At 38.7% G+C, this 144,179-nt stretch overlaps 1 protein-coding gene across 2 annotated transcripts; it reads right to left on the reverse strand.

Moving 5' to 3' along the window:
- Positions 1-18,279: 18,279 nt before the first annotated feature.
- On the reverse strand, positions 18,280-100,833 carry GABRG2 (gamma-aminobutyric acid type A receptor subunit gamma2). Of its 2 annotated transcripts, XM_072145892.1 has the most exons (10): positions 100,214-100,833; positions 70,700-70,851; positions 70,032-70,099; positions 67,404-67,624; positions 58,773-58,855; positions 55,569-55,706; positions 42,239-42,391; positions 38,208-38,413; positions 34,385-34,408; positions 18,280-26,896 (listed from the first exon to the last, which is right to left on the reverse strand). In XM_072145892.1, the coding sequence occupies exons 1-10, from the start codon at positions 100,330-100,332 to the stop codon at positions 26,621-26,623; spliced, it is 1,440 nt and encodes a 479-aa protein (XP_072001993.1). In that variant the 5' UTR covers positions 100,333-100,833; the 3' UTR covers positions 18,280-26,620. The 2 variants fall into 2 exon arrangements, with proteins under 2 accessions (XP_072001993.1, XP_072001994.1); XM_072145893.1 differs by lacking the exon at positions 34,385-34,408 and having other exon boundaries at positions 100,214-100,829.
- Positions 100,834-144,179: the final 43,346 nt, after the last annotated feature.

Consider the following 144,179-nt stretch of genomic DNA (forward strand, 5'->3'; position numbering starts at 1 on the left):
AAAAAAAAAAAAAAAAAGGGATTGTCTCTAAATAAAGAAAAAAAAAAAAATTATATATATAGTGAAAAAGGGAATAACATAAAATAAACTAAAATAAACTAAAATTTTTTGAAGAGGAGGGGAAGGGGGAGAGGTCTGAAGGATTATTGTCTGGGGCAGTGGGAGAGGTAGAATGGAATGAATTCAATGAATGATAGTCTCAGTAACTTCATTTAGACCGGTGGGGCTTAGGGTATTAAGTTTGAAAATCCAAAAGACCTCTCTCTTGCAGAGTGTCTCATATCTGTTGTGGACGTCCTCCATAATATGGTCGATAGGCATGATTGTTAGCAAGTTCTCATTCTTGGCATGTCTCATGAGATAATGTTTAGACAGCCCATGCAGTTGGAAACCCTTCTTTATGTTTGCCCTGTGGCCATTGATCCTTCTGTTCAGGGCCTGTGTCGTTCTCCCCACATATTGGAGTCCACAGGGGCATTCCAGGAGATATATTACGTATTTGGTCTGACACGTCATATGGTGTTTAACCTGAAAGCATTCAGAGGTGGTGTTAGACCGGAAGGTATTAGCATTGTGTTTAATGTTGTGGCAACACAGGCATAGAGGTTGGGCACATCTGTTGACTACTGGTCCAGTGGATACTGTTCTCTTGATCCCATGTTGTTTAATCTGGCTCGGGGCTAGAATATTCTTGAGAGTGGCCGCTTTCCTGAAGGTAACCTTGGGGTGTTTGGGGATGATCTCCTTTAGTACATTATCACCTTCTAGGATGTGCCAATGTTTGTAGAGAATGTCCTTGATTTGTTTGTGCTTGTCGTTGTATCGCGTGATGAATGCCAACGGCAGATCGATCGGGTCTTTATTTTTAGCTCCGGTAGTGAGACATTCTTCCTGGGTGAGTTTGGAGCTCCTCTTGTATGCATTTTTAAGAATATGTGCAGGATACCCTTTTTCTTGGAAACGTTTTTTTAGGATCGTTGCTTGGGACTTGAAAGTGGAGGTGTCGGTACAGTTTTTCCGGATTCGGCGAATCCTGAAGTCTCCCCGTGCTGCCCCATGTCTCCCCGTGCTGCCCCATGTCTCCCCCGTGCTGCCCCATGTCTCCCCCGTGCTGCCCCATGTCTCCCCCGTGCTGCCCCATGTCTCCCCCGTGCTGCCCCATGTCTCCCCCGTGCTGCCCCATGTCTCCCCCGTGCTGCCCGATGTCTCCCCCGTGCTGCCCCATGTCTCTCCCGTGCTGCCCCATGTCTCCCCCGTGCTGCCCCATGTCTCTCCCGTGCTGCCCCATGTCTCACCCGTGCTGCCCCATGTCTCCCTGCTGCTTGATGTCTCCCTGCTGCCGTTCCGTGCGTATCTTCCGACAAGTAAGCAGATGTGCCGAACATCTGTAATCTATTCTTCACTGTGTTCTTCACTGTCTTTTTCACTTAAATGATCCTGTGTTCACTGTTTTAATTCTATTCTTCACTGTTCTTCACTGTGTTTTTTTAATTAAATGCTCGATCTCGAGCAGGGGAAATACTCGTCCGAGCAACGAGCCGTTTCGAGTACCTTAATACTCGAACGAGCATCAAGCTCGGACGAGTATACTCGCTCATCTCTAGCCAGGGCCAATTGGCTCTAGGTATAGTACTCTATGTATTTAATTTTTCTGGAGGACCACCTACCTGCTCCTCTGGTTTGAAAACTTTTTTGGACTGCCACATACAGGCACTATCCAAATTTAATTGTCTCCATAGCAGCCTCCACACATCATCTTTATAGGTGCCTCCACACTTTGTCTCCATTGCTACCTCCACACATCATCTCCATAGCTGCCTCCCAAAGTAATCCATATAGCTGCCTCGATACATCGTCTCCTTAGCAAACGAGCTGTGTCAGCCAGAATTTTGAGTTGTTTTCATGGCTTCCACATCAAACTTGTTAACTTTGTTGCCACCCTGCTGTGTTATCCACAAAATATACTGGCAAACTTTTATCATTTACCGATATTATTTCAGCGCTTCTTGCGCATCTGTTTACATTCCCCTCACCCGCCATAACAAAACTTATAAGAACACTACTACACTTGATCTTATACAAAAGGTTCTTAGAAGTGCTGTTTGTAGCCCCCACCTGCTTTGAAAATGATACTTTTTTCAAAGGAAACGCTTCTGGCCCCAAGGCCCATTTTGGGTGGGGAGGAGTCGAGAGACAGGGGCTTGGACAGGCGAAAGCTCGCCTGGTAGCGGACCGCCAGATCCATCCCAAGATTAGGCAGCCTCAGAGGCATCCATGCATACTGCCCCTGCTGTTTCCTGTCCATTTCGCCTCCACGATCCTCCACAGCGTCCACCAATGTCTCCATGCGCAACTTTCAACTTTCTATACCCCAGACGCTGGAGCGCGAGAGGATATACAGCACATCATCCCCTTAGCAAACGAGCTGTGGCAGGCAGAATTTTCAGGTGTTTCACCAGATACATAATGGAACTCGGCGCATCTGTCGCCGCCATGCTGGAGACCTGAAGTTTCAATCATAGCAGCACAATATGGATGCCCCATACTGCCACTCTTAATCATGGAAGTCGTCTCCATGGCTGCCTCCACATGCCGTCCCCTTATCAAACGAGCTGTGTCAGGCTCATTTTTCGGGTGTTTCACCAGATACGTTATGGAACTTGGTCACTATGTCGCCACCATGCTGTGTTATCAACTAAATATACCGTCAAACTTTTGTTCACATAGGAAATTATTTCAGCGCTCCTTGCTCACCTCCTTTGGTTCCTCTCTGCCACCCATTGGTTTGAAGCCTGAGTCCATTTGGGGTATGTCGCCATGCCACTCTCTAGCCTGCCGCTGCTGCCGCTGCCTCTGCAAGCCATCTTCTATAGTGTCAGGGTCAATTATTGGATGTTTTAGATGCTAAATAGCCTCATTCGGTCACTCTGTCATCGCCATGCTGTTGCCCATAATTTTGGCATAATGGTGCGATTAAGCAGGCTTAGAGGCATCCATGCATGCTGCCCCTGCTGTTTCCTGTCCATTTCCGTGGTGTTTCCATCATTTTCTGAGGTTTCAAGGTGTTTGGCCAAGCTTCCCTGTGCAGACCCTTGGTCCCCTTGAAAAATGCTCGAGTCTCCCATTGACTTCAATCCCTAGTCCCCAGTTATGAGTCGTTTACCCCAGAGGTCTGTGCTTGGCCTACTACTATTTAATATATTTATTAATGATATAGAGGTTGGAATTAATATCACTGTGTCTATTTTTGCAAATTTAGTGTAATACAGGCTATGGAGGATGTTTAAAGGCTGCAGGGTGACTTGGACACCGCCGGCTTAACCGTTTTTATATTTTGATAGATCGGGTGTTTTGGGACGTGGCGATACCTAGTGTTTGGTCATCCACTTGGCAAATGAGGTTCAATGTGGATAAATGTAAGGCTATGCACCTGGGGGCTAATAATCCAAAGGTAAAATATGTCCTTCGAGGAGAAAATCTGGGAGTGTCCCTTGTTGAGAAGGACCTGGGGGTACTACTAGATCACAAATTGAATAACAGCATGCAATTTCAATCAGCTGCCTCTAAAGCTGGAGAGGGTTCAACATAGAGTCACAAAAATGATAAGGGGTATAGAGGGTCTCAATTATGAGGAAAGTTTAAAACAATTAGATTTATTTTGTCTGGAAAAGAGACAACTCCAAGGGGACATGACTAATTTCTGTAAATATATGAATGGTCCATCCAAAAAATATGGTGGTATGTTGTTTCAAATTAAATCACATCAAAGACGAGGGGGCATTGTCTCCATCTGGAGAAAACAAGGTTTAATCACCAGAAGTGACAGGGCTTCTTTAGAATTATCAATCTGTGCAATAACCTGCATCAGGCGTTGGTAATAGGAGGGACTTCAGAGAGCTGTAAGAAGGGTCCGGATGCCTTTTTACACTTAAATAACATTAACAATTATGTTATACAGCATTGATTCCCCTATTTCTCTTCCCCTTCCAATCCCCTCCCTTCCTTGGTTGAACTTGATGGACATGTGTCTTTTTTCAACTGTTGAAACAATGAAAATTTAAAAGTTATAGATTTTTGACAACAGGAGGTGATAAATTTTCCAAAAAAAGGCTGCAATGCGAAGGGGTTAATGAAGATACATACTAATACGATTATTACTACTGACTACAATAATTTGTGATGAACAGGTTTGACAAAATTTCGGTTTTGTCAAGTTTGTATAAACTCCAGTGAATTTTGATTCAAAAACTGAAACCTGAAAGACTTGGCCGAATGATGACCTCAATCCCAAGCCCCATTGAATTGGGGATGGGGACCCTAATTTTAACACCCAAAAATGGCTGGTAAATGCGTGTAGTAAGGGGTAGAGGGCTGAATAAATAAACAAAAATATCATTATTTACCCCTTCCCGACATTTGACGTAATAGTACTGCATGGCGGGCGGTGCGTTCCCACAAAATGTAGTACTATTACGTCAAGCTTCTGGCCCCGGATCCTGAACGGAGCCGGGGCCAGAAGCTGCGGGTGTCGGCTATATATTATAGCTGACACCCGCCTCTAACAGGGGCATTTCACAAGAATCGGACCCGCCCCGCGGCGTTTACTGGGGGGGTCCATGGTTCCGATCGCAGCCCCAGGACTGCCAGTGCCCGGGGCCGCGCGATCCTCCTCCGTGAGCCGGGTCCATGCCTTCTGGCAGGGCCTGGCTTTAACACACCGAGCATGGACGTCTTTATTACTCTGTGTAAGGTGAAGAATAGCTTGAACAAGCGATCAGTGGATCGATTGTTCAAGCTTACCTGTAAAAGTGATAAAAAACAGTTAAAAACAATAAATAAAAACATTTTTTAATAAAAAGACTTAATTAAATAAAGTTAAAGTCCCCTAAACACAAACATTCCCTATACACATGCAATAAAGTGAAAAAAAACACAAAATCGCCAAAACCCCCCACATATTTGGTATTGTTGCATCCGTATCAATCCGTACAATAACTCAAAAAAATTATTGGGCCCACTCGGTGAACGCCATAAAAGCAAAATCCGAAAAACTCGCCAAAAATGTAAATTTTTCATAAAATCTCTTCACAATAAAGTTATGTGCGCCAAAATGGTATGAATTGAAAGGACAACTCAACACATAAAAATAAGCCCTAAACTAGCTCTGTCAACCAAAAATTATTAAAGTTACGTCTCCGAAAAGATGGCGATGCAAAAACAAATCAGATTTCCTCTATATTCCCTTTTTTCCAGTAAAATTGTAAAAATAAATGAAAAACTATATAAATGAGGTATCTCCGTAATCGTAGTGACCTATAGAATAAAGATAATATAGTATTTTTAGTGTACAGTGTACGACCTTCAAAAAATAAGAAAAGAAAGGAAACCAAAATTGACAATTTTCTTTTCGCCCATACATTCAAGAGTTAATAAAATCTCATCAATAAGCTAATGACCCACTAAAATGAAGTATTTGTAAAGAGCATCTCATGTTGCAAAAAATAAGTCCTTATATGTCCAAATTGCCAAACAAATAAAGATTGTATAGCCAATAAAAATTGACAATGCATAATCTGCTCTGAATGGCGCAGCTTCCCTTCGATGCCCTGGCATGTGCCCATACAGCAGGTTACCACCACATATGGGGTATTGTTATACGCAGGAGGGATTGGGTATCAAATTTTATGGAGCGTTTTGGTATTTTATCCACTGAGAATTTGTACATTTTTTGAAAAACACATTAATTTAGCCAAAAAAAAAATGTACTTTCAAAATTGTATCCAATTTTGTTTTAACCCCTGTAAAACAATTAAAGGGTTAACAAACTTCATAAAAGTTGTTTTACATACATTGAGGGGTGTAGTTTCTATAATGGGGTAATTTATGGGGTTTTACTTTTATTTAGGCCTCTCAAAGTGATTTGAAACCTGAGCAGGTCCCTCAATAGCAGGATTTTGCGGTTTTTATGAAAATGTGAAAAATCGCACCTAACGTTCTAAGGCCCATAACATCTTACAAAAATGATAGTATGTATAAAAAACCATGTCCACATAAAGTAGACATTCGGTTAATGTTAGTTATTAAGTTTCTTTGCTGTTATGACTATGTGTGGAAAAAGTAGAACATTTTGAAGTTCAAAAATTGAGAATTTTTACAAATTTTCACCAAATATCTGATTTTCTCATAAATAAATGCAGAACATACCACCAAAATTTTTCAACTTACATGAAGTACAATGTGTCACGAGAAAACAGTTTTAAAATCACTTGGCTATGTTAAAGCGTTTCAAAGTTAGGGCAGATTTGAAAACATGGTCCATGTCAGGAAGGTGAAAAGTGGCTTTGGCGTTAAGGGGTTAACTATGCTAGAAGGCTGTAAGGGTATTGATTAGTGGAAGAGCGCTGTTTGTGAGAGAGGAGGCAGCTAGAATGACAATAAGCTAGAAATTTAAAAAAATTGTAAAATTATAAAAGTACTTAGTGTGTATTCCCAGAATGTAGAGGCCAGACATAGTGGTCTTAAGTTCATTCAGTTGTCTTTATCCTGTGTGGTGTGCACAGCCCTCTACCTCATTTCCATTCAAAGGATGTCTCAGCCACAGGTCATGGAGAAGTCACTAAAGTTATATGATTACTCTGCTAGCTGGGACTCCAGGGCCATTCCACAAGACCCTCCCCCAGTTGAAAGCATACAGTTCCCACATGCCCAATAACTTGTGTTGGAAGATGAGGGTGTGGACAGCATACCATTGCAGGACTTGTACATTGATGATTATGAAACTAAAGTGCTAGCTTTCTACAATGTAAAATCTGATGAGGAGGACAGCAGTGAGGGCTTGGTTGAAGAAGATGTGAGGAGTGATGATGCTGTAGCAATGGCAAAATAAAATCAGAGAAAGAGGTGGTGGTCTAAAGCCCTAGGTAACTAGTAGGAGACGGGGAAGGGTGCAAAGGTGCATCAGGCAACCTATAGCCACAACATTGCCTAGGATGTGACACCACCACCGCATCCTTCACCAAGTCTGTCCATTCCATCCCAGGGAAGAATTAATTTTTCTTTGGAGAAAAAAAAGAAGTTTGGCCCATCTCAAACACAAACACTGTTTCTGGCTGGGACAGTTGCAAAATTTGTGGCCTTTGAAAAGTTACCATTCTGGACAGCTTTAGAAATCTTATGGCGGAGTCATTCCCAGCTGCCACCACTGTTCTGGATACCTCACCGCTTCACTGCACCAACTTGTTGGTGAGAAAATAAGGGGTGCATTGTGAAATGCAGTAGCACAAGGTACACATCACAACTGATATGTGTATAAGTAATCAAAGGCAGAGATGTACCGACATACAATCTGGGCTCGGAGGGCCTCTTTACATTTACAGGCAAATAACAAATGGACAGAGCACATGAGATTCTTTCCAAGCTGGTTTTCTAGGCCCCGTTCACACGTGTGAGTGTGATGTGCTGAACTTGCATCACATGTGCTGCCTGGATCTCCTTGCCCGAACGCTGCAAACTGGAACTGAAATGACATGCGGAGTTCAGTTTGCAGCGTTCAGACTGGGAGATCCAGGCAGCACAAGCTGCGAGTGTTATGCGAGTTCAGCGCATCACATTCGCAAGTGTAAAAGGGGCCTTAGTATAATTAACAGGGCTTGAGCTAAGCTCTTCCTAGAGTTCTATTTAAGTATGCAATTTGCATCCATACATCTCAGTGTGATTTAAAACTGGTGAACTTAATATTCTGTAGGGTTATAGCTTTTTTATAGAAACAAGTTGTGTTCATTTGTGTAATTACCTCTTCAAAATTGAAACAATGAGTGTCTTTCCATCCTCTTGGGATAGCCAGTTTTGTGTCCATCAGGATGTGGAATATTATGATATGGATTCTTGGAGGAAACTCCGTTAGGTTTGGATGTTACATCTCTTTAACTTCCCACTGGATTAATATTGGCTGGCCCCAAGGCACAAAGCACTGCTGCATGTTGATTTCCACCACTGAGGATTGCCGGATATCACACATTGCCTCTAGTTGCCTCTTTTTGCTGCTCCACTTCCTCTTCTTCTGACTCCTCATCTAGTCAGATGTCAGGTGGGCAACACCAGTTTCAGCACAGGAAACTGGAGCATCACTGGGAGGATGTGAAGGTGGACGAGTCATCTCTCAATGACCACAGCTAGTCCTTGTATTTGGGCAGCAATAGGAAGGTCCAGGTTTTCACCACGCCACCAATGTGGATTACTGGCCACCCTACTGGATCCGAACTATAAAGGTAAAATATCCTTGAATCCACCACTGAAGGTCATGATAGAAAATGATGTATAATCTCTAATGTCACTGGTGTAAGGATGCAGTAATCAGTTTGATTAATTGGGAGAGGGTCATGTATAATTGATTTGATGATTGTTTAATGGAATGAAAATGGGTAATAAATAGAAAGGGAGTGTGAATTAATTGATAGATCGAAAATGAACTGTGTGTAGATAATTAATTATTTAATTATTTAGTTGATGGAATGGAGAAGGGTAATACATCATGGTATAGAGGGGGATAGATTATAATGAAATGAGGGGGGGGGGAGTATGAGTTTTTTTGTATCAATTATTTTTATTTTTTTATATATTTCATTTATTAATAATTATATTAAGTATATTTGGATTGGATGACATAGAATAGATAAACTAATGGGAGAGAAGGCGGGGGAAGAAAATATTTGGGTGTGTGGCCACAACTGCGTAGTTGGCAAAATTGTGTGGTAATAATTAGATGTGTAATGTCAACTATATAGATTATAAAATTGTTGGTGGGGGAACGAAAAACTTTTAGAAGTTGTTTTCTAATGTTTCATTGAGACCATTCGGGACCAGACAGTTGAAAAGATCCAAAACATTTCTCTTTGTCATAAATTGTTGAAACAGTATTTTCCCTCAGGTATTTGTTCTATTGGCATGATTGAGTAAGCCATAATTTTGTTTGTGAGTGTAGCCATGTCATGAAACACTGGGGCACATTTAATAAGGGTCCGAACGCCACACTTTCGTCACGTTTCGCAATTATTTTCGTTTTGCGAAAATCGGCCGTCAGGCAACCCGCCGGATATGGACAAATCGGTGAATTTTAAAAAGGAAATGTTTTGCAAGATCAAGCACTCACATGCACCAGGAAGAAGCAGGGATCGCGACGGGACAGGGTAAGTAAATCTGCCCCACTGTGTTTGATGGTGTAGATGGTTATTAATTTTTAACTGTTGGGCGGTGAGGCCTACATATTGAAGACCGCAGGTACACTCCATAAAATAGATAACGTATTCAGATGAGCAGTTCATCCAAGACTTAATGGGGAATATTTTGTTAGAGAAATTGCTTGTGAGACTGAGGTAGCATTTGCATCAAGATTGTCTGCTCCTCTTGCCCATGAAAGTGGTACCTTGTTGTTGCATTCTACATATGATACTGCGCATGCTCCACTCCTTGATGATGCTAATATCATGGCCAACATGTTTTCGGTTCTAGTCCCCAATGTGCATGCGCCTAATTTCAAGTCTGGCGCGAATCGCTCCCTGCTTCCACACTAAAAGCCACTGCTCACCAAGCGACTCCTGATAGATCTGGGACATTCCACAGTTCCACAAGCTTCAGGTAAGACTGCTGTCTTAAAATTACTGACAACAGATGCAATATAAGCTGACTAAAATAGGAGTCATTAATAACGCAATCATTCAGCTTTAACTGAAGTCTCTGTCAAGATATATCTCGTATATATAATTATACCTTTTATATATTTATGTATGTAATATATATCTATTTATTTATGTACGCATTTTTATATGTTTATGTTTACATGCTATCATCCAATATTCCCCATGCCACCCAAATATATATTTACACACATAAATGTATCAATAGATCATCCTATAACCTATATTTATCTATTAATTTATTCATTTATTTATATATGTATTCAATGTACCATCAATCTCCTATACACAAAATTTCTGCTTCCATCCCTCGTCACATTTAGGGACATCTCATTTATGTCTTTTTATTTTATATTAATTTTATTACATTTCATTTTATTCTATTTTAGTCTCTACTCACTTGAAAAAGGAGCCCAAGGTGACTCCAAAATGCATTGTGTCAATGAGATATCTATATCTAAACAAGTTTTAATCTAAGTAAATCTCCATCCTCCTTGAATACCTGTGTGTGCCATTCTGACCAACCCTCTCATAAATCACTCGAACGTGATCCACACCGGTTGGCAACTGTGTTCTGATGATCCTGTCTACAGGCAGCACCTACTGGTATTTCCCCAAAGCATTTTACTTGTGTTGTGCCTAGATCTCCATCTAGTGAACCTTACTCTTACCTCCCTACCGTATCTCCAAGCGGTTGTTACTAATGATACTACTATATGAGTGCTCTCTGGTCTTTTCTTTTGCCCTTCTATACTCTGAAGAAAGACAATGTAAAACTGCTCTGACTCTATGCAACTGTGCTAACACTATTTTTTGTCAGTAACTTTACAGTTACGTTTTAAGAAACTATAAATAAAATTTGTCTTAACAGAACTTGAAATGTTTGACATTGTGTTCATATTTGTTAGGCCTCTGAGAATAAGCTGCTGGTTTCTGTCATCATCCTCTTCAATGGCAGAAAAGCTCCCTGCAGTGTACTTCATTGGATAGGCCGGAATTATAGATTTTCAGTATGTTGGAAGCAATATTCTGTCCGAAATAAAGCATTTATTTCACACAGATTGAGCTATGGTTTAAAATGGTGAAGAGGTCAAGAGGGATTCTTGTTTTCTCTTTCAGGATTTTTCTAGAAAATAATTTCAAAGGAAAAAAAATCCACACCCTGGGTGTCTTTAGCTTAAAAGGTGACCATCTTTTCCTGGGTGCTTCTGCTACAGACTTTTATTGCAAACTTGGTATCTGAGATAATCCCTGGCCTCAAAACAAGAATGGGCTCAATGTCACATGCTTGGTCTAAACAACCTACCAGTATGTTTTGGAGTGTGGGTGGAAACCGGACTACCCGGAGGAAACTCACGCAAACACGGAGAGAACATATAAACTCTTAGCAGATGTTGTCCTGGGTGGGACTAGAACCCAGGACTCCAGTGCGGCAAGGCAGAAGTGCTAGCCACCATGCTGCCCATTGTAAGTCTGCAGTCACAAAAGCAATTGTGTTGTTTATTTGTATACAAAAACACATGCAAACCAAACATCCTAATGTGATATAAACCCTCTAATCTCTTGAATTAAACTAATTTAAACAATTATTTATAAAAAAAATAATAATAAGGGAACAGGGTTACATCTAAGATAATATAAAATTTATATTTTGTTTAACGAAAAAAATTCTATCAAGTAAAGATGTCACTATTGATGAGCTTCTTTTACAGAGTACTTTAACCTATCCAATAGCTGCTGGCTATTAAGTCTCCTTGTATCATCTACAGTCCGGCCTATTAGAATGCCTAGGTATAAAAAGCTTCTTTTAGCCCTTATGGATTTAAATGTATCAATTATTTATTGATGGAGTATGGGGTTCCCATTGAAGAGCAAGATATGACTTTTATCTACATTTTTCTTATAATACGCCATAGATGAAAATTCCTTAATCGTGGTCCCTAAAGCCCTAAGTGCTACTAGTGGGTCCGTGTACGAGATCACATTGTCATCTGCATATAGACTGATTTTATATTCCAATGTATTTGTTTTAATGCCCTTTATTTCCTAATTGCACCTTATTGAATGCGCCAACGTTTCAATGAAGAGGTTAAAGAGAAGGGGTGACAGTGGGCACCTCGGTCTTGTACCGTTGCTTAGTTCGAAACTTCCACTAGAGAAGCCTAGGGCCTATTATACAGTCTAATAACCAGAAGAACAAAGGTCTCAGGTAGACCCATTTGCACCATAACTGCCCTTAGAAAGCCTTTTCGGCATCTATTGACAAGAGCACACTGGGAATCGCCGATCCACTCGCAATCTGTGCCAAATTAACTGTACGCCTAATCGCCTCCCTTGTTTGTTTACATGGCATAAAGCCCAGCTGATGTAAGTGTATTATGGATTTTATTACCATTTTTAGTCTAGCCGCTAATACTGCTGAGAAAATTTTAATATCTGAGTTGAGAATGGATATCGGTCTATAGTTTTCATAGTAGGTCTTGTCCTTTCCTTTTTTAGGGATAGTTATTATTATGGCTTCCACCATTTCTTTTAGATATTCCTCACCTTCCCTAAAGTTATTGAAGAGGTTGGTAAAGGGCTGGGCAAGAATGTAAGAATTCAATGTAAAATTCAATAACAAAGCCATCGGGACCTGGGGCCTCTTTTTAAATTTCTCATTACATCGATTGCTTCATCTACTGTAAACCTCGCACTTAATAGCTCCGCCTTCTCACTGTCAAGTTTGGGGAGGTGCAGCGACCCGAGATATTTGTTAATTTGCTCCATATTTGGTTTCTGGGACCCTTTTTTTTTTTACAATGGTGTAGAGACCCGAATAAAAGTCTGCAAATACCTCGAACTTTACGGGGGGTCCCTGATTTCTTCCTCTACTCTATTTTTAATGGATTCAATCATATTGTTGCTTACTTTACTAGCTCTATTTACCAACAATTTTTTAGCTGTGCCCTAATATGAACCTCTTTAAGTTAGATTTACAGAGCTCTTCTGTATACTTTTTTAAAGAGGTGATTTGTAGTTGTTTACGTAGTTTATTTAAAGTGTCTAAGGTTTTACCATCCCTGGTCTCTTTGTGTGTCTTCTCTAGGAATTCTGTTTTTTTATTAAGTTTAGCCTTTCACTATTATCCCTTTTCCACTGTCTACTATTAAGTTCCTGAAAAATCCCTCTAATGGTGGTCTTATGAGAGCACCATTTCATCCAGTTTAACCCTTTCTCCTCCATATTGTTATATAAATTCTTGACTTGTGTTTCTATTTCCATACAATGGAGATCTAATAGTTTTGCTTTCATCCTCCATCTAGGTCTACTTTTCCGAATCTCATTTATGAACAGGGAGAGTTTAATAGGGGCATGGTCTGTCCAAACCATTGGCAGTATCAATACCTCCTTTATATTTGCTATCAAATTTGAACCTACAAGGAAAAGGTCAATGCGCGAATAACTCTCATGTGGCTTAGAAAAGAAAGTAAAGTCTTTTTTGTTCCCATGTTGATATCTCCATATATCATGAAGGCTTAATTTAGTAATCACCTCCTTAATAGATGTCCATTTTGCGCTAGTAGTGGCGTCCAAATCGGGGTCTACTATGGCATTAAAATCTCCCCCAATAATTATTCTGTATCCTTAATTTTTTTAAATACTTTTTGTAAAAATGTACGCTGATTATAATTAGGAGCATAAATATTTACAAACGAATAGGGAAGACTATTTAGGATACAATTTATTATAATAAATCTACCCTCTTCGTCACATATTGTTTTATTATCACGGGGAGACTATCGTGAAATGCCCCTCCCTTTTTACTCGCGTTGCATGAATAGAAGACCCTATAAAATTGACCGTTCTTGAATCTACAAACATCTTTCTGTATTAAATGCGTCTCTTGAAGGAACACAATTTTACATTCTGTATTGGATTTCCTTCCACGCCAGAAAACTTCTCCTAGGCGAGTTTAGACCCCTTACATTAAGACTTAAGATGTCGACACTCATATTATCGATATACTCTTAACATTCCCTTCAGCTCCCTTAAAGTCTTCCCCCTCCCCAACCCCCACTTCATCCCTCAATCCATCCACCCAAAGACCTTTGCAAGAAGACCCCCAAAGACAAATAAAGGGGGACAAACATAAAAAGTACCATACATAATTTTAACAAGCTACGCTTTAAACAAATCCATATAGTAGGAGAAAATAATACAGTCCTGGAGCATATCTTTTTCAGTATTTGGCGTGACATTGATAGCGCCTAAAATTGACTATCAATGTAGAGGATGCCTTGGTTCTGCAGTTCTGTGGTTATATTTATGCTTTATTCCATACTAAGTCCAATTTTGGCGGAAGTTGAACATCTTTTGTCCCTGATTCTTCTACAGGCCAACCCCAGGATTTTAGCAATTTTTCCTCTTGGAGCACAGTAAAACATATATGTGTTGTATCATCATGCTCAAATATCAGCTTTAACGGGAAGCCCCATTTGTAGCGAACATTTCTAGATTGCAGTAGTGTAGTCACATTTTTGAATTGCCTTCTCTTGTTTAAGGTCCCAAAAGATACATCTTGTAACACCTGTATGTCCTTATATTAGTCAGGGACTGTTTTCTTTGTCCTTACCGCCTGGATAAATTCGTCTTTCACATGAAAATAGTGGACCCTAGCAATAATAATGAGGCATGGGCAGGGGCTGAGACATGTTTTTTAATTCTGTGTGCCCTGTCATTCGTAAGATCAGAGTCCTTTGCTTCGGGTAGGTAGACTCTCATTAGATCTCATATATATACCAGGATGTCTTGGTCTTTTATACTTTCTGGGACCCCTTTAAGGCGGATGTTATTACGCCTAGAGCGATCTTCAAGTTCCATAATCTTTGATTCCTGTAACTCCAACAAACAAGCTATTAAGGTTATAGAAATTTATATAGCCACCTGGGCTTGGTCATTTAAAAAACTTAGAATTTCAAGGCAGGTTATGTACTGCCCAAAAAATCTGGGAGGTGCAGGTTTCCCTGTTAGCGTGTTACCAAGTAATGGCCTTATTGGAACCTATCAGTAAGTGGTGGATGGAGGCGAGGTGCAAGATAGGTGGATGACCATCGAAATAGAAGTGGCTAATGTATTTACGTTAAAGGCCCTGTTGTTGGGGAATTTTTGTAGCTGATAGGGAAAAAAAGATTGCGAATTATACATAGGGATATTTTGGAAACGACGCGATCGAAAGTATATGCCTGGAGGAAATACCATAAATTATTTGGTAATAAGGTAAAATTCTCCCCTAAGGAGCTGGATCCAGGCTGGTATTAATAACTTGGAGTCTATGAGGATGGAGTTGAGGCAGCAATATAACCTACTGGTTTCAGATTGGTTTACTTATCATAGATTAAGATCTATAACACACTTGCTAAGTGATTTTTTAGAAAAGCCGGCATATACCAGGCCTATATTTTTTATATTTATGAAGTCTGCTAGATCTAATGGGGGTACCTCAGTAGCATATAATGACATTACGTACCGCTATAGCAGGGGTAAACAACCATACATGTTGAATTGGGAAAAAGAAGAAACTTGACCCTGTCGTAAAAGCAATGGAGGGATGAAGGCAATTTCCCTTTGTACAAACCACATAGCTAATTTGTTCAAACTCCGCACCAGATGGTACCTGACCCCTCAAAAATTAGCCAGAATTAATCAAGATCGTAGCGACACAGCGACAACCCTGCATACGTGGTGGGACTGTGCCCAGGTGGTTAATATTTGGAATGATACTTTTAAGCTTATTACGAAAATACACAATACGAGCATGGGGGGAAGCCATACCATTGCCCTTCTAGATTTTTATACCAGTGCTTTTTCAGAAAAGGAAAAATGGATAATTAGTAGGTTGTGTGCAGTGGTGAGAACAGTGATTGCTAAACAATGGAAATCACTAAGCCTCACTGACCCAGATATAATAAGGGAGAATATGAATGAGTTCTACTGCTATGAAAGAACTATGTGGGAGAAAGGTCTAATAAGTAATAAGAATTTTAAGCAAAATTGGAATGGTTGGTTGAAGCTGTAATTCTGAGCAACGTTGAAAGGCGCTGTAGGGGTATCACATCACATCATATTAATATTAACTTACCATTTTAACTAGGTAAATAGATGAAGGTCCAATTAGGAAATCCCCACACCAGCTGATATATACTATTCTCCCTGGAGGCCATGTAGTGTACGCTGTAGCTTCGTTCTTTCCTCTCTTCTTCCCCTTCTTTTCTTTCTTCTCTCTTCTTTTCTCTATACTGGTGGCCCCCTCCTCTCCATGCGCTCCTCTTAACCCCCACCCCCTTTTTCTTTCTTTTTGTAACATGCCATTTAGATATTTGGAGAAGTATACATTTGAAAGATTTTTCTTTCTTTGATTAATTATGTTGTATGATCAATGAAGGAGTTACCATTCAAAAAATGGAAATTTGGTGAAAATTTAGGAAAATTAGCAACTTTCTGATTTCTTAATTAACTATATGTTTGATTTTCTCAGACACAGGACAAAAGTTGGCCACTGGTCACATGTCGACATGCCTGGGCAGGTCATGTGATCATAATTATGTTTGGCTATAGTTGGTTGGTTGCATTGCATCCACTATGGCCAGTGTTGTGGTGAGATCCATCTCAGTGAAGTAATGTGCATTGATGGCAGTTACACATCTTTACTATGGTAACAGAGCAAGAAAGTATGTTATATCATCACTGGGAGCAGAGCATAAGATGGAGGAGGAGTTACTGAGAACTATAGGATAATGAGAACTGTAGTTTCCACTGGCGGCAATCTTGGAGATAACGTTGTATGCTTTAGAAAGCCCTAACATTTTGTGAATCATAAAATCAAACAATTTAATCTTCATTTTGTTACTAACGCCATTGAGTTTTGTTATATTCATTTATTTATAGCATAATGGGTTTTTGTATCAGATGTTCATATTCCCAGAATAACCCTTTAATATGTGGTGCTAAGTCTGTATTTTGGTGCCTGACTTTAGTGTTTTTTTGGGATATTTTCACATTGGGACTCACGGCCTTAATGTGTTTGGCGCCGCATAAGAACATCATGAACATCAGAAATGACAAACCATATTAATGAAGGGGTTTAGAAGTTGATAGACTTGATTTTATTGGTCTAATTATGCACCCAAAATTGTGCCAAAAAACGTATCAGAAAACATTGAGACAAAAAATGTGTGAGTGTCGGAGTTTTTTGTCACGCCCTGTAAATCAGCGGAACAAAAGGAAAAATGCTGAGATTGCCTGACAAAACACAGGATCAATACGGTTTTTCGACCCTAACACTAAGAAAATAGGTTGTTTTTGTGTTAAAAATCACTAAAAAGTTTCCACTACCAACATGTATTCTTTTTGCTTCAATCAACATATGATATTTTATGATGATCTATATTATATTTATGCCAATTAAAACCAAATGAAATTGCATTTAATACATTAGTTAACTCTGTCTTTAGGTTTTGGCTGTAGATGCTTTACATTATATTTTCTGTATGTGATTATATTGTGAATTACAGTTACAGCAGCCTTATTGATAATAGACACAATAGTCTACAGATAATTGTCAATGCTTATGGGAAAAGTTGTGCTTTCTCATTGTTTCCAATATGGGATTTAGATAAACAGTGTCATTACATATTGTGAAAGGTGATGCTCATGTTATCTATATATACCTGTTATTGTAATAATGCCTATAATGATAATAAGATTAAATATAGACATTGACATGAAAAAACACACCAAAAATATATTTTACATAATAAGTTTTGTTTTTAAAAGGTACATTTTTAATGACACTTTGGTTTAAAGATGATTTAAAGCTATTATTCTGTGTATTAATTATGTTTTTAACCAGGCTAATTTTTAATGCTCTTAGAAGAAAGTAGATATAAAATTTCTGCTCTAAGTGACTAAACGTTGAAGGAAATCTACCAGTTCAAAAAAGTAAAAAAAAAACCACACATACTCACTTTCACTCCTCTTCATGCCAATCCCAGTGCTCGTCTTAACTAATCTTAGCTAATTATTTACACCTCTCGCACCTCCTTCTCCCATGCTGGGAGAGGGGGGTGACATCATGCACAGAGTGTGAATAATTGGCAGTTGGAACGCCAAACATCTCATCCTCGTGCTTTGGGCTACTCTTTATAAGTCTTTTTTTTAGGTGATCCCAGAGTGTCAAGATTAGGGCACACAAGGATCGATTGAAGAGGAGGACAGGTGAGAATATGGAGTTGTTTTTTCCTTTTTTGAAATAGTAGATTTACTTTAACAGTGGGCACATTAAACCCTTTCACAGACACCTTGAGGAAAGTATGTAACCCTTTTTCAGGATTAGAATTATGTAATTTACTTTTTTTAGACTTCAAACCTCATACTATACCTTGGTGGGTTCTTGTAGAATCAGTAATAGGAAATGCTATTCAAGCTTCTAACTTTTGACTTACTTTAAACTTATTTTGGCTTAAATACTACCTTATTTAATGAAAAGAAAATATTCAAAAAGCACTTTTTAAATTAGCAATATAGTTAAATAAAAGATACATGATCATTTATACATAGTGAATATGTACGGTTGAGTCACACAATTTAATAAAATTAATAAAAGTTTACATAGGCTTTCAAACAAAAAGCAGCATTTCAGAATATTGCTCTTTCTACACCAAAAAGTTTTAAACATTACATGTAACACAGAACTAACGCAGACAACAATTACAAGTACACATAGGTTTCTTCACCATTTTATAAAAAAATGAGTTATAACCATCTCCATCTTCACAACTTCTTTAACACTCTCTATTTACAGTGAACAGGAAATGGGACAAAAATATATTTTATGATAATGAAAAACTAAAGTTTTTACAAAGCAAGTGCTCCCTAGTCTTTTAATAATGTCATTTCATCAAAAAAGACAGAGAAATTGTATTGGTACAAGTTTATCAAGGCATTTTGCCTTGCACTAGCATTACTCTCCTTAAAAGGCAAACAGAGCTCAGGCGATCCTAGGAATACTTGTAGAGAGTAATCCACTTTGCCTAAATAATTATTCAACATCATCATTCCATCAAACAAAGCAGAGCATTCAATAAGTTTGAAGTCCATCATACATAATCCTGGTTGTAAGCCACACATTGGATAGAATTATATAGAAATATGTATTGTAAAAAATAACTACAATTTAGTACTGATAGCGTTCATATCATGCAAGGCTTTGACATGAAAGATGCAAGAACATCTGTATATCCAGTTCAGTTAGGATTGTCATCTGTACATAAAAGAGAAGGGACCATGTCTTGTATCATCCTAGTACTATGAGGAGGTCTAGTGTCACATTTATCATGTCCTTTGGCTCACCTCCTTATTTGGGGATGCAAAATACCAAGCAAGAAGCTTCCCAAATCTGTAGCCAACCAGGTAGGGTCTATTATGACTGGACCAACTCCCAATTCCATCGCAATTGCATGGCATGTATAACCGTGACTTAATATTGTATTATGGGCTAGGAAACTTAATGCATAATTAACATGTGACATGCTAGTGAAGCTACATGGTACTGACTCTCTTAAGGTTTCTCATGATGTCCAAGCTATAGTAGCAATTAATATAGAGAGCAGAAATTTAGAAAACTGCAATCAAGCAATCTGGCCTAAGAACCAAGCTTAATTTCTTTTTACACATATGAGATAAGAGTGTATACTAATTGTTTACTCAGAAGCTCTGTGGATTTCTCTGGGCTTATGAGCACAGTATTGCTCAGCCCTTCGTCTGAAAAGAAAGCTAAAAGCAGGTCCCATTCTTGACCATGTTTGTGGCTCTGGTCTCCCATTTAAGTCTGTGGGACTGTGAAAAAAACTGTTTGCACAGTTTCCCTACATTTTCAGGCCTTTTTATTTTAGGAACTTATCTACTGAATTGATAATTTAGTGTAGGATCAGGAAAAGATCAGCCAAATAAAGAATGTTTGTGATAGCTTACATTCTGCTTGTGTACAAACTGGAGAAAAATCCTTGAATTTCACAAAGCTTCCCTGCTTAAATAATATGTAACTGTTCGAGCTCTAAGCTCTTAGTTGAACATTGGGGCCTATTTGCCAGACTTATTATTGGGTGTGCAAGTCAGAATTATTAAGAGGTTCTGCCCTCTTTGCATTTTTTTGTATAGCACTTGTACGCCAGTATCTAAATATTTGGCAGTCCTGGGGCGATACAGACTTAGGCTTTATGCACATGACCATGTGCAAAAATGGCCGCAAATGGGAAAAAGTTTCCAGCCCGTTTTTGCTGCATGGAATGAGGGAAATCTGCTCACCTCTCCCATCATCATCGGGAAATGAATGACTGTGCCACAAATCCAGACATGAATAGGACCTGCTCTACAATATGTGGTGCAGCCACTCAGCTTGGTCACAGAATGGTGAGACATTGTGTGATCTTCGTACTGTGACTCTGAACAATAGACCGCAATGAGAGCCATCAGCTAACTGTTGTTTTACGGCTAGCTCACGGCCCTCATTTAGGGTTGTGACCATTATTCAATAAGCTGCAGCGTAGAGCCATTTTTTGGGTAGATTATAGCATATTTGACAGGTGAAGTTGTATCCATCCTGGCCAATCTTGTTCTTTTCCTTCTTTTTTTTTTTAAAGTGGCGCATGTGTGATGAACAAGGAGTGATACATCATTGTTTCAAATTTAAGAACAATCCTTACTGAAAATGTAGTATTTGGCTCTCAATTTGATGTACATGATGAAATTTCCAGGAAGGTATGGTAACCATGGGACAAGTATAATGATCACTATGGAATAATCATGTCTCTATAGGTCACTCATGTATCATAGGACTGAGGAAGAATAATTTAGCTAAATGGATAATGCCTGGTTTTGTATTGATTTTTGCATGAAGGTCACCTCAACAACTAAATGTTTTTAGCATATAAACACAATTTATTACAAAAGATAGTAAATAATGTTTGAGAAAACGGAAATGAAGGCCATTTTTTAATTAAGGTAATATAAAAAGTTGGATGTTTACTGGTAAGTATATAGCAATCAATTAAGTTTTTTCTCATCTGACACACAAAGCAGACTTAATGGGGTGTGAGGGGAATGAAAAAAATTATATCTATGGAAAAGGGAAACCTGTTGAGTAGAGATGAGCGAGCACTAAAATGCTCGGGTGCTCGTTATTCGGTACGAACTTTTCCCGATGCTCGAGTGCTCGTACCGAATAACGAGCCCCATTAAAGTCAATGGGAGACCCGAGCATTTTTTCACTAACACAACACATTAAAAGAACAGTAAATAATAACACATTCCACATGTTTCCAGATGTTTTAATTGTAAGAATACATTAAAAAAACACTATTCTTCACTTTATAGGTGTTCGCGCGTGTCTCCCGCTAAGTTAGGAGATGTGCGCCGAACATCTGGATGTGAAGAATAGTGTTCTTTCAATGTGTTCTGCAATTAAATGGTCCTGTGTTCACTGTTTTCACTGTTTTAACTGTTTTTATTCTATTCTTCACTTTGCAGATGTTAGCACAAGTCTTCCGATAATGTCGGAGATGTGCGCGCACATCAACAATGTGAAGAATAGTGTTATTTGAATGTGTTCTGCACTTAAATGCTCTTGTTTTCACAGTTTGCACTATTTTTATTCTATTCTTCACTTTGCAGATGTTCGCGCATGTCTCCCGCTAAGTTTGGAGATACGCGCTAACATCAGCAATGTGAAGAATAGAATAAAAACAGTGAAAACACGAGCATTTAAGTGCACATTGCAGAACACATTCAAATAACACTATTCTTTACATTGCTGATGTTCGGCGCACATCTCCGAACTTAGCGGGAGACACGCGCGAACACCTGTAAAGTGAAGAATAGTGTTTTATTAATGTATTCTTACAATTACATCTGGAAACATGTGTTATGTGTTGAAGAACAGTGTAAACACTGTTCTTCTGTGTCTTTTATTAATTTAATGCTCGAACTCGAGCCGGCGAGATACTCGTCCGAGTAACGAGCCGGTCCGAGTATGCTAATACTAGACCGAGCAGTATACTCGGACGAGTATACTCGCTCATCTCTACTGTTGAGTCCTATCGAGATACTAGTCATCGGTACACATCAGTATCTAGCAATGCATTTTATTTTATAGTTACTATAGCCTAACATACTACTAAAGAGAGGACCTGAAGCCACAGTAGTAAAGACCCACAATTGCTTCTGGCACCAAACGCTTTAAATGCTCCCTGCAAAGCCATAGGGGGCATTTGAATTAATGTGGTGCATGCGCACTGGCACTAACTTGCGCTACCATTCTGGAAGGATTTTTGTTCCCTGGGATGTCATGCACCACATTAATTTAACTGCTCTGTGGCAGCTTTTCTGGGAGCACTTATAGAGATAACACCTGAGATTGGTGTTGTTGTTGAGTTGAACCCAGATGTAAACTAATTGAAGTTTCTCTCTGGGTTTGGGGCCTGAACCTGCAAAATTTAGTACAGACCCACACTTTGTGGTTCAGGTCCACTCAACACTACTTATTAGGAAAATTATAAACAAGTCAAGGATAGTGGGCTGCACTATGCCACTAACTTGTGCCACTGAAATTTTGTGGCACAAGTTAGTAAAAGGATTTTCCAAATATTTATTTTCAAGGTCAAGGATGCAGTAGAACATGGAAGTACTCATTTTAGCTAGAACAGCACTATACACTATGTACTCACAATTCTTGGTTGAGGTAGCTGATGGGATAAGTCCTCAATAGCAGTCTCATAAAATCAAACTAGACAATTAATTATGATTGAAGAGTGTTTAAATCTCCTTATCTCCCTTTAATTCTAAAAACTGTTTAGAAGTTTTGAAAATGTCAGCCATTGTCAATTGTAACCACCAATGTGCACCATTTTGCCACATGATTTAGTTGGAGGTTATCAAAGCTTGTACATCAGTTTTGCAGGTGTCCCAGTCCTGAAGTAGTCTCAATAATTGGTGCAAGGGGACGTGGATGGGACATGGATGGGTGAGAAGGGGGCTGCCCCCATCCATATAATGGAGCCATAGCTGGCGTACATTATAGCGCAATTTGCTGCCAGGCAGGATCTGGAGACGCCGGGCATATCAGGAGGGTGGAGCCTCTAGATTCATGCTTAAAGTTGGGGAGGGGGGTTTACATCAAGTGATATATTTCCCACAAAGTTTACAAAAATGTGGAAAAATGTTACTTACCAAATATTAATTCTGTTGTTTTACAGCTTTTAGTAAAACTACCTTCCACATCTATCATGTAGTTGGGGGTTAGATTGTTTTATAACAGTTTTGGCTGATTCTTAACTTGTAAAATGTATGGGAAATTTTAATGCAGCTGGAACACAGATTGCTTGATAGCATTTTTTCATACTTTTATTTAGTAAATTTAAGTTTTTTAGCACTTTTTTATCTTAATAATGTTCTTGACTTTTCAGTATGTAAATGGAATAATACATGAATAAATAATAGGAAAACTAATAATAAAAATTCAGGTGACCATAGGCTAGTGTAAAAAAATTTGGCAGTATGGTTATTACACTGAGGTAAGCAAGTTCCACTATAAAAGCTACTTATAGGGTAAGGTAAGGTGAAGTAAGGCATTGATGAATTGTTTTGATAGGAACAGAAGAAGGACAGAAGATGTTTTTGAAAAATGAAACTGATGGAGTTGTCCAAAGATTGTAAGGCAGAAAATAATTAGAAATTTAAAGGACACCTATTAACTTTAATTTACTTGATAACTAACCATATTGGGACAAAATGGGCTTCATTGAACCCTAATGTCATACCCATTATGCACCAAAATACTAATTTGTATATAAATGCATACAGTTTGTTTTTTACAGATTCTCTTAAAAATGCATGCTTGAGTTACAGAGCACATTACCTACAAGGTCAACTGTTTAGTTTAAGTGTCACCTGGTAGCTGACCAATACTATTTAAACTTTAGCTATATAAGGGAATATAAAAATAAAAATATTTAATTCAGAAAAATCAAAATGTTAGTATATTGTGTACATTTTCAGCAAAACATGGCACAGATTTGTCTTCAGCACCAGATAACTAAAATGTATATAAAATAATACTGAATAAAATAATGGTCTACCAATCACAATGTAATACTACACTGTATTTTACAATTTTATTAATATCTCTTATAAAATTTTGCAGACAAGTTAAATACTCTTTTTCCAAGTGCCCAAAAAACCTCTTGTTACCTTTATTATACTGTCTTTAAATACATTTATTTTAACCCATGTTTTATAATATAACATCATCTAAATACTGTTGGCTGTATTTTTGGCACATGCATCTACAGTCAAATCTTTTTTAAAGAAAGCTTATTTAAGAAGACCACTCTTTTGTTTAGTGCAGTCAACCTTTGACATATTTTCAGTTCCATCATATACTATGTTATTTTGAAAATATGTTTTGCATATTCTTTAATTCAATGCAATATTTGGTGGTCTCTCTGTATAATATATTCAAAAGTAATACTCGATTGGACTATGCATTTGAAGTATGTTGGCACAGATTATATACAACTACACAGTCCGTTTTACTATGTGAGAAAACTAAGTGCATCATTGGAATATAAGTCAACTTATAAGCATCAAATATATATTCTCCTAAAGAGGATGTTTTCATTGAATAGAAACAGCTACAAAAATTTTACGTATAATGCGAGCAAAATCTAAATATATATATTTATACAGGTAGTCCCCGGGTTACGTACAAGATAGGTTCCATAGGTTTGTTCTTAAGTTAAATTTGTATGTAAGTCGTAACAGTACACTTTATAATTGTAACCTCAGGCAAAAATTTTTTTGGTCTCTATGACTATTGAATTTAAAAATGTTGGGTTGTCATAAGAACCAGGGTTAACTATAAATCCCAATTGCAGACACCTTTGATAGCTGTTACAGCAGTTTATTGTAGCCTAGGGCCACAGTACAGTAAATTATCAACATCCAGAGGGCCGTTTGTAACTAGGGATTGTCTGAAATTAGGATTTCTTAAGAAGGGGACCGCCTGTATATATCTATATATATTTATTTATTTATTTATGTATTTTTATTTCAGATATTTTACTATTTGGTTTTATTTTCAGGGGGATATTTCTGTATATAGTTTATTTTTCTACATTCTTCCTTGAAAAGGAAGTTCCCATAAAAGAAATTGGACTATTCTGTGGTTTGTGATATGGTTGTTAATCCTGAAGACATTTGTTAACTAGCAACAAAATTATGCCTGGTATTTCTTGCATAAACGGGTATAATTGTTCATTAACAGGTTGCATTCTTGAAAATTACACAAATATCCAGTAGTTATGTAGAACAAGCTTCCCCCACGTCTTAAATTTTACAACTGATAACATAAGATATCAAGACTTCCTTTTGATTTTTTTTTAAATATTTTTTAAACATTTAAATTTTCTGTTCTGATCAGCAAGATTTCTAAACAGTTTTAAAACTGAAGCAGTGGGAATCAGTCTTAAAATGTATTTAGCATTTCTTTTGCTATCAACAGTAAACATTTTCTGACATGTAGACATCAGAAAAGAACATCAAGGGTCACCAAAACCTATAGAATTTTAATAAAGCTCTCATTTTGCATTTCTGTGCTTCTGTGTTTGTAATTATTATTATTGTAAATATTGGAGATAATATTTAAATTTCCAAGTGAACCCCTTGTTCTCTCTTAGAATGATCTTTGAAAATCAAAACTTGTATTACAGAATTCTATTAGAGTCTATAGTTGATAAAGCAATACAGGGTTTTGCTAAGTCCACCAGAGCAGGAGCTGCATTGTCTTTGACATAAAAGTTATAGTGACAACCATAAATAGCTCCAAGGAAATAAATAAGATATGCAGGTCAGTTCTGTAGGGGTCCAGTCATCCATGAATGGGGAACCTTTACTTACCACAATATGTTTCATATTTCTATGTGGTTCTCTTGCTACATAACAATGCTACAACTTGTGGGATAAAACTGTCAATGAAACTTTATCTTCAATTTAAATAGCAAACTATATGGAATATAAGAAATCCAAATGCATTCAATTGATTGTGTACTCATTGATTATTCCTATTGATTGTAGTATCCCTTTGGCCAGTATTTTAAGATGCTGAAAATAATATCCCAGGAATGAAGATTGCTTTGTAGTCTTATCCTTAAGGCATGTGTAATGGTACCCAGGAAAGTGCAGAACAATTTCATTTTCATGCATGACATGAACATAGGTAGCTATGGTTTAGCAATTGAAATAATTCAAAAGATCATTTACCTAAAATAGCACAGGCAGACATAAAAAGAAAACATAACACAGTATGGTACAGTCCATTTGCTTTGTGTTGGCCTCAAAGGATGCATGCATTAACCTATGCACTACAGGGATTAAGGTATTAAAATATTTACATCATTTTACATGTGCTCTCCAACTGGACAGTGAATAGCTTTTAATGTTATAAAAAGTATTGTAAGCTTTACCTCTATAGATAAGTTGTAATACCTCAGTGTTATAAGTACTAACATTGAAATGCAAAGAGATTTACATCTCATGTTCAAGTTGGCATGGTCTGTATGTGCCACACTGCATTTCCACAGAAGCATCTCTTAACTCTAAAATATATTCCTTATGATTCTTATACAGTGTAATAGTCCAAACCAAGATCTGAATAATCAGATCCACTGTCTCAGTTTTCATGAAAAACCAGCCTATGGCACTCAATACATTGAATTAACTGATAAAATGTGCATTGGTGCTATACACAAACCATATAACTTCTTAAATGAAAAATATTTATGCATTATAAGGCCTGTGACGCATATTCATTTTGATAGCGTATTTTCTATTATGTTTTAAAGATAAAGATACGATACCCAATAAACCAAATTAAATAGGCAGAAAGCAGTTGGGAAGAAAATTCGGGAATAAGAGTCAATTTTTGCAACACGGATATGTATTCTTCCATGTCTCCAAGCACCAGTTCGGCAATCCTCAAAACAGCAGAAGAAACTGGCACAATCTTTTCCATCAAGACACTCATAACCATATTCTTCATCTCTCTCTTGCAAATGTGTGGCATTGTTCATCTGAATCGTTGCTGATCGTGGTCGAATGTCGATAGTTGGAGCCTAATGTCATATGATCAAGTGAAAGAAAATATTGTGTTAGGCAGTATAATATAGTTTACTATCATATAGAATCATTTTTATACAGAGTTCCATAATCAGTTTAGTTATAGTTAAACTCATTTTAGATCTCTTTCAAAAGTATGAAAAACCTTTGATTTAACATTTAAAGAAAAGAAGCTTATGAAAGATACAGTATGATAAATAAAAATTGTTTCCACCTCTATGCCCACTCATCATCAAAGGGTGCACAGAAACTGTTGGCTTTTGGAAATCTAAACAACCAAAAGTCACGATAATCCATATGCTAGCACATTTTGGAATTAGTTTTGAAACGCTAAACACATACTCACTAGGCATGTTATTTTAAAGCATAAAGAGCCTACTGAATTGACCTACTATGAAAACAGAACACAATTCTTTTCAATAATAAAAATAAAGACTGAGGTTAGACACAAAGACGGCAGCAGGAATCATGGAGCAGATGTCATGCAATTACATAAAATAATATACATACCATATGTAATAAACAGTTTCATCCAAAGCAAGAAACGACTTTCATCACATAAAGTTACAAAATAGCATTTAAAAAGGTAAAGTAAACCACTTCTGTGATTTAGCTTTCTGGAGGCCTGAATGCAGGCAGCTTCTCTATTTTTCAATCTCCTTTTTAAGTCATTACACACCTGCTCTCTGCTGAGTACATGTGCATTCACACATGTTGTATTGGGTTCTTTTAGGAAAAACAAGTAGTGTTAGAGACTAGTGTGTTGAAATACTGCAAGGCAAAATTTATTTGAGAATTCTGCTATACTTAGCCAAATATTTGACATCTTCTTTTATTATTTTATAGATTCATAGATCTCATCTTGAAAGAAAAATTTCATTGAAATTGTTAATGGAACCGGTTGAGGACACAATACCTCGTTCATATCCAAAGTAGTGTTTCTTGTCTTATGTGTTAAGTAGGTCCTCTTAAACATCAACTTCCACTTCATGCATCTAATATTCTTGCATGCATCATTAAATTCATATTTGACTGTTCATGCTCTTATTGCTCATACATATTCCCCAAGTGTGATTGGTCTAATAGTGTACTTCAGATGGCAGCTGAAAGTACTGCTAGCTTATAGTCTTCTAGCCACAAAAATCACAACTCCTCTTTGCCTCCATCGGCGACATACTAGGCCACATGTATCATAAGTCTGGCTTTCTCCATCTATTTTCTTAGACTTTTCTTAGCCTTTCTGCTGGTCAGATGTATCTTAGTTTTTCTTTATCGATATATGTAGAGTTTGGCCTGTAGTGAATTTGTGACTTTTTTTTAAAAACAAAAGGTGCAATAAGTCTCCAAAAATTGCAAACAGTTCCCCAGCTAATATCTGTGTCTGGTCAGGGGCAACTGTAGATTTGTGCCAAATTCTGTGACTTTTTAAAAAATTGGTAACTCAGGGAAACCTGCAGAAAACTAGACAAAGGGGAACTTTGAAGGGAGACAGATTTAGGGGCAAAAAAAGTCGCAAATGAGCACAAGCACCATGAAAAGTCTAAAAAAATGAAAGAAAAAGGCAAGCCATAAGTTTAATACATGCCCCCAACTGTGTCAAGAAATGGGATTTAATTATCCGTAAACTACAGAACATTTGTAAGATGCTATAAACTGCTGTAAAATAAATTGAGCAATTTTTCTCTATGAATTAATTTTAATTCTTCCAATATATATTTTATAGTAGTATATAAGTAGTCCCTTATTCACAATTTCCTATTTGTTGAAAATTCATGTGATCCTTTTCTTCTGGCGGGCCATGTAATTTTATTTTTACCTTGTGCATTTCACATGAGTTAATAAGCCCATATGTATTAGACTCCCACTTCCCATATGTACTGTTTTACATTTGTAAATGGGTTACAGGAAAGAGTCTATACAAGCCTTAAATATTCAAATGTGTTTAGCCGTTGCACAAAAATTGTGAACTTTTTTAAACATCAACTTCTGGATATAAGAGATAAATCAGATGCAATACTGCAAAACTCCCTATGAACTTTTCTGGTGGGTGAAAAAAGCCGCAAGAATAGGCACCAAACAAAAATTGCAAACTTTTTCAGACCCCTAGTCTGTTAGATTATTCAAAAGAATAAAAATAGAGGGAAGCTGTCTCTCACACTGTCCCACTTTTTTAGTTATAGAGCTTAAAGATAGATACTTGAGCACAACATCACATGGTTAACAAAAAATTGCAATTGAAATATAAAATTAAAATGGTGTCGAATATGAAAAAAATATATAACTTTAAAGAAAATAAACAAAACCATATTGGAGTGTGAGGACTCCAAAGTAATGCCCAGAGCCCACATTTTACTCTGCAGAAAATCTAAAATATAATTTTTCCTTCCACCATGCAATATATGTATTGTGTAAGGAGGGAGAGAATTATGTATCCACAAGGGACTAGGGATGGGCGAATCGATTCTAAATGCGTTTAGATTTCAGGAAAAATTCTATTTGTTACGAATCCAAAGTTTACAGTGAATTTTTTTGTTTTTTAAATTCCCCCCACCTTTATAAGCAAGTGTTCCTCACTGTTTGGCGATAGTGTTCCTCACTGTATGGTGGTAGGGATACCAAATTTGTGTAGGTTTTATGTTTTCATACATTTACAAAAAATTAAAACGTCTTGTACAAAAATAATTTTTTTATTGTGCCATATTCTAGGGCCAATAACTTTTTATACTTTTGTGTACAGAGCTGTGGGTGGTGTCATTTTTTGCAACTTTTGATGACGTTTGCATTGTTATCATTTTAAAGACTGTACGACCTTTTGATAACTGTTTATTGAATTTTTTATATTTTTCAAAATGGCAAAAAAGTGCCATTTTTGACTTTGGGCGAACAGGGTTAAACACAGTGAAAAACTGTTAATATAAACTTTTTTATTTTTACTTTTACTATTTTTCAGACTCCTTAGGGTACTGTAACCCTAGGTTGTCTGATCGATCCTATCATATACAGCCATACTACAGTAATACTGCAATATGCAGCAAAGACTTGCCGGCTATGGAGAGGGCTTGTAGATTTAATGCTACATATTCAAATGGATTATCTATGACTTTAGATGTTCATCTCACTAACATACAACCCTTTGAGTAAACATTTCATTTGTCATTTAATTTTCTTCATATTAGTTTCCTGTATTTAGTGATAAGGATTCTACTTTAATAATTATAGGGCCTTTCCCATGAAAGAAAGTTCTCAAATTTTAATCTCCTAGTGAGGGTTACACAATAATTTAAGATAATTAAGGCGTAAAAAAGATAATTTTAATGCCTTACTTTGCAAATTTATTTTGACTTTGCAATGTCAGTTTTATTGATGTTTCTCGTCCTATTACTCCTTAGACAGCTCAGCGTAAGAATCCAGAGTGTGGGTGGGGACTCTTTTAGGAGACATTTCATGATTACTCTGTGCTATGAGATGCTGTGTGCTAACAATGTGCTCAGATTGTTATGGTAAAGAGTTTATGTACACTTTTATTTAGCTTCTGAACATTTTACTAGCATCTGACACATAGAAAAAGAGAGATAAAAGAGATCAAAGATGAGAGATGATGAGATCCATAATGGATATGAAACCCAATGACACTTGTTGCTCTGCTAGGTCACCTATAACATAGCGCACAAACAGAGTCAGTTCTGCTACATGCCTCCTTCTGCACACTGCTGCTTGCCGGACAGAAATGCCTGTGTCTGAGCTGGTCTTGTAATCCATGGGGGAGGGGCAGGAAGCAGAGAGTGCTAGCACCATGCAGACAAGAGAAGCTATTCATGAGAAGAATCCAACCATATTTCTGTTGTTTACATCTGTGAAATTCTGTATTTTTGTTAACAGAGAAATAGAGAATGTGTTTTTTTTGTTATCCTTAGCATATTGAAGAATACCCCTTTAATATACTGCTCTACTGTATAATCAAATATTGACATGCAACATTTTGTTTATCTCTCAGATTTCCTATTGGCGCTCAAACAAAACTGTTTCCGCAGATCATAACAAGCCAAAATAAAGATCAGCTAAAGCAGCAAAGGATAAAGTTATGTGAAAAACAAACAGCAAGTAACCATTCCCTATATTACATATCATATAATAACAAACCTATCATAAATGAAGGGGCATTTTAAATAAAATAATATGTAGGAACTACTTGCACTAAGGTAATCTACAGTCACAGATTGCAGATCTGACCTAAAGGAGTTCAACTAAAAGGCAGCAAAGAAAAATAAATAGTTTATCACCATCTGCAGGTAGTGCTTTACACCTAACAACTTCAAAACTCACATTCATGTATTAAAAGGTATAATTAAATATTTTTGTACAGAATGCTATAAGTACTCTTTTCAATGAATGAAGCCTAAGAAACAATTATTTGAAGATCAAATCATGACCTAAAGACCTGGAAGAAAAAATGTGATACATATTACAGACCCGATGTTCCCACATAAATATGCCAGCTAAATTTAGATTTATTTTAAAATGACTTTACTATTGTATTAGCTACTTACCTGATATTCAGTTACATATTAAACAAAAGCAAACATCAGACTTTGTTTCATTTTCAGATTTAGCAATATCATTAATTCCCTTATTCATATTATTTTATCTCAAATATTCTTGGAAAAATTGTTAAATCAGCATAGCATATTATTGATATTTTACACCATTAGTTATTAGTTTCCTTTGAAAGTTTACACTAAATTTGAGTACTGTGCTGAAAAAATATTTATAATTATATTAAGAAACAACATATTTTGGTGTCCGATAAGACAGAGAAAATGTGCACCTAAAAGAGCGTGTTACTGCTAAATCGGAGTTTGCGCCACATTTATTAATGAGGTGTGCCACAATTCTGTCTGCCTCACAATTCTGCAGCATGAACAAAGTGCTCCACAAAAAATAGTGCCCACTTCCTAAGCAGTGCAGGGGGCGCTAGATTCATGAAAACCATGCACCAGTTTTGATGAATCTGGCGCACCCTTCACACTCCACAGGCAAACTACACAAAGCACAGACTGCACTAGTTCCCATAAATGTGGGCCAAGCATTCAGCATAGTATAAACCATTTTAATTAAAAATTCGGCAGCTATTAAGAACTAAACATAAAATATCAACACTATTGAAAACCTACTATAGTGCTATTAGACTGGAACAGTATGGGCGAATGCATTTGTTCTACAATAAATATAAATACTGAAATATTATGGGTAAGAAGGAGTCTACTTTGTTTATGGTGTAAATGAGTTGACTCAGATGTCTAATTTCTAGAATTCGCCCATACAGATTATGAAGGCTAAAGAGAGAATGAGTGGAATGGCCAAGGTGCTCTGCAGCTCATATAATAACACCTATCATCTGCAATTTTTCTCCAAGGATAGTATCACAAAAATGATTTTTCAGTAGTGACTTCATTCTGTTTCATTAGGTTATGGTGGCTACTGTTGATATGATGACGTCTGTAAAAATGAACCATTTCGGTTTGAAAATTGACACTTCAGAAATAATAATAATATAAGTAAATAGACAGATAAATAGTAGAATTATTCCAGGGAATGTTTATACATATCAACACAATTTTCTATACCCTAACACTACTGAAAATTCCATGACACTGTCCATGATGTATAAAATATCACTAACAACCATTAAAGGGAGTCTAACAGTTGCAGAACTGGTGCAACTAAAGTCATCATTGTGTAAGACACTCTATAAGCTTTCCACAAATACCATTCCTTTTTTTTTTGCATTGGCACTTTAGAAAAGATTCTGTTTTAATCTTTATGCAAGTTCCTTTCTGGTGTGCCATTATATTTGCTGTTTCAGCATTTCTTAATGGCTAATCACTGATAAATTGGGAAGGGTTATGGCACTAAATAGATGAACTAAACTCACAAATATTTTAGTTCAACATTTCTTTAGTATTTGTCAATATTATCAATATCAGAACATACGATTCAGTAATGTTTTGCATTTTAAAAAATGTATTTAACCTGGTTCGGGCTCAGTTGATAAGTTTAGAATCCAGGTAAAGAGATTTAAGAGATTTACCAGGCTGTATTTCTTACACGGTGTCCCTGAATGTATCATGTGACATGAAATGTCACATGACACACTCAGTATCCTCATGTAAGGACTATAGCTCTCAGGAAGCCCTGTTAATCTCTGAAATGGAAATCAATGGAATCATGTAGATCAACTGAACCCAAACCAAGGGTAATACATACATAAAAACTAGACAATGCTCAGTTGTATATTCTGTTACTGATAATATTGATGAATACTAAAGAATTGTTGAACTAAAATATTTGTGTCCGTCGTTCATCTATACATTGCAGTTGGAGTAAGATGGGACTCCCTATTGTTCACAAACCTACATTAAAAGGAAACACATCAGTTTGTTCATTATAATTGGGGAAGGATTTTAAGGAAAGCTCATCAAGTGTCCAACACAATATTGTTTCTACTTGTGGGGGGATCTGATACTGGTAGGCTCCCTTTGAATAAATTGAGAGGTTAGTTGTTATAGGAATATAAAAGGAAATTAAAAAACAGTCATTTCTATCACATTTCAACTTTTAGCCATAGGAATGCTTAAATCCTGTAAATCACATCTTTGTTCACAAAAGAGACCATGTAAATCAACCAAGTACATGGAGTTCTTAATAAGGTTCTATGTCAAAAATGAATAAATTAGAAATGCATAATATGGAATAAATAAATCCCAACCTTTACTTTTACCTTTGGCAAACGATTTCTCAAAATGTAACTTGGGTCAAAGCATCTAACAAAGAGATAGTAACCTGTAAAATAATTTTATTCTTAGGTCGGGGACCAGTCTGATGTTGATGATGACCTATCATTATTAAATGAATGGGTTCCAACAAATAGAACGGACACAGAGCAGCTGTTGGGACAATAAAGATGAAAACTCTTCATCAAGTGCCAAATGCACTGAACTGATGGTGGTCTTCACTACCGGCTATTTACTAACCTATAAACTGCAGATGTGTTTGCAATTAAGCAGATTTATATTTTTTTCCATTGTTATATTTTATTAGACCCTTTCCATGGCTAAAGGAAATGTGATTCCTTAAATATATTCCTTAACAACGCTTCAAGATTTTGCAAATGATAGATGTAAGGCTTTACAGGTTTGCATCATTCATGTAATGGCACATTTCTGTGGTGCAATGAAAATGTGATGATAATTAACTTTTGTATCATAATAATAGATGATTACTATCAAATATTTTTGAACAATAGTGACGTTCCAGTAATGCTGCTGAATCAACTTTCAGAAACTAGAATATACGTAGTATTTTGTTAAAAGGAAAAAAATATTGTGATCTTTAATTAAGTTAATAGCTTGCTATAATCCGAATTTGGGCTCTCAGTTCAATTCAGCAGACACATGCAGTGAATGTCCATTCCACAAACAATATACCTTGAAGGAAAACATCCAGAGAAGCTTTTGTTGTACAAATAAGAAAAGAAAATCAGACTTTAGGAGAAAAAAAAATCATAAAGAAAAAAAATGCAGATAAATATAGGATTCAGAAATAAGTAAAATATAAAGCAAAACTTTTTTGAGTTTAAAGCACCAGAAATAATAGAGATCAACTGAAATTTTAATTAATAACCACCAATGTAATGGTCAATGCCACCTCATAGCCACCTGAAGTAAAGTATAGTATGTACTACATATTGTCTCACACACACATCATGGCTCACAGAGGTTAGTCAAGAATTCCTCATGAAACAATAGTTATTAGTGGGGAGCCAACATCCAGCCCCCTGTACTGTTGCATTGTTTTGACTACAGCATAAGAGGAGTTCAACCCCTTCCTGGCTTCATGTAAAAAAGGCCGTAAAGGCTTGGTAGAGCATTAAAAAGGAGGTATCACAGCGTCTCATGACGTCCATGAGATCAATCTCCTGGCAGTCATTGCAAACAAAGGGTTTTTAAACCAAGTATTAGAAATTATTATCTTTTTTACAATTATTTAATTTGTATCTAATTACTTTTGATTATATAAAATGGAGGAATTTTGTTGAGTTCTTTTACATCTTTATGAAATCTCTTTGTTTAAATAACTGGATTAAAGAAAGTCTGAACTTCAATTGCATCTGATTTGTTTTGTTCAAAATTCATTGTGGTAATGTATAGGCAAAATGATAAAACTGTTCATAGTATCATTGTATATAGGGCTGGAAAAAGACGCAAGTCCATCAAGTCCAAACTCATGTTTCTGTCCAAATATTTATGGACGTAACTCCATGTGTAACATATGTAGGCATAGCCCTACAGAGCATAGCTGTTAGTTTGGGTAGGTAAATGGTGGTGAGGGATTCTAAAACAGTAATCTACAAAGGCGTTCGTCAATTATGTTGTATCTAATAGTCAGCTTACTGAATCACTTATACAAATACTGTTTTATTGCATTTAGCTTCTTCTCGCTTCCATTGGAAGCTAGGAAGCTTCATTTTATGGTCCATTAGCAATTTGCAGTGGTCTACCAGAAAAAAATTTACAAAAAATAGAAACAAGCAGATACAAGTTCAGTGGAATGTTTTGGAAATCTTTCATTCACAAATTTAATTTGTCATCATCATGCTTTAAGATACGCATTGATAACTGTATATAAAAGTTTAGGATATGTTCAGTCATAGATATGCTCTATAACCATGGCAGACATCTATGATATGCTTTGTCTTAGTTTTGCAGGACACATCCTCTTTAAGAAAATGCTTTGTTTCAACCTATGAATTAATCTTTTTCCTTTTAAAGAAACTATTTAAATCCAGGAAAAAAAAATCCTTCTCAACTTTATGTAATAGGGGTGTTGGTGAAGAATCTAATAGTTTTATAGTTTCATGTGTAAATATGTGGAACCACTGGCGGATACATAGGGTTTGGGATTTCTACCTGAGCAAGAGTTCCCTCATCAGGGCCTCTGATCTAATATAATTGGATTATTATTAAATTGTATGTATATAATATATAATAAAACATAATGATATATTATAATGGAAGCAGGACAGAAAGTAAAGTTCCATACATGAAACACTGTTCTGAATGGAAGCTGCTTTACCTTTACCTTCTCTAAAGGAATATAGAGCAACTGGTACTAAGGGAAGATACATAAAGTATTTAAAATAAATGTGCACATATTTTCATGAAACATCCAAGTAACAGAACAACATGCAGCCAATTATTGAAACATTTACATTTAAGAAATACATATTTTCACTACATACATTCCCCAATCATAGTAACTAGAAATATAAAATGTGTACAAATGGTACAATCATTGTTAAGCAAACAGCTACCCTGAAAAACCTATTCAAGCTATAAAGGTTCCCCTACTAATCCACCGAACTTCTCTTCTGTGTCTAGGACTTATACCTACTATATTGCATTTTTAGACTTGGCACATGGCCACCTTCCTTCTAAAATCAACTTGTAAACATATGCTAATGAGCTAGAAGGTCTCTGAGGGCTTTACCAGATCCTCTCTGTGCTGCAGCTTCACATACTGTTACACTATGCTTCTGTACAGTGTAATAGCCTGTAAAGTCAAAGTATGGAGGATCTCTGGTAACAACCTTCAGAGCCCTTCTGACCATTAGCATAATTTTAAAAGTTGATTTTAGAAGGAAGGAGGCCAGGGATGACAAATACAAGAAGATTACCACAGTCACAGTGAGATCTATGAGTAAGTGTCCCTGGTTTATCATGCTTGCTTTTAATGGTAGATTTCCTTAAAGGTTGTTGCCCCTGCTTAACATAGTCAAATACATTTTATTGCTATTTATTAGACTTTCCACACTATGGAACACTTTAGGGCAGATTTATCAAAAGTGTTTCAAAGTTAGACTCTGCAAAGTTAAATGCAGAGTTTTATATTGCACTAGACTTGTCACTCAGCATCAGAACCTGTGATAAATCTGGTACAGTATAAGAATGTCTAATCTAACTATGAAACATTGACTAGTTGGGAACTGGTGCAGAAAAATATGCATGTTTGTCTCACAAGATTATTGAAAAGAAGAAGGAATATTTACAGTTTTGGCTTGCCTTTTATACTCAAGTGAAGACATAAAGTAAAAAGTCACAAGTGCACATATTCTCATAAATCTGTCTAGAATTTTACATTGAGTAATATAAAGGAGGGGACAGAGGGAAATCTATTTGCTGTGTTTTATTGAGAACAAGAAAGGAAACGGCTGCAGACATTCATCTGGCTTTTAGCTTATCTCTAGGAGAAGAATGCATCCATTCAATCAATCATAGAGTAAATGAATAAGACAATAACAACTAATATAAGATTAGAAAAAAAGGCTAAAAATATGCAGATTATATTACTGCTGCCTTCGGAGGGGTCTTTTTCATTTGCAGATTTAAACAAACTAATAAAAAACAAACTGTTGTTTTAACAGTACCAGCCAATAAAAATGTTGTTTTGTTAGGAACATAAAATGCAGAGTAATCACTTCTTCTAATCAAGCCTGGGCCCATCCACCCATCGGGAAAGGGAAGGAGGAGGTAAAACAATATTGCATTTTGCTTACATATATAGGCTGTGCATATACTGTACAACCCACAGGATTTGACGCCACCTCAATGAAGTCCTTTATTTTTGACCTTTGAATCGGTTATCAAACAGTATAAAATTAAACCATTTTAAGTAAAAAATAAAGGGCTAAATTATGTTTTCTATCACCATACAAGTATAATATAAGAATATTTGTATTAATGATATAAATATAGCAGTAGTCTTTAAAAGGAATTTGGATTTAGCTACTGCTATCCATTTTGGTCAAATTCACCAATTCTGAATAATGAGGACGGGTTGTCCTTCAGATGCTAGTGATATGTCAGGGAAGTTAAAAAAAATTCTACAAAACACTGGGACTGACCAGTGCCCCCTCTGGCTTGATTATTGCTCCAAAGTACAGAAATGTCTTCACAGGTTTCCTCCAGCACATGTATAGGGCTTAGATATGCTATAGTCATGGCCTTTACTCCTCCATGCAGTAGAGGTTTCTGGGGGAGGAGGCTTGTGATGACATTACTGTCCTTAGGGACTCACTCCACCCACATCTCTCGAAGCAGAAGTCAAGGGCATTTTTGACTTGTGAGCCTGTTTGTACTTGGTTGGTGGCAGTTTGGGAAAAGAATTCTGATGACTCATTTTGTTAATTAGTAACCAAATTAATCCAATAATATTAATTATATACAATAGAACTAATTTTAGTATACTTACTGGGTTCTTTTTCTTTTTTTCTTTGTCCTTACTTGGCTTCCTGTTGCTGACAAAATAATGGAGTGTTCCATATTCCACCAAGGCAGAAAACACAAAGATGAAGCAGACAGAGACAAAGAGGTCCATTGCTGTCACATAGGACACCTTGGGCAAAGATTTCCGAGCAATAGTACTGAGAGTGGTCATTGTCAGGACGGTTGTGATGCCTATAAAAAAAAAACATTACATTTTATGTGCAAAACAAATGTGGTGAAAGACCATATGATTTAAACTGCATAATGTCTCGCATTACAGCATAGTGGGGGTAATTTATCATGCCTTACAGAACAGAAAAACATAGGGGGGATTTATTATGACTTGTACAGCAGTTTTCTGGCATACAAGCCATGAAAGTCACAATTCCTGATGCATGGCCAAGATATTAAGACTTTTTATCTCCCTATACCATCCTCACTCTGAGTAGGCCAGAGTGGAGGCTATTTCCAAATTCTCTGACAGGCTAGAGCCGTTTAGTATATTCTGCGCTATACAGGCAGTCCCCTACTTAAGAACATCTGACTTACAGACGAACCCTAGTTACAAACGGACCTCTGGATTTTGGTAATTTACTGTACTTTAGCTCTAGGCTACAATATACAGCTATAAGAGTTATCAAAGGTGTCTGCAATTAAGATTTATTGTTAATCCTGGTTCTTATGACAATCCAACATTTTTAAAATCCAACTGTCACAGAGACCAAAAAAATTCTGTCGGGAGTTAAAATAATAAAATATACAGAACTCTGTATGTAAGAAGAAGAAGAATCTTGTATGTAACCCATGGACTGCCTGTATTCTATATTGGTGGGGGAATATCATGATTGGGATGATAGGATAAATTCCCCACTGTTTAAAAGACATCCACAAAGTCACAAAGTTCACAATTTAAAGATTTTGTGTTTTTGATATTGAATATTAAGCTTACCAATTTACCACATTTATTATAACCTGAACATAAAATTGGCTTTAAGGGGTTGTCCACTTTCAGCAAATGATTGATATGATTTGTTTAAGAAAAGATATATATAATTTTCCAATATACTTTCTGTATCAATTCATCACAGATTTCTAGATCTCTGCTTGCTTTCCTGCTATAAAAAGCTTCTATGTTTACTTCCAGTGGATAGAAATCTGTCTGTGATCATGTGAGGGACACACAGGTGTTAGTATGAGGTGTTAGTATGGTTTGTGTAAGAAAAAGATATATATATATAGTTTTCCAATATACTTTCTTTATCAATTCCTCAGTTTTTTAGATCTCTGCTTGCTGTCCTGCTATAAAAACCTTTTATGTTCACTTTCAGTGGATAGAAATCTGATCATGTGATGGACACACAGGTGCATGAGGCGTTAGTATCACGGCTCTGATCATTCTCTTTGATATTAACTCCAAAAGGAATTGATACAGAAAGTATATTGAAATATTCTATAACTTTTTCTTACACAACCATATCAATTATTTGCTGAAAGTGGACAACCCCTTTAAGTGCAGATCTACATTAGTTCATAGATTTAATTTCTGCTTGATCTTAACACGTTAGACAAAGTATTTCTGTTGCAAACAAATATAGTTTTTTTCTTTATGACAATATTTATATATTTTTAAAGATATAAACTTTAAAAATATACTTTGAACTAAGTCTCCACATGCTTACTGAGCAAAATAATACAAACTGACACTTCCTCTTTTCAGCGATAATCTTGTTAACATCCCAGATGGGAATCAATTAAATATGGACTTGCAATTATTAACCATTTAATAACTTGGCCCTTTCTTGTTTTTGTGCTTCGTTTTTCACACAACTCCGTCAAAATGTTTTTATTTTTCTACATGCAAAGCTTTTTTCTGTACACCATCTATTAGTCCATCAATGGAAAGGAGAAAAATTCTAAATGTGGTGAAATTGATGAAACAAACACATTTTCTCCATTTTCTCATCAGCGCGTTTTTTACGGCTTTTACTATGCGCTCCAAATTACTCATATCCTTTATTTTTTGAATTCGTACAATCATGGGGATACCAAATTTTTTATTGTGTTTCATTGTGTTTTAATACATTTTTAAAAATTCGAACTTCTGTACAAAAAAATAAGTCTTCATTTCACCATCTTCTGCTAACTTTTTTAAAAATCAGTGTTCACCTCCAAACTAATGTGTCTATGGACATTGTGGTTGCCATAAAGCATATCTCTAAATGCTGTTAAACAAGCTAGCTGCAAGTCATCACAGGAAATTATAAAATTATACACAAACTACAATGAGAAAAACTAAAATAGGTAAGCAAAGAAAAGACAAAAAAAAAATGTTTATCGACTGAATTTTATTAGAAAATACAGGATAAATTTACCAATAAAACAATCATTAGCTTTGTTTGTTTCTATACCACAGCAGGGGGTTTAAACATGATAACAATGGAGCAGATTTATCAAGCTGTCTGAAAGTCAGAATATTTCCAGTTCCCCATGGCAACCAATCACAGCTCCCCTTTAAAATATTCATGAGCACTGGTAAAATGAAAGCTGAGCTGTGATTGGTTGCCATGGGCAACTAGAAATATTCTGACTTTCAGACAGCTTGATAAATCTGCCCCAATGTCTCTCGTGCTACTTCGTGTAAGGTACTGTAACAAAGTTGGCATTAGCTACACATTTTCCTTCTACTGGAATGGAGATAATGTTCTGCCTTTTCTCTTTTGCCAGGGAGCATTGCCTGTTCGATCAAAGTCACTAAGCCAGATGTAGAGACTGATAGAACTGAATAGTACATTCAATGGCCCACATTCCTTATAAACCTTACGAAAAATTACCATCAGATATTCTTCTAAACGTATCCTCAGTATTTATTGTTGAATCCAATTTATTGCCTTTGTACACCCCACATACTTCTAGGTACAACCTCCGGACTTTAGCTCAGCCTCTAGGATTGTAAGACTACCCATTTTTTACAAGCATCTTATTTATATTACTTACATTTAAAAGCAGTCCATCTAACCAAATCTCATAACATAATTATTCATAATTAGGCACTAAAATATGTATGCAAATGAGCTACAATCATAAAGGAACTACAATTATAAAGTATACAGTTCCGACTTGCATACAAATTCAACTTAAAGGACACCTGTCATCAGGTCTGTGTCACTAGTCCTGTCACCTCTACCTGTTGGAGCAGCTCACAAGGATCCCATCCCAGCCTTTATCTAGTTATTTCATACATTAATCATTGTAAAATCATCTATTTTTTATTATGTAAATGAGGCTGGTCACATGGTCAGAGGCAGTGATGTCACCCCTGTTACCCCTCCCCTCTCCTCCCCCTGCTCATGTCTGTGTGTAATATATAGTAAAGTATGGCTAGTGTGTGTGCTGCATCTGCTGACATGCTGCATCCTCCTAATACAGATGTGTGATACACAGACATCAGCTACACATGAATCTGACATGTTCTGCTGTAACATGGCTGCCTGGAGCTGCTGTATCTCTCCTATACACACACATTCACACACAGGCTGCAGGGGGCGTGGCCACCAGCACCAGGAAGCACATCATTATACAGCCTCACATCATTATACAGGCTGTCAGTCAAGCACTGGGGGTGTGGATGTGCCTCCCACTCATGAATAGAGTGGACAGCTTGAATATGCTAATGCTTCATTGGACATTTCACAGGTCATTTGCATACAGCTTTAGGACCTCATTGCTTAGGTTTACAGGCATGTAGAGGGACAATGAAGGGATAGAGGCAATGCTCTCTAATGGCAGTTTATGAAAATATATTTAGTTTAGGGAGGTTATTTTGCATGACGGGTTCTCTTTAAGAACAAACCTATCTTGTATGTAACCTGGGGACTGCCTGTACTTGCTCATGCATGGATGATGCTGTAATTAGAGGTCCATTCCCTTGAGTATTAGATGGAGCATTGGACATATGAACAGGAGAACAATATCTTTCAATGTATTCACATAAAAAACACGAGGCAAATAGTCACTAACCTAAAGATGTCCTGGCTGGGACAGCATCTTTGTTAATCCAAAATGACACCCAGGACAAAACAACAATAAGGGTGCAGGGAATGTAAGTCTGTATAGTAAAATATCCCATTCTTCTTGCAAGATCAAAGTACACTGTCATTACAACATAGTCTCCTGTAAATAAAAAATAATAATGAGTATTTAGAAAGATTTAGAATTATAATACCACTTTACATAAGAGTGAAATCAGATTTAAATATAAAGTGTTTACAATTTCATTTGAAAACATTTACCAAAGCGTGTATAATTTTATTTCATTTCCCAAATGTGTGACACTTTGCTTTTACTTAAGGAACAACTTTTGTCTAACTTTTCATTAAGCAAAAATAAGTAATTCTCTAATTTACTCTAATGAGCTATCTGCAGGTGTTTAGCTGCCTAGCAGAGGCTTTACCTTGCCCCACTTGCTCCTCTCCATTTTTCATGCTTCCTGGTAACCATGGGAAACCGTATTGGACGAGAGGAGGCTTGTTGGGAGGTACAGTAGTAGAGTAGTCAAACCATGCTTCAGGTCGTCCAATTACACACATGCTGATATACTTCGTATGAATTCCCTTAGCTGATGTCACAACCAGGAAGACAGGCTAACTTCAGGAATAGCTGAATCTGATTTATAAAAAGGGATGATAGATACCAGGCTGTATATCAGGATAGAAATAAGCCAGCAGCATTATACAGGTATAGTTGCAATTGTTGTCAAAGGCTCTTTCCAGCTGTGCTAAAACTATGTTTTGTCAGTAACTTTACAGTTACGCTTGAAACTTTTAGGAAAGTTTGAGGGGTATGACTACTTTTGCAATCCAGCGGCTTTTTACTTATTGTGACCATGTGTGTCGGCACTAGCATGCCATCACCACAGGATGCAGACATTTTGGGGAGGATTATCACTCCCCAATGATGACATGTTATTGCCGGGGTGCACGTGATCACAGTGATTTATATGCCACTGATGACTTTGCTATGGGTCATTGATTACTTCCATTTTGGTCACTCCACTCTATTCTTCAAGATAAAAATCTGGATTTATAATACCTGGAGTCATAAAACGCAATAGAAAGCATGTTATAATATTTTCTATAATTGCTGCGACTTCAGTATGTCTGTATAAAATGATATCATCAAGTAATGTATGCTTCATGTATAGGATGAATATAGTTTTTTACTAGATCTTTCATTGTTGCATAATCATCACAGATTGCATAAGTGTACAAAGCTATTAGCGTCTGTCTGATCTCTAAGAGAGAAGATCCCTTCAGAAGATAATTTTCTTCTTCTTTCTATCTTGGAAGAATTTGAAGAAACAAAGCAACACGAAATTCCAGTGGAAAAGAAGAAAGAGACAGCTGGTAAGGAGGAGGAGGGGTGTATGCATATGAATGACTGAGAGACTGTAAACATCTTGTGCGAGAAGAAGGAAACCTAAAGAAAAGGGGATTACATACAGTATATCCTTGAAAACAGCTTAACCTACACACAGCTTTACAGTATTAAGGCCATTTGTCAACAAACAGATGATTTTTAACCTGGTATATTTTACTATGGAGGAGAGCTAGGAAACTGTCTAGGAAGAAGTTTTTTTGTTGTCAACAATGAGGTCCCAAACTAAGTCATTGGATATTTAGACTGGACAGTTTTACATTGCACCAGATTGATCAGTGTATTTGTGGCTGAATTATACATATTATACATGCATAGTTTAAGATGGTCTACTTGTACTTGCACCTCCTGTTAGTTGGTGTATTTTATGCCAGAAAATGTTTCCGCAAAACCACTCCCTCCTTTCTAAAGGTCTAAAACTGTACAAGGTCCTTGATTAATGTGGTGGTACAAAGCACAATTCACAACTAGATTCTGTTGTAAACAGTTTGATAAATCTGCCCCATCTTCATTCAAATACAAGGGTTCCTTGAATGTTCTTACATTTTTAAAGAAATTTTAGTAGAACACTCTTCCTTCTATGTAGAAGAATGTAAAAACCCTAATACTGCTACTACATTTAAGAATATAACTACCATAATATTGCTCTTACATATGTACAAGAATGCAACTACTATATTACTGCCCCTATGTACAAGAATATAACATCTATAATACTGCCCCCTATGTACAGGAATATAACTACTATAATACTGCTCCTATGTACAAGAATATAACTACTATAATACTGCCCCCTATGTACAGGAATATAACCACTATACTACTGCCCCTATGTACAGGAATATAACTACTATAATACTGCTCCTATGTACAAGAATATAACTACTATAATACTGCCCCCTATGTAGAACAATATAACTACTATAATACTGCCCCCTATGTACAAGAATATAACTACTATAATACTGCCTCCTATGTACAGGAATATAACTACTATAATACTGCCCCCTATGTACAAGAATATAACTACTATAATACTGCCTCCTATGTACAGGAATATAACCACTATAATACTGCCCCTATGTACAGGAATATAACTACTATAATACTGCTCCTATGTACAAGAATATAACTACTATAATACTGCCCCCTATGTACAAGAATATAACTACTATAATACTGCCTCCTATGTACAAGAACATAACTACTATAATACTGCCCCCTATGTACAAGAATATAACTACTATAATACTGCCCCCTATGTACAAGAATATAACTACTATAATACTGCCCCCTATGTAGAACAATATAACTATTATATTACTGCCTCATATGTACAGGAATATAACTACTATAATACTGCTCCTATGTACAAGAATATAACTGTTTATGACTCCTCATATAGGTCATACAAAGGTTTTTGGCCCATTTGCATCAGGGTTATGAGAATAGTGTTCAGGCTCTATGGGACGCATTCAACCTAATAGGAGCAGTACTTTGAAATGAAACTGCATTAGGCAAACCATTACAGATGCATTTCAAAAGCATCTATAACTGCCATATGTGATTGCATCCTGCATTGTACATGGTGTACAAGTAGGTCCATACACCTATGCGTTTGGGCTATTACTTAAGCTTTACTCATGGTAAGTATATACAATGGTAAATACCATGAGTAAGGCTTAAGTAATATCCAAAACGCGTAGGTGTTTGGACCTACTTGTACACCATGTACAATTTTTAATGATGACAAAATAAAGGAAAGAAACATTATTTTATCTGGATGTGCTACGGAACTCTTTTTTTGGATCCTGCATGCATAAAGCCAGCTACACGTGTGCACTCCAGCCATAGGAGCCTCTGGCACTTCAGGACAAGCCAGGGTATGTAAAAACTTTCTTTTTTTTTGCTATATTTTTTTATGTCTCGCTCACGGTACTGTACGGTGGACAATACGGCCATGTAAATAGATGGATGTATTTCCCATTGAATGTGGCTGTATGCTACCCGTATGAAAACGGTACAGTACAGCGGTTTTGATGCGATTATGTGAAAGAGGCCTAGTCAAATTTAACACATCTATGACAAATTAGACTAAGAAACAAGACATAAAAGAACATAGAGTGACAGGAAAACTAGAAAGAGAAAAGATAAATCTCCCTAATGTCTGTAAAAATAACTGACATGGGCCTGAATCAATTAATAAGTATTGCATATAGTGTAGTCTGTGTGTGCAGATGTACTAACACGACAATTTCCGACTAATCACTAGGACAAAAGTACACTGCCATCTTCATGCTCTCACCTTCTTTTCAAAAAGTAATTTCTTAAGAAATCCTTTAACTTTAACGAAGTACAGGTATATGCTGTTGCTGTCTGTCATTGAACACTCTTGTTGTATATGGCCTCTAACAGAGGAATCCAAGAACACAGTTAGGCCCCTTAACACAGCGAATATGGTGGCCGTATGCTAGCCGTATGAATGGCAGCTGGCTTACCGCCACCATAGGAGTGCACACGTGTCACCCAACCAGAGCCGGAAAAAGGTAGAGCAGCACGTATATGCAATGTCTGGGTCCTGGATCGGGTTTAGCATCCATTCGCGTGAAAGTGGTCTATTAGAAAAGATATTGTTAAAATAATCATTTAATAAACTGTGGAGCTAATCCAGGTCCTCTTTAAAACAACACAGAACACTGTGTGATGCTTTCTATATGTGAAGATTAAATTTGGATGACACACAAAAATAATAGTAATATTACAAATTGGCCATTTATACAATACTATAACAGGGTAAGTATAAGATCCTTATAGGGTAAATAAACCTAGGGTAAGTCATTGATGTACCCCAAGGATTGTAAAATTGACATATTAGGAATGGCACTTTCCAAAATGGTGTCAGTTTATTGGGAATATAAAAATGGTGCACAACAAAGACTACACATTTCACAATTCAAGTTGAGTGCTTCTTCAGGTCTGTGTATACTCTGGAGCTGAGATAAGATCAGGCTCTCATCCTTATAGCATCACCCACAATATACAGTATTCACCCTGTTAAAGTTGGGTTGTTTTCCGTGGGAGCCACAGGTCACATAACCCCCAGGCAGTGGATGGAGGGGGTCATTTGGCATTTGTGTGTACTTGCCTCCTCTGTCATAACCACTCCCATATCAGTGGTTAAAAGGGCATGTGAAACAAACTTTCAAAGGTTTTACATAAAAGGTTATAGTATGGGTGACCATATTAGGGTCTTATACTTACCCAGTTAAAGCTTGGTATAAGTGGCCAACCCCTTTAACTCAATGTTTATAACTCATTGAGATATTTCACAGCTACTTAGTCTTTCCCCAGAGAATATATCTGTATTTGTTCAATGGAGATTTGGAATAGATATTTTCCCTCCTGAATGAACCTGTTTATCAATGTATTTTGAAGTATAACACAAAGGTTTGATGTATGTACATCATTCTGGGTTTAGTAGAATTTTGAATAGGAACGTATTTCTTATTACACCTGCTGCGAAGAGGATTTAACACCCCAGTGCACAGAACAATGCAATTTATATTCAGATTTATACTTCATAGCAATGTTGAATTTCAAAGCCATCGCAGAATGGATTTCCAAATGAGGAGTAATAAGCTGGTAGTTTTAAGAAATGTTGTGCTTTCAAAATTTTTTAAAGTGGTACAGACTCTATTTCACCGATTGTGAAGAAATAATGAAATGTAAAACATATTCTGACTTGGTTATTATCAGAGAGACATAATGATTACTTTTAAAAAAATGTGAAAGGAATCAACATCACCATATTAATGGGCTGAGGTTCTACGATGACTTGCAATATGGAATAATGAGGCTGTACAGATGAAGATGGAAATGGCAATTATTATTCATGGGTGGTTAAAGCATTTTGCTGTCTCTGCTTCTTTGCCATTGACAATAATTAATGAATCTCAAAAAAATACTAGATTATAAGACTAGTATTTACAATAAAATTTACTGGTTCATCCCCAAACTACCAATTCCAAACTGTATAAAATTACTTTTATTAAGGATTTTACACTGTTAGACACTCTTACAATTTGTCCAAAATTATCTTAAATTATCTAGTGTAAATAAAGCCATGATTAGTAGCGTCAATTTGCTGGATTGGTTGCTTGTCTGGTTGCTTGGGTAGCTTAGGATGCACCCGAACCCCGGACCTGAACTGAATAAAAAGCAATCCGGCTCATCTCTAGTTGGAACCATATATTCCTCCAATTACCAAGGTAATGAGGTATTTAATGAAACTGTTCTTTTGGCAGTGATTCGAAGTGGAATGAAAGAAAAAAATCTGATATATCCTCAGAGTATTTCAAGAAATTAAGATGTTTCTTTTGAGATAATCCAGCTGCTTCTCCTGTTCACGTTGACGGTACCTAATGGTTCGGATACAAGAAACCTTTCAGAGATCAGGGATAGACGCTAGTGTGGAATAGTAATTCTAATTGTGCTTCTTTGTTTGCTGTACTTAGTGCAGTGATTATTGCTATCACTACTATAGACTCCACAACTATTTTTTTGTCCTGTGTATGACATTGAGTTGCTATACAGTCATACCTGTTCATAAAGATGTAAATATTAAAACCCACTAAGCGGCACCCCTAGGCAGTTAAAGAAGTTGAAGAAATAGGTGAGAACTGTGTCCTAATATGGGTTTATTCCAGGTATTATAAAAGAAAAGTTAGGACTTCTGAAGATACACAAAAACCTGCAAGCATTAAAACTTCACATCTCAGAGAAAATATGACTGTTAAATATTATTGATGAACAATATTCTAATTTGGGTGTGAAAATGTACTCAAGAGTTGATCAAGCAATGGTCAATGAGATACAAATGTGATAGGATTAAAATACAAATGGTGAGTAAGTGGGAAATAATCATGAGTGTAAGATCAGGACCATGTATGGGCAGCATTGGTATTATATTGTTGTATGTACATTCTTGACATATACCTAAAAAAAACCTATGGAAGGAAGCAACCTTCCCCCAACCACATCCATATGGCTTTACTATATAATGGTCTCTGTCCATTACCATATATGGTTATGGACAAGGCCAATGGAGGAGTTTGGCTCACAATGTAACTCTATAGGACTGTACTCTTTATAAGTGACTCTGTCCAAGGGGGATGGGCACATTGAGCATATCACACACACCAAGCTCGCTCACACACGCTGACATATGGAGGAGATTTAAGGACACAAGATGGAGATGAAGAACGAAGGAAGAAAGACCAACACAAGATGATGAAACCTTCACCAGAACATAATTTCATGGACTGACTGACTTTACCACATGACTAATAATCTGCACAAGTTTTCTGTATTCTGCAACCTGGACGACGACAATAAACGCAACTTTTTATAATAATTATCCTGAGTCCTTCTATTTTTAGAAGAACGTATCAAAGGACACGGGAAAGATTTTATATTCAATATGATAATTTATTACATTTGGCGAGCCAGCCTACGACTTTGTTTTTTAAATTTTTTTATATTCTCCTAACACTTGCAAAGGGGGGAATTCCAATTGACTCTCATGTTGGTGCAAGTGTTAGAGAAATTCACAAAGAAGAATCTATAGGAGTGATGCACGTGATCTTTCCCAGACGTACAATAGATGGTGGCCTGAGGAGGACAACAGGTGTCAGGATTCCAAGGTTGTAAGTATGGAAATCATTGATTCTTTTACTAAGAAATGTAACTTAGAGTTTAAGTCTGTGCCTAGGGATCAGTCAGATCTAGAAACTGTTTGGTTGAGTTTATATGATGAATGCCGAAAGGAGAATAAAAAGATAGAAAGTAAACGTGTTTCTGTCAGTAAAGACAAAGAGAAATTGAGAAACATTCTGCATATGGTAAAAGTCTATCATCAGGCAGTGCTGGACAGATCCATAGTCGGGAGCACTAGTTCTACTCTTAATACAGATAATGTGATCTGTGAGGAGATGGATAGTGCAGGTAATACATGTGATGATGTAACTCAGCAGAATGACCAGGGACAGGTCTGTGTTCTCTCTGCTGGAGCTGACTCTGTGTCTATAGACATGGAAGGGTCTTTTCAGAGACAGATATTGGAGATGAAAGAATCCAGCTTAAAGTTAAAAATGCAGAAGCATTTATTAAATCTGAGCAGAGAGGTTCCCACATATGATGAAAAAATCCATGTGTGCAGGAATCATGAAATCTTTGAGAGTTTTGTGGAGAAATTTGATTTATCTATTGAACAGAAAAATCAATTGTTTAAAATGTGGCTTCCTCTAAAGTTTTCTAGACGATTAGAATTAGAAGATTTACTTGATGACGAGTCTAGGGAGTGGTCACATGACAGTGACGTAGACAGATTGAAGAAGTTACTCTGGTGCACTACAAGTGACAGCATGCCCACATATGAGATTTTACATGAACTGAAAATTGGTAGAAAGGAATGTACCTTCTCATTTATGTCCATGTTTGAGAGGACGTGTAAAGCGATTGGAATTTGTAATCCTCGCTCAATAGTGAGAGAATTTATTAAGAAATTTACATTCCTTACTGCTGCTGCACTTGTATTTGCTTCAGATCAATCTTCTTTATTAGATGCTACAAAATTTTTTGATAATATTAGAAAGTATCAGAGAAAGAACAAATCACAGGATCAGAGACAGAGTATAGACAGAACAGAGGCAGATGGTTATAGAAAGTCATACAAGAGAAACCTGCCTGAGCGAACACAAGAAGAATATACTCCTAGAAGAAAGGTATATACTCCTAGGAGAAAGTGGGACAAAGTCTATGAGGAACGTAGAAATCTGCATGTAGCAAGGAAACCTTACAACATGATTACTGAATCTGCTCCACCTAGTAATTCCCTGTTACCTGTAAGTAAAGAAATCATTCAGTGTGAATTGTCTAATTGTAAAGACAATGTAATCAGAGAAGAGAAAATGCCAGATGTACTGGAGAGATCATCAGACATAGCCAAGGCTTTGGTAAACAAAGCTAAAAATATTCAGGAGAAGGAAGTCCCCACATGTGACGTCTCCTCAGTCATTAAGAGCAAATTAGACAAAATACAATATTGTGAATTTATGAATGAATCCACCAAATCCATGTATCATAGGAAGGACACATTGATGAGGATATTCAATGATATTCTAGAGGGAAAGATTTTTAGACATGGGTTGGGTATTGGCTGAGAATATACCCCTGTATATTACTGACTACTATTGGTGTAATGACTACGGCTTGTTAATGGATATGGTTTTCAGATAACAGGTTTGATAGAACAAAACATATAGTTCTGGGATTTATGTGACAATAACCTTATCAGTGTATTGTGCACATTATTTTATTTCTATATGGGCAAGGTAGTGTCATACATGATGTTATACATAGGCCTGAATAAGGTGATGTGATAGCAGTGGCATGTTTTAGTTTGTAAAGTCTTAGTTAAGCATTTATTACATCTCTAAGTATGTAGAAGTCAATATAAATTATTCATCTAACACTCAATATGTAAAATGAATGTTGTATTGAATACATTTTTAACATTGTTCCTATTTTTTCTTCAAAAAAGATACAGGAAAGAAGCAGCAATGCAGTAAAGATCTTCTGGTGTTAATATGATAGAGAAATTGATTATGGTGATTGAATAAGAGAAATAATCAATTGAAGACAATTAGAGATAAAAATGATTGCAATGAATTAAACAATGTGTAACTTTTACATCATACAGAGATGCTGCTGCCTGGTTTACTCTTCTGCATGAGCATGACTAACACACACTAATATCTTGAGCTTTGGCCCTGCATATACGTATCATTGTCTATGTGTGTCTGTGTTTGTTGTATCCTGTGATCTGCAGATCTGTGACGTCTATTGTCAGGCCTGAGAATAAAAATGGTTTGTCTTTTATGTTATTTGTTGTCCAAAATGAAGTACTTCATGTCTAAAGTGAAATTGTGGTTAAATAATGGTAAATGGTAAATGTAAGAGTTCATTAATGGACAATGAACAAGTCCATATACATCAGTATGTGAGGAATGTGTGAAGACTCTGAGTAATGATGGCAGCTGCAATGAATCATCAATGGCAGAAATGTAACAATCTATGCAAGTAGGAAAAATTACATGTGATGGAATATTTTTGAATTTGTTTTTCATCTATTTATGTATCAATTTATGGATTTAAGTTTTGGGGATTTTACTTTTATTTTAATTGTTTTTCTATGACTTACATAAATGTACACACACATAACACTTACATTTCTATACATACACAATGTTATACACGCAAATTAAGGGAACATATGTGATGTATCTTTGTTTTTTTTTGGGGGTATATTTGACAAAATATGTAATGACTGACCATCTATAATATTACAAGGATGCTTACCCGCTGAAATTCAGTAGGATTAGGTTTCAGCCAAGAAGGGTCTATGGTATAATACATGAAGCAAGATCACTGACAATGCATAAGTTTATTATTCTGAGTAACTGAAGGTTCATTGGTTGACAGGGATGAATAATATATGTGAAGGGTTATCCATACTAAATTCAGTTTGGAATTAAAGAATAAGGGTAGGATATTGCATTTGGGGACAATACAATATGCAATACAGTAAGAGTAAATGGTTTTCATTCAAAAGACAAAATGGTTGTTCCGAAAAAGAATGGAACATTGAAGTGTGATTAAATAAATATTTGGGTTATATGCATATTTGATTAAAGGTATTAGGGTAATCTTAAGGTATTCATTAAATAAATGGCTCTTGTTCTTGAATTCAACTAATAAGGAATCACATGATGTACCGAAAATCCAACAGGATTCCTAACATTTGTCAATATTAATGTGATGGTTATTGTTAATAATATTTGTTATTTTCAGTAGTAATTAATAACAATGTTATATTAATTAGTTATTAGTAACAACAATGAATGATATGGTTCACTGTGATCGTTATAAGTTAGGTATAATCACCGATTTTGGTGTAGATTTAGGGCAAAAGAAGATTTCTTCAATCAAGTCTCCAAATAAATGGAAAAGACTTCGAGATTTATTATGGATCAAAGACTGATACTTACAATTTCAAGTGCTATAAATCCCATGAAGGTAAAGAATTGATGTGCAGATGTCTTAGGTAACAACATGAAGGTGCTAATGTTACACCTTATGGACTTATCTGATGGACTGTGTTATCACTAAATGAATGACAGCTGATTATTATTATCGAGATGCATCCAGATGACAATAATTGGACTGAGATTGTTTTGGTCAAAGATGTCACCAAACCGGTGAGAAAAGGGTTATTGATACAACTGTGACTAAGGACTGTTATACTTTGACTAAGGTTACACTTTGCTACTGAAGGAGACATTGTCAATGTTAACCCTTGCATTGCCATCACAGCTGTTTCAGTGAAGAAGCACTGATGACTCCCAGGGGGAACTCAAATTACAACAATTATTTTGAGTCAAGTAAGTTCCAAGGAGGTAACTGCTGTACGGATATCATAAGTACATGTTCCTTCTGAAGAGTTTGATTTTACATCTATATCTTTCTAAGACTTTGTGCTATATACTGGAAGAAACTAACAACAAGGAAATGTAATTAAAGGTTTTTGCACATAATAATCTATCAATAGTAATAATAATACATCTATATTCTAAACACTGTAACTAATCCTTCTACTGGACAAGAAGAGGATGATGACCATAAGAAGATGACAGGAAGCTTCATCTAGTTTAGATTTAGTATAGTCTATCAATTTATTTGTATTTTGATCACAGTACACCATAACATTTATAAATATCATAATTTGTAGAAATGAGATAATATTGATTGATATTCATATAAGGACAATTTATTTATTATGGACATTCTAATCAAAAGGAAGAAAAATCATCTGATGATTCCTTGGTGAATATTGTTAGTGGATTTTGAGGGATTGAACAGATGTATCTCACCCTCAAGAGGGGGAAATGTTAAATATTATTGATGAACAATATTCTAATTTGGGTGTGAAAATGTACTCAAGAGTTGATCAAGCAATGGTCAATGAGATACAAATGTGATAGGATTAAAATACAAATGGTGAGTAAGTGGGAAATAATCATGAGTGTAAGATCAGGACCATGTATGGGCAGCATTGGTATTATATTGTTGTATGTACATTCTTGACATATACCTAAAAAAAACCTATGGAAGGAAGCAACCTTCCCCCAACCACATCCATATGGCTTTACTATATAATGGTCTCTGTGTTAGCTGGTCATAAAGGAATGTTACCATATATGGTTATGGACAAGGCCAATGTAGGAGTTTGGCTCACAATGTAACTCTATAGGACTGTACTCTTTATAAGTGACTCTGTCCAAGGGGGATGGGCACATTGAGCATATCACACACACCAAGCTCGCTCACACACGCTGACATATGGAGGAGATTTAAGGACACAAGATGGAGATGAAGAACGAAGGAAGAAAGACCAACACAAGATGATGAAACCTTCACCAGAACATAATTTCATGGACTGACTGACTTTACCACATGACTAATAATCTGCACAAGTTTTCTGTATTCTGCAACCTGGACGACGACAATAAACGCAACTTTTTATAATAATTATCCTGAGTCCTTCTATTTTTAGAAGAACGTATCAAAGGACACGGGAAAGATTTTATATTCAATATGATAATTTATTACAATGACTATGACGGATTAGTTAATAAGTGAATGAGTGAGATTTTACATAAAGCATTCCATAACCTACAAGAGAGTGCTGCTAGGTTAATGGGGTAAAGTCTGTTGACAGAGTCCCTTTAATTGTATATCTCACAAACAGTTTAAGGTAGGGAATTCTCTAGAAAAAAGATAAATCCTTACTGCTAGTGCAGAATTACCGTGATTCAACAAATCTTTTGGTAACTAACTAGTTAATTCTCTTTTTAAAGACAATGGCAAAGAACTGTAATAATGTGTCTGCTAATTATGTCTGGGAGGGAGGGGAGAAGGCAGGAAGTAATGCAGAGCAGAGACAAGCATAATTAGCAGACAACGTCATCAGAGGGGGCTTAGACAGGAGCCACTGAGGATTATTTGCATAATTTTAAAAGATGACTTTCTCCAAAAATAAAAGAAGCACAGATCCCTTTTCAGGGGACACACACCAGCATGTAAGTGTACAATACTGAAACCATGAGGTACATTTCCTTGCATGATTTGATTGGGATTCTGTGAATGACAAAAAAAGGTCAACAGAACTTGGGTTTCCCAGCCAGTCTCCCATGCTGGTACTTGCCAAGCCTTAAGCTGCATTGCTGCTGCGATCTGACGAGAGCAGGTACATTCAGCTTAGAAAGGCCAATGAAATATACAAATACCTTTTCCAAGTTGGGATAAGGAAATCTATGCCTCGGTGCTACCTTGAAAGGCAGCTCACTGTACAATAAAGGGGTTGGCTATGTTTCAATAAATCTGTTCCAATAGACATGTCTCTGCATGCATATGTACTTGTATCCTTTGAATCATTTAGCCTTTCCCAGTTCTCACAACCCTCAGACTTCGTGTAGGTCATAATTGGTGTTAAGGGGGCTGCCTTTCAAGGTAGCAAAAGGAGGCATTGTTTTCCATTTAACACCTTGGAAAACATATTTCCATACTTCCCATAGGGGGGAAACAGTCTGCTCAATGATGGTGGAGACAAAGTTTCTTGTATGTACAAGCGTTGGTTAAAGTATATAAAAATGATCAACAAATGATAGGCATCCTGTACAATTACAAACCAAGACTGGTTCAATAGGCAAATTATAGGGAATTAGTTCCTACCAAGCTATTTTTCAGAGGGGTCATGCTGTGAAATCCATTTATCTAATTATACAGTTTTAATTACCTGACGTTGTCTTCACCTCTTCTGTTGTATTTCGCAGCCCAACAAATGAGAACTGATAAAGTCTCCACGATCGCACATCTCCAACTTCAACAGAGCTTCTCTTCCACTGATAGATGATTTCTTCCTTTGGGTACCCATCTTCAGTACAAATAAGAGAATGTAAGAAGAAAATATGTTTTATTTGAATTGTTTGTGTATTCTGATGTTTATGAATATATCAAATAATTTCTACTTATCTGCTTTTTTCATTATGTTTTGCATTGTGTCTATTTTATGCCAGCAGTAAAGTATTTTATAATTATGCTTTGCTTTCAATAATGCAACCTCCTTCATACTGACTTCCTAAAGATAAAGAGCTGCGGGGTGAAACAACTGATAAAACAGTGGGAGTGTCTCAGACTACCTCAGACACCTGTAAGGAATAGTAGCTAAGATACAGCCACAGTTTCATGCAGAAGTTTGAATTTAATTTGTTCAATTTTATTTCATTTTGTATTGACAAGCATTCAGTACTGGTAGGTCTGTAGAGCTGCACTAATTCTATGGAATGCTCTGCCCCGGACTATCAGACGAACACCCAACCTCCAAAGTTTCAAACATGCAATTAAAACCCATCTCTTTAGGCAGGCCTATAACACTCATTAACTGCATGAAGTTTTAACTCTCTTTACTAACCCATCCTGTGTCCTCCTCCCATCTGTTATCCAGAAACCACCAGACACAAGGCTTCAGGCTTCTCTGCAGTCCCATTCACCTTGGACTTTGTATATAAGATGACGGTTGATAACTGGGTCAAGCAGCAGCACCTCTATTTATCATATTTTGTTCTATTCCCTGTTCTGTACTATTAGATTAGCTTTTTACCTCTTGTGTTGCCACATTCTTCCTGTAAGCTCTTGTGAGCAGGGCCCTCACTCCTTTTGTTCCATATGACTGTTTGTACTCTGTAATATTTGATAATTATTTTTGGGTTGTTATGGCACATCTTTCTTGTGAATAAGTATGTTTGTACCCTGTAATGTAATATTATATTTGTATGTCCCCTATGATTTGTAAAGCGCTATGGAATATGATGGCGCTATATAAATAAAAATTATTATAATTATTATTATTGCTCACATCACAATAAACTGTACAGTAGAATCATTGTAATGAATGCACTGCATTACATCCTGAAACCAAGGTACATATCTAGTAATTGTATATCCATGGGGTTATTAACTTACCGTAAGAGTTATGCAGTTAATGATGAAGGTTCAGGATGCTGGGAACCCATCAGTTAAATAGGGCTTCAAGGGAACCCATCAGAAAATTATGCATAAACTGCCATAAGAAAGCATTGCCCCTAACTCTATATTATCCCTCCCCATGCCTACTAACTTAAACATTCAGTTACTAAAGTTGTATGCAAATAACCTGAGGTGAGTCTGATCAGCGTCTTACCTGAAGCTGAGTCTAGATTACTCATGAGTCTCCTGAACAGCAGACACATCTACAAAAACGCAGCGGATCCACGGATGACTTAATTCTCTTCTACGAGTGGGTCACTAGCATTTCTTATTGCTGCATCCACTAAACATCAGGAGGTAGCTGCAGCAGACCCCACTGTTTATTCTATATTTACATAACCATCTTGTATATTCTGGTTTTTGAGTGTTATCCCCCTACTTTGGATTTGGTTTTCTGTGTCAACAGGTATTTATATTTAATCTATTGCTCTCATTTCTTTTTGTCTCTTCATTGTTTTCTGTATGCATGATACCTTGCATCTGAAGCTACTGAGCTACCACTCAACCATTCCATATTGTTCTGTACCTGCATACATTTATATTCATTTATAAGAGGTGTTCCTAAAACCCCAATATTATATCTATGAAATATACTATGCCTAGGATTATGTACCACTAGCCAGTGAACATTTGTGCAATTTTTTCTCTATTATCTTCCTCCCCTAATATTGGTGTTGTTGCAATCTTTTGTGTACTTTAACCCCTTCCCGCAGCAGCCCTTTTTAATTTTTAAATTTTAATTTTTCAATCCCCACCTAACTTTTTTAGTTTTCCATGCACAGAGTGAAATTGGGGAATGCAGTGAAATGGGGAAAAAAAACGCATTTGTACCGAATTTTTGTGGGCTTAGATTTTACGGCTTTCATTGTATGCCCCAAATGACATGTCCACTTTATTCTTTGGGTCGGTATGATTACAGGGATACCAAATTTGTATAGGTTTTATAATGTTTTCATACATTTACAAAAATAAAACCTCCTCCACAAAAATATTTTTTTGGGATTTTGCCATTTTCTGGTGCTAATAACTTTTTATACTTTGGTGTACAGAGCTTTGGGAGGTGTTGTTTTTTTGTGACTTTTGATGCCATTTACAATGTTATCATTTTTAGGACTGTGTGACCTTTTGATCACTTTTTATAGAATTTTTTTTTTTTAATGGCAAAAAAGTGCAATTTTCGACTTTGGACGCTATTTTCCATTACGGAGTTAAATGCAGTGAAAACCATTATTATATTTTGATAGATCGGGCATTTTCTGATGTGTCAATACCTTATATATTTATGATTTTTACTGTTTATATTTTTAAATAAGTTCTAGGAAAGGGGGGTGATATTAGTTTTTATGGGTTTTTAATTTTTATTTTTACTATTTTTTCAGACTTCCTAGGGTACTATAACCCTATGTTGTCTGTACGATCCTATTATATACTGCCATATTACAGTATGGCAGTATATGGGGATTTTGCTCCTCATTCGGCGGGAAAACACCCGGTGTTATCGGTAAGCCTTTGCTGCAATATGCAGCAAAGACTTACCGGCTATGAAGAGGGCTAAGCCCGTGATCCCTCTCCATGCAACCGCACCCAGCATGTGACGTACTATTACGTCACATGTCGGTAAGGGGTTAAACTTCCGGAGGAGACTGGATTTCATTGCAGCGAGCATTCATGCCAATTTTATGGACAGCAAAAAAATCTCCATTTGTGCAAAACTTTTTCGTGCAACTAAAAATGAAAAAGATGCAGAGCAATGCATGCCCGCAATGTCTTAAAATGCTTAAACCTTACCAAAGAATTTTATAAATGCATCCACTCAAAAAACTGATGTGCAATGAAATATTAATCCAGTATTAAATGGGTTTGCTAATTACTAAAGTAAAAGCATACCATAGTCAAACAAGCTTGCATTACTTACAGCTTGAAAATTCCAGGGGACAGGAATGCTCATCCATTGGAAAGTTATGAAGCTGAAGCTGACACTCTGCATCTATAGTAAGCCTACAAGCACATGAATATGAATACATGTTAATAACTGGTATTATGGTTAAATTCACTTAAAAAGTAACATCCAAAGAAAAGGTCTTGTAGTTTTAGAAATGTGTTACTGTGTTAGCCAGTTGAAGAAATTCCTGTTGCTTTTGATATGTCAGATAAATAGCCTACTGTATGACCTTTCAAAAACAACAGGAACAATTTGGAATGTATATGGTATTTCCACTAGCACATCATGTTAAATACACAAAAAAAATTGTGAACATTAAACAATGCAGAAATTCTGATCATCTGCACTGTATCTACAAAATTGCAAATTATAATAATCTGTTATTTCACAGATTTGGAAGCAATAGAACAAGAAGAAAAAAACAAATAAAGATATATACGTAATTATAAAACTATCCTGGTTAAAAATAGGGCAAAATTTTATAACCATTGATATAAGACTGCACAGTCCAATACCCAATGTAGCAACTTTGCATTCTTAATTTTAGATTTATTTAATTATATTTTCTTAAAAATCTCATTTTAGTATACTAGTTCAAATCTGTTGTATTTAATATAAAATTTGGAGTAAACTCTCAGCTCCTAATATAATAAAATATTTATTTAATAATAGATTCCGAGCAAAAATTTACAATGAACTGTTCACTATAGTTATTAACATGTTGTTATAAAAGAATGCAACAATAAATGTAAAAAAACACACACAAACATAACTAGTGTTGAGCGGACATGAACCACAAATTTGGGTTTGTACCCTTTTTGCCCGTGTTCTTTCCTGAGGGATTAGTATAACAACAAGAACATAACATCATTAGCAGAAAGAATATTTATGTGCTGACCATCCTCATTCCTTATTGGTGTCTTTTAATGGATTGCTTAGACTTGTTCTACTTTGAGTTTAATCTACACTGCTAACTGTACAGTACATATATTCCCTTGTGTGTATTGTTTTGTCTAGTGTGCCCTTAAGGGGGTATTCTCATCTGGGCACTCACATTCAGTTTCATTAATCTGCCATATATAAACATTTTTTCAATTGGATGTTATGAAAAAAAATATTCCTGTGTGAAGATAATTTCTCATAAATGTAGTCATGGTGTCCCTTAGAAACGAGATAGCTTCCTCGGATATGGCCACCTCTGCTGGAGGGATTGCACAAAGAAATAAAAAGTTTTTGTATATTAAATGTCCGGGAGTTACTGCAGGTCCCACAGCCACCCTGTGGTTATGAATGCTGAAGCCTGGTGGTCCAGCAGGACTCAATAGCGCATGTCTGGCCACTGCTGCCAGAGTGTGACGTGGTCGTATCCAAGGAAGCTATCTGGTTTCTAAGGGACAACATGACTACATTTATGATAAATTATCTTCACACAGGAACATTTTTTTAATTAACATCCAAATGCTGCTGTAAGAGCTGCCGTCCGCATTTAAAGTGGTCCGTGTTGGCACTTGCATGACAACATGGGGAGTGATAATCCCCCCAAAATGGCGACACACTCAGCCGCATTGATTTAATGGAATGCAGCATTTAAATAGATAATACACACTATCAATGCAATTTGGGTCCACTCATCACTAAACAGAACATACATTTTTTATGTGAATCTACACTAGCTCATAGCAGGTATAGATTTTCTTTTGTAAAATGTTTTAAATGAAATTTGTCATTTAACCCTTTATCACTGACGCTTGTTTCCAGGTTAAAGACCGGACTCTATTTTAGAATCTGACATGTGTCATGTGGTTATAACTTCGGGACGCTTTAACATAAAAGCATTTTGAAATTGTTTTCTCGTGACACGTGTACTTAGTTGAAAAAGTTAAATGATAAGTTTTGCGTTTTGTTCTGAAAAAAAATTCTAATTTAACAAAAGTTCTTAAAAATTCCACATTTTTGAAGTTTGAAATGTTCTGCTTTCCAGACAGTTAGACTACCTAGATAGCTTGATAACTAACATTTCTGAAATATCTGTTTTATGATGTCCTCTCATTTTTCTAGGACATTGTAAGATTTAAAACTTTAGGAGCGATTTCTCTCATTTTCATGGAAATTGCCAAGACAACTCATCTTCCAAGTGACTTTGAAAGTCCTAAATAATAATAAAACCCATACATTACCCTTCTATACCTCCTATACATGAAAGACTTCTATTAAGTCTTTTAACCATTAAAGTATTTCACAGGGGTTAAAACAAAATGGAAGTGCAATTTAAAACATTTTGAATTGTTTCAGGAAAATACATTCATCAATGGCACATTTACAACAAATTAAATGATTAAATGCTCTGCAAAGTATGAAAATCAACTTCTCATGCGTGTATTTGCACATGGCCAGGCACTGAATCAAAGCAGTGACACTCATAGCAGATTTGCATTGTCATACTCTATAAATTTTTTATCTTTTTGTAATGTGAACATATAAGGGCTTCTTATTTGCACGATGAGATACACTGGGGTTTAATTACTTAGGGTCGCACTGCTCATTTTCGTCGGACTGTGCGCTGTTTCCAGGATTTGCGCAGCTTTGACAGGTATTTAACAGGGTTTACGCTGGGATTGTGTCGTACGTGATTACATTTTGGCGCAGCTTCCCTGGATTTCATGCGACAGAAATCGGAGGTGGCCCTGCCAGACAATCCGACTGATTCGGACAGAGCGTGGGATTTAACTTTAAATTGTGTCGCAAGACAATGCGCTTACATGCCCCAGGAAGAAGAAGGTTAACTGCAGGATATCGGGTGCACAATCTAAGTGAATCGTGGCACAGTGCATTATCGTGGGACAATGCACTTTTGGTGAACTCAGTTGGACGGGTAAGTTAATGTGCCCCACTGTTTAGGGGCATCTATAGCTTGTTCATGAGATTTTATTAAATATTTCTAGGGGGCGCAAAATAAATCATCAATTTTTATTTGGGATTTTATTTAGGATTTTATATAGTGATACCTCATTTGCATATCTTTCTTATTTTTGCTCAATTGTACTGAGCAAAAACAATATTTTTACTTAATATTTACAACTTTTCAGGGGCATAACTTCTGTATTTTCCTGTTGACAGATCTTGTCAACGGGGCTTAATTTTTGCAAAAAGCGTTATTCTTTTCAGTTGTATCATTTTATGGCGCATTTTTTCATCACATTTTTGTGGAGGTAATTAGTGAAAAATTATATATTACAGCCAGGTTCACATGTTTTTTTCGCCATTAACGCTGCTGGTTCAATATTGCTTGAGATTTATTGTACAGATTAATATGGACATGGTGATATCAAATATGTATTTCTTTTAATTCAGATGCAACAATGTGCCTCATTTAGACGCAAAAACAGAACTTGTGCACTACAACTGTGATACATCTAGCCCCTTGACGTATGATTGGTATAGATATAGAATTTCTTAAACATGCACTAATTTACCATTAACATTAACAACAAAAACAAATGTTAAGATGATTTTCTAAACCCCTAAAATTAGATGAAATGCTCTTCTGGTATCCTTAACCTTGCAAAGTAAAAAAAGATGAATTTCTAAAATTTCAGCATTTTAACCCTATATTAAATATTTATTACTGTGCAGGTTTTATTGACTGTTTGGATGATCAAAGTAACTTAAAAAGCAGAAAATAAAAGTAGTAATATGTTGATTAGACAAAAAGTATATTATTTATTTATTCATTACCATATGCAACGTGTATACCTCCATATGACTTTTTATTTTATACACACATTCCATCTGAAGCAAAAACACACAAGGGTGACACACCAGAAAGAATCTACCATATTGAGCAATTTGAATTGTAACTTTGTTGCATTAATTTCCATTCTACACCTTTGAGCTATTTCATATTGGTGTTTAAATCATATAAATGATTTTCACTAAAGTCATTTTGGCTTAGGCTACCTTCGTAGGACGTGTTCGGGTATACAGGATGCATACAAGGGTCCTGGGAACCTTTGTTTTCATCCCGTGAGTTATCTGCAAGGGAGCTCTGCTCATGCACCAATTATAATTACTACCAGGGACATAAAAATAAGTAGGAATAGGACCTGCTCTCTTTTGAATCTCTGGAAGATAGCTAATTCAAGGGGCTATGAAATACATGGGCGTGTGCATGAGCCTATAGAAGTGAAAGAGGACATGTGCTAGCTGTGGAAACTACATCTTGTGCATGTCCTCATTTCTTTGTCACGTGCAGGTTAGTGTTAATGACAAAAATTAACAGTTACAATTTTAAGTGGAATTCTTCAATAAATGAGGAACCCCGGAGTAGAATATAGTCTATTAGGAATATTAATTGATTTAGTCATTGTCATAAATTACGGAAGACCAGCACTCACTGGCAGTCCATGATATTTGGAGATGAGCGTCACAGCTAAGAAGGTGTCTCATTCAGCTATACGACATAACTATAAATTAATACTATGTAGCTAAGCCAGATTTGCAGCCAATGGCACCAATAAGGGTAATGCAAGGATGTGTCAGAGGAGGGGTGGCCAGGGCTAGGTACAAGATACGAGCAATTGGAACTTTTTCCTACACACAAGCGAACAATATGAAACTTTATATAGGTGATGTGTAATGTGATGTTCTGCACCTGTGTTCTTCTCCCTCCCATTGCATTCAAACACATTTGTTATGATATTCATGAGTATTACTAAATTAATGGATCATTAGAAGACTCTGCTTGGTGATTGCCATTCCTATTTCTCACTGAGATATGATTCAAGAATATACAATTATTCATGGGGGATTGTGTAGTACCTGCTTCCAGACTGAGGTTCTACTGAGTGAAAACAGTTGTATTAAATGCAAAACCAAAAAATAACAAAAATATAACATAAATCTTCAACAAATAAGTTTGATATAAACAAAAGGTAGTTTTCTGGCGTAATGTAACCTTTGAAACTACAGTAAACTTATATACTATACCAACTTATGACTTTTGCTGATTTGAGACAACTGTCTTTATTCTGAATGGAGAATTTTACAGTGACGCTAAACTTCAGAAATAGAACACTTTTATGGCAATGATGACTAAGTTTTATGTAATAACTAAAATAAATCTCTATGTAGGTTGCTACTTGCTACATATATACACAGTGCGAGAGACATTATTACTCATTTATCTGTCTTATGCTAAATTAAGTAACAGCAAATAATAGAATGACAAGTGACAGATCGCTCACTAAACTGAAGTGTGCAAGCAGACAGCTCACAGTGAGTTACTGTTCACTTCATTGAGAACTAATTACACTAATAATGGCCAGCCATGTGAATATCAAGTTACCACGATGATAGTGTTCTGAGAAATCAATAAAAACCAAGAAGCCAAATTGCCTTCTCTTATAAGACTTATGGCATTTTAGTTATATAAGATATATCAGATCATTAAAGATCCTGAAGTGTGGCAACTAGGAGTATACAGTATATTACCTTGCTGACACTGCAGCTTCTGAAATTATGGAAGTAACATGTAACCTTGAACCCCCACAGCAAAACCATGAATTGGGTAGCTATTCACTAAAACCACAGCAAAACAAAGGAAACATTATTTTTCTCCACTGGATTTTGCTCATCAAGGAGCAATCAAGGATATCGCTCATAGATATTGCAGTACTATTGCAGATAATGCACACAGAGATGTCACATACAGGGGCACGATGCACAGTGATGCTGCACTATAGAGATAAGGTCCACAGTGGTGTCATAGTTCAGTAAAGGCACATAGCAATATTACTTGGAAAAACCTCCAGCACTGCAGCAAAGTGGTAGCAGAGAAACCCTCATTTACTAAGACAAGACTTAAAAGCCACAAATACAGTTAGGTAGCAACAGGATGACAACGTGTTTCAGCTTCACCTAACAAACCTTAATCATGGTCATAATTAAGGCCTGTTAGGTCAAGCCAAAATTTATCGAAAGGTAGAGTCAATCGGGTGGCATTCAGCTACTACCACGAGGAAACGCCATTGACAGGAGAGCACGGATCCTCACTCTACCTGAGAACTATTCACCAAAGACGAAAAATGATCCAGCTCAAATCCAGCTATGCATAGCTTTCAATAACATGTACTTTTAAGTGCAACATTTTAATAAGACATGGACAAGGACATCGGAATAAATCCAATGCGTTTCAGACGCAAGTGTGTCCTTAATTATGGATAACAATATCTGTTTAAAAGCTGACATTTTAAATGCACGGAAAATAGACCATCTGACTAGCTGGTACCTCCCACAAGGGGGTGCACCCTTCCTGCTGAAGATCCGCTTGTGCCGTCATCATGGCAACGACGCATGAAACGTGACGGCCAGGCCCACCACAAGGGTGTGTCTGATCCAGCCAATCACATGCGTATATCATCGCCAAAACAACCGCAACATGATTCCGGTATTTGAAACACACCCCAGGAAGGAATATGGTCTGAAATGGCCATATGTCTGATTTGTAACTCTGGAAACTGGATTGCATAATGGCAACATGGAGGAGGCGAGAGACTTGTACCTATGAGAAAAAGGTACAAGTCTCTCGCCTCTTCCATGTTGCCGTTATGCAATCCAGTTTCCAGATCCCTCCTGCCACAGCTCCGGGTTCCAGCAAGTCCCCTGAGGCTGCTGGCTCTCCTTCACGCCGGGTTCCACCTCCTGGTGGGACCTGGCTGTTTGTAAAAAAAAAAAAAATAAATAAATAAGTAAAATAAAATAAATAAAATAAAAGTCCCATAATCTCCTCAGTTACACATATAATGCAAATAAAGTATATAAAACACAAAGAAATGTACATATTAGGTATAACCGCGTCCGTATTAAACTGTACAATAAATCTAAATCAATATTGAATCCTCTCGGTGAACGACGTAAAAAAAAAAACACGAAAAACTTCCCATAATATACAATTTTTCATCAAACACCAACACAACTAATGTTATAAAAATTGATGAAAAAAAGCTACGTTCCCTAATATGATACAACGGAAAAGAACAACTCCTTTTGCAAAAATAAGCCCTCAACCAAATCTGACAACAGAAAATAGAGAAGTTATGGCCCTGAAAAGTTGTCAATAGTAAAAACAATGTGATTTTCTCCAATTTTGGTTTTGCTCAGTAAAACTTAGCAAAGATAAGAAAAACTGTATAAAGGAGGTATCACCGTAATCGTAGTGAACCCGAGGATAAAGATAAAATATTATTTTTATGTTACGGTGAGTGGGAGAAAAAAAAGTGCTAAAAATCCAAAATAAAAATTGATGATTTTGTTTGTGTCCCTCTTGAAGTAGTTAATTAAATCTCATGAATAAGATATAGACCCCCAAAATGAAATATCTATAAATTGTATCTCATCCCATAAATAATAAGCCCTCATATGTTCGCATTACCAAAAAAATTAAGTTTTATAGCTTGTACAATGTGACAATACAAATCTGCTGTGAATAACGCTGCTTTGATCCTATGCCCGGCCGTGTGCCCATACAGCAGTTTACCACCACATATAGGGTATCAGTAAACTCAGGAGAAATTGGGCATCAAACATTGCAGAGGGTTTCATCATTTAATTTATTAAGAAACTGTTAGTTTTGGCCAAAATAAATGTATTTTCCCCAAAAATTCAAAAGTTTCTAAATCACAGGTCCATATTGTTTTAACCCATGTGAAACACTTAAAGGGTTAATAGACTTAATAGAAGTTGTTTTACATATGTCGAGGGGTGAAGTTTTAGGCCTTTCAAAGTCGCTTAAAAGCTGAGTTGTTCCTCAAAATGTGAGTTTTAGTGATTTTCATGAAAATGAGAAATCACATGTAAAGTTCTGCGCCTCATAACATCCTAGAAAAATGAGAGGACACATAAAATTCATCTCAACATGAAGCAGACATTCCGTAAATGTTAATTATCAAGCTTTTTGGGTGGTTTTACTTCCTGTCTGGAAAGCACAACATGTCAAACTTGGAAAATGAAGAATTTTTTACGAACTTTTGCCAAATTTTCACTTTTTTTCAGAACCAAACACAACATTTATCACTTAAATTTTACAACTAGCATGAAGTACAATGAGTCACAAGAAAACAATCTCAAAATCACCGGGATATGTTAAAGCGCTCCGAAGTTATAACCAATTATCATGCCACATGTCAGATTTGAAAAATCGAGTCTGGTCATTGAGCTGAAAATTAGCGTTGGTAATAAGGGGTTAAGCTCTTGGTTACCGCACAGCACAACATATACCAGTAGAATACACAGGAATAAAGTGCAATTAATTGAAAGATGATTTGGCAAACTGAAAAAAAGTTTATGATCTATAATCTATGATACTGACACTGTTATTTTTACACTCAGTGGAGAGTTTGATTGATGACTGTATGACTATATTTGCTTCCATTGATACTTTCCAGCTACAGCCATATAACCGTCTACAGATATATAGGTAACAATGCCAATGGCTCAGTTGGCACATATTGCTGTATTCCTAGCACTGTGTTGTCGATACATTAAACTCATAAGACAAAGAGTTAGTGAGTGATATATTTTTATAACCAACATCACATTGTGACATACCTAAGTGTGTAAAGTACTCTTCCATCATTCCATATCCTAAGCATCCTATTAGGAGTAGTTATCCAATGAGCATCGGCTTTCTTTGAATTGCGAAAAAATGTGTCTGGAATCCAAATCTTGCCAACCATGTTACTGTTCAGTCGAAGGACTTTTATGGTGCTATTGAACTTCAAGCGTCTGTCATACCAGGTTTGTGCAAAAAATATATCAATAGTATATTCCTGTAAAACAAAATACATTTGTGAAAGATGTGAAAGATTACAGGTTAAAGGAAACCCACCTGTTGAATTTTCCAACCTTAACTGGTCTCAGCAGATGGAGTAACAAAAAAATAGTTAAAAAAGCAAATAATAAGTTTTTGAAACCTTAGATTGGCTCAGGGATGCAGAGACGTTTCATCTTGTCATGCAGTCAAATTTCTAAATCATGCAAAATTTGGCTGGCTGTCCAGATAATTTTATTTGTAAATGTAACCTAGAGGCAATAGATCATTGTATAATGTGTGGATGTGCGGTCCAGTTCTTTTCTCTCCCAATGTTGGTACATTTGCATATGCTGATCTACGATTTTAAAAACTCATAACTTGAATTTTAGCAGGAAAATGCCTAGTAAGCACCATATATAAGGTCGTAGCTTGATGCTGTGGCAAGTATAAGGTTGTCAAAAACATATTTTGTATGCATGTACGCCAGCCGGGTCGGTTTTAGAAAAAGTGGGTTCCCAAAATAAAACTATGTTACGAACAGTCACAGTCAGTAAGAGGCTCCTTTGTCCCTTGATAATAATAACACTTTGTAGTTTACAAACAGTAGTATGGTAAGTGTCTGTAATACGGAAATATAGGAGAATTTTATAGATAGATAGAAGATAAAAATGGCTTGACAAAGGCTGATTAACAGCTGAAACGTTGCTAGAGATGGAATAAACCTCACATTTTTTTTCCCGATTCCTTGGAGTGCTGCCAATTTTTTGCTTCTATATCTACACTCTTTGGGTAAGAGTATTGGGATAGCACCCGTCTGAACCCTTTTTTTCCTGAAGGCTGTGCTGCTTTGCAATTTTTGTTTGTTTAGATAGAAGATAGATAGATACAATAAAAGAGATAGATGCATATATTATATATAGGAGATAGATGCAGTAGATAAATAGACAAAAAGCTAGATAGATAAATGGAGACAGGAGATGATAAGCATCTTCACCCGGGCATTCAACCAAGGGTATTAAAAGATCGAAACATCTTGTGCCCACAAAATTCCACATGTAGGAGGCCCCTATAGAACAGGGGACCTAGAGCAAATGACCAGTTTGCTGCCGCCTATACAACAGAAAAGCTCAAGGTATACACACTAAATATGTTTATAAACTTATAGTGGTAGACGGAGGCAAGCATTTGATCTGCTCAGTAATTTGTCACATCCAGCAGGAAATACTGGATCTTGTTTCCTGCTGGAGAGCCTAGTGTATGCTCAACGTAGGCCATAATATCCTACAGGATCTATTACCATAACATCATCAGCATATACTGCGGTTGTTTTCATAAGACAGTTATGTCACTTGGGAGAAACCCAGAACAGCAGTAAAACACTGTCCGCTGATGATGTTCCCTCATTCTTCCACTTGCGGGAGAAGGAACCAAAGTGGAGGACATAACCCACTGTAAGATCACAAAAAAACAATGACATTCTAGAATAATACAAACCTGGCAAGCCTCTAGAATTGAATGGTCATAGTATAGTGGGTGGGAGCAATACAAATCCCATCCAGGGTTAGAATCTGCAGGATTCTGCAAAATCCAAGCTTTGCATCCATATGTGACAACAAAAAACAGTGGAACCCAACTGTTTATGGCTGCTTCGTGCTGTGATCGAAATAAATGCAACATGTCTGTAGTGGTTCCAGCCAAAGTGTTGTTAGCTGTGCTATCATTGAGCATATGTTAATCATTCATCTCCATAAAATTTGCATTTCTTGGGGTGAGGTCAATGACTGCGGGCACAACTAATTATAAATGCATTTCCTAACATGTATGATGTGTTTACCATCAAATAATGTTTCCCAAAATTGGGTATTATTGGCTATAAAGTCACACATATAGCCAGAACTATACAGTACATGTACAAGAAACATACTTGAATGTTCAAGTGCCTATGAAAATGATAGCAGTGCGGATGTGTATATGTATACTATAAGCAGACACCACGATACAATAAAGGCATTAAAAACCAAATCAATAAAAAAAATGCATATATCCTCCAATTAAATACAAATATGTTTAATTGGGATTGAATTTGTCATTGAAAATGCTATTTTAAGGTCTAAACAAATTAATGGATAAAACCTTTTTTCATTTTTGTTTTGGTGCTTGGAAGAATCAATGAAAAAAGCTTTACTGACTGATTTAGAAAATAGTATGGTTTAATTACTTTACACTTTTTCATTTAACTTTTCTAAATAATTGCAGTCACCATCACATACATGTACTATATCCTGGCATCTTGCCTATTCCATCATGTACATGATTTTGTTAATGCATGGGTCAATGGTCCTGAAATACAGGCTGATGAAATAGTACAGCTGGAATATCTGTATGAATGATTTGTAATAATGAAAAATAAACATACTACTTACCATATTTATAGCATTTACTGGTCCAATGCTGTTCACATACATATCTGTATGTATTACTGTAGGTTTTACTGTTGGGAAAAAAAAAGCTCAATTATTGTATGTTTAATATCTATTAGTTTTGAATTATTGTCCATCTGAAGGCAATATTAACGTTCCACACCATTGTTCATGTTGCCTATTTATTTCCACAGTAAAAACAATAATAACGTTTTAGCAAGTCAAGTATTAATGTGTTTGTATAGCAGCGGTGAGGCTGGTAGAATTAGATGTTCAGATGACAGCTTACAGTTGCAAGTTACAATGCTTAGATCACGTTAATTGCAAACTGTCATTTATTTTAGCTTTTTATATATGAGATAAATTGTGTTTTGTGTATTTCTATTGCATTTTTCTATTGCTTTACTATTTACGTTTTAGGAGATAAAATGTTTTTATTACTTCACAACCCATTCTGTACTGTTTAAGGGGTAGGTTTTATCTTCCTAAAGCCTTGCAAACTCTTCAAGCTTACGTTCTACATATCAATTTTAGTAATGAACAAGAGAAAAGGCCAAGTCTAAAGAAGCAACCTTCTTTCTAACGGACACGAAACAGGCCCTGTTTTATCATTTCAAAGTCTTATTTTTTGAAATGATAGTTGTTTCATGATATCAGTTCTTGTCCCATACCTCCAATATCCGGCCTGAGCTTGTTGTCATAACCCTTTAAAAGTCCATTTAGAATAGATGTAACATCGTTATCGTGGAATTTTCTTGTTAATAGCCATGTTTTATTAGGTGTTGTTGCATCTTCATAATCTTCATCTTCTTTTTGAACAGAACTATGGTTAGAGAATAAATAAACCAAACTGAGATTATTATTTTTTAATCTTCAAATGCTCAATTTTAATAACATCTGCATCCATAACTTCAGTAACTTCAGTAACTGTCATCAACACCATGGTTACAGATGCATCGTAGTGGTAGGTTCCCTTTAACAACACATGGTCATATCATCTGGTTGTAAGGTAAAATATGGCATATCACAGCTGTTAACCCTGCAATCGCTGCCGGCAAAACTGCAGTAAAAAGCGAGCGGTGCATGGGCGACTCCACCTTGGCTTCGGGGAGTGACAATCTATCTCCATGACAGCCTCGGATCTTTGTAAGGCTGTATGATTTCTGGGCATTTTGTAATGAATGAGTTGCACATTATAATGAATGAGTAGTAAAATCCCCCTATACTGCCATACTGTAGTATGGAAGTATATGGTAGGATCAATAAGACAAACTAGGGTTAAAAGTACCCTAGGTGATCTGAAAAATAGTAAAAAAATGAATAAAAAAAGTTTAAAACTTTTTTTTTATAAAACCTAAAATTCAAATGACCCCCTTTTCCTAGAACTGATATAAATACAAATAAAAAGTAAAAATCATAAACATGTAAGGTATATATAATAATAATAACAATATAATAATCAATATAATAATCAATATAATAACGGTTATTCCTGGAGTTTAACCCCATAATCAAAAATTTGACTTTTCTGCCATTTTAAAACATATAAAAAATAAATAAAATTGATCAAAAGGCTGTAAAGTCCACAAAATGGTAGCATTGAAAGCAACATTTCAAGTAGCATATAATTACTCTACACACAGCTTCATACACTGAAGTATGAAAAAGTTATTAGTTCCAGAATACATGTCATTTGGGGCGCACAGTGAAAGCCATATAAAGCCAAGCCTGATTTCACCAATTTCACTGCATTTGGAATTGTTTTCCAAAAATTATTTACATTAAATACTGTCACTATGAAGTGCAATTTGTCGTGCAGAAAACAAGCCCTCACATAGCTCTTTACATGGAAAAATCTAATTTTAGAATCTTGAAGGTGGGGAGTGAAAAATGAAAACTCAAATATGAAAAGGGCCCTGGTCATTAAGGGGTTAAGCCAAAGTTTTGTCATTTCCAAAACACCACAAATATTCTATTTATTTGGAAAATCTCAACCATAAATTCTGATTAGTACTCCCTGGACCTGAATATAAAATCAATAAGTGGCCTACATTATTATCTCTTATCTCTTTTGTATAAGCAGTCATTTCAAATTTTAGCCTCCATTGCTGCACCACTATGGGCTATATGGGTTAGCAGAGGTAATATTGGCTGACCACCAAGAGCTGATATGCACTCAGAGACAAGAGCGCTGTCTGCTTCCTGTTCCACTCCTTGTTGATCAGCTGAGCCCCACCAATCTTATATTGAGGACTGATTCTGTTGAAAGTATTTTTTGCTTGGAAATTCTTTAAGGACACCTGTTTTAAATGAACTTCAATTTATAATTTCTAAAACGACAAAGTGAGCAAAGTCCAGGCATTCCAATGGTTTACTTTGCTATAGAAGTACTATAAAAGAAAAACAATACAATTGTGCAGCTAAAGAAATATACCATAAGCAATCCACAAGTATTAAGAGTTTTTCAGAGATCAGATTCTTGATGGTCTATTTTTGAGTTTGTTGAGGCTAACAATATCAGATTGGTGATTGGGGACTTGCGTGTGATGAAGCTGCAGTATCCTGTTCTGCCAATGCCAAGCACTGCCACCAAAACAAGCACCACAGTAAAATAAGGCAGTTGAATTGTAATATTTGTGCCAGCCTCCTTCCTCATCAGTCAGCAAGATGTGGCAAAAGTTACGCTGATTACATTGAATTGCTGACTGCATCGCTTGAACCAGATTATATCATTACATAAAAGGTTTTGGGATCCAACCCTCAGTGCTTGGCTTGCTATTGGTCAAAATTCTGTCTGCTCATACTTGGTATCTTCTGACCCTTTGACTTGTCTTTTTGGCATACCCTACTGTCTTTCAATTCACTACTTTACTGTCGCCTATGTTTCTTGCTTGGCTCTGGCGACTTTATTTATTTATTTTTCTTATCCTAGTCTGTTGTTATCTCTTAGAATTGAGGGTTGAGTATTGCCCATTTAGGGTGGGTGGGTAGTTAGGTATTTATCGTCTGGTACGTTCAGTTTTAGGGCTCAGAGTCTGTCTCTCTGTACCCCATCTGCCCTGTTAGTAGAGGCTTAGCAACTCCTCTGATCTTATATTAATAACTTAACCTAATTAAAGGTCATCAATTGTGTGACCCCAGAAAATCCCATTACGAGTAAGTCATTTTTGATCATGTAGAGCAATTGTGAATAGCACAGAATAATTTGGGCTGCTTGAGCTTATTATTTGAGCGCCAAAAAGACCATCATGTGGGGTAAGTAGGAGGAATTTAGTATGTTTAAAATACTCTTAAAAGCTCTGCCTATAATTATGTGCTGCTTAAATAATTACAAGTAATCTAAATGATATGTTTCACTTGTAATCCTCACAAGAATCATGAGCTCTATTCTATATTGGATATAGGTAATGTGATAGACATCTTGAGACAGAGTGATTATAACATGACTTTGCATTAAGGTTACATTGCCTTCTGTTACTTAGCAACTCAAAAGTCACCTCCCCAGCAGTTAACGCTACCTGCAGTAATATTATAGAAAACACTATAATAACAAATATACACTTTTTTTTCAGATTTTCTCAGTCATTGTGCCCAAAATATGAATCATTGTTTACAATGTTATATGATTAGCCATTTACATTCGTCCCAACAGCGACAATAAACAGCTTGTGCTAGATTCCTGGTGAAATAACATACAGTATACATAAGACACAGAGTAAATATACAGAAAGGTATTCTACCGTTTGCCACATTTCAGGCTTCAAACATAAAGATATAAAATTGTAATTTTTTTTAAATTAAGAATCAACAAGTGGGACACAATTGTGAAGTGGAACAAAATTTATTGGATATTTGAGACTAAAAAACAATTAACTGAAAAGTGGGAAATGCAATATTATTCAGCCCCTTAAGTTAATACTTTGTAGCACCCCATTTTGCTGCGATAACAGCTGCAAGTCGCTTGGGGTATTAGGTATTAGTTTTGCATATCCATAGAGTGAAATTCTTGCCCATTCTTCCTTGGAAAACAGCTGGAGCTCAGTGAGGTCGGATGGAGAGGGCCTGTGAACTGCAGTTTTGAGATTCTCTATTGGATTCAGGTCTGGATTTTGACTTGGCCATTCTAACATGGATTTATTTACTTGTGAACCATTCGATTATAGATTTTGCTGAATCTCTAATCAGTGTTCTTCTGAAGATGAAACTTTAGAGGGACGGCCGGGTCATGGTAGATTTGCGGTGGTCTTATACTGCTTCCATTTCAAAATCACCATTTTCACATTGCTCCATGGAATGTTTAAAGTTTGTGAAATCTCTTGTATCTAAATCCAGCTTTAAACTTCTCCATGGACTTGCCTGGTGTGTTCCTTCATGATGCTCTCTGTGCTTTAAACAGAACCTGAGACAGAGCAGGTTTATTTATATGGAGACTTGATTACACACAGGTGGACTACATTTATCATCATGAGTCATTTAGGGATAACGTTGGGCCATTTAGGGATCCTCACTGAACCTCTGGAGTGAATTTTCTGCACTGAAAGTAAAATGGCCGAATAATATTGCACACTTTTCAGTTTATTATTTTTTTTACAAAAATGTAAAATATCCAAAAAATTTCCTTCCACTTCACAATTGTGTCCCACTTATTGATTCTTCACCAAAAAATGACAAATGTGGCGAAAGGTAGAAAAATTCAAGGGGGCCGAATACTTTCACAAGGCAGTGTATTCTCTTGACCTTCATGGTGTTAAGCTTCCTCGTGTCTGAGCTTTAAACTCTAGGAAGTACAGTAAAGGGCTATCTTTGATATTTTAAAACATGAAGATTTGTTACAAAATGTCCAGCCAAGATGAATAGAACCTATAATTTTCCTTTTATTTTATTTGTGTGTACAAATACATTTTATTGCCTCATTTCTTTAGGAAAATAACTAAAAACTAAATTACCATCCCATTTACAGTGATCTAATGTCCAGAACTGGGACAGTAGCTATAGAAGAGTATATAGTAGCTAAAATTAATGATTTGAAGGGTACAGTTGGGACACAAATTTTATTAAAAGTTGCATCTTGAAACTTGTATGATGTAGAGCAACATACAAATGGAACTTTATATAACCCCAGTCTATGGCATATAGATACAAAGACAAAGTTAGCAAGAAACATAAAGGACTAAAGGGAGGATGTTTCTATATATTGACACAGGCTAGAAAAATCCATGACCCCATAATGGAAAAACCTGCTTGGTTATGACATCAAGTTCCTAGTATAAGATCATTGAATTGAATAAAATGTCACAGTAAACGGTCCAGGTGAGTGCATTAGGCAACTCAAATTCCATACAGCAAGAGCAGTTCACACCTTTCCCTTATCCCTAAAGGGTTCCTTTCCATGGCTGCAGTGTTACAAAAATCCATTTGTAAACTTATATGCAGATCACCTATTGTGAGTCATTCATAATAAGTGAGTCACAGATATTAAAATTTACTTGCATTGCCCTGCCTCCTTGTTCCTGGTTGACAGGTCTAAGTGCTATCATATTCTGCTGTGTCGAACATTTAGAAAGAGCTTACATCATTGGGCACTTCATATCATGTGACCAGGGTGGCATCATCTAAGGTTCCGTTACATCTGCAACGTCGTACCCTATGTTTGAATCTGATCGCATGAAATCACAGCATGCCTCTATGGAGGATTGGGAGAGGTAGATGTCCATGAAGGCCGCTGTGATTTCATGGGATCCGATATATGCAAAGTGTACAGTTTGCTAATATTAGTAGGCTTAAGGACCTTAGATTATGTCACTCTGGTCACATGACATTCTGGAAAGAGGCGTGGGACGTGTGGAGGTGTAGATGGACGGGGCAAGCCTTCTCTGATGCCAGGGGATATAACATAAAGTTGATTTATGGGGAAGTGAGAAAAACAAATTTTAGCTAAAAGAAAGGTGTCAGTTGGTAAATAGGGCTCCAATGGAACTTGTCAATAGCTGCCTTTGTGAAAATGTGGTGACAGGTTCCCTTTAAGCATTATGTGGTACCAAGCAGAGTAGGTACTATCAGTTTGACTACAAATAATGCCTGGCCATTGCCAAAAAAAAGTATATTAAAAAATACTAAGCTTAGGTTTTCATATAAACTATGCAGAAGATTAAGGAATACTGTAGACTCTGAATAAATTTATTGTTAACATGGCTATGGTCCAGTGATTTATTGGATGAATATCCGAACAACATTCCCTGTCATGGCTCTCGACATGCCAGACTACAAAGTAACGTTAATCAGGAAAAAAATAATAATCTGCAAAGGTTTTATATCTATGAGGGATATAATTAGGCAAGTGAATTCCTTAGCATATATAATTAGTGTGATTTTCGTCAACAATCTATTAAAGCATCAAGGAGCTATTTATAAACTTGGCACTTTATGTGTGATTTTTCCATTTGTATGTCTGATGTCTTACTTTCCTTACATGTATAGGAAATGAATGGTAAATAATATAAACTAGAACAGTTTTTTGTATTAAGTTATAATTTGTGTATGTACAAAAATAGTGACAAACATCACGAGTATAAATAAAAAAAATCATAAAAATATATTTACAGTTTTTTTTGGATTTCAAGCTTTTCCTTTTAATGCAACTACGCCCAATTTCTAAATAACATGATTTTGCATGGATATACTGTACATCATTTGAGGCTGGCATTTGTTTTACGTTGCATTTATAATATTTTTCAGTTATCATTTCCACAAAACCCTTTAAACTTAAACATCAGTGCCCACATCTCCACCACCTACCTTACAGTACAATGTGGCCACTATGCTAGATTTTATGGAATGATCTCAGCACCAGTTAGGTAAAACATATAAATAAATATTTGGACACTGACACACATTCAGTTTTTACAGTTAGGCACATCTTAAGAAAGAAAGCTCTGGAGAACAAAAAGATCAATGCAAAAAGACCTGGACACATATGGAAGACAACAACGGTGATGAATGCAGAATCGTTTCCATGGTAAAGAAAAACCCTTTCACAATAGCCATTTAAGTGGCTAGATTGGACTTTGCAAGAAAAAAACAGCACAGTTCTGGGAGAACATTCATTGGAAAAATGGAGCCAACATTAACCTTTACCAGAATGATGGAAAAAGGTATTGTGAAGGTGTGCCACAGCCCATGATCCAAAGCATACCACATCATCTGTAAAACAATGGAGTCAGTATAAGGGCTTTGGCATGCACGGCTGCCAGTGCGATCAGATTTTGGCGCCAACTTTCATGCAACACAAATCGAGGGGACGTGGCCGTCGGAAAACAACCCGACTGATTCAGACTAAGCACGGGATTTAAAATTCAAATTGTGTTGCAAGACAATGCACTCACATTCACCGGGAAGAAGAAGGTGAACTCCGGCAGACCTGAGCGTGGGAAGCGACACATGCAGGATATCGGGCGCACAATCTTAGTGAATCGTGCCGGACTTCATCCTCGTCGGACATTGCACCTCGGGGATTGCAACAGGACCGGGTAAGTAAATGTGCCCCATAGAGTCAGCTCTGCTATATTCCGCCCTCCCCTGGAAAGACATTATCTGTCTGTAGCTTATAGAGTAAGTCTCTGCACGCTGCTGCTTGCCTGCAGGAAACGCCTGTGTCTGAGCTTGGCTTGTAATGCAGGGGGGAAGGAGGCAGAGAGCACTGCAGTGTGCACACAGGAGAAGATATTCATGAGAAGAATCCGACCATAGTCAGAAGATCCAGGGGCAACCAAAATTGTATTAAAATTCCAAGACTGATACAGACAGTTTGGAATTATATGTGTGAAATGCTGTATTTTTGTTAATAACAGTGAATTAGAGAATGTGTTTTTTTGTTATCCTGAGTATAATTAAGAAGGAGGAAACACAGTATCTGGTGATATCAGGAAGTCATTGCAAACAAAAGGTCTTCAACCAAGTATTAGAAATTAACATTTTATTTTCAATTTTTTAATTTATTCAAATACTTTTAACCCCTGAAATGTAGAGGTGTGTTTAAAATGTTTTTAAAATGCTTTAGTTCCTCACATTTTCTGCAATCATTTTGTTCAGTCAAATGAATTAAAGTTGAAAGTCTGAACTTCAACTGCACCTGAGTTGTTTTTCTCAGAATTCCTTGTGGTAATTTACAGAACTAAAATTAGAAAAAAGTTTCTGTTCAAATATTTATGGACCTAACTAATATATGTAATATGTGATGTGGACATGTGTTTAACCTGCTACTATATATTTATGATACTGTAATTTATATAATCTGCAGTGTACATGTATGGAGTTTTAGAGTGTCTAAATAAAAATACCCTGGTGCATTTTTTGTATAATTTTCAATAAACAAACATATAATTTATTGATAAGCTTAGAGAGCCATTATTTATCCCATAGTGTTAAGCAATGCACCCTCCTTCTGTTTAAGGTCAGTGATAGAGGCATCAGTGTATTCAGCTGAATACTAAAGCCTTACTTCATTACACAGAGATTTACTAGTGCAATACAGACAGCTTTTCAATGGTTTATGGGCAGCTTTTTACAGCATGATAGTCCATTGTAATTGATGTGTCAGTTATCTCAGGAATCATTAATTTGACAACAGACTGAGGCTCACAAGGAGGATGGAAATGGAACATTTCTTAATACCTCACTACTTTTAGTACTGTTCTTGTTGTTTCTGCTCCCCCATTAAACCCCTGACCCTGATTTCTGTTAACTTTGAACAATTATCAGAAACCCTGAAGAAGCCACTTTGTGACTATACAAGTGTTCCCCATGCTCATAACTTTATCTGTTTTTGTGCTCTAATCTCTGTTAACATCATCTATTATTTTATCCTACAGACTTTGTATTGTCACATCTGTTATATGATGCTTTTTGACAAGGCTATTGATGATATAATATTGCGGTATATTATTTGATTCCATATTTTTATTCTAGATTTCCTTTTGTGTGAGTTTATGAACACTGCTATTGACTTTTAGACATGTATTAGATAAAGTGGGTGTGATAGGGGAACCTCGTTCATCCTTTGTATTTGGAGGCTTGTTTCTCTATGTATTTGGTGGTTACGTTTTTTGTATCCATATGTATTAATACATTTTGTGTGAAATAACAATGCTTCCCTTTTGTCCTTATATGACTTTTGATTGGGTATTTATAAGCAATTGAAAACACTTTTATTTTTGCTGTTGTACGCCTTGGCTTGTATTAGGATTGCCTAAATGATAATAGAATACAGAGAGGCGATGATTGTCAATATAGCCAAAAAAGGGTTTTCCTACACACATAATGGCAAGGAGGAAGGATTCGGTGCCCCCTGTGTACCATGGCTGTTGGAGAAAACTAAGATCCGGGACATGTTGCCTATGGCTGGAAACAAAGTAGGGAGAAGAATGATTTGGCAATCTCTGTGTAGCATTGCGTAATCTGTGCGCGCTATATAAATAAAGGAGTTATTATTATTATTAACCCCATAGCGCAATAAGACGTACCCTTACGTCTTACTGCGCATGGGGGAGTATGAAGAGGGCTCACAAGCTGAGCCCTCTTCATACTCACCGGGCATTTGCTTCATAATGAAGCAAACGCCCGTCGCTAACACCCGCGATCGGTGCTTGCACCGATCGCGGGTGTTAACCCTTTGATTGCCGCCGGCAAAGCTGCCGGCGGCATTAAAGAGCCGGCGGCGCGTGGGCGCCGCCATCTTGGCTCCGATCGTCACTCCCCGTGACGTCACCGGGGAGCGGCGATCCGTTGCCATGACAGCCTGGGATCACACAAAGATCCCAGGCTGTCATGATCGAGGCTATCTATTATAATGTGCGATCTGCACATTATAATAGATGGTATGCAAAATCCCCATATACTGCCATACTGTAGTATGGCAGTATATGGTAGGATCAATCAGACAACCTAGGGTTAAAGTACCCTAGGGAGTCTGTAAAATAGTAAAAAAAATAAATAAAAAAAAGTAAAAAAAAAAAAATTATATTAAAAAAACATAAAAATTCAAATCACCCCCCTTTCCCTAGAACTGATATAAATATAAATAAACAGTAAAAATCATAAACACAATAGGTATCGCCGCGTCCGAAAATGCCCGATCTATCAAAATATAATAACCTTTTTTCACTGCGTTAAACCCCGTAGCGGAAAATAGCGCCTGAAGTCGCAAATGGCATTTTTTTGCCATTTTGAAAAATAGAAAAAATTCTATAAAAAGTGATCAAAATGTCGAACAGTCCTAAAAAGAGAAGCATTGAAAACGTCATCAGAAGTCGCAAAAAATGACACCACCCACAGCTCCATACACCAAAGTATGAAAAAGTTATTAGCGCAAGAACACGGCAAAATGAAGAATTTTTTTTCTGTACAGGAGGTTTTAATTTTTGTAAATGTATGAAAACATTATAAAACCTATACAAATTTGGTATCCCCGTGATCGTATTGACCCAATGAATGAAATAGACATGTCATTTAGGGTGCACAGTGAAAGCTGTAAAAACCAAGCCCACAAGAAATGGCGCAAATGTGTTTTTTCATCATTTTCACTGCATTTAGAATTTTTTTCCCGCTTCCCAGTACACGGCATGGAATATTTAATACCATCACTACGAAGTGCAATTTGTTACGCAGAAAATAAGCCGTCACACAGCTCTGTACATGGAAAAATAAAAAAGTTATAGATTTTTGAAGGTGGGGAGTGAAAAATAAAAACGCAAAAACGAAAAAGGGCCTGGTCCTTAAGGGGTTAATATTATTATTATCGCTACCTGCAGTGCTACAATTGGGAGTCTGTTCCTTCTGGACCCATCCTCTGGACAAGGGCTGAGCAGACCCAAGTAGCAAGCCCGACCCAGACACAAACTGACTGAAGTTGGTGTTCGGGAGGGGGGTGAACTTGCTAAGTTCGGTACGGACCTGAACTTTGCAGTTAAGACCAACTCGACACCCGCTCTACACCCGCTCTGTTACACCTCTGGGTATAAATAATAATTAACTTCATTTCTATCTGATATTAAAGTGGGGTAATAATATAGAGAACTGTAACAATATGCATTTATTCATGAAATATATTTTATTAAATTTTGCTCCACTTGGCAGAAAAATGTTGTGGACAAACACTATAATGAAGAATTAAAATGCTACTGACCCTTAGTCCTGTAACTTTGGCCCTGTGGAGGAAACACAGGATAGAAGATGGCTGTTGGTCACATGACCTGCACCTGCCTGGGCAGGTCATGTGATCATCACTATGTTTGGCTGTAGTAGGTTGCGTGCAGTGAATCTAGTATAGCTAGTGTTGCACCTTAGTGAGGCAGTGTGCAGTGATGGCGATTACTGTGGTAACAGAGCAAGAAAATCTGTTAAATCATCACTAGAAGCAGAGCATAAGAGAGAGAAGCTGTTCCTGAGAACTGAGGAATCATGGGAGTTGTAGTTGTAGATGGTGGCCATCTCTGCCTACTGTAGAAAGACCATACATTTTTGGGAATCATAAAAGGAAACTATTTAAGCTCCATTTTTGTATCATCAGTCCATACTCCCATAATGCCCCTTTAAACATTATGACTTCTTATATTTTTAAACCCACTCTAGAAAAATGGAATAGGGATATTACTCATAAAACTCAATATTTTTTTGCAGATATTTTCACAATAAACTCTAAAAGCCACTTCAGATCCTGTCAGTACACGAGACATAGATTTCTACAACATGGGAAAATGGGAAATAGAGAATAAAATGCTTCTCGATTGATTCTGGTAGTAAATAAATGCATTACCGTATACAGATGAAGGGAGGATTTTCAAATGAATTCCCTGGTTTAAAATAATCCCATGCTTATATGCTATAATTCCAGACATGAAATATTCTAAAAGCACTTAAAAAACACAAACCAAGTGTGTGCTATCTAAGTGTTGATCAGAGCACAGTGTCAGATGCAGTGCTATCAGATGTTCAATAGTAATAGGTGGACTCTTTCTATCTCAGATGCATTTTCCGGTTTTCACAAAGAGGAATGGATTATGCCATATACTGCTGGGTAATAGCTTCATAAATTGTTAAAAGGTTTCCATTTTGTTAGCATTGACCTTCACTGAATAAAGCATCCTTTCTGCAGTATTAGTCATAGACTTCCTGCACACCATAACACAATGTTTTCTAAGCTAGTATTTATTCTTTATCAGGAATATCTACAATGATCTTTATTACCGTTGGGAAAATCATCAAATTTAAGACAATAATTTGATCCCACTGAAGCTGCTCTCATCTCCGCCTTTACCTCCATTGTTAGAATAAGTTGGGAGGATTCCCATCATAATATTTCAATGGTTGACAGGAATATATCTCACTGTATGGTCATATGTGAGATCATTCCTTCAATTTGGCTCCTCCCCCTGAAAGTCGTAGGGGAAGCAAACATCAGTAGCAGTCAGTGATTTGCTGTTGTTCTCTCCATATTTGAACAGTTACATTACTGGAGAAACTGTGTACGCTCAAAGGCTTTGCTTGCATCTGTCTCCAATACCCTTTAATGGTCTCCGCTGACCATATGATGCTTCTTCCTGCTGGATGCAACAAACATTATATTTAAGATACTGGTGTCTTTCAACTTGTGTATATGTAACCATCAAATGTGTATACCAGGAGCTTTCCTATATAGGTGTCATAAAGATAAGGTGTGAATAAGTACTGAGTTTGTTAGTAGACAGATAAAAATTGAGATTCCTTAGTTGTTGATACCAATTGTAGGCTAACTTAAAAAGTTGAGAACAATAGATCTTATCCAGGGTATCAGCCCCTTGGGGCATATTATTTAGGCCTTATAGAGAAGACTATGCCTCTATGCTATATGACCTGTAATATAGACTGTAATAATGTCTCATAAACTAAATATAACCTATGATTGCTAGGATGTTGCTAATGAGGAAATTTGTAGCCATATTAATGTTTGTTATAAGATATGTGTAAATGCATGCTGGCACACAGTTAATAACTCTGAGGCATAATAAACATGGCTGCTCAGCAGGGGATGTATTTTCAGGATCCCAAATAATCAGCATAATTAAGGAGACCATAACAAAATGTAAAGTTTTGGTTTTGGACCACTTAGACATAGACAGAGGCAGAGGTTGCATTAACGCCTATAAAAGCATCTACAACACTTTTATATACAGTCTTTTTTTTTTTTTAAATATGGATTTAACCACGTTGGACTACCCACTCACCTCCCGCTGGGCCGCAAGCTGCAGCTAATTCATGCTACACAGTGCTGCAGCACATGGTTCTGCTAGAAGATCAAGCGACCAGGCCTCAGATACTCAGTCACATGACCTTCTACAGTGGACTTGAGCAGTGAGTAGCTCTGCTCATCCCAATGGCAGAGTGCGCTCCTGCACACAGACCCATGGGCAGGATTGTTCTGTACTGTGACAGGGGGCTGATGTGCTTTACTATGTAAGATTACAATAATTGTCTGAATTGTCTATATAAGCTAAAAATACTCCTCAAAAATGGTGAAAGGAGTATTATTACTCTTCTAGTAAAATGTTAATGTGTCCTCTGGACAAGGTTTTAAAGTGTTTTACATGGATGCCTCTCCGTAGCCATGATACAGACAGACAGTGAGTAGTGCTTCCTCTAATATTAGGTTTTTGTTGTATATTTGATTATGTTTTTTATAATAATAAATGTGTTCAGTTGGTAAAACTAATGAAGATTGCAGATTGCTTTTATAACACGCCCTTTTGTTATTAGTTGTAAAGGGAGCTCATATACACAATTGCAATGTAAGCAGTAATGCTATTTCACTGCCCTAATAAACACAATGAAAGTAATGCAATTAGCAACCAAGAAAGTGCCCATTGCAGAATTTACTCTAATGTAATTTTCTTCATGCCTCTACGCTAATGGATAATATCCTCTTCTCATCATTTTCATCTCCCTGTTGACTCATTTGATCTATTTCAATGTTTAATATCTACTCTACATTGACACTGTATGGCGGGTATATGCTTTATGACAGCGGCATTATTCACTCAAGGGAAGGATTGTATCTTCCACCTGGATATTAATTAGCATCCTTTATTCTAGCCAACACCTTAGGCATCCTGGCAAAATCCATCCCGCTATGTCCATGATGTGAAGAACCACAAATCCTTAGTTTTATTATTTACCCCTCATAGAGGATGTACTCTAATATGTAAGGGGGTGCACCAGTGCTATATTAATTGATGAGGGGTGTTGTGCTACATATTACTGAATGAGATGGTGCTGTTGGAGGTGCTTTATGCATTTGAGGGTGCTCTACCTAATGAGACGCCTTCTATACATAAATAATTTAGTGGGTAGAATACATATTTACTCAAGAAATACTATTATTTTTAAGGGCTCACTTTGCATCACTTAATATATGTTCATCTTGTTTTATTTTGGAGTGTAAGAAATAGTTGGTATTTAGAGGACATTATCCTATAAGACACTGTGGAATTCTTTGGGTTGCAATGTGAAGCAGCAAGAGGCTGGGCAGCACATTGATACTTTTTACAGTAATACTTTTAAAATGTTTTTCAAATTTAATGGGTGGTGTAGAGAGTGTAGTAATAGGCTTAAAGATAAACCAAACTTATCAAACAGATCATGCACTTGGTACAGCTCTAAGGAGGTAATTTATCCTAGAATTTTCTTTTTTTTGCAACTTTTTGTGATATATTTGTGCCTAAATTTGTGACTTTTCTACTCACCTAGCAAAGTAAGCCGTGCAAGAATTTTTCAGTGTGGAACCTGATATATCTTTAAAAGCTGGATATACCAGACATAGGAAAAACTTAAAAATTAGTTACAGACCTTCATTTCCACAAACAAACAATCAGAATGTGCAAGCAGAGAAATAAATTTAGTAGCATGATAATAATTAAAATTACCCTCTTAAAATGTTGATCTTGTGCAGTGGTGTAACTGGAAGCTGATGGGCCCCAGTGCAAAGTCTGTGCCAGGCCCCCCGACTATTATGTATGGGTTTAAAGTACCAGTCTTCTCAAGGGAAAAGTGAAATCTTATGGGCCTCTTGGGTCCGATTGTGATCCCACCCTCTGCTGCCATTCAAGTTCGCCTCTGACCTTGCATTATACTAACTGTAAACAGCAAAATACTGTAATTTATAGCAACTCCATACATTTATTATTACACTAGTCATTTATTGCTTTATGCCTTTAAAAAAAAATTGGTCTATGTTAATACATAGGAAACTCATAGGCAGAATGGAAATTTCTGTTGGCAGTGACTGCATAAATATGTATTGGCATTGATCAGTTAGCAAGCTTTGCCAGAATTCTATCACCCTACAAGATGTCAAGAATACAAGAGCCACAGTTACTCCTACTTGTTGATGGCCTCAAATAAAAAATATTTTTGCCAATAACTTATTTCCTTTTGAAATCCTGAAATATTGAAATATTGAAGCATACAAGCTATGCTGCCAACATATTTTTTTACCAAACCAAAACTAATGGCCATCTTAAACTCCAATGCCATGTTAATTTTTTCCCCAAATTGTCTTATAATGGATTGATTCAATATTACTGGCAATACATGGCAACAGTTTGTATGAACTTTTTGCTCATATTATTGAAACCATACCTCACCTTTCAACACATTTAGCAGGAGACATTTGATATCCTCTCTGAGCTGGGGGGTGGAGGCCTAGTAGCTGTGACTCATTCCTCCTCCATTCATAGAACTACTGCCTGATCTAATAATTTAATAGAGCAGATTGGTTAACCTCTTGCTGCACCATGACGTACCCCAACGTCATGGTGCGGCAGCAGGTGTATGAAAAGGGCTCACGGTTGAGCCCTCTTGATGCACACTGGGTGTTTGCTGTATAATGCAGCAAACACCCACCACTAAAACCCACAATCATTGCTGGAACCAATCGTAATATTAACCCTTTACATGCCCCAGCAAAGCTACCAGCGACATGTAACAAACGGTTGCATGTGGGCGCAGCCATCTTGGTTGTGACTGTGAATTTTGAAAGTAGGGAGTGAAAATTAAAATGCAAAAACGAAAAAGTGAGGTTTCCTTAAGGGGTTAAACTGCACCAGATTTATCAAAGTATCTAATACTGTATAATATACCTTAGTTTAGGATAGTCAACTCTAACTTTTCAACTCCTATTAGTTGACCTTTTATGTCACACAAATGCACTGATATTCTGGCATATTTGCATAATATTTGGCCAATGCTCTTTAGTATTTAGACAATCGAAAACTCGATTTGTAATGGGCATTTTAGGCAAATTACTAGAGATTTCGCTTCATAACATATTGAGAAATCAGCCCCAAGATGCTTTCCATCCTGAAGTCTGTGGAGATTGTAAGGCAAAGAAGATTAGGAAGGAGGGAGGTTGATAAAAAGATAGTAGGTTGTGAAAGAATCACTTCGCTCTAAATTATTGAAGTTTGCAACCATTTAACCACTAAATGCCAATTTTGATGTGAAAAATGAATAACTTTTGTTATTTATGGTACCTAGGAGAGGCAGGGCCCCATAGCAGACTTCTGAATGGGGCCCCCTACCCCCTGAAAAAGTATAGATATTTGTATACTCACACATCTATACACTCTAAAACACATATATACAATAAACACATACACTCTAAACACTTACACACATTTCTACACTTATCCACACACATTTATTATGCACTGATATTTATGTTTTGCTGCACACTTATACAGTATAATATAAGATAAGATGACCCCTTATTATTCTCACAGTGGGGAAATTCACAGCATTACAGCATCAGAGAGACTACAGTACAAACAATGCCATGACAGAACAATAATATTAGGGATAAATGAATAAAATGAAAAGAGGGATAAAAAGACAAGAAAAAGAAGACAAGCAAATATTGTCAGTTTGGCATTCAGTCTGTGGATGGGACCTGCACGGACTGGTTAGGTGCTGAGCACAGGATTCTTCTGTTTGGGCCTGGATAGTTGAACAGCTTAATAGCAGTTGGGAGGAAGGACTCACAATAACGCTCCCTCTCACACTTGAGGTGAAGCAGTCTGTCACTGAAGGTGCTTCCCATTGCCACCACAGTCTCATGCATGGGATGGGAGCTATTTTCCAGAATAGATTTTAACTTACACAGTGTACTCCTCTCGGATACCACCTCTACTGTTTCAAGAAGACCCCCCAAGTTAGATCTCGCTTTCCTAATCAGTTTGACCAGTCTGCTCCTCTCCTTAGCTGAGATGCTGCTTCCCAAACAGACTACACCTAAGAAGATGGCTGATGCACTACAGAGTTAAAGAAGGTCTTAAGAATTGCATCCTGCACTCCAAATGCTCTTAGCCTCCTCAGCAGGTATAGCCTGCTCTGACCCTTCCTGACCACTCCAATTTATTGTTGATGAAGACACCCAAGTACTTCACTGTCTCAATGTCCATCCCCTAAATAATAACTGGTTGAGAAGGAAGAATGTGCCTACGGAAGACCACCACCATTTCCTTGGTCTTCCCAGCGTTAATCCTAAGGTGGTTTTGCTGGCACAAGTCCACATATTTCTGAATCAGTTTGTTGTACTCCCTGTCGTTCTCACCTCTAATGAGGCCTTCTATTGCAGAATTATCAGAGAACTAGTGGAGGCAGCAGCTTGTTGAATTGTACCTAAAGACTGCTGTGTACAAAGTGTAGAGGAAGGGAGCCTGAACTGTACCTTGAGGTGCACCTGTACTATTAATCACAGTGTCCGACACATAATCCCGGGCTTTCACATACTGAGGTCGGTTGGTGAGGTAGTCTAAGATACACTCAAGAAGTTTGTCCAGTTTGTCCCTTTGTAGCCCTGACTGTATAGTATTGAAGGCACTGTAGAAATCAAAGAACATTATTCTCACAATGTTATCTGGTTTCTTCAGGTGAGAAATAGTTTGATGTAGATGGTGGATGATGGCATCATCTACATCAATGCCTGGTCGATAAGAAAACTGTAGGGCATTCATAGATGAGCTCACTAGAGGGCGGAGATGAGCGAGTACCAACCTCTCAAAAGCCTTCATTAAACAGGATGTTAATGCCACCGGTCTGTAGCTGTTGACGTCCGATGGGTAAAGTATTTTTGGAACTGGTAACACACAATATGGTTTCCACAGTTGTGGTACCCTTCCCACATTCAGGCTCTTGTTGGACATATGTGCAATGATACCACAAAGCTGATCACCACAGGTCTTAAGTAGTTTTGCATTGATATTATCTGGACCTGCAGCCTTGCCCACATTGAGTCATTTCAGCTCTCTTCTCCCCTGGGCCTTGTAAGGATCACATTGAAGCCTGATGACTGACAGCTGATTTGACTCATGTGGACATGAGGTCTAACAGTAGGGGATCAAGTGGGGGAGATCACATTGAGTGTGGAGGAGACAATAGAATAGTTTTCTGATGACATGGCCTCATTTTGTCTCAGAAGGGAAGCCTGTAAGGTGGGATGGGCAGGTGTTTGAGCGAACTTATTGAAGAATAGATTAAGTTCATTAACCCACTACTCATCTGCTTTAATCTGAGAGATAGGCTGTCTGAGACCGGATATTGATTTGTGACATTTCCAGACCTCACTGATGTTTTCCTGTTTCATCTGCTCCTCTATCTTCCTTTTGTATGTGGATTTCCCCTCCCTTATTTGTCCCCTCAGCTCCTTTTGAACAATCCTCATGCTTTCCTTGCCACCTAATCTAAAAAAAACTTCTTTTTCTCTTTTAGAAGAGCTCTTATATCAGGGTTAATCCAGGGTTTGTTGTTAGAGAAGCACCTCACCATTTTTGTGGATACTGTTTTCTTTGTACAAGGTACATATGCCCATTATGCAGTATGTTAGGCTGTCAATGTCCTCCCCATAAGGCTGCATATATGGCCGATATACGTTCCCCATACACTTCTATGGGCTCGCTGCGCCCTACGGGAGCGGTACGGTGCTGCACATGTGCGGCACCGTACCCGGGAAAAAGATAGGACATGTCCTATATTTTGCCGTGATACTGCGCCATGCGCCATTTATCCCTATGGAGAGGGGCAGGGGTGAGCAGCGCTCACCTCCTCCTCCTCTCCCCAGGCGCTGCCGTGTGTCCGCCGTGCAACGGCAGTGTGCATGTAGCCTAAGAATCCTGCAGTTCTTCCCAAAACAGGTCCAGTGTGTGGCAGGATACATAATGTGTGAAATAAGACAATGCAGTTGTTGGACAAACCTGGTTAAAATCTTCAGACACCAGAAAGAGGGCCTCGGGGTGCAGTGTGTGCAGCCGGCTCAGCACATTTTGCAGGGGCACTTAAGCAGCTACGACAGTGACATGCGATAGTTCCCTTGGCAGATAAAATGGTCTCATACTCATAGCGAACAGTTCATTGTCTGTAAAGCAAGTTTGCTCCTTATTTGTAATGTGCCTAGAGTCACACCATCTCTCATTCACAAATATCGCCAGCCATCCTCCTTTCCTCTTACCGCTACCCCTTGATCTGTCTGCGCAAAAGAGTTTGAAACCATCCACGGAGACAAGTGTGTCCGGAGTAATCCAGTAAGCCATGTCTCTTTAAATAGCATCATGCTACACTCCCGAAACTCCTGTTGATACTGGGTCAGCGCCACCAGTTCTCCCATCTAATTTGAAAGAGAGATCTCACATTGTCCATAATGACGGAGGGTAGTACAGGTCTATGATGTCTCCTCCTGGCTCTAAGAAGTGCTAACGCTCTACATGCTTGCCTCCTTCTTTTCCTCAGTACTTGAGGGATGTAAGGTCTAATAGAATGCTGACTGTCTCAGACATTGTTGCAATTTAAATCATAAAATTTTAATATTAAAACATTCAAAAAATAAAATAAAAATCATTAAATGACATACAATAAATATTATGCACGTATTTCCAATTGTACAATATTATTCTAGATGGTTTCTGAGAAAATGTCCAATAGTGTTTCTCCTTAGTTTGAAATTAAATAGTGTAGCATTAGTCCTATTATCAGAAAAGATATTTAGTTCATACGTATGACAAAATATGTTTAAAAAAAAAGCTGAAAAAAATAAAGCTGAAGGAAAAAAAAATGAAACACAAAAAATAAAATTTTGAATTTGTATATGAGGCTTTCATTAGATGTACTTCTATTAAAAAATGCCGGCTATACAACTTTATCGTATAGATACCTTTAAAAATACCAATTACACACATTAATCCCTTAATGGCATAATATGCTAATAGTGGTTCCACTATTGCTTTATATTGAAGTTAACAGTAAGTTTTTAAGTGGTATAAACCAAAGCTAACCAGATTCTAATAGGGAAAATATATCATCATATTGATGTTGCATGCTTTTATTGTCTTTTATATAAATTGCAACCAAGCTGCCAAAAGATATTGGAAGAAAGACAACAATGCTATTCTATATTTTAATGTAATTCCATTATGCTTCTCATCCACCACTTTTCTGGGAAAAAATATTCAGGTGAGTGAAGCAGAACCTATAATCAGGAAGTTCATTTTATTTATTTATTTTTTTCAAAAAAGGATGCAAAAATATTGCATACAAAGTTTCACATCATATTTTGTACCCTCTCCCCCCTCCCTGCTTTCATTAGCTCCCTGCTGTTAGCAATTCTCATTTGACCAGACCCCCCAAACCTTCTCCTTGGGACTCAACTTTCATTATTATTATCATCATTATTATTATTATTATTATTATCCCATCCCAAACACAAGGGGTTTCCTTGGCAAGTTGGCTGCATAGTCATGTCTGATAAATTATGCTACACTGATAAATGGCTTGTCCTAACATATCATACTTATTTCAGATTATAGCTATCATGTTGATCAGCTGATCCAGTTTCTAGCACCTTCCAGGGACCATTCCAGGAAAGTGTAGTGTTACAAGCAGTGTCAGACTGGGTTTCCTAAAGGCCCACCAGAGAAAATCAATCTGGGGGCCCACTCTTCATTAACCCCCAGGAAATATACTCTAGCAGCCTTCACATTGTGTTGTTTTCTGATGGACCTCTGGGGTTCAGTATTGGGTTGAGCCAGGGCCCACCAGAGGATCCTCTGGTACTCTGGTGGGCCAGTCCGACATTGGTTACAAGACATGCATATCCATCTTCCCAGCTGTCCCTGCCTCATTTCCCTACCTACCCTAAGCGATAGACAACTAGTCGATGGCACTCTTGTCCCTAGTGCAAAACACAAAGACAAAGCCAACATAGAGAGGGATAGTTGCCAAATGCGGGTCAGAAACAGGAGGACATGCAGTAGAAAATCGGTAGGTGAATGGATAGTTTGAGATACAAGCAAAAGGGTCAAAGATACCAGAAAATGGATGAAAGAAAAAACATAGTTAGCCAAGTACAGGCAGTCCCCTGGTTACATACAAGGTAGGTTCCATAGGTTTGTTCTTAAGTTTAATTTGTATGCAAGTCAGAACTGTATATTTTATAATTGTAGATCCAGGCAAAAAATTTTTGCCCCAGTGACAATTGGAGTTTCAAACTTTTTTGCTGTAATGGGACCCAGGATTATCAATAAAACTTCATTACAGACACCTCACAGCTGATCATTGCAGCCTGGTTCTATAGTAAAGTTTCCTGAGAGCTTCTCCAGAGGTCACAGTGGGGAGAGGGGTCCTTCTTTAACTAGGGGTCATCTTTAAGTTGGGTGTCCTTAAGTAGGGGATCGTCTGTACTAGATAATATTAGGCAAATAGCACTATACCAGTAAAACTTATAAGAGAAGCCAAAGCCGTGGTCCAGAAAGTAATTGGATCAGTTCTCTGACATCCGATAGGGCAACAATTAGAATGGGAAGAGATTCTGTCATGGTGGATTAACTGTTGATGAACTAAAGCAGAGTTTGCATGAGACAGATGAGTTTGGTGGAAATCAATCAAGATTATCAGTACATCCTCGTACCCTACCAGTAGAGGATGATGCAAGCAAAGATGTAACGCTATGGTAAAATAAAATGTTTAAATATGTTATTAATATATTAACATCATAAGCAGTCACTTAAAATTCTGAAAGTAATTATAGTTGTGTAAATATCTACTGCTAGGACAAGGTGTCGTTGGCTTATTTTCAAGCAGTTAGAGTGAATAGAAGCCTTCTATAACATACTGTATGATTATGTTAATGTAAAGCAGATAGTCACCATTTATGAGAATTGTATTATATAGCATGACAGGTAAGGAGGTTTGTTGTGGCTACATTTCCAAGGATATAATTACTATTTTCTTTACTAACATTTATTCATTAAAAATCTAAATATAACCAACTCATTCAAACATATAATAACCATGGCCAAGGTAACCAATGGTGTAACAAATCGGATACTGGTGGCTACATCAATAGACAATAGTAAAATACTCTTGTTATATAGTACTCCTTATGGAGACTGACAATTGAGGCCGCCTTTTAGGTGTGTGGAGTCTTATAGCTATGGATGCTCCACTAGGGGGATTGTGGGGATATGCAAAGTTTTCCAGGATGGAATTAACACCTCTTTTAGCTACCTTGTGAGGCAGCCCCCTTGACAGCTTTACTGAAGAGACCCAACCAGGTTGAAACAGTGCTGTCTACAGTTCTGGTTATAGATACTGGTTTAGTTTTAATCCTGCACCATGTCATAAGGCTTCCTGAAGGTCATGCTTGATGTCAAGGGAGCTGTCTTACAATGTAGCTAAAAGACGTGTTGGTTTCCTTATCCCATCCTGGAAGACTTTGCATATTTTGTAATATAGGCACCCTTATTTTCATAGTTAAGTTTTTCTCTGAAACAACATGTATCTACAAAATGGATCTTGATCATCCCCATTTTTTTAATGGACTGAAACTGTAAGTCATCTCCTTATTTTTAGCATTATATTAAAACTATTAAAGGGGTTATGCACTTTATTAAAAAATATATATGCATGCTTTTTTCTGTTCAATGATCTCTGTCGGTTCTCCTGACATTTCTCTGTGATAGAAGCCATAATTCCAGAAATATTGGAAGTGACAGCTGCCTGGTACTGAAGCTTTGACCCAATAATTTCAGTAAAACTTGCCAGCCAGTAAATAGAAGTGAAAGTTCAGTAAAACAGCCAGTGATTTTTAAATCACAATGACATCTAAGTATCTTGACTTTAGGAAACACCTAGTGATGTTATCTATGCAACCAGGGTTATTCCCTAAGCATTAGATAGGGGACACAAGTGTAGTTTGCCCCTCACCCCTCTGGCACCACCGGATACATCTTGAGCATCTGGTCTTGCATAGAATTACACTGTAGCCAGCAAACATTCCCTTTTGAAAGTTTGCTGGCTATAGTGAGTGTGCAGAAGCAGGGCAAGAACTCCCAGTGCCAGCTCACTCCGTCATTGGCTGTGGTCCCTTTTGACCCACGGCCAGTAATTGTGATTATTTCAGTGCTTGTATGACACAAAATTGTTGTATAAGTCTTGATAAATGTCCCCCTATGTCTGTAAAAACTTATGAGGAGCTGTCCATAAGTAATGATTTTCTGACTACCAACTTGGTGGAGGCTAAAAGGACACTATTTAACCTCAATTTTTACCAAAGCTTAGTATTAAGGTAAGAAAAACTGTGTGCATTTCATTGTATTGTATTGCTGGTCAAAGCTTGTTAAGAAATAGAACTTTAAAAAGTAGAACTTTATTAAAGTTAAAAGAGGAAAATGATCCTTGGAGTCCAAGTTACTGCATATTGTTCCATATGGGAAATGAGACTATACGGTCTACAATTTACATATGTATACTTCCATCTACAACTGTTCAAACTGAAAAGGACAGATTTTGCTGTTATTCTGTTTGGACTCCACTCTTGGGTTGTACCTGTTCTTGTATAGGCAGTCCAAAGCTGACAGCACATTTGAGAACTCACGGGCCACAAACAAGGGCCAGTTCTTTGTGGCCTTTGTAAAGGAAAAATAAACAAGAGATTTTGCTCCCATAGAGTAGTAGTCACACAGTAATTATTAGATGGGCCACTAGAACCCGTCCCCTGAGGTAAGGAGGTTACCTGTGGCAGGCTTAATTGGAGCCTGTAGTAATGGAGCCAGCACAGCATCCTAGTTTCTGCACAGAATGTCCAGTGTAATAGATCATCAATGATGAGAGATGCCAATCCAAAAGGTAGATTTAGGAATTTTATGGGTGAAAACCAGGGGTAGTTTAAAGCCCAAGGGTAACATGTTTCTAGGGAATACCTCCCTCTTCTTCAGAGCCGACTTATAAATTTTAATTTTAAGTGTTCTAATTCTCAGGCAGTTATCCTTTACACTTGAACACAAATTTAGCAAGTTTTTGTCCTTTTCATATAATTACCCTTGGCTTTTACACTAACCCTGCTATTTACCAATAAAATTCCTAAATCTACATTAGATTGGCACCTCTTGTTCGTTTTTTTTCCTCATTGTGGCCTGAGTGTCATTGGCATATGAAATCCTCTGTGATGATAGTTGAAAAGAACACTTGATTAGCAAATTTGGGTAGGAATATGACCTGTTCTTTAATTTGTAACACCGACAGTCAGTTCAGACAAGGCCATGGACACCACTTCTACATGTGTGAGCCTTTAGGAAACCATTTGTCCATGTACAATTCGTTGAATCATTAAATAGCACACTGACAAATTCTGTGCATATGGCTTATAGGAAATATACCACCAGGATAAAGGATTGTAAACCAAGCACACTGGCATACTGGTGTGTGTCCTCTCTGGTAGGATGCGTCTTATGCCCTTGTTATTAGGAATAAAAGGCTTAAAAAATTATGAAAATGAGCCTAATGGGCTCATTGCATAATTTTATTGTAGTATTTTTTTAAAACCCTGGCATAAAAAGCTTAAAGAAGAACAGATCCTGCCAGAGGGGGTGCACACCCGTAAGTCAGTGTGCTCAGTTTACAATCCTTGATCCTGGTGGTAGGTGTCCTTTAACACCGATGATGAACACTAGACCCAGATGACAACACAAGTACCCATCATTTACCCACCTATCACAATTAGATCCTGCAGGGAACATTCACCTAAGACAAAACTTTTAAGATCCTCTGCTCTTTGCCTGTACTGACAGATGACTTCATGTGTACATGTTGTACCCTTGTAGTAACGGTCTTCACGCCTTAAAAAGTAACTAAACACAAAAAATTTCAATGATTGTTTAAGCTGACCAGTTAAAGATATAGGAAAATAGTTGGAACACATTCTTGCAAAATGGGTTCTCTAATATTTTCTGCACTACATCCGCAACCCATTAGAACACATGCTAAGAAAGTCACAGTTTGTTGTTGGATGCTGAGTACCAGCTGTCAGGAATTTACATGTTGCATAGCAATTTTCAACAAATATGGATTTAAATTAAGTGTATTGTAGCTTTCTTTACCTCAATCTAATATATAATTTCATACAGTATATAGACAAATAATTAAATTTCTCACAAAAAAACCTCAACAGGTTCTATCATTTCTCCCCATGATTTTTTGCATAGCTTATGTAGATGTAGGCTCCAAAGGCAGACGTGAACACAGGCTTGTCATATCATTGTTTTATAGTAGTTCTTCACTTGTTATTCTGTATGTTTTCTGGCATTTTTTTTCTTCTCATCAGTTTTCTTGGGAGTGTGATTGCTTTACAGTCCATGGTCTTGGTGGTAGATGTCCTTTAAAGGGGTTGTCTGAGACTTCTTAAAAAAACAAAAGGTGGCCGGTAGGGGCTGCTTAAAAAAAATAAAGATGTACTTACCTTCCGGCACCCTCCGGGTGTCCTTTGATGCTGTCGCTCCGGTCCGCACCATGTAAAGAAACATGGCCCGGGAGAAGTGCTTGACTCAGCTTCCTGCTGGCCGTGGCCAGCCACACCCACCCATCCCTATTCACAGCATTGTATATGCTGGACAGATGGTGGTCCAGCCGGAAGCTAAATCCAGCACTGCTCCCGCGGCCATGGTTGTTTACATGGCGCCCGGATCAGAGCGACAGTAGCGCAGGACACCTGAAGGGGCGCCAATAGGTAAGTACATCTTTATTTTTTTTAAGCAGCCCCCTCCCGGCAACCTTTTGCTTTTTTAAGAAGTCTCGGACAACCCCGTTAAAGACTGAGCTACACATGGCACAGGCCTTATGCTAGAATTATTAATATTATTAAGAAAGAGAACCTGTCAGTCCGATTTGGGACACTAAACCAACTACAGGTTCTTTTGCACCTGCGGTTTAGTGTCCCAAATCTCCCTGACTATGGGTGCTATAAATAAAACCCTGATAAGGTGTAGCAGACTCATTCTGGTACTCCCTGCATCAGGGTGGTGGTGTAATGAGGCCGGTGTATGCGGTGTATTGTTGTGCATGCTACACACCTGTATGGTGACGTTACGCAGGCTTCACTCAATGACTGTGCAGTTATCAAGAGCTTCAGAGTATATAAAGTATAAACACTTGTTTTTTTTTTTATAGAAATGGACAGACATAATACAGAGATTTAGAATAATCAACCACTAGTCCATAAGTGTGTTAAATAGTACCTTTAATGTGCATTAGAAAAAAAATAATGCTGGATAGACACTTTTAAAAACGTCTAGACTGTGTGCCTAAATTTACGGCCGTATTTTAGTGCATAGTAATGGATTGATATAAGCCAACTAATTCTTTGCTAAAAGAAACTCTTAGCAAGATGCACACAGTTTATTACACTGGATAATAAGTTTAGTTTTTATAACCATCAGATATTTCTACTAAATTTTGGCTAATGTGTGTGCAAACAACCGAGGTTCAACTTTTATTTTTGTTAAACAGGTCAAAAAAGTTAATTCTCAGGTAAAAATGAATTAACATGCAAGTTATTTTTAGATCATTGCAAAATGCTGGGATACACCTAATTTGGCCTGGAAAAACAGCAAAATCGGCCCATTAGTTTTTTTTGCCTAAAAAGGCTAAATTCAAATAGTGTTCAAACCAAAATATAATGGAAGATAACCAACCAGTAGAAACTTTTCACACACTTTTCTTACCGAATATTAGGGTCCACATTTGTTTAGAAAACACTATATTACGTATTAATGCAGACTCATGACATTTATCAATTAATTGTATTAGTTTTTAATCCAGTATGAATTTGGAAACCCCATTTTTTTCAAACCATTCACAGAACAGAGCTTCAACTGCTAGTAAACAGAGCAACCACTGGTAAAGAATGTAAAAGGAATAACTTGCTGAATGTATGAATTGCTGTAAACAATAATGGGGCCTAAATCTTCAAATAGAACCATAACAAGAGTACTGGAAATCGGACCTTTTCTGATCAAATATTAATGTTTGTTTTCATGAGGAAAAGGGCCTGGATACCTTTCTGTTAAAATAACACATATGAAGGAAAATTGAATCTTGGTAATAGGACATTGATCCAGAGATTTTTTCCTGGCTGCCATATTTGGAATTGCAAGGACCTCTGAGAACGATTTTGGGACACTAAACCACCCACACGTCCTTATCAACCGGTCTTTTATTGTCCCAAATTGCTATATTTAATGTTTCTCAGGGGGCGATTTAATAAAATTAAACCTTCATACTTACCTACAGATAGTTCTGATGAGGCAAATCTGACCCATCTGTGGTGCACCACAAGCCTACACAGTAAATCAATGAAGCCAGCGCAGTGCATTATGCGAACCTTCAACTTACCTACAGATAGTTCTGATGAGGCACATCTAACCCATCTGTGGTGCACCACAAGCCTACACAGTAAATCAATGAAGCCAGCGCAGTGCATTATGCGAACCTTGTACCCACGCCACATGTGCAGTAAAACCGGGGTGAACACTGTCTTCTTTGCGTGTGCAGTCACTGGGAACTCCAGACTTATCCGGTCCTCGGGTCTGTGTGCCTGCACTGTCACACAATGAAGTGCTGTACTACACCGCTCAGGCAAGGGAAGCACCAGAGATGGGTCCGAAGCAACTCATTTCTAAGTTTAAATGTTTCGTTTTTATTTCAATAGTGACCATGGAGAGACTTCAAACAGGGTGATGTGGAACACTAAACTACCGGTCCATTAAGACCTGTGGGTAGTTTGGTGTCCCAAATCGCTTTGACAGATCCTCTAAGTTGTTTTTTTTTTTTGCTTTCCTTAACACCGTAGGATGTAGGTTGGACTTGATGGACCTACATTATTATTCAACCTAATCTACTATTTCTAAGACTTGGATTGGAAGGATTTGGGAGTAATATCATGTATTGTAGGATGTAGGTTGGACTTGTTGAACCGGCATTTTTATTCAACCTAATCTACTATTTCCAAGACTTGGATTGGAAGGATTTGGAAGTAATGTAATACAAAAGTCAGAAAAGAATGTGACTTCCATATCTTCCAAGATTCCAAAGTATCTGAGTGAAAGACTGTCATGAAATGTTAGAATGTACTATATGCTGCCCACTAAACTACAATAGACATGCTGTCCACACATTTTACCCAGTTGGAGGTGTAAAAGAAAGGATTATTCTCTGTTAAAAAAGACTACCTCTTTACTATTCCTAATACTTTATCATATATACTAATATATCCCCTTGCCTTGTGAATAGGCCTCAGCCTGAGCAATGCATACTCTATCTATTTTTATCCCTCAATTATCTGGAGGTTTGCTTGTATATTTACAGGGGTAGCACATACACAAATCTACATAGATTGTCTATTTATTTAGTGGGATGGTTCCATGACAGGACACCATTCAATAGTGGAGTGTTATTAATGTGGTGATCCATTGCCAATATGTTGGCCTGCTCTACATTTGTATCTATTTTACTTCTACAGGAGATAAAACATGAATTCTTTGTATATGCAACATCCTGGACATTTTAAGGCAATTTCACACCCATATTTTTCTAGTATTCTTAAGTCAGAATAAAAAACAGATCCCAAACACAAAGAATGTACAAATGTTGCTCAGTCAATACGGATGCAAAATACTGCCCAGGATACGGTTGTGTGCAACTGACCTTAGACTCATGGAAAGGGATAAGTGAATAGGCTGTGGAAATATGTAAAAATTGGAAATGTTAAATTTGTCAATCAAAGGCGGAAGTATTGGGAGTTACATTGTTTACACGATTAAAAAGCCCGAAGAATTGATAATGAAATTAAGTACTTCATGTAAAGTATGTATTACCCAGGTAATTAATGTATGTATTTCCTGATTTGTATTTCTGTTGTGAGTACTACGCAGGCACAGAAGCACAATGTCAGGCTGTGTATATTGTGCTCTCATCATAACAACTGGACAACCCCTGCAAATGGTGGTCTCATTTCCGTAAAACGATATTTCAACATGGCAGCAGCTATTCTGCACAGTACATTGCGATGTGACCAATAGCCACATGACTATTTTAAGCCTTAATTAAAGGAATGTGCATGGCAGCATTAATTAACCCATGGAATAAAGAGCAGCTTTAACTGAGCTCAGCACATTAATGATCTGCCGGGGTAATGCAGCTACACAGCACATCCCCAGTACTGCACACTCTCCATAGTGTTCGCTGCTTCAGCAGGATTCATAATCACTGCAGTTAGCCAGGAGGAAAAGGTGGGGGGAATATGGCAGATGTAAAGGGAGATACCGAATGAACAGATTCAGTGGAATGAATAAAAAGGAGCCTATATAAAACATATACTGTAGTAAATGAGTGAGCTGTCCATGGTGCTGACACGTCCCTCTGCTTTACATGGATGCATCACATAATGCTGGGTATGGATGTTTCATCTCCATGTCAATCTGCAGCAGATCTCAGGGCACAGCCATGATGTGATAACCAAGCATGAGAAATACATAGAGCTCCGTCCATGATTGTGCCCTTCTTTGTTTAATATGATAAGTGGTTGAGCGTTCATTGAAGGTGTTCACAGTACACTGACACATGCAGTCAATTAATGGCAGAATGCATTGTCAATTACTGTGTATTCCAGCACTGAAGGCAGCAAGGATGGTTTTATTACAACCTATGTATAGAGCTACAGAAGATTCAAAACACATACATATAGATAAGGTAAAGCACTATACAGTGTTCAGTCCCCAATCCCTGGACATGAATATCATACAGACAAATAATAATTAAAGATAACGTATGGCTCTTACCATTGGATGAACGAATGAAGCAGCAATATCCACACGATCATTTTGTGGTGACACAATGTTAAATGCAATAACGCCTTGTTTCCAACATTTGGCTTCTTTGGTGAACACATCTCTGCCATTCCCCCCTCAATCTCCTCTCTTTCTTGCAAATGGAATAGTCCCGCGGTGCCCCCCCACCCCCTACCAGGTGCATTGACTGTAATGATACATTCCGCCAGGCTGGGAGAATTAATATTTAAGAAATGGGATCCGTGTCTTGTGGCGGCAGAACCCCCCCTCTGGTCCCCCTGCAGTATTGACAGCTCATGCACCAGCTCCTGAGATCTGGAGGGGAAAAGCTAAAAGCGGAGAGAAGAAAGGAGCAAGCACACAGCAGATCTGCGCCTCACGCTGAATGCAGATTAACTACGCAGGGCTGACAAACATCCTGCCTTTTCATGGATAGTCCAAGGAAAACGAGCACTTTAGGGGGCAGCCTGTGATAAATAGATGATGCATGTTAAAAGTAAGCCCTTTACAGCAGAGCACTTCTGTGTTTTAGTGCAGGACGACCATGGTGTAGAAGAGCCTATTCAATGGTGCACGGATGCTAAGCAACCTAGGGATGCTCATTGTTGTCTTCCTCCCCCTCCCCTTGCCTGGGCTTCATAGTGAGGAGGGAGAGGAGGCAGGCACATGCTGACCCTGGGAAAAGAGGGGAAAGGGGAGAGCAGGAGCCCTGCTGACACTAACAATGGGCAGGACCTCTAGAGGAATCTCATCTTTTGTCTTACGTATTCTGCAAACATCACCTGAATATTCTAGGGAAGGAAGCACTTCTTCCAAAAACTAGGCTGAAGTGGGAATAACTGAATGGATACAAATAAGACAAATGTAACACAATTATAATTCTAAAACCTCATTTGTATAATGAAGCACATAGACACTACACAAATTCACTATTAGGATGTCTATAAGAACCACTATATACTACTGGACAATATTCAGTCTCCTCATAACAGAGTAGTACAGAGCCCAACTATTCCTATAAATAGCTGCTCATATTTTCTCATGTCTCCAGGCATTATTATCATCAGGCTACAGATTTATTTTAAGATTTCTCTACCAGTTTCCTCCCTGACCTGAAGTTTCCACTAACCTCATTCATACTACTGTGTCCCATCATTACATGCAATGAGGGGAGACGTATGAAGCATCATGTAACAGAGCTCTGGCATAATTGGCGCCAAATGGAGGTTTTACATACTTTGCACCACATATTTGATGTATAGACACTTTTTGTTGCTGTTTTGCCATGGGACTACATGGTAGTATACCATTTCTGGTAAAGAAAATATGCTAATTACTAGAAGGGGCAAAGCTATACTACGCAATATTATAGTGTCTCAGATATTCCAGCATCAGGTATCATGTGGTACGTCTTGAGCAATGTAATCTACAGTATGTGAAGTTTAACTTTGTATTGTAAAACTTACACACTTTTACTATATTTGCCCCAATGTGTCCTAAAGTAAAGTATGTTTTTATTCATAGTAACTTTTATACCTCTATACTTCAAGCTGCACAGACATGTGACTTTGTATATGACACCTCTGAATCTATATAACAAAGTCAGGAATTAACATTTAAGGTGTTTCTGAACCGGAGAAGGTGTCACCAGTATGTAAGCACTTGTAAACTATTCACCCACTGCATCTGAAGCACCCATTAATCTTTCTTACAAATCAGGTCCCAGAGCAAATAACCTCCTTAACTCCAAATTATGTCTCTAAACTGTGTTACTAGCTGTCATTTATGGTAAACGTGTGGTATATGTCACACATGTATTTGTACATTTCTAGGATGACTAGATCTTGGCTTGTTGGTGGTTGTTCTCTCTCTGATGTGGTTGAAGGGTAATGAGATTAAACCCCTCTTTTAATAGGACTTTTTAACACAAATTCTTTGGGATGATCAGTATAATTATTGTTAAAAGGGGTTCTAGTAAGTCTCAATATATACATAGATCACATGATATCTTAAATTTAATGACCCATGATAATACATAGAGCCCCTTCCAGCTCTGTCTGGTTATAAAAAGGTGGACTTGTGGGTGTTATGTCACCCAGCAATAACCAAGGTTCAGCTTAAATGGGCTAGAAGACTAGAGAAGCAAATGTCCTACTAGCAGCTGCAAGATCTACTGGCCACATCTTCTTATAGTTTTCATCTCCTCATCATACCTCAGTGGGAAAATTAGTAACTCCCGCTTCTAAGTAATTTAGGCAGCTGAAGTTTTTGCAGATGAAAGGGAGGTGAGTAATTGGGGCATGATTCTTCAAAAGTTAGCCAAAATTCCATGTACTGACTTATCACAAGACAAAGGTTAAGGAGCTCATGACTGTCACAGATTGAAGATTCTGGACAGATTCTGGACAGGGCCCACATTCTTACTGTTTATCTGATCATTACTCTGTAATGTTTTATTTTGTTTGATTATGTAATCCACAATCTGTAAAGTGCTGTGGAATATGAGGGCATTTAATAAAAAATGCCTACAACAGCTCCAAACCTCTATAATAACGAGCCTAAACAATCATAAGCACATGATACTGTATGACAGATTATAGACTGCATAGAGTAAAGTAAAGACTGTATATTGAATTATTTCTTTGCTCCCTTAGAGCATAAAATTCCAGCTGTGTTTAAGAGTTTCCTTCTCCTTCATCAGTAGCTAGGACATCTCAGCCACTAATTCTCTTTGAAAACTCTCCAAACTGGAAATCTGTGGGCAATCCACCTGCCCCAGTTCTAGACAGTTGCAGATTCTCAACAACTTGATTTGGAGGATGAGGATGTGAACAGCGGACCTTTGAAGGACATCTACCATGATGATGATGATGAAACCAAAGTGCCCGTGTTTTGCAGTGTAGAGCCTGACAAGGAGGGCAATGGTGAGGACTTCATTGAAGAAATTCTGAAGTGTGATGACTATGACTTGACCCAAGATGCATCAAAGGAAATTATGGTTTGGGGGAACAGGGGGTAGCCTGGAGGAAAGCCTTAGGTAGCCCGAAGAAGGTGCCCAAAGGCACATTGGGAACCGCAAAGCCATGACATCACCTACTACCACCCTCTGTTCCCAGGGCTATGCATGTATAGTCTGGCCCAGGGGATCCCATTGGCATGGCATTTTTAAGCTTATACTGTATATTATGTAAGTTATATAAGCTTCTATCATTGCCTCCTAAGTCATACTACACGACCAACATGGCAATCACCAAGCCTCTCCACACTATCCCAGGGAAGAGTTCAGCTTTCTATCTTACAAATAATGGAGAAAGGGAAGAATTTTGGCCCAACTCACCCACGAGCCCTGGTCTTGACTGGGATTCTCTAAGCAGACACATTATTATCCCTCTAGTTCTGTGGGGTGAAAATGTGGTAAGATTATCAGGGTACAGGTGTAAATACACTTTAATCTGGCTTCTGACACATAGAAAGAGAGATGAGACGGATCAGAGATGATGAGATGCATGATGCCTATTACACAGAGGCTAACAGACCAAGGCTGAGAGACTTTAACACTGTTACGCTTTTAGCTCTGCTACATCTGTGTTCTCACAGATATGTGCCTGCCTCCCTCTTCCTCTGGATCACTTATTTGTGTGTGGTTTGTGGCTTGCAGCTCCTCTTTCTCACAATGTCCTGGCAGGAAGTGACTCAGTGTAAGCTCCGTGCAGGCTCAGAGCAAAAAGACACAGAATCTCAGCTCCAGGCTCACACACACAAATCCAAAATGGCGTCCCAGCCCTAAGCCAGAAGTTACAGGGTCGTGTCTAGGGGCAACTGAAACTGTGCACAGCAGGACTGATAGAGACAGGTTGGAATTATCTCTGTGAAATGCTGTATTTTTTTTTAGTAACAGTGAATTAGAGAATGTGTTATTTTGTTATCCTGAGTACATATAAAAAAACTTGTCTTATTGAGAATACCCCTTTAATGGCACCTGGTCATGTGAAACTGCCTCTTATGCAGCAAGGTCACATGTTCCACTTGGCCAATCACAGTCATTCATAAATTGAGGCAAGGCTGTGGTTGCATTTTGGGTCTACTTATTACTTTTGCCAAATATCTTTCTTTAGTCTATGGATAGACTTTATAACAGTTGCCACAATTTTACAATTTAGTTTGGAGCTCAAGAAAATTCTTTTGGATATTTATTTGGGTAAAACAGGATTCATAATCCTCGAGAAAGATATACCAATGGTTTCATATTGTACTTACCCTTATATTCCACAGCAGGTCTTCATATCTCTTGTATGAAATCTTATATGTTTATGCAAATTAGGTTCTAAGTGCACCTGCCACCCAGTTCCATCGAACACCACTTCTACACAGGAATTAAAATCTCATATACACAGGAAGTGTAGAATCAAGGAAACCAGTGTACTAGATAGTAGGGTCATGACCTTGGTAAACCTAATAATAATAATAATTTACATATTAATAAAAACAGAATATTCTGAAATGTCAATATAAAATGCCATATAGAATGAAGAAAGACTAATTTTATCAATCCCTCAACCATATGAGGAGACTGCTGTCTTTGCCCTCTGCTGCAAGACCTGGCAAACAACCTAAATACCCACCTGAATTCCTAGGTTTTCCCTTAAAGATGGGGATGCCCTTGGCCTTTAAAGATAAGGGCACACATTACACTAAAAATAACCACGCTTATTGATTTAGTTAGAACCCCACTCATAATCTAATTTTTATTAAATATCCAATTTCATATGGCAAATGTATGTGGTATGGAAGGAAGGTGCTGATCAACATTTCAAGCAGCAGCTAATTTCTTTCACCCTACTAAGAACACAGGCATGCTCACCCAAAATGCATGTGCATGAAGAGGTTTTTTAGGAAAAGTAGTTGGCCAAGCGATCATCGACCTAAAGGTTGATAGAGGTACATTTGCATCCTTACAGGAATAGGTCCACTTAAAAGTCATTTGAGGGTCATTATGTATTTAATGGGGTCTACATGAAGAATTTCATGGCAATAGCAGGTCTTTGAAGTACAGTATCATTTGCAAAGTTGAACATTGCCTTCAGTTCCCCCAAACTCAGTACACAAGATTAGAGATGAGCGAGCACTAAAATGCTTGGGTGCTCGTTATTCGAGACGAACTTTTCCAGATGCTCGAGTGCTCGTCTCGATTAACGAGCCCCATTGAAGTCAATGGGAGACCCGAGCATTTTTCAAAGGGACCATGGTTCAGGAATAAAATGTGTTATTTAATTGAAAAAGAATGTCTTCTGATAAGTTAGCAGATGTATGCAAACATCTGCAATCTATTCTTCACTGTTCCGCGCGTATATTATCTCCCGACAAGTTAACAGATGTGAAGAACAGTGAAGAATAGAATAAAAACAGTGAACACAGGATCATTTAAGTGAAAAACGCAGTGAAAAACACAGTGAAGAATAGATTACAGATGTTCGGCACATCTGCTTACTTGTCGGGGTGATACGCTGTCCCGGGATCCGCTCCTCTTCTTCCACTGAAGTCTCCCCGTGCTGCCCGATGTCTCCCCCGTGCTGCCCGATGTCTCCCCCGTGCTGCCCGATGTCTCCCCCGTGCTGCCCGATGTCTCCCCCGTGCTGCCCGATGTCTCCCCCGTGCTGCCCGATGTCTCCCCCGTGCTGCCCGATGTCTCCCCCGTGCTGCCCGATGTCTCCCCCGTGCTGCCCGATGTCTCCCCCGTGCTGCCCGATGTCTCCCCCGTGCTGCCCGATGTCTCCCCCGTGCTGCCCGATGTCTCCCCGTGCTGCCCGATGTCTCCCCGTGCTGCCCGATGTCTCCCCCGTGCTGCCCGATGTCTCCCCCGTGCTGCCCGATGTCTCCCCGTGCTGCTTTTTTTTTTTTTTTTTTGTTTATTCTATTCTTCATTGTTCTTCACTGTGTTTTTTTAATTAAATGCTCGATCTCGAGCAGGGGAAATACTCGTCCGAGCAACGAGCCGTTTCGAGTACCTTAATACTCGAACGAGCATCAAGCTCGGACGAGTATACTCGCTCATCTCTACACAAGATATCTGTCATGGGCAGGGGTGCCCATGCGATCCATATCCTGGGTCGCAGGCGCACCCATTTGCTCCCGATTCCTCCGGTTCCTCCTTGCAAGGTAAATCACCTCTCCCGACTCCAGCTGCGGTCTCAGCGGCTCCCGCACGCCGACTCGCTAATATTTAAAGGTCCAGCGCATAGATAATTGGCGATGGCCGGCCGCCTTCCCTAATAAATTCCCAGCCCCTGTGTCCCCTGCCGGATCTTCATGCCTTGTGCCTTAGAGAAAGCTCATGCCCTGCGCTGTTATTGTGATTTACCGCTGTGACCCCGGTTGCATTCCTAACTACGCTCCTCCGCTGCTTGCCTTGACCGATTGCTATGTCCCCGACTCTAATCCCATGCTGCCCATCCTGACCTCCTGCCTGTCCCTGACTCCAATTCTGCCTGACGGCTTTGTATCTCGCCTTGGCTGCCATCGCAGACAAAGTTGCTCCTGTGGAATGACCTGGTGGTATCATGCCGCAGCAAGTTCAACTCACTTTGCTGTAGGCTCTGGTGAAAATCGAGTGCCACTTAGATTCCGGTCCAAGGTGTCAGCTTACGTCATCGTCCGCGGTGGTCCAGTGGGTCCACTACCCCTGGAGCCTGACAATATCACACAATGATGCCATCTTATTACTATTGTTCAGATGCATGTATCACTTACCATAGGTGAGCATGGAGGATGCCACCAGGTAGAAGAATAACAATGCTTTAATTGATGTTTTATGTCCACATACTGGAACATTTTGGTAAGAAGGTAGATATCTTTAACCCCATTAAACAGATTAAAGTCATTTGCTGGTACAAAAGATGTTCCTTTGCCCCGTGCATTTATCTCTAATTGGTTGAGCCTAATTACATGTTAATTACTTGTGGATTTCTCCCTTCTTTGTTAGTTAGTTGCTGTGACTACAAAGCTGGTAACAGTATAACAGAGTTAAGAATAATAGAATTAGTATTTTAGAATATTTTGGTTTGGAACATAATTATGCTGTTACGTGGCTTATCCCAATTTTGCTGCATTCTTCATTCGATTTTGGAAAACTGCTGACCCTGAAGAAATTTTTTCATCCATAGATACCATTTATATTCTGTATGCTCTTTCTATCAGTCCCATTTCATATGCAGACACAGATTACTACTGTATTTGATATATTATTACAACTACCAGCAATAAGTATGTGATCATAAATAACACATAAATAGAACTAGAATTAGTAGCATTTATAACACGTTTTCCATTTTTATGACAATCTTTTGTCTGAACGGGTTGCAAATGAAATGGACCCTGAATCCATTATTTGATTTCACACTTTTCACAAATGCAGCCATTCTTTTGTGGGGGGGTCACCATATCTTCTTGTGTATGAATAATAATAATAATAATTCTTTATTTATATAGCGCACACAGATTACGCAGCGCTGTACAACATGTCAAATTTGGTCGTACTCTTCTTAAAAGGGGAAAGTAAATCATATAAAAAATATGACACTCTGCTCCTGCAAGCATTTCTTTTAGTATAAAATGAAGATACACACTCATGCACTGGCATATGATAAAGCCCCACTGCCTCTGTAGATACAAAACGAGTCTTAGACCTCATAATGTATTTGGCGGCTTGCAAACATTCGGTGGTGAAAGTTTGTAGGTTTATAGAAAGTGCACAGGCACGGGAAAGGAATGCCCCATGCCTGCCCCCTCTGCTGGGGGCTACGCCCTTTCACTCCCTCTCCACACCAACATGGCATGGAAGGGGCACAGTTGCCAGAAAACTGGTGTAAAAGCACTCCCCCAAAGTCTGTATATTCCAATCATACCTATGTGGGAAATCCTCCTATATATCTTATAACTGGAGATAAGAGTCTCTTCCTATGGGCTTTGACAACAGACTTATAGACACCAAAGAGTACTATGCAATCCTAAGCACATATGTGGGATGCGAGCTGTAGATAGTTGGGATATAGAGGCTCTGTGGTGATGTCACGTTGACAGTGCTGGACTGAACCAGAGACATGGACAGAGATTAGTATATTTAACCCATTAAATAAACGACTTTAAAAAACGTTCTCAGTGATAAACAAAATCAGCAGATTAATTTTTTACATTTGTAGACATTACTAAAAACTCCCTCTTTACAATGGTACTGTGAGTCATGCCATAAGTAAGTGAGCGTAAATCTGACCTACTCTGCTAATAGGTGCTCACTACCTTGTTATAAGGAACCTCAAATGACCTTGATCCTTGGTGTCATTATAAATATAGCTGAAAGAGCAGACAATGTCAATAATTATTATTTATATTCCCACTATGATAAAGTCATATAGATCATATAGATTCTTAGTAGTTGACCTCTGTATTAGAAATCATAATAAAAACAGCAGAGAGTGACCCACATCTGTGGGTATATGCATCTAGACACAGGGCACCTAGAGGCTAAAGAACCTCAGTTTCTTTTATATAATGAGCATAGATTTCTCTATTTTTTTTTTTTTTTGCTTTATGAATGTTTAGAATTTCAGTGTGCCAGTCAAAGTGGCAGGAGCTCTGTGCGCTAAATATGTCTTATAAATGTTAATATGACTCTTGGGAGGGTGCAGCAGCCATATATTTGGAACAGCATGCTTGCTTGTAAATGTCAGGGAAACATTTCATTCATAATTTTGTTTTCTGTTTATTGTAGAATTCTCGTTATTAGTTTGATTATAACATAACCTTTTTTAGTCTTTTTTTTTTCTTAAGTAAAGATGTATGAATGAAAATAAAAGTTATTGACTTTTACATGTCCTAAAGTTAAATATTAAACACAAAACAAGTGGTTGTATATTACCCTGCAGCATAGTCAGGGTATGTATTTTATTTACAAATATGTATGAAAAAATGGATAAAAGAAATCACATAAAAAATGCTAGCCACAAAAAGAAAAAAATTGTAAAATAAAAAAGGTCCAGAAATGTTTTTTGCGCAATTCCAGCAGAATGTACTGTATGTAACAGACATACTGGATTAAATGCATATAAGGCAAAAAAAAGGTCACTTTGAAGGAAGGTGTCACTGGAAAATTATTTTAAACCAAATCTATTATAAATAATAATTTACACTCTGCCTACGGCAGAGATTTCACTGCAGAAGTTGTCTGAGTTCTTTAATGGCCCAGCTTAGTGGCATAATCCAGAAAATCAACTTTGAAGCAGGAAGTAAGTTAGATGTATAAAGTCAGGGAGGGGGAGAGTTTAACACTGAAGTCAAATTCTCTCTTTCTCCTCCCATGTAAATGACATCAGGAGATCTGATCAGTGATGTCCCTGTATGAAGGACCATCAATTACAAAAGTGGGTGTTCCATGACAGGGAAAGCTTTACTTGTTAAAATCTCGCTCCTTGACTTCTTAAAACCAATTTAGATCTTACTTCAAAGTGGATTTTTCTGGATGATGCTACCACCCTAGGCCATGAAAAACACATCATTTAGAAGCTGTCCGGCTGCTTCACAACATACAGCTAGTGGTTTATTAGGCTAATTTCTGATGACAGGTTCCCTTTAGGCTTAATATTGTTTGAGGAATGATGGGACTTTACCAACTTGCTGAATTAATATTTGTCTTTGGTTAAATAACTGTAGCAAATGATGCAAAATAGGAGTAAAATGTCCATGGGGTAAATGTATTAAAAACATTTTGAAGGCTGATCTTAATTTTTGTCTCCGCTAGCATAAGGCGTGCTAGAATTATTGGTACACCCTGTTTCCTTCCCCACTCCACCCTTCTTATTTTAAGGTGGCAAGCATAGTACAAAAGGGCATGTTCCAGTGATTGTGACTTTTTAATGCCATGTAAGCCAAATAACCCCCCCCCCCATCCCTCCTAAATTATTGTTTGTTGGACCCAGCACTATTCCACATGAGACTAAAGTATTAATTAACCACCTATATTCACCTTTCTCTGTCCCCCCATTCACCTGCAGTGTACCTATTACTTCCAGAAACTCATGCTGTAACGGGTGGGTGGCTGTTGATGCCACATCACTGCTGGCTATTGTATATAAACAGATACCTGGTAGTGACACGGACATCGCAACTGAACGCGAGCGAGCCAAGAGAGTTGATAAACATAACCCCTTTATAAACCCTTTAAAGCTTCTCCTGCATTGAGTTGCATCAAATGAGTTCAAAATCGCATGAAGACAATTAATTAGGCATTCACACATATATCTTCAAAATTATTTATTTGCTTCTAAGGAATGCAAAGTCTTAGGCTATATTCACACTGCCGTTGCCCGCCCGTACCGTACCGTAGCGGGCAACGGCAGTGTACGGGGAGAGGAGGAGGAGGTGAGCGCAGCTCACCCCCGCCCCTCTCCATAGCAACCTATGGCGCACGGCCCCGTATTACGGGAAAAGATAGGACAGGTCCTATCTTTTTCCCGGGTACGGAACGGTACGGTGCCGCACGTGTGCTGCACCGTACCGCTCCCGTAGGGTGCCGTGCGCCCATAGGAGTGTATGGGGGACATATATCGGCCGTATATACGTCGGCTGTATATACGTCCCCCATACGTTCGTGTGAATGTAGCCTTAGGGTGGACTCACATTGGTGGTTTTTTTTCACAAAAGTTATATTCTACTGAACCCAATTTGGCTTATGGACACATATAGATTGTTTTTCTCTTTCTGGCTTCAGTGACTTCTCACTGATGCCGTACTGACTTATTCTTTTCAATGGGTTTTTTCATACTTCAGTCTTTATCACTAATCAGTGGTCAATTTAGTTCCTGTTCTTTTTGTGTTCAGGGATCAGTGGAAATAAAACTAAAGTGTGAAAAAGGCCATTGAGAAGAATGGTTCAGTAAGGCATCGGTGAAAAATTATTGAAGCCAGGAAGAGAAAACCAATCTGTATGTGTCCATAAGCCAAAATGTGTGAAGTGAAAAATCATTGAAGTAAATAAAAAAAAATGCCAATGTGAAACCACCCGTTCAGTTTGAAAAAAATAGCATATACAGAAAAAAAAAACATTTTAGTTTTAAATTCTGACTTTTCTATTAAAAAAAAACCCCCTTTCATTGCTATTCCTATGGCATATGATCTACCACAGCACTATTGGTAGATTGGTATGATATAAAACATATGAAAATAAAATATAAAACATATTATCTCCTGTGTATTTCAAAAGTGAGTGTCATGTCCCACAACTGCTTCTGGCTTTACCAGGCTTAAAGTTTAGTTATTTTTTTCTTACCACAATAAATGTTTATGAGGATATCAGCCTTTATATGAATTAGACCCCTTTCACATGAGCATTTTTGATGCACAGAACTCGGATTGCACTTTGACCCACTGTATTTAACCCCTTAACGTTCTGCGCCGTAGCTCTACGGCGCAGAGGTACAGGGAGAGTGTGAAGAGGGCTCACGGGCTGAGTCCTTTTCATACAGGTTGTTGCATATTGCAGCAAACCCCCACCGCTAATAACCCGCCATCTTTATTACGATCGCCGCGCCCCCGAACGTCATCGGGGGGCGGCAATTGGTTGCTATGGTAGCTACGGGTCTTCGTTTGACCCGAGGCTTAATGGCTTCTGCAGATGTTACAATGAGCCAGTGGCTCATTGTAATGAATGAGCTTCAAAAATGCCATATATTGCAATACAGAAGTATTGCAGTATATGGTAGGAACGATCTGACCATCTAGGTTTAATGTACCCTAGATGGTCTAAAAAATAGTGAAAAAAAAAGAAAAAAAAAGTTTAAAAAATAAAAAAATGTATAAAATATTAAAAATTCTAATCACCCCCCTTTCGCTAGAACTGATATAAAACATAATAAACAGTAAAAATCACAGACACAGGTATTGCCGCATCCAAAAATGCCCAATCTATCAAAATATAAAAACGGTTACGGACGGCGGTGACCTCCGAGACGGGAAATGGCGCTCCAAATGTCCGAAATGCGACTTTTATACCTTTTTTACATCACATAAAAAATGGAATAAAAAATTATCAAAATGTCGTACAGACCTCAAAATGGTAGCAATGCAAACGTCGGCTCCGTGCGCCAAAGTATGAAAAAGTTATTAGCTTCAGAAAATGGCAAAAAAATTTTTCTTTTTTGTACACATTCATTTAATTTTTGAAAATGTATTAAAACACAATAAAACCTATATAAATTTGGTATCACCGCGATCGCACCGAACCAAAGAATAAAGTAGGCGTGTTATTTGGAGCGAAGAGTGAAAGTCGTAAAAACTGAGCCCACAAGAACGTGGAATTTTTTTTTAGCTTCGCAGTACACGGCATGTTAAAATAAATAACATTATGGGAAAGTAAAATTTGTTACGCACAAAATAAGCCCTCACACAGGTCTGTACACGTAAAAATGAAAAAGTTATGGATTTTTGAAGGTGGAGAGCAAGAAATGAGTGAAAAAACCCTGCGTCCTTAAGGGGTTAAAGGGTTTTGTCGACCATGTACATTTTTTTTAATGTGTTTCAGACTCTCAACCTGCTCTAATTTTGCAAGTCCCACACGTGAAAAATGCCCCATACAACTCCATGGAGACACATCAAAAATGCATTGCACTCTGATACACATGCAAATACAATGTGTTTACACCGATAAATTGCGATAGAGAAAATAGACCACAGTCATGAGTCTTTCACAAGCGCTTTGCCATCGAAAAAACTCCAAAAATATGCACATTAAGAACGTAAATACGATAATAACTCCTAACAATAACTGACCAAAAACACAGGCCAGAACGTTTTTTTTATCTATTGCACTCTGACGAGATAAACAACACTAGTGTGAAAGAGGCCTTAGGGGTGAAGACTGACATGGTCACACAATATTCTAACAAAATAAGACAACTGCTATATAACATGTCGTGTTTGTTACATATGTCACATCCTGTGTTGTCATTGGTTGAGTTAGGTCCAAAATTGGCTCAGATGTCTAAAATCCTTGAATGGTATATACCTCCATAAACATTATTTGTTCTTCCAATCTAAAATTCCTTGATAACAGATTTGCTCTTAATTGAGTCCAAACCTCAAAGTTAAAGGATGTCTATAGTTTCACATGGATTTTGTTTTAACTTTTAAATTGTGTGGATTTTGTGGTCAAATAACAGATTTGATGTATTTAACAATTGTGCTTTGATTCCTGCAGCTACAATGCACTGTACTATCAGCTGCTGAATGCTATTTAGAAGCTAATCCTTTAGACTGGCTGTCTGACAGCTCCTTCTCAAGACCCTATCCCTAGCTATCTTTTAAGCTGATTTATGAGCAAATCAATGAAACTGAGGATGGATGAAAGCTTGAATCTAGAAGGAAAAACAAATGCGGAAAGATTAGCGGGACTGGGACACTTGGAAATGGAGGTGAAAGATGGATAATGATTCATGTAGTGAATGACTGGTGGAGAACTAACATTGCTTATGTATGCAAAAGATATTACAAAGGTGTACATAAGGAGGTTTGCCAATACATATAATAATGTGCCCTATTTCAGAGAGGAAGTTAAAAAAAGCAAGCTAATACAGTCCAACATACCTGCCTTCATGACCACTGGTTGCAAAGCTCCACTATCGTTCTCTCTGTTGGAAATTATACATATTCAAGCATGTTTGGGTGTTCAAACAAACTGAAAAATTCTATTTTCGTGTACAGTATAAAATAAACTGCTGTAGCTACACGGATGCAGAACATATCTTGTTCAATCCCTAAATCGAATGGTTTTGGTGAAAAACCAATTATAAAATTATGATAATGAGGCTCTGAGGCTCCCGTAGCAGCCCAGGCACTATCCTCTTACCCTAATTATGCACTGCTCCAGCCTTGTCCTACCCAGCATAAGCCTATAACACTGTAATCACTGTGTTGTCCCTGACAGGCAGAATTCGCTACTCCATACCCCTGCTGCTGTGTATGAGTAATCCAGCTCAGGTTGATTAGTCCTGTCTGGACAGTGCAGGCAGCTCCATGTTTGTGGAAGTGATGTGTTTATGTACAGCTTCCCCAAGTTCCTGAATGACATTGCAGCATGATGATCTGCAGGATACTGGGAAAGCTGGATGATGACACAGGCTCTTGGGAAGGTTTTAGGGAGGCTGGATAAGGCAGCCTTATGGATAGAGGAGTGCATAATAAGGGCAAGAGCCTCATTATCATAATTTTATAATTATTTTTTAAGCAAAACCACTCAGTTCAGGGATTAAACAAGATATATTTCTGCATCAGTGTAGCTACAGCATTCTGAATGCCTGTTTGTCTCATGATGCATATAAACAAATGGTAGGTTTTCTTTAAAACATTTAAAACCATTCCAATGTGACATGTTAAAGGCCACAGTCCAGTCTCCTTGCTCAATAATGCTCAATAATTGGCATAGTAAACCTTTTTTAAGGTGCTATAACAGGCTCTTTAAGTATACTGAATATCTAGCAAGATCATGGATCATACATATCAGCAAGGATAAAAAACAAATAAAGGTTATATGACCAACATGATCTGGAGGATAAACTAAAGAACCCCAAGCGTTTGGCTCTTCCTTGTGGCTTCCTTACAGTTACTGATGTAAGGGATGTCCAGGAAATGTAGACATATGATGACTATGATGTAAGATGTATGGCACAAACCACACACAAATCGATGACCGCAAATACCAAATCCAAATCAAGTCAAGTCATCCATCTATTCTAACTGTGGGAATCAATTCATAGGCAATTTCGCAATATTTTATAGGCATTCAAAGTGCAAATTGGTAATAATATGTGCAATTCATCAGCATTTGTATTTACAATCCTTATTCCTTATTCTGATTCCTACATTCTGTTTCTCACACAGAATTTCTCCTGTTCTTCTACTTATTTATTGTTATTTATATGACATGGCAGCACCAGGGAGGAGTCCATATACACTAACACCTATGAAATCAAAATATCACAATTATTTGTTTTGTGACAATAGATCTTTGATGTGCAGAAATTAATCACTTAATATCCAGTTAACGGAAATTAGTCTATAAATCAAGTTCAGTCAAAGGGATAAATATAGAAATCATGGATAACATGGATAACCATCAGGAATCAACTATCAAATTATTGAAGTTACAAATCTTTTTTTTAGCAGCAGGAGAATATGAATTTATGAATAAGGCGCCTCATTGACTGCTGTGCCAAGAACCCCAACCCCCTGACTGGAAGCGGACCATAAATGTAAGCCCGGTGATATTTTAAATACAAACCTAAAGAGCCTTGTATCCAGAGTATGGCTGTACTTATAAATATGTTCAGGAGGTGGTGCCACATGGTAATGCCACATGAATCACATGGGAATTTTTGAGCACCCTACTGTATATGACTAATCAGTGGAGTAGAACTGTTTTTACTCCATTCGTAGGTATTGATATTCTGATGCAGACCATCTGGCACTGCAGTTACATCTAATATGTTCAGCAATTTATATTCTACTATGCTTATCTGAAATCATTTACCTTTCTATAAAGAATTATAAAGATGAGATAAGATAAGGGAATTGTAAATTATTCCCTGTTCAACGATGCAACAGCCTGAGTAATAATATAATTCAACAACAAACTTCAACTAAACCTAAAATGTATATATATAGAATATAAAAAGTGTATATTTATAGTCTTTAAGTTGTATAGTGAAAGTTTACACAGTTAATATAAGCTTTGCTTTTATGAGGTGCCTGGTGCAATGTTGTGTATGGTACCTGAACATTTAGATGACCAATATGTCATGTGGAGGCCTTGTTGACCCCAAAGGGGATGTTTTGCTGGCAGGATGTAGGATGGTTAATTAATGTAGCTGGGGGTCTGTAATATGTGAATATGGAAATCTCTACCTCCTCTTTTAAAATAATACCCTGCAAAAAAGGGCAGTACTCCCAAACTATGAATTTCACTTCGTACAGTAACATTTCACACCTTTTTGTTGTATTTTTGGACTTTGGTGAAACATTAGGTTACGCAACCTTGTTTTTTATTTTCCCTAGTCATCCCCCCTAGAGAATTGATCACTTATAAATAGTAGCATAACTTATAATCTTTGGGAGACAAAATGCTGACCCATAACCTCTTTTCCTTGGGGCACCTGTGGTTGTCACACACTGTCATGGGTTCATTGTGGGTGGCATGCTTTGGGGGACATTCATTATATAAAGGGTACCAATGGCTGGCATACATCTTTGCATGCAGTCTTATGTGGTTTGCACATTCTGTAGTGGTCATATGCTTTTATACAATATCTTTGGCTTCAAAATACTGTTGTGGCCAAGCATCTATGACTGGCATTCATGGTAGGTGCACACTGTAATTGGGTAAACAGTGGCTTCCATGAAATCTTGTGTAGGAACCTGTTGTCATATTTTTATGGGCACCCATGGCAGGGATATATTGCTATGGGAGCAGTTATGGCTGCCATGTGCTGCTATGGGTAGTATGTAGCATTACGGCCAAATTACCCATGAGGAAAAGGGTGAAGCCGTACTATGACGGTGGTAGGTGGCCATCAGGATGGAGCTATCTAACAGCCTGTGTAAAGTTTTTGTTTCTGTCTGTCTACTTCTATCCTGCACATAAAGGTCATCACACTACTACAACTCCTATCCTACTCATATCCAATAGAGGCACAGGACAGTGCCACCTCCTCCTATCCTGAAAAGGCAAACTCAACTAAGTTCAGTTTCTTCTGGAACTTTCAGAAGGGTGAAACATTTTGGCTAGTAAATCTTTTTCCAAAGTGTTAATGTGAATTCTCTGGAGGTAAAATATGCCTTGCAGTGACTTCCAACTATGGCTAATAGAACACTTTTAGGTTTCAGATGAATATTTTCAGGGATTCCCAGGATTAAAAAAGAGGTTTTGCATTGCTTATCTCATCTATGCTATGTTTACTATTGTACCTCTGAATGATTCACTTAAATCATGAACTAGAATACAAAACAGAGCCCATGGACAGTGTGGCACTATCTTTCGGAAAAAGTTGGAATTTTTTTGAGACTCTAGAAACCCATTTCTATGATAATTGGTCTGAGCCCTAATTGTGGCTGTTAAATAGAAAAAAAAGGACAGACACCTTACAATTAAAATGCATTTGCACCAGACACCAACAATATGCGTAATTCCTTCAGCTTGAATAGTTTTATTTCTTTATTCTTCCTCATATTATACAAGTGTGTTGCTGTTCTGTGATAGGAGACAGTAGATATTCATCAGTGAATCCTTCAGTGATTTCTGATTTTAATTTGCGATGCTAAGCCTCCTTATGTCAGCTGGGGTCTTACTGGAATCTACCAACAAATTGCTACTTGTGGTTATAAACATACGGCAATAACTGCAAAGAAACATAAATGCCCCGAAAAGAGAAATGATGAATAACACATAAGCATAAATACTGCACTGTAGGTTATGCAATTTCTACTATAAATAAATTAGTTCCACTCTTATAAATTGAAATAAAACACCTAACCATCCTCCTAATCAAGGTGCTCCAAAATCAGCTTCTAATCAAGACTCCATTCCCAAAGGATATGATTATGCAGGATACCGACCGTTACCTCCTGCTGAATACTTCAGCCTTGACATTTCTAAGTTGTTTTAATAAAATAAATTTCTTCTCTGAAAGTCAAAAGAGTCTCATTGATGTTATATAGCCTATAAATTCAACTGCAAATGGTTCTGTAAATTGGATTTAATTGACTCTTTATTTATTTTATTTATACAAATTATGGTTCCTGATAATGTAATATATTGTAATATTTATACGTTTTATATCTTTGAATAATGTCTTATGATTTAAGATTTTTATCTAGAACTCAAAACAGTCCCTACTTCAATTGTAAAGGTGACTTTCTAATGAACTCTTTCATGGCTGCCCGGGAGCGGGACGATAGCACAAAACCCAAGACACAACAGTCTCTTAGTTAATGTAGAATCTCCCCAATCTTTATTAGCGTTCAGCCATATATATCAAAGACAGAGTAATCAGGGAAACGGGGCGTGGCAAGGAGATAGAATACTGCAATGCTATTGGCCATAATGAATTTTACCAGGATATTCTCCAAAAAGGTTAATAAATTGTGCACTGTCTTCCCAGGCCTTGTTCACAGACATGTTTATATTATCCCAGCTACAGAATTTACTGAGAATGACTCCAAAATCTTCTTGCTAACCAAAACAAGATAAGAGGAAGAACAGGCAAGAAGAAACTTTTACAGGCAGGTTGCACAAAAATGGCTGAATCATGACACTGGCTGGACAATGGTCAGCATGACCCCCGAGATGACCCCCGGCTAATGCTTAAATGGCCACTTGATCCAAAATTCCCACTGTTTGGTTCTCTTGGGTCAGGATGGCCGCTGTAGAGCAATATATCACTAACACTCATATTAATGATAAACTGTTTATTGACCTAGAATACTCGGTACAATGAGAGTTTTTAACTTAACAATGTATTGTAGCTTTTTCCCTCTGCAAGTTTTATGTCTAATTCTTAGTTGTCTTTGAGCTGGTGTGTGGAGACTATCTGATATGATGTCCTTCATGGACAACATAGAAAGAATCTGTCCATCTTTAACTCTCTCAGAATGATCAATAAACATACATTTTTCTATTTGTCAAAACTCTCTAAATTGACTCTTTCTGCATCATCCTTGGTTTTTGCTGGAGCATGCTTCTGCAGACTAGTCTCCTGGCTGAGCATCGTATCCTATTGAGTAACTGGGGAAGGCTCATTGATTGACAGCTCAGGAGCCTCTCTCAGCAGGGAATGTGTACACACAGGGGCAGATTTACTTACCCGGCCTATTCGCGATCCAGCGGCGCGTTCTCTGCGGTGGATTCGGGTCTTCCGGCGATTCATTAAGGCAGTTCCTCCGACATCCACTAGATGTCGCTGTTGCGCTAAAGAGCATCGGAACGCACTGGAGTACACTGAGCCGGGCTGAGTGAAGGTAAGTGCGTGCCGAGCGACACTTTTTTTTTTAAATGCTTTTTTCGAATCCGTCGGGTTTCCGTTCGGCCATGCCCCCCGGTTTCCGTCATGTGCATGCCGGCGCCGATGCGCCACAATCCGATCGTGTGCGCCAAAAACCCAGGGCAATACAGGGAAAATTGTCGCAAAACGGAAATATTCAGGTAACACGTCGGGGAAAACGCTAATCGGGCCCTTAGTAAATGACCCCCACAAAGTCCTAGGAAAGTGCTAGAGAGCTCAGCTTCCAGGATGGTTGCTGTCACTCCACAAATACCTGCTTGCTCATATTATCTGTGCCTGTTACTGGCTTTGTCTTTCTGGCTCTTGTGATAGACTTTAATACTCGGTTGTGACTTTTGATTTGGATCTTTTACCTGAAACTTGACTACTTGTTTGTCATGCTATCTTGGTTTTTGACCCATTAGGCTACATTCACATAAGGTATGCCCGCAGTCCATATATACGTCCCCCATATGTTCGTGTGAATGTAGCCTTAGTCTGACTTTTCCTTGTTGTCTGTCTTGTTTCTCTGTCTTGCTGTACTTTTCACTTGTCCAGGGTAACAACCCGCCACTTAGCTGTCGTTTAGCACAGGAACAGAGGTCTAGGAAACATTACAAATCATTTGGGGTGAGATAGAAACTAGTGTTTTTCCTTCATATCACAATACATGACTATTCCACCCCCTCCCTTCTTCATAGCAGTTTCCACCTTCGGATTTAGGAAAAGTTTCATTGTGGATGACAATTTAGGAAGAAGGAGGAAAAAGAGCCAGGTGAGTGGAAAAAGAATAATTTCTCTCTGATCAAAAAAAAATGTTCAATCAATTTTTTTTCTAAGAAACATTGTTCTGAAGTTAGTGATCATAAGACTAAATTATAAGCTTTGCCTAAATGCATTTAATTTGATGTTCTTATAAGCCCCTTGCAGATTTTGCAGTGAAGCATGCAGCAGTTGCAAAAATCACAGCCCAGGGTTCATAGGAAACCTGTAACACCATAGCTTCATGTTAAAAAGTGTTGGCAGATGTAGGTGATTAGGTGCTCTTCACTTTTGTAAGCTTTACAACATAAAAGGTTTAAAATATAAATTCTGCCATTGAGTCACGTCAAGGACATAGGTTACAGGGTCGCAAAGTATTTATAGTGCAGAAGATAAGCTGCTGGCCTAAAAAGGGAAGAACTTCTTGGCAGCCGCCTATAGATCTGTATGGACAATAAAACAGCAATTCTACAGTATCATAATGGCAGAACCTGGGGAAACTATAAGGCCCCTATAAAGCAATTTAACATTGGCACTCCTCAATCATGTTTGCAGTGAGGCTAATATCCAACGGTGGTTGCCAATTTCTTGTACATCCTTTTAGATGCTGTGGTCACCATCGAAGATAGTCGACAATCAGAGTTCATGGTTGCTGTGGCAAAGAAGACTGTTCTTAATTCCCTCTCAGAGCTCCTCTATTGGCTGTCCAGAAGAGGTTAATATCTGGTTCAACCTTTAAATAAAAGATTTCTGTAGTAATCTACATGGTTGAACTTTAAGTCCAATTTTATTCTGACAGACTTGTTTAAGGCTGAAATTGTCCTTAGAATGTTGTAGCTATGTCTCTTCCTTTTAGGTCCTAAGGTTCTAAGGCACAATGGAGGGCATTGGAAGTCCAATGTTTTGATATTACTATCAGACACAAATGTCTATACTATATAATTAATGTATAAGCACAATTACACTGATTTTAGCAAGACAATGATAAGTTCATTATTGGACTCCAGACCTTTAGGTCTGCAATCTGCAAGTCTGCAATTCAGACCTCTAGGAAAGCTCAGTGTTGCCAGACCACAAGTCAAAACCTGGCATTCCTTTTATTTTCTGCACCCTCAGATTTCCCATTTTTGTATTCTTGCCACATTTATGGAATCCTAGCAGCATGAGCAATTAATAATCTCTACTGTTGTTAGCTAACAGATTGGTCTGGTATGGATGAATTGATAGATAATTTGATTTGCCCTGTGCACAAAAGGACAATAGACATAACAGTATTTACGTGCTAATTGCTTTTCTATATTACATGATTGTTGAAACATAATACATTCAAAATAGTTTATATTTTGGGGAATTTATTTTTTATTTCTTTGCTTTGTTAGGAAAAAAAAATGATCTTCCAGCCTACACACAAAACATAATCACAATGTACAGCTTGTACAGCAAATAATATACCTTTTCACACTGAGCTCTAAAATATGGTTGCTATGAGAGGATTAGAAATAACTACAGATTTGTAAAATGACACTTATATTTTAGTGTTACATATTTGTGGTGTGTAAATTAAGATTTTTAGCAAATATAAGTATATTGCTGGATAATATTATAACTAGAGATGGGCGAATTGATTCTAACAAAGTGGAATTCATTTAGAATTTCTGGAAAACTTTGGTTCTGCACGAATCCAGAGTTTACGGTGATTCGTGGGAACAATTTTTTTTTTACCCCTTTATTAGCGAAATGGCTGTGAGCACAACGTGTTACATGGGGCAGAGAACTCTGGGAAGAAGAAAGGAACACTCTCGATCACATGTGCAGACCTGTAAGCCAATCAGGGGTTTTGTATTCCCCAAATTTCAATTATTTTTTTGTTGCTAAAGTAGATATCAATAAATCCGTGTCAAATCAACAAAGTTGATTAACCAATATATAAGACAGAGAGGTGGCAGGTGGAGCAGGCACAGGTCGCAGCACAGTAAGGGGATGTCCAAGCAGGGGTGACTCTGTGAGGCCAGAACTGCCGGTGTCATCTAACAGCAGTGTGTTGATCAACATCCCAAAGGTTCTCGATTGGTTGACTAGGTCATCCACTTCCTTCCAAATGACATCTGACATCCCCAGTCAAGAGTCTATGGTTTCGTCAGATGCAACCTTTAGTTGTCATGGCCCAGGAGCTGGTCAGTGGCCCTCACCTCTCCTTAACCAGCCTTTGTGCTGTTCATTTCCCTCAGCCAGATATCTACTAGATGGTTTGGGCTCAGTACCATTATACAGCGAGGGAAGCTCTTTTAGGACAGTCAGCAGCTGCTTGGCAGTGAAGAGGTGGGGCAGATCTACCCTGCTTTATGCAGTAGGCAGGAAAGTAGAGATGTGGAGAGTGGCACGGAAGATTATGTTGCATTTGCAAGTAGTCAGGCTGTGCTTACTGAGACCATTGACGAGAATAGCAGTGACAGGGAAACACAAATTGATGGTGATATAGCCGATCGCACTTGGGAGCTGGGTGAGAGAAGAGCCTGTCAGGTTTTGCGTCAGGCAGAAAAGCAGGCAGCAAGTCGCTACTGTGGCCTTGAGTCAGCAGGGTGGCAGCAGTGCGAGGACAGGAGCCAAATGGCTGTGGGATACAAAACACGCTTTGCTGGTCCAAGTAAGCTGTGGCAACAGGGCTCAGTGAGGCAGTGGTGTTAGTAGTCACTCAGTGCAGAGTGTTGGTGGTAAAATCACCAACTCGGCGGTGTGGCAGTTTTTTTGTCAAGCCGAGCATTTGTATATGTAGAATCTGCTGGTAGAAAGTGAAGCGTGGCCAGGGAGTTAACATTGGCACCACGGCCATGTGTCAACACATGTAGCGTCACCATTCAATGGCCTGGGAGCAACGTGTCTCAGATGTGGTGGTCCATCCTGCCGCCGTAGCAACAGCAGCAGCACCGAGTGGCACACATGCCATTTCAGCCAGTCAAGGCTCCAGCACCTCTGCTGCTTGTCTTTGACATCATCTCCCTGTCCAGATGCTCCTCACTACGCATGGTGCCAGCAGTCATTGAAGGAGGCGATTACAAAGAGACAACTGTATGCGTCCAGCCACCGTGCTCCTGTCCAAGTTGTTGGTACTGCAGTCCCTCCCTTTCCAAGTCGTGGACTCTGCACCCTGCAGAGAACTAATGGCTTGTGCCGGATCGAGGTGGAGAGTTCCAAGACGAAATTTCTTTTCCAAAAAGGCAGTACCAGCCCTCACAAATACGTAGAACAGAAGGTGGGCCAGTCCTTGAGCTTATTAGTTTCTTCCAAGGTGCACGGCAGCGCAGACGTGTAGAGCTGTAACTACGGTTAGGGCCAGTAATTGTCCTTCATAGCGCCGCTTTCTCCTCCACGTTTTCAAACTGCATCTCCTGCGCCAGGTCCTCCTCCTCTTTCTCCACCACCACCACCACTTCAGCCTCCACAATCTAAGTGCTGCTCCATCATACCACATGTGCAGAGCACAACGGTGTAACGCAGTTCTACACCCGGTTTGCCTGGGCAAAAAAAGTCACACAGAAGTGGAACTGTTCCGCATCATGCAAGAAGAAATCAATGTGTGACTTTCTCAGTGACAACTGAAAATTGGAACAATGGTGACAGACAATGGGAGGATAATGGTGTCCGAGCTGCACCGAGGAGGAATGGTCTGTGTGCCCTGCATGTTGCACTTGTTCAATCTGGTTTTCAAAAGGTTCCTGAAGTCTTCCACCCATCTGCAAGACATTCTCAATATGGCCAGGAAACTATGCATGAACTTCATCCATTCAAACATTGCCAAGCACATCCTCCTCGAGTTGCATAGGCTGATAGGCGATGTTTCGACCCATTGGAATTCGACCCATTGGAACCGCCTGTATAAACAGAGAAAAGCCCTTAATGATTTTTTGATGATGCAAGCGGACAGGAGTACTCCCCTGTGTAACTTTGATGTCAGCCAGCGGCAGCTCATGCGTGACACCTGCCATTTGCTCAGGTCCTTTGAAGAGGCCACATTATTTGACCATTTCCAGGACTACAGACTAAATCATGTCATTCCACTACTTCATGTCCTGGAACAGATGCTTCTGTCTGGTCAGGGCACTGGAGAAGGGGCAACTACATCTCATGGCCACATGAGTCCACTGGATGAGGACATTGGAGCAGAATTAAAGTCTGGTGATATTGGTGGTTTTTCTACTCAGGTCACAGGAGAGGAGGAGCAGGAGCATCTGGAGGAAGTAGAAGACAGATGAGACAGATGATCCAAAAGCACCGTGGCACTATACAGTGGAGATGGAGGCTGACAGTCCCTCATAGTCACTTGCGCAGATGGCCTGTAGCGTCCTGCATTGCCTAACTAGTGACAACGAATAGTCATCATCCGACATAGGAATAACTTTTGGCTCTCTACCCTCTTGGACCCTCGCTACCGGACCAAAATGGGCGCCTTTTTTCCAGCTGCCGAGAGGGAGGAACAACTGTCGTACTATAGAGAAATAGTGTGCAGACAGATGGCCACTGCCTATGTGCGACATTGTCCATCCTCTGTCAGGTCTGACCAAGGAATTCCTGGCAGTCATCGCTCACTTACTACTGCCACGGCTGCTGTGCAGAGATGGGAGGGTAAGAGCAGTAGAAGCTCCATCAGCAGCAGCTTAAGTCTGGAGTCCTTAATGAGCAGTTTCCTTCACCAAACTTGTGAGGAGGGTGGCTGCCACCAGCAGCAAAAGCAGCAGGACATGGAGCAGAAGGCTGGCCATTGCCCATGTGCATCATTGTCCATCCTCTGTCAGGTCTGACCAGGGGATTCCTGGCAGTCATCGCTCAAGTACTACTGCCATGGCTGCTGTGGGGAGATGGGGGCTAGGAGCAGTAGCAGCTCCATCAGAAACAGCTTGGAGTCCTTAATGCCTGGAGTCTTTAATGAGCAGCTTCCTTCACGTGCCTAGTGTGGAGGGTAGCCCCCACCAGCAGCAGCAGGACATGAAGCAGACATTGCACCAGCAGGTGGTGGCCTGCTTGGACAGCACTCTACCACCCCAAGTAGAAGATCCCCTGGACTACTGGGAAGCCAAACTTGTGGCCGCAATTTAAAGAGTTTACAGTAGAGAAGCTTTCCTGCCTGGCCAGTAGTGTGGCATCAGAGCGGGTGTTCAGTGCGACGGGAGCCATCGTTACCTCAAAGAGAACCCGCTTGTACAGCAGTAATGTGGAGAGACTGACCTTTGTCAAGATCAATCAGGAGTGGATCGGCCAGGATTTCAACACACCAACGCCTTATGCATCAGAATAGATGAAACATGACGCCTCCCCAGAACATTGAGAAATGAATCTGGATTCTAACTACCTGCCTCAGCCACTATTCTGATGACACACAGCTGCTGCCAGTTGCTCCATCTGCTTCCCACCATCTTTACCAAGGACTGGAATTGTCACCCACCTCATTGTGCCACTTTCTGACCTCCTGCTGCCGGCACCTCCACGCTCTGTCATTGTGGCACACTGTGGCCTATCATGTTGCTGCCACTACCAGACTTTGTCATTGTGCCACTCTCTGCCTCATGCTGCTGCTACTGTTGCAGCCCACCTACACACATTGTTATTATTCCTCTCTCTGACCTACTGTTGCTGCTGCCGCCACCTCCACACGTTGTCATTGTGCCACTCTGTAGCCTACCATGTTGCTGCAACCTTGAGAATTTGTCATTGTGCCACTCTCTGACCTCCTGCTGCTGCTGCCTCCACACTCTGTAATTGTGCCACACTGTGGCCTACCAGGTTGCTTCCACCTCGAGAATTTGTCATTGTGCCACTCTCTGACCTCCTGCTGCTGCTGCCTCCACACTCTGTAATTGTGCCACACTGTGGCCTACCATGTTGCTTCCACCTCGAGAATTTGTCATTGTGCCACTCTGACCTCATTCTGCTGCCGCCACCTCCACACTCTGTCATTGTGCCACATTATGGCCTGCCATGTTGCCGCCAGCTCCAGAATTTGTCATTGTGCCACTCTTTGACCTCATGATGCTGCTATCACCACCCCACACTCTGTCATTCTGCCACTCTGTGGCCTACGATGTTGCTGCCATCTTTATAATTTGTCATTGTGCCACTCTGCGGCCTATGGATGCTGCTGCCAACTGACCCCTGTCTCCCTGAAACACCCTGTGATTTCCATAATGCTGTCTTCACCCTCCACCACTCTATGATGTTGTCATTATGTTTGGTTTTCCCCTTTATTTCAGAAGGAATGAAAAGCTTCAAGATTGATAGCCAAAAGCAGGAGTGGATACAGAACACAGAGGACATGCAGAGGACATTTACTGGGCATCTGTTTTTGATCAAGCAATACTGATGGATTATTGACCGATTGAAAGTGGACACTGATAGATGAAAAGAAGGGCAAAATAATCCGTGACGTCAAATCAAAATTACTGCTGACACCCTCTCCACTCTTTTGGGGGGTTTCTACATGTATCATCGTTTAAAAGAACAGGTTCTGTTGTTATCTATGGAATCATCTGATGTCAGTGCAAAAAGAGTGCACTCTTTGATGTTATAGTGGGATCTTGGCCCTCAGCTCAGTCCTTTCAAGCTGGTACAGACGTTACCTTCTCAGGCTGCGTTCCGGCTTCACTTATTTGGTCAAGTTGGCCCCTGTAAGTGTCCCTGGAATTGAAAAGCGAAGCGATTCTACGAGCGGCGGCTGTCATGTGCGTGTCATACTAAAACACAGCGTTGTTTGAAGACCAAACCATGCTCCCTATGCATATTTGAGCAATGCACAACATTCTACTGTACAACACCCTACAGGCTCTCTGCAGCCAGGAACTACTTGTTTTTTAACATGATTCTCCATGATTCGATTCGGGTCAAAACTAATTTTGTCAGATAATTCGGCAATATCTCTAAATATAACAATCGTTTTATTGGGAATGTAATTTCTTTTTTTTTATTTCTTTTTATAGTTTCTCCTATTAGGTTCTTATTTTCAGTAGGAGATGGTGCAGCACTTCTCATAAAACTTTGCAAAAACACTTTTCTTAAAAACAGAATAAACATATATTTTATTATGGGCACCAAACAAATTCATGAACGAAGACATATATATTTCATATATTTCCATTGTCTGAATTCATTTTTCAGGGCAAGCTGCCATATGTATAAATGAATAACAACACTATTGGCCTGTTCTACATATTGAGCTTTTTAGTAGTTTCTAAAAATATTATCTTTCTAAGTTGAAGACATTCTGTCTCCTGTGTACCTCACATACAGAGCTGGACTGTAGGCGGGGCTCCCGGGGCGCGCGCCCAGGGGCCCCCACCATCCTGCTCCCAGGGTGGGCCCTCACCATACTGCTCCCGGGGTGGACCCCCACCATATGGCAATTGAACTGATGTAAAAATCATGCAGGCATTAGATTTGGGCCCCCAGCATCAGACCGCTGGTGCTCTGGGACACTGAGCTAACTGTGTCTCTCTCTGGAACTGGGAGCGATGCAGGAACACTAGAGCTATTTGCAGAGCGGTGCGCTTCCTCCACCATCCGGATGCCTAGTAGGAGACGATAAGTCCCTGGCAGAAGACGATAAGCTGTCTGTCTCCAAATGGAGCAGCACAATGCAGCACCCCGCTCCCAGCCAGAAATGATCAGCTCCCTTCTTCATTGTTGTTTCAGCGTTACAGGGTCACGTGCATTTCATTTTCATGTGATCTGTTGTGAGCCTGGGAAATGCCGGCTTATCTACTGTGAGAGGAGGCTTCCCTGCTTGTCATGGCTCAGCGCTTCCCTTCACAACTCGGCTGAAAGTTATTTTTTGAGAGAATCTGTAAAAGAAAAAGGGGGTGGGAGTGGGGTCATCTGTCCTGGGCAGGGGGTCTGTGTGTGTGTTTGTGGGGGGGGGGAGGTTTCAATATGTCTAGCCCGGGGGTCTCTAGCTCTGGGGGGTGGGGGCATGTGTATGTATTGCTGGGGGTGAGGTGACTGTATATAGATGTATTACTGGGGGGTGAGGCGGCTGTATGTGGATGTATTACTGGGGGGTGAGGCGGCTGTATGTGGATGTATTATTGGGGAGTGAGGCGGCTATATGTGGTTGTATTACTGGGGGGTGAGGCGGCTGTATGTCGATGTATTACTGGGGGGTGAGGCGGCTGTATGTGGATGTATTACTGGGGGGTGAGGCGACTGTAAGTGGATGTATTATTATTTGTATCTTTGTTGCATTCAGTTGGGGCCTCCACCAGATTTTGCACCCAGGGGCCCCCACCAACCTTAATCTGGCCCTGCTCACACATAACGTAAAGTATTTGCCCCTGTATCACTGTTCTCTCCTTTCTCCCTCTCTTTGTCTCTCTAAATTTTGTCAAACATCCTGTAATATCTGTATCAGGATCATTTTCTGTCTGTGAAAGTGCCTTTGAAGTTATTGGTTCTCTTCTGTGTTGTGTGTGAACTGTGGCTTAGGTTCCTGCTGTGATGGGATTGATTGGGCCACACACAGCTCCCTGCAGACCAGCCCTGACCAGCAAGGGTTACTGGTGTAATGGACAGGCAATACAGTCAGCTGGTGTGGGTAATGTCCAGCAACCCCACTCCCATTACTCCTTGCTGGTTTTACTGGTCTTTTCATACTTGTTCATTGTGATCTCTAGTTGTTACTTGCTATTCTGTTTATCTGAACTCTGCTATGTTTACCCGACCTCAGTTATACCATTCTGTGCCTTTGCTGCCATCTTGGTTGTGACCTGGTTCTGTCTGAATTTGGTTGTCTGTCTTGTTGCGTTTGGTCCTGTGCACTGTAGTCACTGCATAGTAGGGATTCTCTTCCAGAAGTCCGTAACCAATAGGTTTTGCAAGGTGACCAGAGTTGTGAGTGACTCTAGGGTCTGCACCCCCTTCTCTTCTTTGACAAATCCCTAATTTTATTATTACTTTGGGGCTACTGACAAATTTAGTGACTTACAGTGTATTTATTCAGTTTGTTTTCATTGTTTTATCACTGAAATTGAATATGGCACATTGTTTAATAACCTCTGTAAAGAGATTTATGATTACCTTTTAGCTAATGTAAATCTGTTATTTCTCTAAAGAAAAAAGAACTTTTTAATCACAGATATATTAGCCATTTAAAAATTAATATGAAGCCAGTGTAAAGCATTTCTTAGAATTTGACCATCCATTAAATGGATATTGAATTTTTTCAGGGGCTGAGATCCATTCATTGATTTTCTTTGGCAACAGAAGCAGTTAAGATGATATTTGTGAATTCCTGAAACTACTGTAAAAAAAACAATATATTTGAGGGGTATTGCGGAACTGAATTTAGTAATCATTCTGATATCATACTTAAAGGTAATATAAAGTGGTTGTGTGGATTATATTTTGTACCTGAAAATGTTCCATTATGGCATTACATGCATTTTTAGAGATTAAAATGATTTTCGTTTTGTCTTCATTAAAAACTGTCTATTTTTTGTCTATTGCATGATGCTGCAATAGACTAAACTAGCTCTCTGATGGCTCAATCTGTAGTCCCACTCTACTCTCTTTTGAGAAGAGGTTTTATACATAAAGATTATCCCATCATGTCTTGCTTCTAATCCAGTAATTAAAGATGTCTATGATATCCTCAATTTCTCTGCAAAACAGCAATCCCTATAATTCATAACGCAGTCAATTCAATACAGTAACGCCCCGCGCCGACCCATTTCTGGCCGGCTGGGCCATCCCCTTCACGCCCCACTGGCGTGAAGGTGGCGGAGAGGGCAAAATAATTGCAAATACTAGCAATAACGTAGCATTTGTGATTATTTCAGGGCAGAAGTCCTGATAAATATGCCCCATTGTATCTATTCGTCATGGTGGCATTAAGGAGGTATGAAGAGGGTTCCAGGGTTGTGCCATCTTCATACATAGTATGCAGCAAACACCCAGTACTAACACCAGCAATCAGAGGTGGGATTAATTTTGTGTGTTAAATGCAGTGCCATGATCGGCCAGATCACTGTTCCACATGGCATCAACAGAGGGCATCAATCTATTGTTATGACAGCCAGGAGTCTCATGTCACACAATCTATAATGATGCTCCATTATACACTCACCGGCCACTTTATTAGGTACACCTGTCCAACTGCTCGTTAACACTTAATTTCTAATTAGCCAATCACATGGTGGCAACTCAGTGCATTTAGGCATGTAGACATGGTCAAGACAATCTCCTGCAGTTCAAACCGAGCATCAGTATGGGGAAGAAAGGTGATTTGAGTGCCTTTGAATGTGGCATGGTTGTTGGTGCCAGAAGGGCTGGTCTGAGGATTTCAGAAACTGCTGATCTACTGGGATTTTCACGCACAACCATCTCTAGGGTTTACAGAGAATGGTCCGAAAAAAAAAAAACATCCAGTGAGCGGCAGTTCTGTGGGCGGAAATGCCTTGTTGATGCCAGAGGTCAGAGGAGAATGGGCAGACTGGTTCGAGCTGATAGAAAGGCAACAGTGACTCAAATTGCCACCCATTACAACCAAGGTAGGCAGAAGAGCATCACTGAATGCACAGTACGTCGAACTTTGAGGCAGATGGGCTACAGCAGCCGAAGACCACACCGAGCGCCACTCCTTTCAGCTAAGAACAGGAAACTGATGCTACAATTTGCACAAGCTCATCGAAATTGGACAGTAGAAGATTGGAAAAACGTTGCCTGGTTTGGTGAGTCTCGATTTCTGCTGCGACATTCGGATGGTAGGGTCAGAATTTGGCGTCAACAACATGAAAGCATGGATCCATCCTGCCTTGTATCAACGGTTCAGGCTGGTGGTGGTGGTGTCATGGTGTGGGGAATATTTTCTTGGCACTCTTTGGGCCCCTTGGTACCAATTGAGCATCGTTGCAACGCCACAGCCTACCTGAGTATTGTTGCTGACCATGTCCATCCCTTTATGACCACAATGTACCCAACATCTGATGGCTACTTTCAGCAGGATAGTGCGCCATGTCATAAAGCTGGAATCATCTCAGACTGGTTTCTTGAACATGACAATAAGTTCACTGTACTCAAATGGCCTTCACAGTCACCAGATCTCAATCCAATAGAGCATCTTTGGGATGTGGTGGAACGGGAGATTCGCATCATGGATGTGCAGCCGACAAATCTGCGGCAACTGTGTGATGCCATCATGATAATATGGACCAAAATCTCAGAGGAATGCTTCCAGCACCTTGTTGAATCTATGCCATGAAGAATTGAGGCAGTTCTGAAGGCAAAAGGGGGTCCGACCCGTTACTAGCATGGTCTACCTAATAAAGTGGCCGGTGAGTGTTTATAAGACACTAATAAAGCATTTTTACAACAATCTTCCATCTTCATTGGGGCACATGTATCATAAGTCTGACTTTGCCAGTCTGTTTTTCTGAACTTTTCTTGGCTTTTCTGCTGGTCAGATACATCCTAGTGGCTTTTCCTTATTGATACATGTGGCAGTTGGTCTTTAGTGAATTTGTGACTTAAAAAAAAAAGTCTCTAAAAGCCGCAATAAGTTCCATACAAGTATTAGCTACTTTTCTCAGGGAACACTGCAGAAAACTAGATAATGGTGACATTTGTAGGGAGATTGTTTTAGGTGCAAAAGCAGAGCACATGCTTCATGAAAAGTCTAAAAAATGTAAGAAAAAGGCAAACCAAACATTTGATACATGTGTCCCATTGTCTAGTTCAGTGGTGGCGAACCTATGGTACTGGTGCCAGAGGTGGCACTCAGAGCCCTTTCTCTCGGCACCCAGGCCATCACCAGATAGGACTCCAGGTATCTTCCTACAATCCCAGACCACCCAAGAGTGGCTTTGCACAGAGCTATTTTAAAGTGACAGGGCTACCTGGGACTACTGGAGGAGTGGGAAGGTGTGGACAGATTTGGATTATCATTGTAGCTCCTGCTCCGGCCCTGACAATTCTTCCTGTTTATGGAACCCCGAAGAGAAGCTACAATGATCATCCAAATTTCTTAGAAGAGAAGGGAGTATAAATCACAAATTAAATTTCTGTGTTGGCACTTTGCGATAAACAAGTGGGTCTTAGTTGTAGTTTGGGCACTCAGTCTCTAAAAGGTTCGCCATCACTGGTCTAGTTGAATCACTTATGTAATCACTACTATATCTGCCTAAGATACAACTGCACATCAAATTGTACAGCAGTGTGCTATATGGCTGTATAAAGAATAAGGCACATCTATAGGTGAGCAGTTATTAAAATACTTTACACTGGCATCTTTCTTTCCTATTACCTATTTACATTTGTTTCAGCTCTACATTTTTTTACTTTTATTATCCAATCTTATAGGTTTGCAACATTCAGCCTTGAACTCCAGAGATTTGGAAACAAGGTTGAATAATATTCTTCTACTGATTTAAAGTATTGGCTTCTGGACAAAAAAATTTGTCACTGACATCATATTAATAAAATATGACTTAGCATACTGGTAGCTATTGCTATTCTCATTCCTTTACAAGATATTTGTTCTAATGCAGTCTGCAGATAAGAGTATTCTACAGTTATTATGTCTAACATTCGGGTAAAATTAATCTAAAGTTTAACTCAAACTTTAGGAAAAAGAAATTCTGTCATAAGGTCATTCCGGAAGGTCAATCTGTGAGTCTCATAAAATATTAAAAAGCAAAAGTTACATAGAAGTATGATACAATCTTTTGTAACAAAATGTACAGAGACTTATTATAATGAAAAAATAAAGAAATATTGAGAATAGTTTTCGGGAGTTTAAAGCTAACTATTTGAAAGTCAGATTGCTATAAATAATGGCCTTGTTCAAGTTAATTAAAATTTTGATTATTTAAATTTTTTGAAGAGGTAGCAAAGACATGTACAATAAATACTTCATATGTGTTCTGAATAAGAAATGAACACTATCTACAGTATAATGGGCTTCTATTACTTAAAGGGAACCTGCCCTTCAAATCATCCAATCACAGTAAGCGAGTCCTGCATATTCAAAGTCCTGCCTCCCTGTTCCCTGATTGACAGGTCTTACTGCTGCCACCATGCTACTGATATGGAACTATTACTTAGGGTCTGCCAATATCCATCTACATATATTTACAGCTATGTTTACTTATTATCAGGGGTAGGAAATGCTACACAGTGCTTTTGTCAGTAGTGGATTATAATATAGGTGGTTTGGGCCTTAGCCCGGGGCCCACGGCTTCTAGGGGGCCATAGCCACCCAAACTACCAACCACATTTTATACCAAGAAAGATGTTTACCTCTGAAATCCTCATACATGTGTTCCTGCTCTTAATACACATGTACACAAGAGCCATTTGAGGACCTTAGAAGGTCCTCCGAAAGTCCTGGAAACAACAAATTGAAGGCAGGCAGAAGGGTTGTAACCTCAATTCTCCAAGAAGCTTATTAAAGTGTTTGCAACCGTTTTCTGTCTGACTTTACACAAAAAATGAATGTGCGGACTGCTTGCACATGTGTTTATAAAGTGTGTGCTCCATTTTTTTCCTGACAAGACAAAAAAAATTGTGTACCTAAACGGGAGTCGGAGTTTATGTCACGTTTATTACTGTCTGCTCCACAATTCTGCATCATGAATAAAGTGCACAGAAAAAAAATTGTGCATACTTCTCAAGCAGTGCAGGGGCCGACAGATTAATGATGATCAAGCGCTATTCGTGATGAATCTGGCGCAATCCGCACACTACACAGGCAAACTGTACTTGACTGCATTAGATTTGATAAAAATGGGCCAGAGACTTTGTTTGACTTGGCTCTGATACATCATTAACAACTTCCTCAGGAAGGAGGTGGTGAGAGTTAAAAAACCTTCCTCCATACACCTCTCCTAGTGAAATATCAATGATACAAAGCTTGTTCTAGAAGATGAAGGGGATAAATGAGAATTAATCTACATTGTAAATACAGACTAAGCTTCAAAGAATTGCAGATAGTGAGTTGTTAGATAATAAGATAACAAAGTAGGCCTGTCTTTTGAATCCCCCAGCACAGACAACTTGTGTTTTAACCCCTACAGCACTCAGCCCTTTTTCATTTTTGCGTTTCTGTTTCTTACTCCCCTCATTCTAAAAGCCATGACCTTTTTTATTTTTCAGTTGACAGGACTTCTGCAGGACAAATTGTTCTTCTCAGTGGTGCCAATTAATATCCCATGTACTGGAAAGCTGTAAAATAAAATTACAAGTGCTATGAAATTGACAAACGCATATACTGCATTTTATTGTGGGTTGTTTTCTTGGCTTTCAATGTACGCTCCAAATGAAATCTTCCCTTTATTCTCTTGGTACGATTACTGGGAAGTCTGATCACTCCTACAGTATACTACAATGTGACTGTATTGCAGTATATTGTAAATTTACTGATGATCTTATATAGATATTAGAGATCAGTATATGTGACAAGCCCAACTCTCTAGGAGACTGTAAGCTGTCATGGCAAATGATCGGCCCTGTCTAATGATGTCACAGTGGACTAGGATCAGCCATCCAAGATGGTGGTGCTCACTGGCAATGCTGTTAGGTTGTGCTGTCCAGTTCGAGCATGTCACTTAACAGGTCAGTGACACGATCGGAGCCAGCACCATCCGTGGCAGTTAGAGGCAGGTGTCAACTGTGTTATACAGCTGACACCTCCTTGTATGGAGAAAGCTCTTCCCATGCACCAGTCACGGCACCAGGATAACCTGTCAACAGCTTAAAATGACATTCATAATGACAAGTTCTAGTTGAGTAGTTATTCCTATCAATAAAGGTACTTTTTTGAAGCACTGGTAATAGCCATTGGTAAAGAGAAATTCCAGGAAGATCAAAAATCTCATGAGAACCTGGTGACAAATAGATCCTCCTTACCTCCTGACCTCTAATATGTGTCATAAGAAGATAACTGTAAACTTCTCAAGACTGGTGAAGACACAGCATCCCTTAATTTTCTTACCATAACCTATAAGAGATGCATGAATTTGAGGGACCATCTCATTAAGGGTACATTCACACGCGGTGACACCTCCCCCCTCCATAGAAAACAGTGGCGCACGGCTATACACCCGGGAAAAGATAGAGCATGCTCTATCTTTTCTCGGTGTGCGGCGCGAATCGTGCCACACATGTGTGGCACCTTACCGCCACCATTGCCGCCTATGGCATACATCCCCACAGACGGCCGTGTGAATGAGCCATAATAGCCATTTTCATGACATCCAGAAGGAGGGTACTAGGCACTTGTGACCACTATATCACTAATGGCAAGGAATCTACCATCAGGGATTCATAAATTGTGGCTCCATTGGCCTGGTCTACCTTGCAGCCTGTACTTGTTCATGTAGGCAAAACTTGCCAAGAGTTCTACCGCAGGATACAAAATCACAGTGGTGACATAAAAAATATAATATTTACTCCAATTGCCAAGCAAATGAGGTTACAAAATCATGAGGATGCTAGGAACATCAGCTTCCAAGATATAGAGTGGGTTGACCCCCCACCTTTCCATGTGGTAGCGACTGGGATCGATTAATTCTATGAAAAAAGGTCCAGTGCACTTATAAAGTGGATTTGATGAAGCCTTATGGCCTTAATGGCATTTACTTTACCAGCTTCATCTAAGTCTGGGACTAAATTAAGATCACCATCTGTCTTCCAACACCTCATTAATTCCTCCGGGAAATTAGTTTTGAGGGGTAGAAAAAACAATATACATATCTGAACGTTCTATATAATGCCTTGTTTTGAAAGACTTCATTTGCTGCTCTGACATGAAATGTCAACCATGAGCCAGATAAGCGTCCGCCTCCAGATGTACCTCCGGTCAAAGGTGGAGCTAACCGTTTATAAACCTAGGCATTTGAGTGACAGCGCTACGGCCGATTACAATGCAGTGGGGGGGGGGGGGGGAAATGCTATTAGTGCAAAGCAATACAGGGTTACACTATACTAATAATTGAGTAGCACCTCTGAGGACGCATCCAGACATAAAACTGGAATGCAGAAACGCGTCAGGTGTTAATGACAAGATGCAGAGCAGGCTATTGTTACGACCAATGCCTACCAATTGAGTCTGAAAGGCACTATGAAAAGTGCATTTCATCAGACTCTTTTTTTTCTTTTTTTTGTCTCTTTAGCCAGGACAGCTGCACAAACGCAATAATCCGCCTGTCCCGACTAAGGACCGCTATTCTAGTCCATTTATGCTGGCCAACGCCTGAGAAATAAAGTTGTCATTCTTATTTCACAAGACTAGTTCTAAACATTTTAATGAAATTTAAAATAAAGTTTATTTAAATTTTTAAAACATTTCATATCATGCAGGGCACTTATATCATGCAGGGCAGTTATAATTTCAAGTGAAACGTAAACCTTAGCTCAACAACATTGTTGTTGATGTGTATTATCCAGTCTAGCTAACCTGACACAACCCTGGTAAATAAACCTGATGCTAATTTGCTGCTCTTCACATTAAATAGCTAAAATTTATGTGGATTCCCACTGGAGCAAAGTGAGTAAACCCTGATATATTGCTCCACTGAAATATTTAGTAAAAACAGCGGTTTTGGTTTTGAGTCAAACAGTGGTTTTAATAAAATGTTCAAAAAAATCCACTAACTTTTTATTTTGTATTGTTTTATTAGTATAACAATAAAAGCTATATTTAAGTATTCCACATTATGTTCGGTGATTAGTGTTTAACGTTGGACCATACTGGGGACCATTTTGAATCAGTGAACTATTAAATACATTAGCCATAAACGGGGCTGTTCTCACAACAGGTAGATAATTCTTTCTGATGCTCTATTCAGTGGTATGGAAGCGTCAAAATTTGTTGAGCACATTCCACAGCTATCCCCGGGAGAGTCCACCTAGGCTGCCATCCCACCCCTAAGGGTGCCACACGTTAGCGTTTTGATTGCATTTTTAAAAAGAATCAAAGCGCACTGCATAGAAGCGCATATGCGATCAGCCACGGGACGCCCCAGTGCACTTTGATTCCGTTTAGAGATGAGCGAGCACTAAAATGCTCGGGTACTCGTTATTCGAGACAAACTTTTCCCGATGCTCTAGTGCTCGTCTCGAATAACGAGCCCCATTGAAGTCAATGGGAGACTCGAGCATTTTTCAAGGGGACCAAGGCTCTGCACAGGGAAGCTTGGCCAAACACCTGGGAACCTCAGAAAAGGATGGAAACACCACGGAAATGGACAGGAAACAGCAGGGGCAGCATGCATGGATGCCTCTGAGGCTTAATCGCACCATTATGCCAAAATTATGGGCAACAGCATGGCCATGACAGAGTGACCGAATGAGGCTAGAAAGCATCTAAAACATCCAATAATTGACCCTGACACTATAGGGGACGGCATGCAGAGGCAGCGGCAGCAGTGGCAGGCTAGAGAGTCTCATGGCGACATACCCTAAATGGACTCAGGTTTCACCAAAGGAGATGAAATGATTTCCTATGTGAACAAAAGGTTGACGGTATATTTAGTCGATAACACAGCATGGTGGCGACATAGTGACCAAGTTCCATAACGTATCTGGTGAAACACCCAAAAAATGAGCCTGACACAGCTCTTTTGATAAGGGGACGACATGTGGAGGCAGCCATAGAGACGACTTCCATGATTAAGAGCGACTGTATGGGGCATTCATATTGCGCTGCTATGATTGCAACTTCAAGTCTCCAGCATGGCGGCGACAGATGGGCCGAGTTCCACTATGTATCTAGTGAAACACCTGAAAATTCTGCCTGACACAGCTCGTTTGATAAGGGGATGATGTGCTGCATATCCTCTCGTGCTCCAGCGTCTGGGGTATAGAGAGTTGAAATGAGACATTGGTGGATGCTGTGGAGAATCGTGGAGGCAAAATGGACAGGAAACAGCAGGGGCAGCATGCATGGATGCCTCTGAGGCTGCCTAATCTTGGGATGGAGCTGGCGGTCTACTGCCAGGCGAGCTTTCGCCTGTCCAAGCCCCTGTCTCTTGGCTCCTCCCCACCCAAAATGGGCCTGGGGGCCAGAAGCGTTTACTTTGAAAAAATTATAATTTTCAAATCAGGCCGGGTCGTTTGAATATTTCACCTAGGAATAATGGAATAGCATAGTGGTTCTATTTATAATTTTTTTTACGGAAATGGTTCCATGATTAAGAGCGACAGTATGGGGCATCCATATTGCGCTGCTATGATTGCAACTTCAGGTCTCCAGCATGGCGGCGACAGATGGGCCGAGTTCCACTATGTATCTGGTGAAACACCTGAAAATTCTGCCTGACACAGCTTGTTTGATAAGGGGACGATGTATGGAGACAGTGAACTAGTAGTAGATTAAAGGTGCTGCAGTTAAAAATATGTTAGTTGGATCTTGAGATGGAGCTGGCGCTCCGCTGCCAGGCGAGCTTTCGCCAATCCAAGCCCCTGTCTCTAGGCTACTCCCCAAACAGCACTTCTAAGAACCTTTTGTATAGGATCAAGTTTAGTAGCGTTCTTATAAGTTTGGGATATGGCGGGTGAGGGGAATGTAAACAGATGCGCAAGAAGCGCTGAAATAATATCGGTAAATGATAAAAGTTTGCCAGTATATTTTGTGGATTACACAGCAAGGTGGCGACAAAGTTAACAAGTTTGATGTGGAATCCATGAAAACAACCCAAAATTCTGCCTGACACAGTTCGTTTGATATGGAGACAATGTATGGAGGCAGCTATATGGACGACTTTTGGAGGCAGCTATGGCGATGACGTGTGGAGGTAGCAATGGAGACAACGTGTGGAGCCAGCTAAAAATACGACATGTGGAGGCTGCTATGGAGACAATTTAATTTGGATAGTGCCTGTATGTGGCAGTCCAAAAAAGTTTTCAAACCAGAGGAGCAGGTAGGTGGTCCTCCAGAAAAATTAAATAAATGGAGTGCCTGTATGTGGCAGTCCAAAAAAGTTTTCAAACCAGAGGAGCAGGTAGGTGGTCCTCCAGAAAAATTAAATAGATTGAGTGCCTGTATGTGGCACTCCCAAAAATTGCTTAAAACAGAGGAACGGGTAGGTGGCCCTCCAGAAAAATTAAATACATAGAGTACTATAGCTAGAGCCAGTTGGCCCTGGCAAAAAATAGCCAGTTTCCTATGCTTTAGTGTACAAAGAGGAGGAGAAGGAGGACAATGAGGAGGAGGAGTGCATACATTATTCAGGTTGAGCTTCTTTCACCTGGTGGAGAATGAAAATCCGGAGAAATCCAGGCTTTATTCATCTTGATAAGCGTCAGCCTGTCAGCGCTGTCAGTCGACAGGCGTGTACGCTTATCGGTGATGATGCCACCAGCTGCACTGAAAACCCGCTCGGACAACACGCTAGCGGCAGGGCAGGCAAGAACCTCCAAGGCGTACAGCGCCAGTTCGTGCCACATGTCCAGCTTTGAAACCCAGTAGTTGTAGGGAGCTGTGTGATCATTTAGGACGATGGTATGGTCAGCTACGTACTCCCTCACCATCTTTCTGTAAAGATCAGCCCTACTCTGCCGAGACTGGGGACAGGTGACAGTGTCTTGCTGGGGTGACATAAAACTGGCAAAGGCCTTGTAAAGCGTACCCCTGCCAGTGCTGGAAAAGCTGCCTGCTCGCCTACTCTCCCTCGCTACTTGTCCCGCAGAAGTACGCCCTCTGCCGCTAGCCCTGTCAGAAGGGAAATACTGTTTCAGCTTGTGCACCAGGGCCTGCTGGTACTCATGCATTCTCACACTCCTTTCCTCTCCAGAAAATGAGAGATTTTGCTTGTACCGTGGGTCCAGGAAAGTGAATACCCATTAATCGGTGCTGGAGTAAATTCTTTGAACGCGAGGGTCACGGGATAGGCAGCCTAGCATGAAATCTGCCATATGTGCCAGAGTCCCAACGCGCAAGAATTCACTCCCCTCACTGGCCTGAGTGCCCATTTCCTCCTCCTCCAACTCCTCTTCTTCTGCCCATACACGCTGAACAGTGAAGGACTGAACAATGGTCCCCTCTTCTGTCTCGCCAACATTCTCCTCCTCTTCCTCCTCATCCTCCACCACCTCCTCCGATATGTGCTGAGAAACAGACCTAAGGGTGCTTTGGCTATCAACAAGGGAATCTTCTTCCCCCGTCTATTGTGACGAGCGCAAAGCTTCCGACTTCATGCTGACCAGAGAGTTTTTCAACAGTCCAAGCAGTTACTCAGCACCTGACAGATATCAGACATCCACGTCCACTCCTGAGAGTGGCAGCATCTGTGCTGGACTTCCTGAAATGCGCACAGATGCGGCGCACCTTCGTGAGCAAATCAGACAGATTGGGGTATGTCTTGAGGAAACGCTGAAATATTAGATTTAACACATGGGCCAGGCATGGCGCATGTGTCAGTCTGCCGAGTTGCAGAGCCGCCACCAGGTTACGGCCGTGGTCACACACAACCATGCCTGGCTTCAGGTTCAGCGGTGCCAGCCACAGATCAGTCTGCGCCGTGATGCCCTGTAATAGCTCTTGGGCGGTGTGCCTTTTATCGCCTAGGCTCAGCAGTTTGAGCACCGCCTGCTGTCGCTTAGCGATGGCACTACTGCTGTGCCTAGAGCTACCGACTGATGGCGCCATGCCCACGGATGGTAATTCAGAGGAGGAGGAGGTGGAGGAGGCATAGTAGGTCTTTGAGACCTGGACCGAGGTAGGCCCCGCAATCCTCGGCGTCGGCAGTATATGAGCAGCCCCAGGGTCAGTCTCGGTCCCAGCCTCCACCAAGTTAACCCAATGTGCCGTCAGCGATATATAGTGGCCCTGCCCGGCAGCACTCGTCCACGTGTCCGTGGTCAGGTGGACCTTGTCAGAAACGGCGTTGGTCAGGGCACGGATGATGTTCTCTGACACGTGCTTGTGCAGGGCTGGGAAGGCACATCGGGAAAAGTAGTGGCGGCTGGGGAAGGAATACCGAGGGGCGGCCACCGCCATGAGGTTTCGAAAGGCCTCGGTCTCTACCATCCTATAGGGCAGCATCTCCAGGCTAAGCAACTTGGAGATGTGGACGTTGAGGGCTTGGGCGTGTGGGTGGGTTGCGCTATACTTCCTTTTGCGCTCCAGCGTCTGGGGTATTGAGAGCTGAACGCTGGTGGATGCTGTGGAGGATCGTGGAGGCGAAGATGGGGTTTTCGCACGGGAGGTGTTTGGGCCGTGGTCCTGGGCAGGGGGCTGACTAGTAGATGACACAGGGGAAGGAGCAGTGGTGTGCCCGGCCGGTGGTGAACGGGCTTGGTGCCATTGAGTGGGGTGTTTAGCATTCATATGCCTGCGCATACTGGTGGTAGTTAAGCTAGTAGTGGTGGAACCCCTGCTGATCCTGGTTTGGCAAAGGTTGCACACCACAGTCCGTCGGTCATCCGGTGTTTCTTTAAAGAACCTCCAGACTTCTGAAAATCTAGCCCTCGCCACGGGAGCTTGACTACGGGCAACATTTGGCGCTGATGCACCAGCTCTGGCCCTGCCTCTCCGTCTGGCCCCACCACTGCCTCTTCCAACCTGTTCTGCTATAGGACTCGCCTCCGTCTCAGAAGCACTGTGTTCACCCGGCCTATCAACCCAGCTTGTGTCTGTCACCTCATCATCCTCCTATCCCTCAGTCTGCTCCCCCCTCGGACTTCCTGCCCTAACAACAACTTCACCACTGTCTGACAACCGTGTCTCCTCATCGTCCGACACCTCTTTACACACTTCTTCCACTACGTCAATAATGTCATCATCACCCACAGACTGCGACTGGTGGAAAACCTGGGCATCGGAAAATTGCTCAGCAGCAACCGGACAAGTGGTTTGTGACTGTGGGAAGGCTCCAGAAAACAGTTCCTCAGAGTATGCCGCTTCAAATGCCAAATTTTGGTGGGAGGGGGCAGACTGGGGGGAAGGAGGCTGAGGTGGAGGAGCTGGAGGAGTGCTGATTTCGGTGACATGGGTGGACTGCGTGGAAGACTGACTGGTGGACAAATGGCTAGAAGCATTGTCCGCAATCCACGACATCACCTCTTCGCACTGTTCTGGCCTCAACAGTGCTCTACCACGAGTCCCAGTAACTTGAGACATGATGAACCTAGGGAGTGTAGCTCTGCGGCGTTCCCCTGCTCCCTCATCAACAGGTGGTGTCTCACCCCGCCCAGGACCACGGCCTCTGACCCCTGCAGTAGTTGGACGCCCATGTCCACGCCCTCGTCGTCTACCCCTAGCCCTCGGGTTAAACATTTTCCAAATTAAAGTGTAAACTTTTAATTTTTTTTTTTGTGTGTTTATTGTTTTTCATTTTTATTTTTTTTTAACAAAACGATGCTATCCTATTGCTATGGCTAGTTTCTAACCTACACTGACAGCACACAACTGGATTTTGTGCTGTGCCTGATGACTTTGAGCTATAAAATGAAATAAAGGTAAAAAAAATAAATAAATCAGCAGACTCTGCCTAATTCTAATCAAACCCCTAATAAATTGTCCCACTTCTGTGTTTGAGGTGGATATGCGTGTCACTAAGAGCTAAACACAACGGTCGCAGATCTCCCAGCAAATTCCTCACAATATGGTACTAGCTGCACTACTTATGCCAGCAAGCCCAGCCACAAGCAAACAAAAAAAAGGAAAATATAACGCTATTGTAGGCCTAAGTAAGCCGTTGGGGTTCTCCTATGGCTATTTTGTAGCCTACACTGAAAGCACACTGCTTTGCAAGATGAGTTTGAGCTATAAAATGAAATAAAGGTAAAAAAAAAAAAAAAAAAATCAGCAGACTCTGCCTAATTCTAATCAAACCCCTAATAAATTGTCCCACTTCGGTTTATGAGGTGGATATGCGTGTCACTAAGAGCTAAACACAACGGTCGCAGGTCTCCCAGCAAATTCCTCACAATATGGTACTAGCTGCACTACTAATGCCAGCAAGCCCAGCCACAAGCAAATAATAAAAAAAAATGTATAACGTTATTGTAGCCCTAAGAAGGGCTGTTGGGTTCTTGTTGAATCACTCCTGCCTAACACTATTCTAATAGAACACCCTAACGCTATCCCTGCAGCAGCAGCAGCTTTCTCCCTAGCGGCATCCAGACAGAGAATGATCTGTGCAGCGCGGGCAGGGGCTAGTCTATTCCAGGGTCACCTGATCTGGCCAGCCAACCACTGCTATCGACGTGTAAGGGTACCACGTCATGCTGGGTGGAGTGCAGAGTCTCCTGGCTTGTGATTGGCTCTGTTTCTGGCCGCCAAAAAGCAAAACGGCGGGAGATGCCATTTTCTTGAGCGTTCGAAGTATTCGTCCGAGCAACGAGCAGTTTCGAGTACGCTAATGCTCGAACGAGCATCAAGCTCGGACGAGTTTGTTCGCTCATCTCTAATTCCGTTACAAAATGGAATCAAAACGTTAATGTGTGGCTTCGCCCTCAAGGCCCCTTTCACACTAGCGCTTTGCACGCGTGTGTTCTGCGCGTGCTTTTGATGTGCAGAACTTGCATTGCACTCTAACCCATTGTAATCAATGTGTGTTTTCAGACATGCATTTTTTTCATGCATACATGAATGTTTTTTTAACGCATATTTAAATCTCCCCATGCTCTAAGGAGATTCATCAAAAACATCTTGCATTACACTTGCATGTGTCTCAGAGTGCCTTTTCAGCGCATTATCTGTGTGTGAAAAACACATTGAAATTGAATTGAAAATGCATTGAAAATGTGCATGAAAAACTGAGACGATGAACAAACACTGACTGAAAACTGATTAAACTCTCATGAAAATGTCAGTTTTTCTCTGACGAAACGCTGATCGCTCCCTGATCAGACTCTGACGTGATCTGTAACGCAAGTGTGTAAGAGGCCTTAAGCTATTCGTTGCAGATTAATGTAACCCTGTGAGATGAAACCTTAATACTTATTTCTTGCGGGAGAAGTACCTACAATAACATCCATTATAAGTCCTTCAACCCTGAGAAACATAGCTTCTATGTAGATGTGATATTCTAATCTAATTTGAGGACCATGTTTATAATAAGTGTGTAAGCCTGTGTAATGCAGAGGCAGGACATAAAAGTGCAGGTAGGACAAAGTAGGGAAATGGTGTGCAGGATGGA

Source organism: Engystomops pustulosus, chromosome 4, assembly GCF_040894005.1.
Source record: "Engystomops pustulosus chromosome 4, aEngPut4.maternal, whole genome shotgun sequence".
Lineage (NCBI taxonomy): Eukaryota > Metazoa > Chordata > Amphibia > Anura > Leptodactylidae > Engystomops > Engystomops pustulosus.

Bases quoted from the DNA above. Each gene is read 5' to 3' on its own strand.
- GABRG2 (XM_072145892.1), bottom strand. From the start codon at position 100,332: ATGGCAGAGATGTGTTCACCAAAGAAGCCAAATGTTGGAAACAAGGCG. The intron at 55,707-58,772 runs GTAAGTAATGCA...TTTGTACTGAAG, and splicing joins TCCCCTGGAATTTTCAAGCT to ATGGGTACCCAAAGGAAGAA. The intron at 34,409-38,207 runs GTAAGTATACTA...GTACAACAAAAG, and splicing joins AAAAAAAGAAAAAGAACCCA to CTTCTCTGGATGTTTTCCTT.